The 143,194-nt window shown below is 42.4% G+C and overlaps 4 protein-coding genes across 19 annotated transcripts in view; 1 reads left to right on the top strand and 3 right to left on the bottom strand.

Moving 5' to 3' along the window:
* The first annotated feature begins 2,489 nt into the window (after nt 1-2,489).
* On the top strand, nt 2,490-45,941 carry SMARCC2 (SWI/SNF related, matrix associated, actin dependent regulator of chromatin subfamily c member 2). Of its 15 annotated transcripts, none has more exons than XM_060253507.1 (30): nt 2,490-2,674; nt 6,234-6,353; nt 8,019-8,104; nt 11,357-11,438; nt 11,520-11,612; nt 12,537-12,606; nt 13,368-13,382; nt 13,910-13,979; nt 14,548-14,623; nt 17,097-17,228; nt 19,803-19,918; nt 20,473-20,597; nt 20,928-20,987; nt 23,138-23,175; nt 23,625-23,755; nt 23,849-23,920; nt 24,247-24,360; nt 25,108-25,261; nt 26,439-26,531; nt 27,073-27,192; nt 27,274-27,336; nt 29,419-29,677; nt 30,894-31,217; nt 31,663-31,727; nt 32,162-32,291; nt 33,558-33,724; nt 34,371-34,505; nt 34,902-35,277; nt 42,064-42,438; nt 45,473-45,941. In XM_060253507.1, exons 1-30 carry the CDS (start codon nt 2,564-2,566, stop codon nt 45,547-45,549), a joined length of 3,849 nt encoding a protein of 1,282 aa, XP_060109490.1. In that variant the 5' UTR covers nt 2,490-2,563; the 3' UTR covers nt 45,550-45,941. The 15 variants fall into 15 exon arrangements, with proteins under 15 accessions (XP_060109490.1, XP_060109502.1, XP_060109493.1 ...); XM_060253519.1 differs by having other exon boundaries at nt 42,064-42,147; XM_060253510.1 differs by having other exon boundaries at nt 31,663-31,721.
* Nucleotides 45,942-48,207: 2,266 nt separating this feature from the next.
* On the bottom strand, nt 48,208-64,235 carry MYL6 (myosin light chain 6). 2 transcript variants are annotated; one of them, XM_060252885.1, is made up of 7 exons: nt 64,008-64,177; nt 63,686-63,713; nt 54,580-54,723; nt 53,802-53,975; nt 53,067-53,144; nt 52,256-52,295; nt 48,398-48,531 (listed from the first exon to the last, which is right to left on the bottom strand). In XM_060252885.1, exons 1-6 carry the CDS (start codon nt 64,008-64,010, stop codon nt 52,267-52,269), a joined length of 456 nt encoding a protein of 151 aa, XP_060108868.1. In that variant the 5' UTR covers nt 64,011-64,177; the 3' UTR covers nt 48,398-48,531; nt 52,256-52,266. The 2 variants fall into 2 exon arrangements, with proteins under 2 accessions (XP_060108867.1, XP_060108868.1); XM_060252884.1 differs by lacking the exon at nt 52,256-52,295 and having other exon boundaries at nt 48,208-48,531; nt 64,008-64,235.
* A 4,562-nt stretch (nt 64,236-68,797) lies between these two features.
* MYL6B (myosin light chain 6B) lies at nt 68,798-87,556 on the bottom strand. Its single transcript, XM_060253065.1, has 7 exons — nt 87,283-87,556; nt 80,337-80,364; nt 74,426-74,569; nt 71,914-72,087; nt 70,889-70,966; nt 69,907-69,949; nt 68,798-69,101 (listed from the first exon to the last, which is right to left on the bottom strand). Exons 1-6 carry the CDS (start codon nt 87,466-87,468, stop codon nt 69,921-69,923), a joined length of 639 nt encoding a protein of 212 aa, XP_060109048.1. The 5' UTR covers nt 87,469-87,556; the 3' UTR covers nt 68,798-69,101; nt 69,907-69,920.
* Nucleotides 87,557-101,549: 13,993 nt separating this feature from the next.
* ESYT1 (extended synaptotagmin 1) overlaps nt 101,550-143,194 on the bottom strand; it is a 58,793-nt gene continuing 17,148 nt past the window's right edge. The window contains exons 2-31 of the mRNA XM_060252026.1: nt 134,547-134,588; nt 134,102-134,236; nt 133,051-133,124; nt 131,334-131,406; nt 129,238-129,327; nt 127,925-127,980; nt 126,965-127,088; nt 126,697-126,873; nt 126,403-126,485; nt 126,210-126,258; nt 125,751-125,840; nt 124,594-124,686; nt 121,920-121,991; nt 121,399-121,485; nt 121,166-121,315; nt 120,273-120,425; nt 119,456-119,632; nt 118,356-118,438; nt 116,243-116,291; nt 116,063-116,152; nt 115,451-115,546; nt 114,446-114,517; nt 111,723-111,809; nt 110,547-110,690; nt 110,303-110,466; nt 109,577-109,678; nt 108,434-108,565; nt 107,285-107,387; nt 107,139-107,188; nt 101,550-104,691 (exon numbers count right to left, since the gene is read on the bottom strand). Coding sequence (XP_060108009.1) covers nt 104,658-104,691; nt 107,139-107,188; nt 107,285-107,387; nt 108,434-108,565; nt 109,577-109,678; nt 110,303-110,466; nt 110,547-110,690; nt 111,723-111,809; nt 114,446-114,517; nt 115,451-115,546; nt 116,063-116,152; nt 116,243-116,291; nt 118,356-118,438; nt 119,456-119,632; nt 120,273-120,425; nt 121,166-121,315; nt 121,399-121,485; nt 121,920-121,991; nt 124,594-124,686; nt 125,751-125,840; nt 126,210-126,258; nt 126,403-126,485; nt 126,697-126,873; nt 126,965-127,088; nt 127,925-127,980; nt 129,238-129,327; nt 131,334-131,406; nt 133,051-133,124; nt 134,102-134,236; nt 134,547-134,588 — 2,931 coding nt within the window. The 3' untranslated portion in view covers nt 101,550-104,657. The remainder of the gene's footprint in view (nt 104,692-107,138; nt 107,189-107,284; nt 107,388-108,433; nt 108,566-109,576; nt 109,679-110,302; nt 110,467-110,546; nt 110,691-111,722; nt 111,810-114,445; nt 114,518-115,450; nt 115,547-116,062; nt 116,153-116,242; nt 116,292-118,355; nt 118,439-119,455; nt 119,633-120,272; nt 120,426-121,165; nt 121,316-121,398; nt 121,486-121,919; nt 121,992-124,593; nt 124,687-125,750; nt 125,841-126,209; nt 126,259-126,402; nt 126,486-126,696; nt 126,874-126,964; nt 127,089-127,924; nt 127,981-129,237; nt 129,328-131,333; nt 131,407-133,050; nt 133,125-134,101; nt 134,237-134,546; nt 134,589-143,194) is intronic.

Genomic DNA, 143,194 nt, shown 5'->3' on the forward strand with positions numbered 1-143,194 from the left:
GAATTCGACCCCCTGAAGTCCCTCCCCTCCCCAAACCCCGCCCTCCTCAGGTTCCAGCCCCCAAATCTCCAGGTATTTCCCAACCCAGAGCTGGCAACCCTACCTGGTGCCCAGGACTTTTTTTTTTCAATTTTAAATACATTTATTAATATTAATATAACAATAACAATCCAACACATACAACTATTACAATATCTATAACTTTAGCCATCCCATTATGATTACAATATTATGTAGAGAGACTTAATAGAATACAAAGTCTATATATTTTTCTGGCAGTTGACATGAAACATTTTGTTGTTCTTGTACAAACTTAAAGAAATGATACCATTTTTCCACAAACGTGTTATTGTCTTTTCCGCTTTCTAAAACTTCTGATTGCCGAATTGTGTTTGCTATCTTATCCATTGCTATTATGTCCCAGACCTTCAGGAACCATTGTCTTAGCTGGCTTGGCACCAGGGAGTGTGACCTAATATGCAAATGAGTTCCTGCTGGGCTTTTATACAAAAAAGTCCTGTGTGAAACAATGGTGATGTCAGGGGTGTGGCCTAATATGCAAATGAGTTCATGCTGGACTTTTTTCCTACAAAAAGCCCCGCCCATCTAAACACTATGCCTTGCATAATAATAGGCCTGGCTCTTGACCCTCCCCTTTCCTGTAACAATTTCCTGGGGAGGCTGCGATGGGTGCCCAGTTAAGGTAGTGGACTCATCACTTCTCAGCATATTTGAACCATGTAGAATTTTATATCTTGAAACATGCCCTGCTGCCCTCAAAGGACTCTTTAGTCTGATAGAGGCTTGCTGGAAAATGAGTGGGTAGTATCCAGAGGTGCTACTTCAGGGTGCAAGGAGCAGAGTGTCATTTTTAAACATTCCCCATATTTTAAAAGAGAGCACATGAGGGAGAAAGGTTCTATGCATGCCTGCTGTTTTCTGCTAGCAGGGAGATATCCCACCCAGAAGTAATTACTGTCTCCCAGGGCTTTTTTGATAGAAAAAGCCCAGCAGGAACTCATTTGCATACTAGGCCACACACCCTGATGTCACCATTGTTTTACAGCAGGAATTCATTTGCATATTAGACCACACCCCTGACACCAAGCCAGCCAGAACTGCGTTCCTGTGCGTTCCTGCTTTGAAAAGAAAGAAAGAAAGAAAGAAAGAAAGAAAGAAAGAAAGAAAGAAAGAAAGAAAGAAAGAAAGAAAGAAAGAAAGAAAGAAAGAAAAGCCCTGCTGCCTCCCAAAGGTGGTTTCCTTACCAGCAATTTTAAGTGGTGCAGTCCATTCTGCTATTTCACATATTCTGCAGCATGTAAAGAACACGCCTTCCTTAATACAAGAGGCATGGGTGTAAAAATGACTGAGGGAATCCTGCATATGCTCAGAGGCCTTTTAGTTTATTTATTGTTATATCATATGTCCTAAAACTAACTCAACATACTGAAAATAGCTAATCAATTCTTTTTACTCCTTGTTACATGGAGGAGTCAGGCTAACCTGATCTTGTCAGATCTCAGAAGCTATGAAGGATCAGCCCTCATTATTATTTGGACTGGAGACTGCGGGATTCCACAACTGCTGTAACCTGAAGCAAAATTTAGGATACACAGGCCACCATTCCTGTGAAATACAGTGCAAATAAATAAATAAAGCCAATCATCTGCTAGCATCATATAACCAGGGCATTCTTAATCGCAGGACTGGATCTACATGTTTTTTGAGGGGGGGGGGGTTAAAAAATGGCATCCCCTTATGGGCCATTCTGTCTTATGGTCCCATAGAATACAATGGCCTCCATACCCAATTTGGCATCCCCCCCTCCGTCGGCGCCCGGGGCAAGCACCCCCGTCCGCCCCCCCTAGATCTGGCCCTGCTTAATCGACTAACTTGCTAAATACAAAGAGGCTTGAATGATTACTTCCCTACCTGAGCAGTTATGAGTCATGGAACTGTCCAGATATGGTGGGGGTTTAATCTAGTATATTATTATGCTGTCCCATCTAGTAATAATAACACTTAGCATTTATATAGCACTTTCCTTGTTCATAGGACTTCATAGACATTCCCTAGTTGCACTCCCTACAACAGCCCTTCTAGGCAGGCCATAACATCTTGTCCCACCATGGTACAAAGGTGCATGCTTTGGCTGCAGTACAGCCAGCACCATAGAATTGCTGCTGCTGCTGCTATTAGAGCTACGAGCAATGGTTCTCTGGGTCCTCTGAGGCCTGAGTCTGCGCGTTCCGGGGCTGCCTGCCTGAGCACCTTTCCCGCCGGCGCCGGCTTCCTTCTCCCGGAGCCAGAGGCCACAGCCATGACGGTGCGGCTTTCACGCTGCAGGGGGCATTTCGAATCCAGCTAGCTGAGGCGAGTTCTCCCCTGCAGGGGTCGCTGCGTATAAGTACCGGCGAGACCTCCCGACGGCTCACAATGCGGAGCAATAGCCGATAGAGGGCGCTCCGAGGACGCCAGCAGGCGCGGCGCACGAAGAGCGAGCGAAGCAGGCGGGCGGGCTCAGAGAGCAGGCGGCGCGGCCTGGGCCGGCGGCGCTGGGAAAATGGCGGTGCGGAAGAAGGACGGCGGCCCCAACGTCAAATACTACGAGGCCTCAGACACCGTTAGCCAGTTCGACAGCGCGCGCGTCTGGCTGGGGAAGAACTACAAGAAGGTACTGGCCTGTCTCGCCAGGCCTGGGCCTGCCTCTGCTTCCCCTCCGCCCTGCCATTTAGGAAACACCTTCTCGAAGCTACCGGGGGATGGGGGGAGAGAGAAAGGGAGCTTATTGCCTAATGCAGCGTTTACCCGAGATGTTCCGTGGACCCGGACCTCCCCAGCCCATTGTACATGTCCCCCTTCCCATGTCTGTTTTTCTCCGCGCCGTCCCATGAGTAGAAGGGGCCTGGAAAGGGGGGAGAGGGTGTCGGGGGAGAGAATCAATGGCAGTGCAAATGTGTTATAGAGGAGCACACATGCTGAAGGGATGCAACGTCTAGGATTCCCCTCTCCCCCGCCAAGGATGGCGGAGTTCCACTGACCTCACCCCAGCACATCTGGAAGAGTCTTTAAGACTGGTTCCATCTTCGCCCTTTCACCTTGTTGACCCCCGCCCACAGAGTCCCTGTCGCCTTTTCTGTCTAGGAAGACATAAAGCATTTGGATTCGGTCATCCTGCCTTTGCATACAGCTGCTGGGTGCTTTCCAGAAAAACAGTATCTCATTTTGACAACTCATCATCAACATTAGTCTTCTCCCTGACCACTGGGGGTTGTAAATTCCTTTGCTCTCTTCTTTGTTGATTTTACCTACCTTCTGCTATATTCCATTCACCATTATTCTCAGACGTTGTATAGCTTCCTTCCGATCCAGTTGCTGGAACTTTCATTCATTGATTTCACAGACCTCACATTCTCCCACATAGTTTATCTTCCACAAGTGACTTGAAAATTTCCTGCCTACTGTAACAGTAGCCTTTGGCTTGTGGAAATCTACAGAATCTGAAGCATCCTCCTTTTGAAAATGCCTCTCCCCCCCACCCCGCTGCCGCCTTTGTAAATGTTTCCAGGAAAGATTCTCATGCACCCCCTTTATCTCCTTTGGGAGTCCTATTTTACTTTTGTTTATCTCTTCCAATCTAGACTCCTTGTCCACAAAAAATAGGAAATGTTTGTTATGGTGCCATTTAATATTTCCAAACCATTCAATTGAAATGGACCACTTTCCTCAGATGAATTTTCTTCACTTATTACTCCTCTGATCAGCTAAGATGAACCAAAGGCTCAAAAACTGAAATGAATTTTCCCCACCTTGCTGAGGGTTCTCCTTGCAATTTCCCCCCTAGTAGTAGAGACTCTGGGTTGCCTGAACAGTGTTATGGGAGAGAGGTCATATGCAGCCTCTTTGATAAAGGCATCAGAATCTGTCAGAATCTCTGCTTTTTTATGACTACATTCTTTCTGCAAGCAGCATGGATTGCCATTCCCAAGCTCTTAACTTTGATTTTCCAAGTGAGAGCAAGTGGTTGAGTCCTAAGACAGTCCTCTGTGTTTGGAGTGACAGCTTGTGTACCATTTCCCTGCTTATTCAAATCTCCCTCCGGCCCCCCTGTTTTTCTTTTAACTATTTGCAACTAAAACTCATGAATGATAGCATTGACTGGCTGCTCATTTTAGATTAATGCCAACAAGCTTAAAATGTACAACTGATAGTTTATGTTTGCATTTTTTTTAAAAAGAAGACATTACCGGAATGCCCCAACCACAGAAGAAATACACATTTAATTGATGTTTGCACACTGGGCAAATTGAGGAGGTCTTTACCACCTTTTGGTGAGGGTGTCACTTAAGGAAGGTCTGATGGGGACCATTTCTTCCATTCGCTGATGTAATTATTGAACTTCTTTATTTCAGAATAGCTCACTGCTTTGGCATGTAGGCCCATTTCATTAGCCAGTTGGAGTGTTAGATATGCATGCCAAAGGCACAAATCCCTTTGCTTAGATGAAGGTGATTAACCTGTGTTGCAGCAGCTGTAATTGTTATGAAGTATAGCGACCATGACAATGAATATGACCAAGAGGAGGATTTTGCTGATAATCGTTCTCCCTTCCCCAAAATTTGATATGAGATCTCTCACTTTTTTTCCTAGGGGAGAGTCAGAAGTATTCAGCTATCTCCCCCTGCCCCACCGTGTGCTGACTAGCATATAGGGGATATAACCTAGAATGTATTGGGCAATAGTGGGAATAGTCCAGCTGGAGCAGCACAAGTATAGTACCATTCCTTGGCTTGGATTCTGCATTTACTTTCTGCTAACAGAAAGCTTAGTCAGTGGCAGGAACTTCCTTGCCTCCTCCCTTCTGCTGCAATCCAAAATGCTTCCCTAAAAGCTGCATCTGGAGGACAGAACCCTCAGAAACAACGTGAGGGATAACTTGGGACTCTACACTAGGAGGGGGGGGGAATTGATGAACTGTCTCATTTATGTTAGCAGAAATTCACAGTGAGAGCCAAGCCCTTGTTGGTTGCTGCCACCTTCCTCAACCATCCAATTCCCTATCAATTTCTTAGTAATTTATAATTGTGTAATGATGTCCTAGAGGAATTCTGAGCATTTCAGATTTCAAATAACCTCTTCTCTTGGGAATTCAGCTTTTGATATTTTAAATGTTCAGCAAGTAGTACTAAAAATTGGGCCAGAGAAGTGGTAGTTATGTCATATGAGACCCGGGACAGCAATATAAAAGGTTTTTCGGGGTTTTTTAAATACAGTAGTGCTGTAAAATATTTTAAGGAGAGATTTGAGAACATTGATGGCATTCTTGTCTGATCAAAGCATCCATCTGCCACTTGATACAAAGTTGATACAAAGTTAGATTCCCAGTAAACTACCCTGCTCTGGGACCTAGAGTGTCATGCCTGCATTTTAACAGTTGCCTTACAGTATTCATGGAATATGATCTACCTATGTGGGCGGAATATTGCCCCTAAGTATGAACAAAATGAACAGGAAATAAGAGAAATTGTTGCTATTAGGGCTGCAGGTCAGCCTCCTGATGCAGTAGCACCTCTTATTTCTACTATTCTGGAATTTTGATTTACAAATTTTCAGAAGCAGGAACTGGCTTTGTGTAGTGTCCACAGTTCCTTGCAGATTCTAAGCATTGCCATAATGTGTGTGTGTTTTGTATGTGTATATGTTTTTATTGTATTGTTAAATACTTATTAATGTTATTTTAATATTTTTAAATGCCTGATGTTTGCCATCTTGGAGACCTGTTTGGGCGGAAGCTGGCACAAACATCTTTTAAATAAGATTATAAATATTGTACCTAAGAAATGGGAATTTTGAAAAGCAAGATGTTATCTTTGTGTGGGGAATGGTTCTCTCAGGGGTGCTGTTTCTTCCTTCAAGGGAGCATCTATAATTAGCTGTTTTCAACCAGACCAAAATCCACTTTTAATCATAATCTGTAACATGGGATCTTTTAAAATATTTTATTGCATATATTATTCTTTATCTTCCAGCTTCTTTCTCCCTTTAAAATTAAAGAAAAATTGTGGAGGTGCCATTGGTGTAATGTATTTTAGGTCGAGGAGTGACCTTGTTTTGACTGCTAATCCACTAGTTGATGCATAATCTGTATGTTGCATGCCTAGGATTAAACATAGGTTTGGTTTTAATAGAGCCTGAGGGTAGGATTTGTAAAGCTTCCATGCTTATTCCCACAGTACATTCAAGCGGAACCACCCACCAATAAGTCATTGTCCAGCCTAGTGGTGCAGCTGCTGCAGTTCCAAGAGGAAGTGTTTGGGAAGCATGTCAGTAATGCACCTCTTACAAAGTTACCGGTGAGTGCCATAATCCTGCTGATTTCAGTGTGGCAGAGGCTAAAAACTATTTTCAAGAAAGCAGACCTGTTCAGGAGCTATTTTATGCAAATGGAGGAAACAGTAGTCTACATAAGTCAGTAATGAAATCCAGAGAGACAGAGGTCTTTCCCTCTATTTTTGTAGTTTGTGTTGCTTTAGAGCAGTGGCCCCGAACCTTTTTGGCACCAGGGACCGGTTTTGTGGAAGACAATTTTTCCATGGACTGGTGGGGGTGGGGATGCTGGGGGTTTTGCTGCCCCAGGCTGTCCCCATTCCCACACCTCATCCTTGCCCCCCCCTTGGGGGTTTTTAAATGAGGAGTAGACGAAGGTCTCTGCCTCACAGGCCACAGACCAGTACCGGCCACGGCCCGGGGTTTGGGGACCCCTGCTTTAGAGGTTTGAACTCTGTGAATGTGCTGCTTCCTACTGTGGATAAAAGGTCTTGTTTTTAGATCTTTCCTTATATAAGAAGTTCCTGGTTTGCTATAAGCTAGTGTATCAGGGAGAAGATGATATCTTGTTGAATGTGCTGATTTACTTCTTGAAGATAAATGTGTGTATGTCTTGGGAGAGCGAATTAGAAATGGTATAGTCTGCCACCTCATTTTATGAACTGTGTAGAGCAGCTTCTGAGATTATGTAACTGGAAGTGTTGGAGACTTCTGAGTGCCCACTTGCAAAAAGGATGGTTTAATGCATCAAACCCTGAGGGGAAAACCACAACCATGGTTCCAAATTACATTCATGCATACCCAATAGTGCTCGTTCATAATCCAGGCTAACACTTATAGAACTTACTCACTTATGCACCTGAACCTTTATAACTTTGGGTTTAGCAATCAGTTAATTTAAAATTTATTTTTATTACAAAACCAGAAGATTGCAACACAATGTTTAGCGGCTAACATACACATCATACATTGCGAGTAAATAAAGCAGAAAACCAAATTATATTCAGTTAAAGTATCAACGTCTCTGTAAAATTCAGAGCTACTGTAATAATGCAAATTGTTAAATTGTGGTGGCTAGTCTAGTATCAGGTTGTAAGTTGCTTGCAACTGGACTAGTCATTTTGTTCTACTTGGGCTTTTTTAGAGTGGATTAAGTTGCTAAATGTCCACATTAAACAATCATTGGGTTCTCTAAATTTGTCATTCAATCCCAAAAGTGCTCGTATATCCAGGTGTTTCTGCTGTACTTCACTTCATCTTGTTAATCAGTATTAAAACTTCTGGCTAGATTTTGATCCTTCACTGCAAGCCTTAGGCCTTTCCTCTGCACCTTATACTCAATTAGACCACCAGTCCATGCAGGTCAGTATTGTCTACTTAGCTGGAAGTGGGTCTCCAGGGTAACAGGTAGAGATCTTTCACATCACATCATCGTTTTGACTGGAGATGCTGGGGATTGAATATGGAACTTCTTCATGCAAAGCAGAAGCTCTTCCATTTTCCCAACTCCTCCCATAACCCCTTTATCTAGCTGTGTTATCTGACTTATATGATTTCCCAGCCCAATTCTTGGGGAGCTGATGATTTTTTTCCAGAGAGAAGGCACAAGCTGCTGAAGTATAGATAACTGATCCTATTCTAATTGATTCTTTGTACCTGACTATCCTTGTCTCTCTGCTCTTGTCTTGTAGATTAAATGCTTCTTAGATTTCAAAGCTGGTGGTGCTCTTTGCCACATCCTCGCAGCAGCCTATAAATTCAAGAGTGACCAAGGATGGTAAGCCTTCTCATTTCCTTTGCACTCATTCCATGGGGGGGAAAAGGATGAAATACTGTCTATAGGGTAGCAGATCTTGATTTCAGAGGGGAGTTGACAGTCAGAAAAGTGCTTGTCATGTAGAAGCTTTTAGAATCTTGGGGTCCCAACAGGTGTATAATGGTTGCTGACACCAGGTTTTCTGTCCTCATCTTTTAATTTTCTCTAAGAATGGGATTATAGAACAACGGCATGTTATGTCTAGCCAGATTTGTGCACATTCTTCTTTTGTAATATTTGTACATCACACTGATGGGCTTTATGCTTGTACAGTTTCAATTGAGAAACATTTAGAGCTGCTTTTAGATTTGAAATCTTTCCTTCTGAGGCACAGGGGGAGGAATTGTGTCTTCCTTCTCTATTCTCTTTTGTTCACTACAGCAGAGTTTGGGAATGCTCTCTTCAGAGACACCTTCTCTGTGAAACAAAGTATGAGACCAGTGGCAGCTTTAAGACCAGCAAAGTTTTATTCAAGGTATAAGCTTGTGTGTTTATGCACACTTCTTCAGATACAATGAAATGAAAATTACTAGTCCATTCATATAGGTGGAGGGTGAGCAGTAAATTATCATACAGTATAATGAAGATGTTTAACAGATTCAAGGACCAAACAGGAATAACAAGCTTAGTTTATATGGTTACCACTTGTTTGGGTTTAATTCTGGTTGCGGGGGGAGGGCGAGATATAGTAAAGGATATGTCAGAATTGGAGTATGTATTAGACAACGATTTTTGACTGTCTTCCTGGCCCATCGGTGACTGATGCCATCTCCAGTTCCTCATGCTCTCTCTATCCTCCACTGCATGTGTACATGTCTGCACTTCCTAGGCACTCTGTCCCATCAGTACCCTGTATGGACTTTGCAGTTCATAGGAGCAACTATTGGGTCTGTTTTGGCAAGAACCTTTTTGCCTTTGTACAGGACCCGATCCTTAATCAGTCAAACATTCAGTTTCACTGTTACAATCTTCCTGGCAAATTCAGAGATTGCTAAACCTCATGGCAACTTCCATTGTAGTAGCTCAGTTTGTCAGACTGAACATGTGTTTTGTCCAGTGTTAACTAAACGGCAACTTCCAACTAATGTGGGAGTCGCAGGAAAAACGTCTGGATGTTTCATCAGTGATTGAGGATCCACAAATGGTGGACTTACCCTTGTCACTTATGGCACTGATCCTCTTTGTGACACCACCCTGTCAAGGAACTCTCAGTTGGGATGAAGCAGCCACTGTGGCAGACATAGTGTCAGCAGCCGCCTCATGAGAAACAGCTACATATTGGGCATCTGGAGTTCCTTGCTTTCTGCAAGTCACTTTTTGCTTTTCTTCCCAGAGTGCAGGAAAAAGTAAGGCAGGTGGCTGAAGACAAAATACTATGTAACAGAGGCAGTACATCCCTTTTTTTTGCCTAGTCTGCTGCCTGTGGGAGAGATGCATCAAGTACAACAAGCGACCAGTAGCATTTCACATTTTTGGTAATGACAGCATCATCTACCAGTGTCTTCTATCCTTGAGTATCTACTCCACCTCAGTTCTCTAGGATTGGCATACTTGTCTAGCAGCCATCTCAGCATCACAACTGCTAGTACTGAGCAACTTCCTGTTCCTCCAAACCTTGATAAAACAATTGTTCAGAGGCCTCTACAGGTTTTACTCCTTCCCCCCCTCCAGTCACCTTTCTGGTTGTAATCTGTTCATAAAGGAGATCCAGTAAATGGATGTTCTAGTCCTCTTTATTTGCAGCTGTATAGAGACAAGGTAGCAACCCTGTATCGCAGAGTGGTAAAGCTGCAGTACTGCAGTCCAAACTCTCTGCTCACAACCTGAGTTTGATCCCGGCAGAAGCTGGGTTCAGGTAACTGGCTCAAGATTGACTCATCCTTCCAATGTTGGTAAAATGAGTACCCAGCTTGCTGGTGGGAAAGTGTAAATGACTGGGAAAGGCAATGGCAAACCACCCCATAAAAAGTCTGCCGTGAAAATGTTGTGATGCGATGTCACCCAGAGTCAAAAACAACTGATGCTTGCACAGAGGACTACCTTTACCTTTTTTTTTAGAGACAAAGTAGTATTGTGCCCAGGCAAAATTTGTATCTGGGTTCCAGTTGAATCAGGATCTGGTCCCTCTTATATACTTTTGCCATTATCTGATGCCACATATTCTCTGCATGTCCATTCTGTCTGGACAGAACTGCTGTTTCAGAAAAACACCTGCGCCTCTTCCTGACTACACTACATGGGCCCAAAAAAATGACAAAGAATGTCTTCCCAGTAGTTCAGCCTCTTTGGGTCACATCTGCCATTAAGCTCTACTATTATCTGGCCCATAGATTCTTCAGCAGAGGGATTTTTCTCCCAAAGCTCTACAGAGCAGCCCCCTGTTTCCTGCTTTCCATCTTTGTGATACACTACAGCTTAGACATCAGAGCAAGAGTAGGTGTATCCTTCAATGGGGCATCATTACCCAATACTGTCTTATTCTACTTTTATCTAGGCCCACCTCCAGGTGAGTCAGATTGTGTAGTCTTTATTGGTGTTCCTCAAGTAGTCGTCTGTACATTTATTCAATATGGGCCTGTCGTTCACTGCAGTATTACTTTTTAGAAGAACTGAGCAGGAAACAATGACTCCACTCTCATGGGGGTGTGCTGTTGAGACTGTGCCTCTGAGAAGGGAAAGGATTTGTGCACCTAAAAGCTGGCTTTAGAAGTTTTCAAATTGGGTCTGTGTACATGTGCAGTGCCCACCACTGTATATGCACAAATGACCGCTAGAAAAGCACTACTTACATATAAGCAATTTGATTTATTGCTATTAAAACCCAGCTTGTATTTGACATTTTTCTCTAGTGGCTAACAAAATACGAACCTCTGCATAGTTGTCAAATAGTGGCAATGAGAAAAAGTCATTGTATGGGAGGGAACTGGTCATCACCGCTGTGTAGTAACCAAGCAACCATCTGTAGGCAAGGACGAATAGGGGAGGGTAGTCTTGAAAAAAACTTCCAGAGTTGAATGGGGAGGGTAATCTTAATGCTATCTGTCTCCCAGGATGCATGTGGATTTAGGGTGCTAGGTACCGCTCTCCAGTCTTATCCAGGCTTGGACATTAGGCTTTGTGGAGTGTCTTCTCTTGAAGTAAATTTCTGTAGAACAGCTGATCTAGGATATATGAACTGTGACTTTCATGTAGGTCACTTTTTTTTCCAATAAGGCGGCGTTTCGATTTCCAGAATCCATCACGGATGGATCGCAATGTGGAGATGTTCATGACCATTGAAAAATCATTAGTGCAGGTACTGTGACTTCCATTCTTATACAGCAAATGTTGCTTCTGGCCACCAGATGTTTATTTGTCCCGTTTGTTCATCTTCCAGAACAATTGCCTCTCCCGACCTAACATCTATTTGCATCCAGACATTGACCCTAAATTGCAGGCCAAACTGAAAGACATCATCAAACGACACCAGGTGAGTGAGACTGTAGAACCACAGTAACTTGGCGTCAAAAGTTTTCATAACTGAAACTGATGCTTGTTTACTTTGAGATTAATAATAACACAGTTACACATCTGTTTGCTATTCAAGATGAACTGTTTTTCTTTGAAATGTCTCTTCCTAAGACACCTGAGGATGTCCTAAGTTCTGTCTATTCTTGTTTAACTTGTTTACTGATAATAATTCAAAATGGGTAGCCATATTAGTCTGGCTGGCAGTAGAAAAGACAGAAACACCTTAAAGAGTTACAAAATTTGTGGCAGAGTATGAGCTTTCATGAGTCACTGTTTACAAAAACTCATACCCTACCACAAATTTTGTTACTCTTTAAGGTGCTACCAGACTCCTACTCTTTTCTACTTGTTCACTGGTGTGAGACTTCATGGTGTTCTCCAGTTGCTTTTTAAGATAGCATTAAAATGTTGCAAGACATAAGCCTGGTTCATAGACCAGCACATGATTACACTGTCCACAGCTGTTGAATCTGTGTAAGGAACTGGTGCATTTACACATGAATATGCTTTGGTTTGATTGGGGCGAATGACTAAGGGGCTACACTAAAGCTTTCACTGAGAAGTGTGTTTTGAACAGTATGAGAAAAGTGCACTTCCAAGAGAAATAAGGCTAAGGGGTGACAAGGGAGAAGGGGCTGCTCAAATCTACCACAGAGCACGAATTCCTAGATCTTACAGAAAGAGGTGCTGTAGTCAAATACAAGTTGGTTTGATCCAGTAAAGATCACTGAACCTCTTGATGACTGAGGAAGTGGATTTTGAACGGGAAAAATGGACTGTTCTGCATAGCTATCATCCTGTACCCTGCCTCATCATGAGCCATCCCTTCCTGGAAACCAGATGTAGGGGGTCTGGTCTATGTACTCTTATGATCTCTTTCCAGGGAACAGTAACAGAAGATAAGAATAATGCTTCCCATATTGTCTTTCCTGTTCCTGGTAGCCTGGAGGAAGGTGAGATTTCACTCCATGTTTGAGTGGAGCAGTTGTGGAATTATGACTTTAATGTGAAAGGTCACTGGATAATGCCATATGAGGTGATGGCTAGAATGCAGGGCTGTACGCTGTTTAGTCTTGCAGACATTTGTTCCAGTAACTTTATAGGGATTATGATCTGTGAACAACTGGAGGTAAAGAAATTGCGTTTAAAACAGTGACATGGAGAAACTTCCTTTATAAGCCCCGTAAAGATAAAATGTAATATATTTAGTCATAATATCAGTAGCCCCTTTTCATGTGTAGTTCTTTGCAGTGTTTACCTTGTGTGCATCATTGCAACAACCCCTTGAGGTGAATGAGTTTTACTTCCAGATAGACATGGGTAGTATCAGGGAATAAATCTGTTAAAATGAAGTGCTTCATCTGTAAAGGCTAAATAGTTGGAAGAGAAAAATAATCCTGACTGGATTACAGTGAATGCCTTGTAGAGTCAGGTACCATCATGTCACTGGGGAAATATCATCTGGAGGAAAGGATTAGTGCTATGTATAATCAAAAGCATCTTTAGCTGAATGTACCAAACTCAGACAGGGGAGTTTATCACCATTGCAATCCTCATCTAATGTTCTCTAGCTTCTTCTCTTCATTCTTTCAAGAAGTTTCTTTTTTCCCCTTTGATTTTTTCATCTGCATTTTTTTCTTGGACTTTGATTTTCACAGCTCAGCAATTGACAGTTTGCTTCCCTTTCCATCTCTTCTTTGTCTGTTTTATTTAGATTGTACACATACAGGTATGATCTGTCTATATTTTTTCTTTTTCTCTAGCCAGTAGATTTTAGATGCTTTAGGAATAATAACAACAACAACAACAACAATAATAATAATACCATGCAAATTGGAAATTCCCTCTCAGTAATATATTGTCCTTAATTTGTACCCCTCTGGATGTTTTGCTGAAGACAGCAGGAGAGGAGGGTGAAACACTGAGAAATCTCAGTCATCGTTTTGTGATCCCAATCTGTCCTGTTTGTATTATAGTAAAATCTGCTATGGGAAAACCCAGAAGTAGAAAAGCCAGGATTGTACTTCCCTCTTCTCCTACTGCCTGCCATTTGTGAGAATTGATTGAGTGAAGATGTCTTCTCAGTCCATCCAACTTACAATGTCTGCCTGCGTGCCTAACTCTGTGCTCTGCACTGTAATGTAATTAAGCTAGAAAAAAATTGTCCCTTTCCTCTCAGAAACATCTTGCAATAAACAATGCAGCAGTGATTGGCATTTGTCATGTTAATCTCTCCATTTCTTATCTGCCTTATAGAAGAGTGGGTTCGGCCCATCATGAAGAGAGACAAACAGGTTCTTCTGCACTGGGGTTACTACCCTGACAGGTGAGTGTGACCTAATGCTACTGGCTTAGATCTGCTGGAGGATTTCTGCAGACTGGAAATAAGGGTGCTGCTTATTTCTCCCTTTCTGCTGCAGACCCTTTGACTCCCCTCATATTGTTTGTGGCGGTCCTGTGCCCCCCAAGAGCATCAAGTGTGGGCACTGTGGGCTGTATTAGGAGAAGAAGGCAAGATAGTTGTGCTCTGTTGATAGAAATCCCTTCTGTCAGCAGAAGTTTTTTGGGGAATCCAGGTCTCCCTCTTCTCTTTATATTTCTTTCAATATAGGTAAAATCCCAGTTCATTAAACTGGAAGAAAACTCCCTTGTACGCATGCATTTGGATTTTGTAGTCCCTTTTTAAAATTTGCTATAGCTCTCTCTCAGCTGCACCTCGTAGATTCAAGGCAAATTGTTATATTTTGGATCTAATTGAGTCTTGCTGTGATAGAGTTGTATACGGCAGCTTACAACTGCCTTGCTCCATTCTGTGCATATTTCTTAACATGGTTTAGCGTGTGTGGATGAAGTTGGGAATTGACTTTTTAACCACTGCCTGTTTTCCTGCCCAGCTATGACACTTGGATCGCAGCAAGTGAAATTGAAGCCCCTGTGGAGGATGCTCCAACACCGGAGAAGCCCCGGAAGGTAAATTCTTTTGATGTTTGAAACTTTGTTATCGTTTGACTGCAAACAAAACTTGGAATTGGATAACTTCACAAAGTTCCTAAATAAAAAGGCTGTGGGCCTAACCATATATTTTAATGCATTTGTGTGTTTGCCTTGAGTCCTGTTGAGCAAATGTGCCTTGGTAGTTCTATATTAAATAGAATTCCCAGGTACTTGAAGGCTGAATTTGGATCAAGACCACAGCATTTTTTTGAGCCTGAGTGGCCTCCAGGGAGCTACTGCTTGCCCATTGATACACATGCCTGGAAATTCAGTTTTGGTGTGAAAGTCCCAGCACATGTCTGTCTGACAAGACCCAGTGAAGACCTATAGAGAGTGATTTCTTACACACAGGAATTTTTCCACAAGTGGAACACAGCACTGCCCTACTTTTTTGAGGAGCTTCCATACTATTTTCAAACATCAAAATTTTTATGAAAAAATATGCAACCAAATAGAAAGAATTGCAGATTTTGACGGGATGTGAAGTTACTCCTAAAGTTAAATATTTAGGTCTAGAAATAACTATGAAGAATATCGATTTGTATAAAAACAATTATGAAAAGTTATGGTGCAAGATGGACAAAGATATGATGAAATGGAATAGACTTAATTTGTGTTTGTTGGGTAGGATTGCTGCAATTAAGATGACTATTTTGCCAAGAATAATGTATTTGTTCCAAACTATTCTGATTGTGAAAGATAGCAAATAATTTAACAAATGGCAAAGGGAGATTTCTGAATTTGTATGGGCTGGGAAGAAACCAAGGATTAAGATGAAAATTTTAACAGATGCTAAGGAGAGGGGAGGTTTTCAACTTCCAGATTTAAGACTGTACCATGATGCAGTTTGTTTGACATGGATAAAGGATTGGATAATGCTGTTAAATAAAAAACTTCTATTGTTAGAAGCTCATGGGAACAAATTCGGCTGGCATGCTTATATGTACTATGGGAAAAATAAGATGGACGGTCTTTTTTCTCACCATTATATTATAAATAATTTACTAAATACATGGATAAAATATAAGAAATATGGTGATGAGAGAAAGCCGCTTTGGATAGTGCCAGCAGAAGTAATAAAAATAACAGCTGAATCGGATGAAGAGAGAGGGATGTCATATAACCAACTGCTAAAGATTCAAGGTGATAAAGTTGAATTAAAATCTGCAGAAGAGTTAAACAACAAGTATGACTGGTTTCAAATGCAACAAATAAAAAGCTTGATGGAAAATGATATTAAATCTGTTGGAATTAGACGTGAGCAAACGGAATTGGAAAGGGTTCTGCTTGGAGATAATGAAAAATTAATATCGAAAATATATAAATTGTTGAAATGGTCTACAGAAGAAGTAGTAGTAAAATCTCAAATGATTAAATGGGCAATTAATATAAACAAGGAAATACAAATGGATACATGGGAATATCTTTGGAAGAACTCGATGAAAATATCAACATGTCAGAGTATTAAAGAGAACTGTTTCAAGATGATGTATAGGTGGTATATGACTCCGAAAAAACTGGCAAAGATGAGTAAAAAGATGTCGGATAGATGTTGGAAGTGTAAGAAACATGAAGGTTCTTTTTACCATATGTGGTGGACTTGTGGAAAAGCGAAAAAGTTTTGGCAGATGATACAACAAGAAATATCGCAAATTTTGGGATATGATTTTAAGAAAGTAGCAGAGACTTTTTTATTGGGACTACAAATGGAAAAATTTCCAAAAGAAGATAGAACTTTAATTTGGTACTTGCTCTCAGCTGCTAGGACATTATATGCGCAGTTATGGAAACAAGAAAAAATACCAGAGAAATGGGACTGGATTGTGAAAGTTTTATCATGGAGTGAGATGGATAAACTAACAAGAATTTTAAGAGACTATGATTTGGAAGTGTTTAAGAGGGAATGGAAGACATTTAGAGGATATATAGAAAAAGAGTGGAATTTGAAAGGACATTGGGCAATCTTTTAACAATGAATTTAAGAAAAAGGGAAATTGAACTTTGATGGGTTAAGGGTACCTTTATAAGTGAACTTAAGTATATAACATCGGAAGTCTAGAAAAGGAGGGAGGGGGGATTAGAAAAATATCATATGGGTTAGGGATTGTAACGATATAATTTGACATTGTTACCATATGTTATTAATAAATTGTTTTAAACACATACTATTTTCAAACACAACTCAAGGGCCTTCTGGGGCTTTTCCTTTTAAGCTGCAGCAAAGCTGTTTCAACTGAAAGGGGAAATGTCACAGCAGCTGCAAGCAGAGCTCTGCCAGCAACCAGTCTGTAGAGGGAGGTGAAGCTTAGAATTGCCTTCAAAATGGTGGTGCCGAGCTCCAGCATTTTGCCCCTTTCAGCCCTTTAGCAGGACTTTTGAGATGCAGCTCAGCTGGGAGGCATGACTCAAGGAGCCTAGTGATGGCATTATTTCTTTTCCTGACATCCAGGTTCATGCCAAGTGGATTCTTGACACAGATTCCTTCAATGAGTGGATGAATGAAGAAGACTATGAGGTAAACGATGAGAAGAATCCTGTCTCCCGTAGGAAGAAAATCTCTGCAAAGACTCTCACAGATGAGGTATGCTACTTTTCAGGGCTTTTTTGGGGCAAGGGTGCACAGGAGTGGAGCTTCACCTGGGCTGGCCAGGGCTCCAGCTGGCATGCTGGCGAAGGCAACTTTCAACTCCTCCCCAATGGCTTCAACCTTCCCCAGTATGCCTGCTGAAGTGAGCGCACTGGGGAAGGCACAGGGAGCTCCTAGTGGGCTTTTTCTACAAAAAAAAAAAAAGACCTTCCTACTTTTAGAGAAATGGTACATCTTCCTTTTTAAAAGGAAGGAGCTGAGTTGTATTAGAATTAAGAAGTTCATCAAGCTCCAGTCCCACTTCTGAGATATGATTGGCGTCCAAGGCAGGGATGTGCGCATCGGAGCTGGGGAGAGAAGCTGCAACAGAACCATTCCCTCCCCAGTGCCTGGACTAAAACTTTACTGAGACCTCTTCCCTGAATTCTTTTTGATGGTTTTGTAATTATTCTTTGTGGGTAGTTCAGTATCTGTATCGTAAGCTGCTTTCGAATACTATTTTTGATTGAAATGTGGTGGTAGCAAATAATAAATAATGTCTAGTTGCTGGGCCTCTTTGAAAAAATGGGAGTCTGCTTATTTTCTTAAACCAAAATACTTGGGATAACAGATGCTACTTTTAACTGCTGAAGAAATCCTGAGTATACAGTCTTGATTTGTAAGTTTAAAATCCATTAATGAATGTTAAACGTTCAGTTTGCATGGCATACAAACAGTTGGAGGGGGCCATGCACTGTGATCTGAAAATCTTTGATTGAAACAAGCATACAGTTTGGTAGGACATGGCTTTGTTCTCTCTCTTAGTGTTTAGAAATCTCTAGGAGAACTCAGATGTTCTTAAAAACACAGGGGCTGAGCTATTAAGGCAGCTCTATCAGTCACTGTATAATACTGCTTTAGGCTGCAGATGAGAGACTGAATTTTTAAATGTTCCTCTAACGGGGAAAATGTTCTGCATATTCAGAACTAAAATATTCTAATATTTTTTTCTATGATATGCTAGTGCTGGGAGGAGGATCTTCCAGGTTCTGGTCCTTTTATTTTTCCCCCCCAGGGAAAAAAAGGTGGGAGGACTCCAGATCATTTTTTTTTTCACTTCTCCTGTCAGTTTTTAAAGAGAGAGAAGAGAAAGGTTTTTTTCTTCTTCTTGTGCTGGTATACTGCTGCACTAAGCAAGCAACTGCTTCCACAACTTATGGGCAACAGCAAATGGCTAAAGCTCCATGAGAGGAGGAAGATGTTCTTCCGGGAGCCAAGGAAAAGGGAGGTATGGCAGGAGTCCATTCCAGTGACTCCAAGCAGTTCAACAAACAGCAAAGGAGCAGTTCTGGCAATTGACCACTGACCATTTCCCTGCTTTGAATGTCAGTACCCTTTGTTTTGTCACAGGATCCCAAATATAGCACAGCAGGGGTGCAAATGGGTTCCTTCACCTCCTGGTCAGAGGAAGAGCTAATTATTCTGCATGGAGGTAAATTAAGGCGTGTATTTTTAGTGACAAGGGCCAGTATTTTGCTTGAATCTACCACAGCATGCAGGTTTCGTGTCTGCGAAGTGTGGTTTTGTCACATACCCCCTCATGTGGCAGCCCCAAATGCCGTCTTAAATGCTGGTCCTGAAGATCCCAGGAACAGCATTTAGAGATGGGCATTTTGGGCTAAAGTATGTGTGTCGGGGGGGGAGGCAGGGAAGTTGTGATCCATGAGGAGAAATCCTTCTGTCTGTAGAAGTGCTCCAGTGAATCCAAATGTTTATCTTACTCCTTGGAGGCTACAGCCTGTTCAAGGTGGGCTGCACCTTTTGTGCAGAAGGAAGGAACTACAGAGCAGCCAGTTGAGTGTCAGTCTCTTCGTTCACAAGTGGATACTTCTGCTGACATTCATCCTCCAACGCTGTTTTTGGGGTGGAAGCTACTGATTAGCATTGCTCACTAGGATCTGCTTCTTCCTGCAGTGGAGAGAGGAACATGGGACTCGCCATGTATGTTTCTTGTCATGAGGGAATGGAGGGTATGGGCCAGGATGTCTTGCTGTTGGCAGAGTAGGATCATCTGATGAGTCTCTAGTTTCCATGAACTCTGAGGGCGTATTTCCTTCTGTTCTTCCTTTGTAGAATTGTTATAAGTTGAATGAATTACGACATTCGTCATGGGTTTCTATTGATGATGCAGCATGCAATTTAGGCTTTTTAAATAATCTATTTTGCACCACATCCCAAAACTGTGAGTGGACTTATCCCTCCAGAAACGATGACACATCTATCTAATTTAAATTACCCTGCCCATGTAGCAGGTGGGAAAAGTAAACTTCACCTGAGTATCTTGTATTCCATGAGGAGAAGAAATTGCCTCCTATCTGGAATGGTATAATCCAGTAAAAAATGCATAATGTGAGGCTGCTGGTGATGTGTGTTGCCTTTCAGGCCATTGACTTTCTGAAAACTCAGCTGTCCAACCCCACCCCGGTGCAAAGGTGAAAAGTGGAACCCCGAGAAACTTCAACTGGTGGCTTCCTCAGCAGAAGCTGATCAGTACTACTAGTGTGTCATGCTTTTTCCTCCTCTCTCTAGGTTAACAGCCCTGACTCAGACCGAAGAGACAAGAAGGGGGGAAACTACAAAAAAAGGAAACGTTCTCCCTCTCCTTCACCTACTCCAGAAGCTAAGAAGAAGAACGCCAAGAAAGGGTGAGGACTCGTGAGACAGAACCATTCTTTCTTGCTTCCTGGTTCACATCCAGGCTCTAAGCCAGAGTGATTCTGGCAGGGCACTTGTGAACTTGGTGCTCTATTCTTTAAATTGCCAATCTCTGAAGAACGATCAGATTTTGCAAAAGCCTGGATAACTTCTTGCAGCCACCTCTTCCGTTGCAAAGTATTAGGGATGCAGCTTATAAGAAGTGGCTGGTTTGGAAATTTTCTGTGTATCTGGATACACAGAAATTTTCTGTGTATCTGGAGATGCTTCCTTTATTACATCCATCCCAGGAACTGATTTAGTCAGCACTCTTGAATCCATTCCTCCTCATTTCTTTTTGGGAATGCATGATCCCATCTCTTATCTGGTCTTTTTCCTGGAGGATAAGCAGCAAGGACCTCCGTGCAGCAGCTGGCACTTTGATGGAGGGACACTGCCCCTTTGGTCAAAGATAAATAATGCAAGGGATTCTAGAGTTTGCCGCTTATTTGGGGTATCTATGAGAAGGCTTATTAGATAGCTCCTCCTACCCCACCTTCTGCAGGCCTTCCACTCCCTATACCAAATCGAAGCGTGGCCACCGGGAAGAGGAGCAAGAAGACCTCACAAAAGACATGGATGAGCCTTCCCCTGTTCCCAATGTTGAAGAAGTCATACTACCAAAAACAGGTCAGGACCACTTCTCTCGAATACAGTTTCAGTTTATTTCAATTTATTTCAATACCACTTCCACAACCATTGTTCTTTTGTTATGCTCCTTAGATTGGAATTTCTAGGTGATGTTTGTGTTAGCAGATGTCTCCGTCACAAGCAGTGTTTCCATACTGGTGAATAAACAAGCTTTCTGTTTCCATTTAGTATGGTTTTGAGTTCCCTATAATGATGTAGAGGTAAACATGAATTTACAAAGGGATGCTTCTTTGACAGGGAGGGCAGATGTGAAGATCTTCAAAATTTTTATCCCAATAAAATACTCTTTTCTCACTCTGTCTTCCGTAGTGAACACCAAGAAAGACTCTGAATCTGCTCCTGTGAAGGGTGGCACTATGACTGATCTGGGTAAAAAGCTCTTTGTTTTTTGTGATTCTCTGTTCCTCTTTGTAGAGCAATAAGAACAGTTCTTGGCGTGCAGCGTTCCCTTCCTCTGTTTAAGGAATCTTACCTTATTTTTCTTTTAATGAGCCACATTCAAGAGGGATGCAAACTGCTTTTTGTCTCTTCCAGCACATTATCTTGTAGGTTGCGTGAAAATCTGAAGGGTGCATGAAAATTATTTTGTTTGAGTATTAAGACTGACCCCTGAGCCTAATGGCTGCTTCACATGTGTTTTCCTCGCAAGGATCTGCTGCTGTAGAGGAAGAGATTACCTGTGTTGAATTTGCACTTGTTTCTAGCAGACCTCCTGATGCAGAATCCCAGTGTGTAAACCAGGCAAAACAGACATTTGTGAAGCAGACCTCATAGCTCTTCTAAATATCTCATGTGCCTGAACTGATTACAAGCCTGCTAGGGTACATTGAGGCCAATACTCTGAACTTCTTGTTGAACCTGAATCACTTCCTCAGACTATTAGATTTGAATCCCTAAACAGTTTAGAGATCAACAAGATTTTGAGATATTTGAGAGTCAGCAGACTCAGAATGTGTAAGAATATCCAATCTGGTACCATAGAGGAAGGGAATAAGAAGCTATAGATGCATCATCCAGAATTTAAAAGTTCTAGCTAGTTTTGTGAGTCCAAGGGGGATTACACCTGGTTTTCCTCAAACTGCATCCCTGTATTTTCCTGCAGCATGGTAAACCTCTTTTGAAACAGGAGAGTTTCAAAAGCCATTTTGTGTGATGTCATGGGAGTCAGATACAAAAAGTGGGGGAGTGGGGAATAAAACATTCTTCTGGACTAACATAAGCCCCTGGCATGGGTATAAGCAGATCTTTGGCTTCCAGTGGTTATGTTAATATTATTTATTGTTTTATAAATATTCTCATTGCTTTCTCTGGTTCAGGAGTAGCCAACTTTTTTGTTGGTGAGTTTTGACAGCACATTAGGGCCCAAGTGTGACTTTCCAAGTAGGGGGCAGCAAGTACACTGCCCCTTCCCTTCATGCATTCCCACTTCACTGTTGGGATACCACCACAGTGGGCCCTTAAATTGTCCCTCTAAGCTCTGTGTTTCAGCAGTGAATGCCTAACTGCAGGGCTGGGTACAATGGGGCAACATGGCAGCATATATGCATCCCTTGCCACCCCATGGCAATGAAAAAATGAGGGTGTGAGAGGTGGAGGCACAGCACCGAGGCACCCTGACAGAGCTCCTAGTTCTGGCTATGGAACCAATAGGAATGTGGAGCTTGGTGGGGCTGCCAGTGCTCCTACCTGGTATTGGCCTACAGCATGGGTAGTCCAGCGGGGCAGCTCCACTGTTGAGGCCGTGTCCCTGATGGTTGGGGCTTGCACAGCTCTGTGCTGGCACCTTCCTTCCATGCTTGCCTGACTGTAGCTCCTTTCTTGGTGCATGGGAGCAAGGCATGCTGGGGAGAAAACTGACACTGCAGAGGCAGCCTAATGTTCATCTGGCCTCCTGCATCCTTAGGGACAAGTCAAGAAGCACAGCAGGCATGGAGACACTTGTCTGTGTGGATCATGCGAGGGGGCACCTCCATGAGCGACAGCAAGCTACCAGTTGGTGACCCCTGCTCTTCTTAGAGTGCTAGAGGTAATGCTTCCCTCTGCTGCTTGTAACTCCTAGCAGTCAGAGGTTTTATTTGTGCATTATGTTCATAATCTCATCTGGGTCCTGAGATCAGGATGGCCTGCAGTGTATTGAGAGAGGTAGGTCACTGTTGCTCACAATCCCAGCAGTGAGTACAAAGCTTGAGAAAATAATGACAAAGCAGTTGTGACAGCAATAAAAAGCATATGGTTTTGTACCACACGACTCCATTCCTTCAAGGGAGAAAGATGTCCACCATAAAGAATGACTTTTTATGATGGAGATAGAGTTTGCTGAAGGAGGTCTTTGTTGAAGGAAGACTTTGTGGAAAGGACACGTGTACAATGAAAAGTGGCTTGTATGTTTGGTAATCTCAGAAATACCCAAGTTAACCTCTTTCTTGTTGCTGCCTTGTATGAAGTGGATACAAGAGGCTATATGAATGGAGACTTCTTTCCGAGATGTGGCCTCCCTTTGACTTCTTGTTGTTTTCCAGATGAACCAGAGGATGAGAGCATGGAGACTGCAGGAAAGGTGAGCCAAACAGAACTGTCACATTCCATCCGTTGCATTTCTTCATTCTGTTGTCCCCCTCCTCCCATAGACACACATAGTTACATCCTTGTTCTTCTTCTTCTTGACTTTTCTTGGCACCAGCAGAAGTGGACAGAATCCCATTACTCCAGTGCAGAAAAGATAACTGAAAAAGACCTCTTTGAAAGCCTGTTTACTCAACAGACTTGTGCCTTAACATTCTCTCAGATTACAAAAAATTGTCTTTGTTTCCTCCCTTCTCCGTTATCAGTTTGCCTTTGCAATGATGTACCATCATCCTCTTGAGTTCTGTATAAAGCAGATTTGCAGGCTCTTCATATCAAAGGCTGCATGAATAAAAAAATCCCATCAGTTGTTCTTGAAGGGAGAGTTAGGAGCTATCATCAGAGAGGTCATGGATACATATGTTGCCTGCTTCATCTTTTCAGGAGGAAGAAGAGAACAATGCTGGCAACAAAGGAGAGCAGACAAAGAACCCTGACCTTCATGAAGATAATGTGACAGAACAGACTCATCACATCATCATTCCCAGTTATGCAGCCTGGTTTGACTATAACAGGTACTGTGATGGGGGGTGGGAGTGATTCTTTCCTCTCATCAGCCCCTCCATCCTTCTGACCTGCTCTAACGCTTCCTTGTGCTTCCTCCACAGCGTGCATGCCATTGAGCGAAGAGCCCTCCCAGAATTTTTCAATGGCAAGAACAAGTCCAAGACTCCTGAAATGTAAGACTGATCTTCTTAATAATGGCATCCTTACTAGCAAATGTGACAGTAGCCTGTGCTTTTGACCTTCAGTAGCTGGAGAGCTGAAGGCAGTCCTTACCTTATTTCCTTGTCTTTTATCTGATTAAATGCAAACTGTTTTTTGGGATATTGGTCATGCAAGAGAAGGAGAGGACTTAATAAAGGGCAAAGACTTCAAGGGAGAAAGCTGTCCACCATAAAGAGTGACTTTCTATGATGGAGACAGAGTTTGATGAAGGAGGTTAGAAATGGGGCTAGAAATTATGGTTGTCAATATTTCCTTTTTTCTCTCTGCCACTCTTTAGCTACTTGGCATACCGCAATTTCATGATCGACACATACCGGCTCAATCCACAGGAGTACCTAACCTCAACTGCCTGTCGCCGGAATCTGGCTGGAGATGTCTGCGCCATCATGAGGTTTGTTGAAATACAAAATAGCCAAGCCAAGAAAAGTCAGCTATATGACAACATCTGTGAGACCAGCCAGAATTTTAGATTGGTTGCTTCCAAGATGTGAGGATTTCTTGTGAAAGTGAAAGAAAGAAGAAGTTGACCATAACCCCTGTCATTTGGTCAGGGGATGCACTTCTGACCTGGGAAATGGCACGAATATTAGTGGATTTATAGAGTAGGAATTGAAACTTTATATTTTCCATTTAAAAAGCATATTTTCCTCAAAACAGAAACCTGTTTACAGCAATTTCCTGATTACTCTAAGAGAGTCAGTTGTTACGGAGCAAGTTGCGTGAACAGGTCAAGAAGATATCTGCTACTGAGCAAATCGCTGTTGAGTTTGTGCGTTGTACCCCTTACCCTGAGTGTGTCTCACCTGTCTTTGAAGCAGACAGTCTACTGTGCTCTGTTTCTACACAGCACTTAATGCAGTATTCCCCCCTTATTTCTTAGCTAACACTGCAGCCATTTTGTTTGACAGGAAAACAGATCTGCATGTGGTAGTAAGGCTGGCTGAAATTAGCCTCAAAGTATATTGATAAGCAAAAAACATGAATTGTGAATATCTTGTTTTAGTGAACTTCATCTTCATTATAGGATTATTCAGCATCTTCAATTTCCTTTGCTTTTTTGCTGTGAATGCTGCTTCTGAGCTTCTTAAATCTAAAAGCAGAGCTGAGCTCAGGTTTCATTTCTGATCCTCTGTTGCAGGGTCCATGCCTTCCTAGAACAGTGGGGTCTCATTAATTATCAAGTGGATGCTGAGAGCCGGCCAACACCAATGGGACCACCACCTACCTCTCATTTCCATGTTCTGGCTGACACGCCTTCAGGGTTGGTGCCACTGCAGCCTAAGACACCCCAGGTAGGGCTGGTGGAGAACAAAGCAGCTTATCTCACATGAAAAGAAAGCTGATTTTTAAAGATTTTTAAGTTATGCATACTAGAATCTGCTCACTAGCTTTGAATTGTTCCTGTCTCTTTCGAGGATGCTGGACAAAGAAAATCTATGGATTTATAACCATATTAGGTTTTGTTCGAAAGTTTCTATAGCAAGATGTCTCTCTCAGTGCTTCAGATTATCTGTTGTTTCCATTTGAGTTGGAATGGAAAAAACAGGGACAGAGAGAAAGACTAAACAACCAGAAAACACCAACTATCTCCCTTGTATAATGAAAACAATGTACTAAATATCTCCAGCACATAAATAATGCACAAAACACTAGTATTACTTAAGAGGAAAATTCAAAATACACACACTGTTGCCAATAAATACAGTACAGAATAACGTAAACCAAACCACCAAGTTCCATTACAGTTCCAGACTTCCAAGGAATATGTAAAGACTTATACAACACTCAAAGGTGATAAAAATATATTCTCCAACTTGCATAAAGTATGTTCTCGATGGAATTTCGATCGTTATGTTTCGCGTTTCGATTAATATCTTTGTCAAGAAATGCACATAAGAATAACTAAAAGCCTTTACTCTGAGGCTCCCTAAACCATGTCAGCTTCAAAAATATTTATTTTAATATTGCTTATCTCTGGAGCCTTTACAGCCTTTGTAATATTCACGACTCAGTGGCACATACTTTATGCTGGGCCAGTAGCTCTCCTAAGTAATACTAGTGTTTTGTGTATTATTTATGTGTTGGAGATATTTAGTACATTGTTTTCATTATACAAGGGAGATATTTGGTGTTTTCTGGTTGTTTAGTCCATTTGAGCTGGAGGCAGAACTATGCAGGTGCTGGGCTAATGCAGGAGCTCAGTTCAAGCCCTTTGCAGGCAGAACCAGAACTAGGAGGTTTCTCCCACTGCAAGGGTCTGAGCATGAATTTATCTGCATAGCCTCCAAAGCAAGCAGGAAATGTAAAAACCTCCATTCAGCTGAAGAGAATCAGGCTTCGTGGTAAGCCCAGTGCTATGTTTGCATTTAAGCAGAATTGCCTCTACATTAGCAAGGGCAAATGTCCATTAAATGTCGACCTTTCTGAGTGGGAGTGGGGGTTTTGAGCACTATCTTGCTTACTCTTTAGGGTCGTCAGAGTGACAGTGATACCAAGACGGGTCGGAAAACCAAGGAAATTGAGGACCTTGTCACAGAGACGGTGAAAGGGAAACCTGAAATGGTAGGAGAAGGGAAAGCCTCTAAAGGAGTGGGTTTATAAAACTCAGCACTCCTCAGTAGGGAACTAAGAGATTGGGGATTAATAGGTTTTTTCCCATAGCTTTGGAGAAGTATGAACTTCCATGCACACAAAGGCCATTCTACTGAATTTTTTAGAATGAATAAGAGTGGAATTATTAGATGCAGGGGGGGCATATTATATGCAGTTGTCTGCAATATCTCCATTGGCTGCTTAATGCTATGACGTTTCATCAATTGGAGGGATGAGGGAGGCAAGTCATAGAAGGTTCATGTGCTCTAAGCAATGGCCTATGTTACTTCCTTAGATGTTTGTTCTCCTGTGTCCATTGAACATAGTGTAAGTTTAAGACTGTTTGACAGCATACTGTAGTCTTCGCTGTGAATTGGTCACAAATAAGAACAGGAGTTGGATGTATTTTCTCTGAAGCTCTTTGGCATCGAGGTAGCGCTCATGAGGTTTCAGGTGTGGGGCTTAGTTGTTAACACTCGATGGAGCTCATTCTCCCCCCCCCCTTTCACAGCAGACCACAGCTTCCCAGCAGATGTTGAACTTTCCTGATAAGAGTAAGGAGAAGCCCCCAGACATGCAAAACTTTGGACTGCGTACTGACATGTACACCAAGAAGAATGTTCCCTCTAAGGTAGTGGGCAAGCAGAAGGTGGATTTGCTCAGATGCTTACTCAGAACAGAGTGGGTTCTAATGTGTGGTTTTCTCCCGCAGAGCAAAGCTGCTGCCAGCGCTACTCGTGAGTGGACAGAGCAAGAGACACTGCTGCTGCTGGAGGTGAGCAGAACAAGAAGATTCCAATTAAATTATGAACTTGCCACTTGGCTTCCCATCATTGCTCATAACTATCCCATAATTGCTCATAACACTTCATAAAGGATTATCCCGCTCTGCTTCTAATTACTAAACTCTTGTATCTGTTTTTAGCAGTATTCCAGTAGGTAAAAACTAAAAAATGATGCAAAAAAAGGAGATTTTTGTTAGTTTGTTGATTGGTTGGTTCTCTGAAGCCCACATCAAAAAAGTTCTTTTTCAGACTGAGTTGTTTGCTGCTTTGTCTGAAATGGTATTTTTTCCAGCACTGTCCAGCAAGTTGGATGCCCTTCTCAGAAGTTTTCAGAGATACTAAAGTGACATGGGTTTCAGTGAGAAGGCTCTGATCGTTTGGAAATAATACTGATAATAAAGGACAACTAGAATAATTTCTCTTTTATTTTGGCTTGGATGCTGAGGCCATCATTTGTTGACGGTACCTTGTTTACTTTAACCATGGTTAGGCATTGCTTTATGTTATGTAAGTACCCAAACTGTGATGTGAAATCTTGGTTTGTGTTATCTGTGCTTCAGCATTACATCCTCATCCAGCAAATCAGGATAAAGTTGCATTTCTCATCTCTGCAAAGAAGCAGATTTTGCTGATGTTTCCCTACATGTGTCCTCTGGGGACGGGATTTAACTTTGTAAGCAAAACCATGGTTGAAATAGTAAACAGGTATGATAACAAACTGGTTAAACACCAGGTCTGTTTATTCAAAGGGTAGTTTATTCTAAGTGCTTTTTTTCTATTTTTTGCTTGGATCTGTTACCAGTTTCAGATACTTCAGGAAACTATTTTCTCTTATTCCTCCTGTTCATGCTACTCCAAACTTCATTTTTCCCTTGGTGGCTAAAATCTTGCCAGTTAAAATCAGATTAGATTGGAAAGGCTGATAGTTGTCATTTGGAACTTGAATACCTTTCCATGGGAGAAAGTAAACAAAAACAGGGAATTCTTCATGGGCACAGATACAGTGCTTAGACTTCCATACAGACTGTGAATTGAGACATTAAACAGTTAATTATACTGATAATATGTATCTCAAACTAAGGATGGTCAGACCTTCAGACCCTAAAAATGCAGTATTTAAATTCTGTTGATTTAAAAGCAACTGTAACCTTTGCTAGTGAATGCCAATGAAGACTTATACAAGAGCACTCCAGTGCAGGCTGAACTTTTGAGTCGTTTCATAGATGTACAATCGGCAGTGCTGCTGCTAGATGGATTAGGTTACACCAAGATTATTTCAATAAGCAGTTCAAATAATGATTTAATTCACTAAGGGAAAAGGGCCAATTTATATGGTGTTTTTTCATTGGTTGTCCAGATATTTCCTGGATTGAAGTGCACTCTGAATGGTTACTGTAACCATAACACACATGGATTAAAAACCTAATAGAGACTTAGTACAATATACATTTTAGACAATGATGATATATTGCTTATATTTTGATAACAGTGCTCATGTAAAACCTGCAGCTATAAATGGGTACTGGTTGGATTCAGCTCTGGAAGATGCTACTTCTGTCTAATGTTGATTTCTGTTTTAGTCTCCTTGGCCATTTACCTGTCCTACCCAGTTTCACCTTTCAAAAGTAATCTCAATCAGCTGCAAGGGCTGGTGATAATTAATGATCAGGTCACTGGGATGGAAGCTAAAGGTAAAGCATAGAACAGGAGTAAAAATGGATTAGTTGATGCTACCTGTAGTGACTTGTCTGGCACCTAGTAAATGCATGTACTGTATGATAACTTGATGGGGTTGTTTTCCGCAGTTCCTTCTGAGCACAAGCTCAATTTTAAGAGATCATATGCTTGTTTTAAATACAGGGTTCACTTTAAACCATGCTGCTTTTAAAAGAGAAATTATAGGTGAAACTTTTTTAAAAAATTAAAAATCTGATTGAAATATTGGCAAACTTTTTTAAAAAAAAGAACAACAGAAAATAACAATTATTTTCCAGCCTGGGTAGGCTGATTGTCTGCTTCTGATTCCTGTTCTTTAATGTATATGTCTAATCCATTTCTCTACTCATCTGTAGGCCTTGGAGATGTACAAGGATGACTGGAACAAGGTTTCTGAGCATGTTGGCAGCCGCACTCAGGACGAGTGCATCCTACACTTCCTGCGTCTCCCCATTGAAGACCCTTATCTGGAGGACTCAGAGGCCTCTCTTGGGCCCCTAGCCTACCAGCCCATCCCCTTCAGCCAGTCAGGCAATCCTGTCATGAGCACGGTGGCTTTCCTGGCTTCTGTTGTGGACCCTCGTGTGGCATCTGCAGCAGCCAAGTCAGCTCTAGGTAACTGACCTATCCTCAGCATAGCTGCACACGACGAACATCTCCCCCAATTAGCAAGTTCAGAAATGCAAGCAAAACACATTATGCAAATGAGGCCATTTATTCAATTTCCTAGACTATTGTTTTTTACATAATTTGGTGGGGTTGGTGAATTGCATTAGCAAGAAGTTTGGGGGTGGGGGGAAGGAAGGATATTGGGCATGGTTGGACTTGTAGAAGGAGGGTCACAGCATGGATTGCCCCACGGTTTACTGGAAATGCTGCCCATCCCCCCTCTGTATAGTGTGCTCCCCGCATTACCAAGCTTTTCTCTACAGCCATACAGACTAGGAAGTTGGAGTTATTTATAATGAAAGCTGAGGATCTCAGGATGCCGAATTCTGGGCCTGTATCCTGGGAACCAGTAAGGAGATTTTCTGCTGTCATGAATAATGCTTTTTTGCACAGACTGTAGCTCAAGTGGACTCCTACCTCCATTTTTATTTTGTTGTAGCTTCATTTGCACCATGTATCTTTATCAGATATGCTGTTGTCTGAAGCCCGACTAGCACACCTCAAGACCTTTGCTTCTTGCCCCCCCTCCCCAGACCCTGTTGCCTCCTGTAAAGAAAATAAGGCTGCCTAATGTGCTGGAGCTCAAACACTAATCTCCCAATACAAGTACACATTTCAGGGATCTTTGGTCAATCAGCAGTTCCTTGTAACATGTGCCTCTATGTGTTTGTGAGTAGTATATTAAAACAGTAATATATGAAGTAGCCACAGAACACAGTAGCAGAGCTGTGTGATTTTCACAAATTGTGAAAACTCTTAAATTGGAACTCTTACATTACAAGAATTGGCTAGGCTGTGAATTGGCGGGTGTTAGGAGTCTGAGAGCTAGCGCAGTTCCTTCCACTGGATGCTAGAGCAGATCCCTGGAGTGTTTGCTGAAGCAGATTCCTCCAGTGAAGTGAAAAATCCAGTTCCATTGGGGCTGTGTCTTAAGCGCTTCTCTGCCTATCCTGCAGCTGTTGCATCGTGTTCTGCAATTTTTTCCCCTTTCTCAGCTACTTTTTAGTAAGTAGGAGAGGTACAATCACATTTCTTGTTGGCCTGGCCCCAGCCCCTATACCATTCTGCCCTGTTCTACCTTTCTCCGATATCCACATTGCCCATATTGTTTCCCAGTTGTTGCTCTGAAGAGAGCCATTCAGTTTGACTGTATCTTCTGCAGAGGAATTCTCGAAGATGAAGGAAGAGGTGCCTACAGCCTTGGTTGAAGCTCACGTCCGCAAGGTGGAGGAAGCTGCCAAGGTGACAGGCAAGGCAGACCCGGCATTTGGGCTGGAGAGCAGCGGAATTGCAGGGACCACATCCGATGAGCTGGAGAGAATAGGTGAGGGGGGCGAGCGGGGCGCCTTCCGCGCTTCAACCCGTGAAGTGCCCTCGTTGGACCTCGCCCAGTGTGCGGTGGGGACTAAGAAGGGTGCCGAGACGCAAGAGACCAGAGCCGGCCTGGCTTCCGGCCTGGAGCTCACACTCAATCGCCTGGCACAGGGTAAGGGGTTTTCCATTATCACTCCATCTAACTCCCCTCCCCCACCCCCTTTGGACTGGGTCAGATAAAGGTTGGGATTTGTTGGTAATTCTCTTCTGCTTCAGGAATATAGTGGCTAGTTCAGGGAACTGGACAGTGTTCAACTTTAAACAGTGTTCCTCAGGGCACATCTGATTTCAAGCTGGAGTTGAGTCACCAGGGAACAGTGATTGGCATCTGGATCTTTTCACCCATAATGGGGAATGTTATTATTTGCAAAGTACTTGGAGACAGGATTCCATGTATTTCTGGATTCCTTGATTGCTTTCAGAGCATTCCTTCCCACTCCCATTCATTATTCCAACACCTCCCTCCAAAAAAAAAAAAGGTGTGGGTGGAACTCCTACTTACAGGCTCTAATATTGGCATCTTTTGTCCTGTCCTTTTTTCTCCACTGCTCACTCAGAAGAGAGCTGCACAGATGAGAGTCGGGCAGAACCACAGCCATCAGAAGAGAAGAAAGAGGTGAAGGTGCGGGAGGGCATGGCCTAGAACCTGATTATTATACATGGGGCAGAAATGAACCCTGGGGCACGATATAGAGAATGTTGTTGAGGAAGTGGTAAAATGAAGGCCAGCTTTTAGGAATCCCCTCCAATGTGATTGCAGAGCCAGAATACAGCTGGTCAAAGTCCCTAAAGAAAGGCACAGTGACAGCCATCTGGCCACGATCCCTTATCTCAAAGTCATTTAATATATAAAACTTCTGATGCAGTGTTTCAAGGTTTTCTGAGCAGCTGGAGGAATAAAACTCTGTTCTAGTTTTGAGACCTTTCTAACTGGTGTTTTTGTGCTGTGTACATAAGTTTCAAGCCATAACTGTTGGTCACAAACTGGGAAGGAATAGTAATATTTAGAATGGTGGTAGGCAGCTGTGTTGGTATCAAAGCCTTCTTTCATTGCAGGAGCCAAGAGAAGGATCCCTGGAAGAAGAAGTAAAAGAGAAACTTGGAGAGGGGCCTAGGAAAGAAGAAGATAAAAACAAAGAAGCTGATGGAGAGAAGGAAATGGACAAGAATGATGGGGACCCCCTGGGTGAGCAGCAGCTTCCAAGATATGCTAGGTTAGACTACAGTAGATCCTTGCAGACCCAACAAGATTTTTGGCATACGCTTTCGAGAGTGAAGGCATCCTTTGTCAGATAGGGTTCTGACTAAGAGAGCTTTGAGTCTTGAAAGATTACGCCCTGGATATCTTTTTGATCTCTAAGGTTCTACTGCAGACCAGCACAGCTGCCTTCTGAACCTGTCTTGCAGAATACGACAGGACATGTACCAGGGCTAGTGAAGTAGGCGCCCAGACTAACTTCAGAAACAGAGACCATATGTCATAAAGTCTCAGTAGTTATATTTTGACTTCAATTCTGTGCAGTTCAGTTCTGCTTCCTAGAGGACCAGGAAGTTCATATGGTGTGGGTGGGCTGGAAAACTAAGAGGTCTGTAATCATCACTGTGTCAGTTGCGTGGATGGGTGTGAAACCCTTTGGAACAGAGGCAGGTTGGCAAGTTGTCATACCATTTTGCTTTTGATAACAGCAGCAGTACTGAGAAGTACAGTCATGAACTTATTGCAGCCTTCCCTCTTAGTTGTCTTATTGGTGTCCATTCAGTTTCTGAAGCTTGTATCTAGCCAACAACTGCCATCACAATGTGTGTAGATTTTCCCCATGTTTCCCTTCCTCCACTAGTCCCTTTTCACTGTTTGAATGATGCCACCTTTAGCTGTGAGGCCCATATGGATGAAAAACCACACATTGTGGGGCGGGGGGGAGTGCAGTGATGAGGGGGAGCTGGGCAAAAACTCCTGCTCCTGTGATCATGAAGCTCTACTGGTGGGAGACAAAGGAGTAGTAATTTCACCCAATTCCCCCTCTTCATATGCACCACCAGTCTCCTGTGTTCTTTTCTTTTTCTCCATATGTGTCCTGTAACTCTAGGCATCTTCTTCCTGTAGCCCAGATATTAGTATTTAGAGGGATTGCCCAATCAGTCTGCATACCCATTGTATCAACTTGGTTACATATTTTATATTATTATATACTTCTTGTGTGTAAATCTACCATGATAAGTAATAATCCTGTGGCTCAAAAGGCACTGTATGGAGGGGGGGGGAACCCTTGCTGTTAGCTCCTTCTGTGGACAGTTGATTGGACATAGTCTGGAATCCATGATCACAGATGCAGTGAACAACTATTGTTCAAGTATTGATGTGCATCCTGCCCCATTCTATTTCACGCTGCTTTCAAGTAGTGGTTGCATATGTGCCATCCACAGTTCCTATAACCTTTTTTCTGCTCCCTAGCTGATGGAGAAAAGGAGAAAGAGCCCAAGGATGGCCAGGAAGAGGGACCCAAGGATCTTGCTGAGATTGAGGGTGAACGAAAGACCAAGGTGGAGAGGGACATTGGTGAAGGTAACCTCTCCACTGCAGCAGCTGCTGCTCTGGCTGCTGCAGCAGTAAAGGCAAAGGTGAGTAACCAGGAGAATGACTGGATGCTGTGGCCTTTGTAGGCCAGACTAATGTAAGGGCTGTAGTTTTGGATCAGTAGCACACAAGATTTTGTCCTAGAGAGGGGTGGGTGAGTGGGAACAGATTACAAAAGTTATGAAGCCTGATGAAAGAGAGCATGAGTTGAGAGTGTAAAAACCAAGCCTTGGCCACAAACTGGGTCACTCCAAGAAAACCATTCTATCACAGCCCCTCATCAGTCCTATGAAGATAGTACAGACCTGCCTTACAAACTTATCATAAGGGTTACTGAGGTAGAAGCTTTGGGAAGTCCTTTGTGTGCACCGTAGATTTAACATAAATTCTGTTTGTTTTTGCACATTTATTTAGTGGGGCTAAGTCACATTTCCCATGTATTCATGTACGCTCCTTCTTATGCCATAGTCATAAAAGACAGGCTGCCATCCTTAACCTAGACATGATGGCTTCAAGGCTTGGCTGTTGAAGGCATCTAAGGCTGTAGGTATTGATTGTGTCTTAGGATGATGTCCTTGCCCCAACTTCTCTGCCAGGAGATGTCGTTCTTTCAGTCTGTGTGGGATTCTGTAGGGCATGATGTTGCTAGAGTCTTGCTTCAGCCTCCTTTTCTTTCCCTCCCCCCTGCAGCACTTGGCCGCCGTGGAGGAGCGTAAAATCAAGTCCCTGGTGGCTTTGCTGGTGGAGACACAGATGAAGAAACTTGAGATCAAGTTGAGGCACTTTGAAGAGCTGGAGACCATCATGGATCGGGAGCGTGAGGCAGTAAGTGCAGACTTGTCCTCTCAAAGTTAGCTCTGTTTACCCAAATCTAATTTTCTGGGGAGTAGGAGAGGGGTGCTAGCTGGCTGATTGTCGTGAGAACCTTTGCTTAAATTTGAGGACCCCATGTTACCTTCATGGTGGTTAATTTTGCAGTCTGAGTCCCCTTACTCGTGGTCAGAAGATGGTCTAAAAGCACATCCTTCTGTTACGTTGCTGCAGTGAAGTAGATGGGGACCTGCTGATGCCTGGAGCAGAATCTGCCTGGGAACTCCGTGCTTATGTAATGTTCATGGGATAAGAATTTGGGAGAGAAAGGAAATGGGTCACCAAAGAAAAAATGTGTGAAGGGGTTTGGTGGAGTCTGGCATGTGTAACCCTTTGCCAACTTCTTTGTAGCTAGAGTACCAGAGACAGCAGCTCCTGGCTGACCGACAAGCCTTCCACATGGAACAGCTCAAGTATGCCGAGATGCGTGCTCGCCAGCAGCATTTCCAACAAATGCACCAGCAGCAGCAACAGCAGCAGCCACCTCCTCCTCTCCCCGCTGGCTCACAGCCCCTCCCATCCTCTGGGGCTCCCCTGGCACCAACCGCTCATTCCATGCCTGTCTCCCAGACACCTGTGCCAGCTGCCAGCTCCCTAGGCCAGCCCAGCAGCCTGACTCAGACAGAACAGATTGGGCAGCCAGTCACGGTTCAGCCACAGCCAGCAGCCGCTGGAGCACCACAGACAGGGCTCGGTCAAACTGGACAGCCTTCTGCAGGTTCTCATGGTAAGCAATTGATTGTTCATATGTCTCATTAAAGTGGGAATGAGAGACGGCCTACAGCTCAGTGACTTATTTATATGCCACTTTTCCTCATAGTTCCTTCAGCTTTGCTTAAAGTTGTTTACAATAAAAACAGATTAAAATGAACTGGAAGCAGTGAGGAAAAAACCCTCCTGAACCATACAGCTTCTGCCATCTCAACTAAAGGGCAAGTGAGACATCCCTGTGGTTGGCCGCATGATTATACGAATGCTTTAATCTTTGTCATCCCCATTTAAATTGTCTCAGGTAGCAGGACTGGTAGAGAAGTGCTGAGGCCTTGGTGAACTTCTGCCAATCAGAGTAGATAATACTGTGTCCTTCTGACTTGGACTGTGGTGGTGTCATATAGGATTTAGAACCGGGGAAATCCGGTAGAGCAAACTGTTTCCAGAGGCTGTAGAATTTACTTTGTTAAAGGCTTCCTAGAGGCTGGACTGGCATCACTGGGAATGCTTTTGAAATATAGAACAAGGCATTGCACTTAATTTCCTACTGGAATCTTTTAAACGGTGTGAAAATCAATAGGCTCACGTTTTCCTCCTCTCCATCATAAAATTTACCATTTCCAAATCACTTGCTATGATGAGAACAATTTGAGGAAGGCCATGGAAGGCCACCACTGAAGTATGCCAAGAATCTTTCCAGTGATCCAGTTGGAGATGTCTTACGCACTTGCAGTTCTTACCCCACTGACATCTTCTGTATGTTTCCTGGCAGCAGACAAACAAATCAAAAAGGTTTTTTTCCCCCTCTTTCAACTCCTCTGTGCCTCCAAAAGTGGGCAGTATCCCCAGCGGTATATTTAATTTTTTTATTCATTTACTTTTTAGTATTTATTCACTGTAACTGATTAAAAGAAACAATTAATAAAATTAAAACAAATGCAAACTTTAGATACTACCATCCTAGTCAGTGGTCTATAAATGTTTACTGCTGCTATTTTTTGGCTTCTCTAACATGGTTGGAATCAGGAAGGGACCAGGGTTCACTAGCAAACGAGTAAGAATCCTCTAACGGTCCAGGGGTGGCCAATGGTAGCTCTCCAGATGTTTTTTGCCTACAACTCCCATTGGCCATGCTGGCTGGGGCTGATGGGAGTTGTAGGCAAAAAAACATCTGGAGAGCTACCGTTGGCCACCCCTGCGAGTCTAACCTATAATAGTGATGGTTTTAGTGCTGGCACAAACTGGTTAGATTACTCTACTGAGCAAGAGGCTTAGATCAAAAGGATGTTGATTAAAGATGGAGCAGGTCAGTCTGCTCTGGGGGCCTTTTTTGGGCTGTCTGCAAAACAGGACCAGTGTTGGCCTACCCACCCTGCAGGAGGTCATGGTGGGTTAATATGAAATGCTCATTCATACAGTACTGTACAAATGTTGGAAATTCCTTCTGCTCCTGCTTTATTTCAAGTGGCATTTGTGTGGGAAGGGCCCACACCATTTGCTTAATACGATATTTACTGGAGCTGCACAGCTGCAGACCAAAGGGAAGCATCTCTCGCTCCTGCAGCAAGGTACAACCTGGGCCAGAGCTGGCTTTAGTTTATTAAGGTTTCTCATCGTTCTTCTGTGCAGTACAGCATTGGGATTGTGTGTGCACAAGCCTGCCCCTCACAACATTTTTAAAGCTTATTCTTTTAGTCTAGCAACAGAGCCGAGGGCACCCCTCTGTCCAGAGCATTCAGGTAGGCGGAAGCCTTTTTCCTGCTCAAACGGTCACATGCTCTGGAGGAGGTGCTTCTTTTCCCTCAGCTCTAACTACACTGCTGCTTAGTGAAAATCGATCTTTCTACTGATTTGAGTTTTCTCTAACTGCTTGGCTTTTATTATCTTCAAGACCTCAAGTATGTCTGAAAAGGCTTTATTTATTGTTGTGCAGGATGACAATTACTCACACTGACCAGCATGCCTTATGCTTAGTTTGTTTGGGTAAGGAGCATAATGTAGCAGCCTACATGATCTGCCAACAATTCACCCCTAAACCCTATAATGATCATGCGGCCTGGCTCAGGGCAGCTCAATGGGAGGAGGCACTTTATGTCCCAGTAGCCAAGCTGATCTATCTACATTTATCCATTCTACAGTCACTCTAAGCTGCTGTAATTCATTCTATGCAGGGCTGCCCTTGAACTTCCTCCAGAAACTTCAATCGGTCCAGAATGCAGCCACACAGGTCCTTACAGGGGACCCCCTTGAGAGTGCACATATGACCTATGCTCTACCAGCTGCACTGGCTCCAGATTGAATAGCAAATCAGGTTCAAGGTTTTGGTACTTACCTTCAAAGCCCTAGATGGTCTGGGACCATTGAATCTGCAGGACCACCCCTCCCTGTATACCCCTCAGAGAGCATTAAGCTCAACTGGTACCAACTTGCTGTTAGTCTCTGGTCCCAAAATGATCTGGCCATCCTTGACCATGGCTAGGGCCTTCTTGGCCCTGGCCCCAGCCTGGTGGAACTCTCTTCCCAGAGATATCTAGGCCCTGCAGGATTTAGCTCAATTCTACAAGGCCTGTAAGACTGAGATGCTCTGCTAAGCGTATGGTTGAGGACAGCGCCAGTTAGAATAGTGGCCTCTTGGGTTTTTCTCCCCCCCATTCTTGTCTATTAAGACTCTTCCCTATGGGTAGAATATGGATTGTATGCCAGACACTCTTAACTAATGGTGAAATAGATATGTTGCACCATCCAGTAGTAGAGCAAACTGAAATAATACTGAAGTTAACATGTATTTGATTATGTATTGCTGTGTATCTGTGTTGTACACCTCCCTGAGTCCTGCTTGCAAGAAATGGAATGGGATAGAAATCAGCTAAACCTGCCTGGGCAGAATGTGGATCCCTTTGGGTTCAAGGTCAGTTCCACACTCAGGTGGTCTATCCTGTCCACCCTCCTTTGTCTCAGTTCTTTGTTCTGAGGTTGGACCCAGTCCAAAGGAGGTAAAGATCACCAGAACCAGCGTCTGCTAGATAGCCATCTGAGCCTCTGCTGAAGAAGCAGAAGACCAGGTCTAATCATAAAGATTGGCACCTGAGTATTCCCTCAGAAATGTTGAAACACTCAGAACCAACTCTCCAGTTAAAAGCTGAGAAACTCCCACCCTTATGTACATTGTCACTTCAGTCCAGGTCGACTATTTCTTCTCTTTCGGAGGGTGAATTTTGCTGAGCAACTGGACCCTTTGGATAACCCACCTCCAGTGGTGTTGGCAAAGCCAACACCACTGCCTGGCTGGCTCCTTGCCCTTCCATCAGTTCCATGGCAGTATCAGGCCATTATGAGGGCCTGCCAGCTCTTCTCGTGGAAGAAGCTGATGACTTACCTGGACCAGTTGTCTGAGAAGAAGCTGTCCCTGGCTAAAGTAATCCATGGCTGAGCTCTGATATTGTCCAAGTAGCAGATTAATGCCAGAAGACACTTGTCTGATGCATCTGCTTGGGCTATGACATCTGCGATAGTGTTGAGAAGATGTTTCTGTCTTCACTCCAGTGCACTCCTGCCTGAAACCAGGTCCAGGGAGAAGGACCTCCCCTTTGAGAATATATCACTGTTCTCAGTTAAAACTGATGACTTTCTGTCCCAGATTAAGAAAAACAAACTGCCAGCTCTTTTGGCATTACCCAGGGCACTGCTCCTTCTTTCAAGCTATGTTACTATAGATATCAGCCTTACTGGAGCTGCCAACACCCTTTTCATCAGCAGCCTCAACAGTATCCTCTGCAGAGGTCTTTTTCCTATTCAGTATATCAACAAGGCAAAAATCATACCACTTTAAGTTCAGGTTACAGCATCAGGCCCTGCCAAGGATGTTTCACAGGGCCAGAAGCCCTTCTGACTATCATGGCTGCCAATCCAGTCCTCCCCTTCTAATTTTCTAGATAGGTTAACTTATTTTCTGCTGAAATGACATTTGTGGACTACCAACTGGAGTACGCTGACTTGCCCTCATTGGAGATAGCTGCTTCTTCCTTGGATAGCATTTTTCCAAAGTTGGACCATGAAGTTTAGTCCTTGTTGGACAAGGGCACTGTCAAAAGAGTTTTGTCTCCTGTTAATTCTCTTGGGTTTTACTCAAAGATCATTCTACTTGACAAGCAGATGGGGGGGTGTCTGGACGTATTTTAGACCAAAGAGGTCTAAATAGTTTCCTCAACAATAAGAAATTTCATATGGTTTCCTTGTTGTTCTACAGTTTCTCAAATAATTGACTTGCTGTTGCAGGTCTGCAGGATGCATACTTCCAGGGCTTTTTTGTAGAAAAAGCCCAGCAGGAACTCATTTGCATATTAGGCCACACCCTCTGACATCACCATTGGTTACAGTCACCACAGATGCTTTCCTAGAGAGTTGAGGTGCACCCTGTGGTGACATTAAGGTGCATGACACCTGGCTCTATAGGGAAAGGGGTTTGCATATCAGTCTCTTAGAACTGAGAGCAATGCTCTTTGCCCTTAATTCCTTTGCAGCTATTGTCCAGTTACAAACCAACAGCACAACTGCAATGTTTTATTTAAACAAGCAAGGTGGTACCATGTTCCTTCCCCTTTGTGCAGGGGCATCCACCATTTGAGAATGGGCTGTACAACATCAAGTGTCTTTACAAAGTGGGGTCTTCACAAAGTGGGGTCAGACAGTTTCAGGGTGGATTTTCTGAGTAGGATGAATTGGCTCACTCATGAGTGGTCAATTGATTTGGATTACATTGCCTCTATTTTTATAGAGTGAGGTTTCCCAACAGTGGACCTTTTGGCTACAAGCCTCAATTTGAAGGTGCCACTATTTTGTTCCAAAGCTGTCAATGACACCTGGTCCTAGGGGATGCATTCCAGATACCTTGAGTGGGCATGCTACAGTTTCTTTGTTGTTGTTCCTTCTGCAGGCATTAATGAGCAAAAGATGGCCTTGAGGCTTAGTGTGCATCTCCTATCAAAGTTAATGTCCTGGTCAATCCTGCCAGCAGCATATGCTTGTCTCAGAGATTAAGCTGTGCATCTCTAAGTATACATGGGCATGACAGCAGATGTCTTTTTTGGGCTGTCTGCAAAACAGGACCAGTGTTAGCCTACCCACCCTGCAGGGGGTCATGAGATTAAGCTGTGCATGTCTAAGTACACATGGGCATGACAGCAGAACTGCAAATGCTCATTAAATCAGTTATGGTTCCTTTGGTTGTTCCCACTATTTTCGTTATGGACTTCGAAGACAACTACAGCATCTGCATGGATTATTATGAGTGTCTTTTTTTGCAATTAAGTGTTTATATTGGTCTCTGCTTTAATTGGCTTTAAGTTTATATTATGCTAGTGATGGTTCTTTACATCCTCTGGTTATTTATATTTAAAGGTTCCACCTAGGGCAGAACATTTTGCTCCTTGTGTTTTTTCCCAGGCCGTCATCTGTGGCCAAAAGAGCCTTGCACATCTTAGATTAAAAATGGTTTTGAAAATAATAAACCAATTTCAAAAGACTTTGTAACTCTTTGTTTTGCGGGTCCCTCTAAAGAGAAACCTGCTTCATCACAGATGTTGAGATGAATGATCTCTGCCATCAGAGTATGTTCCAGCCAAGCAGGTCTTCGTTGCCCTCTCCAGATCAGGGCACATTCTAGAAGAACACAGGCTGTTTAGGTTGCTTTCTTACAAGGCATCCCACTGACAGAGATCTGCAAAGTTGTAATTGGTCGTTCACAGACACCTTCATGAAGTGCTGTTCTGTGGACATCAAAGCAAAAAGGGAAACTTCAGTGAGGATAGGGGTTTTTTATTCTCTCTCTCAATGAGAGACTTACCCCACCTCCTGGTAAATCAGCTTGCTTGTTACTCTCAGTGTGGGACTGCGCAAAAGAACAGTGATGAAAACAGTGTTGCACTTAACTCCAACTGTTGTTCATCAAGCTTCTTCTGTGCAGGTACACATTCCCTCTCTCGTATGCTACGGTGAGCTCTCATTTGAATACTCATAGAGACTCATCATGGTGGTTCAGGAGAACTGAAGGGAAGGAAGCATTTCTCCCAGAGTATGTGACTGTTTGAGCAGGAAAATGGCCACCAGAATGCTCCAGACAGGAGGGGTTCCCTGCTCTGTTGCTAGGCTGAAAGAATAAGCTTTTAAAATCTTCCAGTCCCAATGTGTGCCTGCGCAGAAGGCACTCGATGAACAACAGTTACAGGTAAGAGCAACACTGTTTTCTCATAGAGCTGGGAAATGTATTTTGTGGGGAAATTTTCAGATTTTTAAGGGGAACTCTCCTTCCTGTTCTAGAAAGAAAACATTCCAGTAGATGTTAGGATGGCACCTTTACATGTATGAAAGTATCAGCCTCTTGCAGGAGGAGAGAATCACAGATTTGTGTTATTTATAGTTCACTTTTCTCACTGAGATTCAAAGTGGATTAGATAATATAAATCCATGTAATTGATAGGCGAATGCATCTAATAAGCAGTGTAATAGGACTTGGAATTGTAGGATTAGGATGCAGAGCCGTGATCTGAACAAAGCATATGTTTTTAAAGTGACATGTTGAATGATTCAGAACATGGTATTATATCAGTAAAAACATAGTACGTTTACCTGTGGAGTGGAGAGGGTGAGAAGCCTTGGCACCTCTGACAAGGTGAAGTGTGGTGTGTTTCTCTGATTGCATGTGCTAGGATTTTCATAGAAGCTAAGCAATCAGTTTAAGCCTTTGCTTGCCTATATAACTGTCACGCTCAATTAGCTCTTTCTCTCCATCTCTCTTTCTCTGAAGCCCAGCCTCCGTTCCCTAGCCAGCAGCCATCGTCCCAGATTCTCCCCGGGGCAGTCCCAGCAACCGTTCACCCTGCCATGGCTGGTAATATCCCCTCTGCTTTTGGAATGCATTTTGGAATGCCTGCCTCCATCCCATTTAGCATGGCTAGTAACGTAACAGACTCCATCGGCATTAACTTCCCTGCTAACATGCCCATCCATCCAGTGCATGGTAACCTTGCGTGCAGCATGGCTAATCCGCCCGTCATCAACGTCTCTAGCACCCTGCACCCTACTGCCGCCCCGCCGCCTCTTGGTTCCGCAGCTGCCCAGAGCCCAGCTATCGTGGCAGCAATGCAGGGCAGCCTCCTTCCAAATGCTGGTCTTTCATCAGGTGAGAATTGGCCCAGAGGTGAGGGCGGGGTGGCAGTGGGAGGAGGGAGACATCGTTTTGCATTAGAAAGTTAAGGATGCTATTATATGACATCACTGGTCTTGAGGTGCCTTCATACCACACTGCAGTGGCTTCCCTATCCATTTTCTCATGGCAAAGTAAACACATCACACTAAGGAAGCGATGGTGTTCAAGGACTGTTTTTGGCACAGAATGCTTTGTGTGTAGCAGTCTGGTTGCTTTGTTGTACACTCAAGTGAAAAGCCAGACAAAATTAAGCAAACCTGTTCTATACCCAATTAGGTTCTGATTTGATAAAGTAAACAAGCATGTCCAGCCGATGATTAGCATGCATACATCTACTTTGGGAATGTTCCATAAAGAAAAAGCAGGAATAACTTATTGGAAAGAGAAGGGGAAATCATTATATTTTACCATGAGCCTACATTGTTTTCTTATTTAAAAATACTCTGGATTAAAGGAGGAGATTGAATGCTACAGCTCTGGTCCACTAATGGCAGAGCCTCATGTGTATGAAAAGGCCTGTTCCAATGGCATGTGGTGCTGTGTCCTGGAGAAGGCTCTGCTGTTAGTGGAGCATAGCTGTGGGATCCAGCCCATAGTCTGCAGTTCACTTTTAGTAGCAGAATAAGATCTAGGCATGGATTACTGTTCCCATTCCTGCAACTCATGTGGATGCACATTAGACAAAGCTGGGTAAATACATTTAATGTGTATGCTTTGTTCTATCAGTAAAATTTGAAAGCTCTTCCCCCCACCCCCTTGAAGCTTGCTTATGCTGAATCAGACCCTTGATCTCATCAGTGTCAGTATTGTCTACTCAGACTGACAGTGGCCCTCCAGGTTCTTAAGCAGAGGTCTTTCACACCACCCATTAATACTACCAGATCCTTTCAACTGGAGAAGCTGGGGATTGCCCCTGAGATCTTTGTGCCAAGCAGTTGCTCCATCATTGAGCCGCAGCCCCTTCTCACCCTGTTACCTTCATTATGCAAACCAGAAGCTCTACCACTCCGCTGGAGCTCTTTCCCTCCCTCATCGCTGCCCCCCCTCCAATCCCCTAGCCACCATATCCCTTCCCCTCCTCTTAACCCCACAGTTCAGGCCCATTGGATGAGCCCATTGGACTGCCAGCAAGCGAGCTGCCTGGCAAAATCTCAGCAGGGACCCACCCTCACATCCCAGTGCTGCCCAGCAGAGGCTGGCTCTGCTGACTGGAAGGTGCTACAAGTCCCTCCCAGTTCCTCCAGGTTGGAGAGGCGGCTGTGGCATCTCCTCTGCTCACCCTCCCAGCCCAAGGGATCTCCAGGTATGGTTCAGAGACAGGCTGTACCTACCCACCTCAAAACCCCCCAAGGTCCCCTCAGGAGCCCAGATCTACCATCCTCCAGGGCAACTCTCATTCACAGGAAGTTTGAAAGACAAAAATCTCTGGGATTTTTTGGGAATTAGTGCTCTCCTAGTGGTGAGTATTTTGAAGATATTTACACTCCCCAGATCTACAGTGTATTTTTATTTTGAAAGTCAGAAGCTCAACTGAATTCATTTTGTGTGATTAGCACTAAAATTTCGTAAAGCAGAAGAATGCCTATAAACGTTTTCTCATTTTGCAACACATTTAGTTAGGGAGAAATCATTTAAAACATATGATTACATAGGATTGTTTCTTTGTGCATTTCAGGAATATCTACACAGAACTGGAAGTTAGACTTCCACATTTTCAAATTCTGTGTTCTTTTTGCCAGAACCTAAGCAAATTGAAAAATGTTAGATTGCTAACAAGAGGGTAAAAATAAAGAAAGAAATAATAGAGAGAGAGAGATGGGTCTTTACAAGTCTGTCCTGGTTTTGATCTTCTCCTGAGAAACTGCCTACATGTTTTCAGTGTCAGGGACGTCCATTGTTGCTTATGAAGCTCTTAAGGCACCTTGTACTATGATGTCATTTAATCATAATTAATAAAAATTTCTTCATTACCATCTTTCCAACCCCCACCAAGGGTGAGAAAGTTCTCTTTTTTAAAAAGTGAAATTCTGATATTTGAAGTGCAATTGCAGCTTTTTATAGTCATAAATATCTGGCTTATTTGGGTTTACGAAAATACTTGTCATCAAAGATTCAGGATTTTTTCCCCCTTCCAAAGCATGATGGGACAACCTATGGAAACTGGAATTTTGCACAGCTTGAAAAATATGTCCTATGTATAGTGTTTTTAGCATAGCTTGGATTTTTTAATTTGCTTCTGCTAGAGCCTAATTTACTTTTGCTAGACCCATAGATACTGTGTTTGAATCTTGCATCTTCTTAACCTTCCCTTAGTATTCTATTTTAAACAGTTTGAGCTAGTCAGTTAAAATTTTAGATTGTAGGGTCTCAGACAGAGCATCGCTACATTTTTAATACTTTCATGGGTTCTTAACTCAGCTGAAGGGTGGTTCTGGATAATGAGTGACAAAACTAAAAACTCAACATTTCTGCTGTAGGAAGGGCAAACGGGGCTGTTTCATGAGTAGAGTGGCAAATCCCTTTCTTAACAAACAACAGAAACAAAAAAGTAGCAAAAAGCAGCTTGGTATGGTGTTAGCCTACTGACCTCTCTCTTTCAGGATCTGACTGAGACTGGGTAGTGCTTTTAAAGATTGTATTTTAGGTTAACAAGTTGGGAGAAAATGCTTCCCAGTTGGGAAACAGATCTAACCCTGTTCTAAAAAGGATATTTGATGGTGTGAAAATGTGGCCAGACAGGACAGCCTGTAGCAAATGAGACAGGGAATCCTGCTGTTTTGTCTTTCTTTACAAAGAGCACTGAAGTTCAGATTTAATTATGTTAGGGAGTTCTGTTTTCTCACAGATGAGACCAGAAACTTCACTGTCAAAATGTCTGGGGTTTTTTTTTTTAACATGCAAAGGAAAAAAGGCTGAGGTCCTTCTTGCTATCTGCTAGCCATTCACCCTTCGTGTATTATTCTAACCTGTGGTAATGTGCCATCTCTCTTCTCCACCCCCACCCCAGATCAAGGACCGTCGCTGCAGCCAGACCCGATCGCTCCCAGCCCCAGCACTGCCACACCAGTGCCATCCACACAGTGAAGCTATGAGCTGCTCTTCTTCCGGAAGCCTCCTTGACCAGCTGTCACCAGGTGGAAGGACAGAACCCCCAAATCGTGTTTAACATGGATTCTGGTTGGTTGGGTTTTAAAAACAATGCTCCAAGGAGGAAAAGAATCTGCCTCTGTTGACATCCCTTCCCCTGTGTGTCTCTGTCCCAGCTGTTGTCTCCAGTGCTTATTTTGTATCCGGTTGTACTAAGACTTTTTATTTAAAGGTGTTTCTAATTGGTGAGGGGGGAGGGACTCAATCTCCAAACAGCCAATGCTATTTATAGAGGGCTTTGATTTTAAACCTGGTTGAAAAGGGAGTTTAACTCCCCCTATATGTGTCTGTCTTGCTTTTTTTAAAAACAATTAAAAAATTACAATAAACATTTCTCTTCTCCCAAATGGGAAACTGTAGTGTGGGTGGGGGGTGAAGACAACTTCTTCAAGGGACTTCCAATCTAACATGCTGGAGCTTATACCCAGGAGTATTTATAGGTGCCTTTTCCTCTAGATATCAACTTTTTATTATGACTAGGAACTATAGCAGCCATGGTTTATATGAGATGCTGGCTGGCTTCACATGAATGAATTGGAAGTAGTGGCTGTGTTGCTGTTTTCAGGGAAGCTTGGTTGTCCTTACTGAGTGTCTCTCCCCCTCCCAAGTCACTTCAGAATTTTACAGTCCAGTGCTCCAGCTCAGTTACAATTGGTAAGTAGTTGAATCTGAAATCCTTTCTTCTTCCTGTCCTTTCTCTGAAAACCACTCAGTCCCACCTCACTTCAGACACACATGTAACAGTGTAGTTGCCTTTATTTGGTGCCATTACTTCTGTGCCAGGCATTCTTCCATATTAGGCTCCTAGTAGATGCCTGTGGGGCGGTGGGGGGGGGGCTGCCTTCCTTTGTTTGTGAAAGCAAGGAAGCAGAGTTTGGCAGGGGCATGAAGGTTTTTTTAAAAGCTGAATTCCTCCCATGTATTCTTGCTCAACTAAACAGTCCATGAAATAAGCTGGTAAAGTCACAAATGTTTCCAAGAATGGTTATCAGGGCTTTGGGATCACTCCTAACACACACACACAGGGAAGATCAGGTACAGTTCAAAGGGTGTGAAGTTTTCTCCAGAAATTGAAATTAACTTTTCCCTCTACAGTTCTGAAGTACGTTCCCATTTCCTACTGATAGGAGATGATAGGCTGGAGGCCGTCTTGACATCGCAAGTTCAACAATGAACTTTTGTCTCAGAAAAGGCAAATAAACTAATTTCTCACCAAAACTGTTTGCTGGCCATTTCAGTCACAGGATCCTATCAAGATGAGTTTCTGGTCCCTTTGAAACTCTGTTAATAAGATACTGTAAACTGAAACCACAAAGATCTAACATGTAGGGATTATTAGTTAAATTACCATTTTTTATGGCCAGAATTCCAATGTAGAGACATTTCAGGACCACAGTGAAGGTGGCTGGGTGGTAGTAAGTAGCATTTATTTATTGGGGGAGGGGGGGTGTTATTTTATCACTCTGAGCTATGGCCTACAAGACACAGCAGCAGAGCACTCATAGCAAGACTTCGTTTTTGCATGTTGTTGTGCCTGCAGGTACCATGGCACCCACCAATTTATATCCCGCCCTACCCCACCACCCGCCCTGAGCCCGCCTCGGTGGGGTAAGGCGGGATATAAATCGAATTAAATAAATAAAATAAATAAATAAATTTTTTGTGCCTACCAAATGTTTGTGAGAAGTGGGCGGGGTCAGGTAGGGCTTTTGTCCAGTAAGGCTTCTGATTGGCCTTGCAGATACTTTTAGAATTTTGCTTTGCATTATAGTGGGAGCTGCTACCAAAGATCTGCATTGTGTGACTGAAGTTCAGCTGTGGCAGTCTGTAGCAGCCATGTTATCACTGCACCCACCATGCCACGTCAGAATTCCAGAAATGCCCACAGGCTCAAAAAGGTTGGAGGACCACTGGATTGCAGCTTTCTTCTTAGCATACGGAGGCATTGGTGAAAGTCACCCCATCCCCCCAAACCGAAGAGTCATTTAGTTGGCATCTCCAAAAAAGGGTCCAGGCAAATAGGTGTGAAAAACCTCAGCTTGAGACCCTGGAGAGCCGCTGCCAGTCTGAGAAGACAATACTGACTTTGATGGACCTAGGGTCTGATTCAGTAGAAGGCAGCTTCATATGTTCATATGTAGTTGTTGAAAACAGATGGTAGGATCCATATTTATTTCTCACCAACAGGGAGTACAGCTTCAGATTTGACAGCCTTTCAGGATGTTGGTTTTCTACCGCACATGACCCATAATTATGCTTTGACCTGACTAAGGGAACAGTCTTAAGAAATGAAGAGTGAGAGAGCGGGAAAAGGTAGCAGGATCCCATCCTAAAGTAGTTAACCAGCTTGATGTTCAACCTTATTGGACAGATGATGCCAGTCTTTAAGATGAAAATCTGTAGGAATTTTTATAAATCACACAAGTGGAATTTTTGTACAGAGAACTATGGGAGCCTATTCTACAGTGATTTCCATTGCCTCAGGGAGTCCCCCCCTCTAAGCAGCTGAATTCCCCTTGAAAAGTAGTTTTATGCTCCCAAGAAAATTCTGCTTGCAACTCTGAATTTAATAAATACCAAACAATACTAGCAAGACACTTTAGGAATAGTTTATTAAAGCAATTGAGAGGGAGAAATTGCTGAACATTTCTGGAAAGAAACAGTACTGCAAGACAAGCCAGGCGGCCACTAGGTCACTTCTCTGCACTTCTACAAAGACTGTGGAGCACCTTCTTCAGAGAATGTTTCTGCCTCCCCCATGCCCCTAGGAGCAAAACCAAAAGGCTGGAGAAGGAATCAAAAGTATTTTCAACACACAGCTTGAAAAGGCACAAAAATGTTTAAGGATAGACTGGAGGAGAATGTTCATAGGAGAAGCCAGTGATGGTCTTCAGCCGCTCAGAACCATCCGCACCAACTCTGTGGAGAAAGATGACAGATCAGAAAGCTGCAGGCAAAAACCCCAGAGCACTCTGGCTTGGCTAATCCTAGTGAGGGGAGCCTACCAGAACATGGGAAGGAAGTCAACACTTGCAGGAGCTTAGAAGCCTGAGGAAGGATGTCTTCCTACCAATTAGTATGGTTAAAATAATTTTTCCAGAGGCAGTGGCCCTGTAACACTCTTTGCAATTGTACATCGTATTATGGACAGGCATTTCAAATAAATAGCGGAAAATACATTTTTACTCTTGCCTGCTGGCCTGCAGATGATGCAGTACAGTGATCAAGGGGCATACACTTAAATCAAGTCCTGCATGTATATTTTGGAAGGCTTCTTTTAATGACTTCTATATATTTAAAAAAAACAACACCAAACATTAACATTCCCCTCTCCCTGCAATGGTGTTCTGATTTTTAAAAAGTCCCCTCCCAAGAGAGCCAGTATCACAGTTCACAGCACATAACCTTCCCCTGCACCAACGTACCACAGAGTTCTATCTATAACCCAATCCCAACACCATCCCACAGTCAATTAAAAGAACCCTTTCTTCTGAACACAAGCAGTTAAAACCAGAGAGACAAACAAAAAGGCAACACAGGCAAAAGGAATTAAGGCTGTTTCTACAACTAATTTGCCAGGCATTAGAATTCTGGAGTCAATCCTACGAAGACGCTCTGATTTCTGCAGAGAGGAAAGTAGTTGTAGAGATGCTCAGCTACAGCAGAGAAGGGACTAGGCTTTCTGACTAAGCCTCCCTCTCTAGAAAAGAGGGAAGGGAACAAAAGAAAGAGGCAGGCAGCAGCCACAGCACAGGTCCCTAAAGAAAGACTGTCCAATTAACCTTCAGTCCAGGAGGAAGTGTAGTCAGCTGAGGGCAGGAGGGGCAGCTCACAGCCCCCGTTTCCCCACCGCGATTCTCTCCCAATTAAGCTCTATCAATATTATTTGTGGCATGTCACAGAACCCAAGACTCAACTCTCACAGCCACCCTGGTGGACACCTGCTCCGCGAGTTCTGTGTGGACGCAGCATCCTGCAAGACATCTAGACTTCACATTCAAAAGACCAACAAGATACTAGACTTTAAGCAGAGGAGTGGTGGCAGTGGTGGTGGCAAGGAGTGCAAGGAGTGGTGGCAGCGGGAAATCTGTTTCTTCTCCCTCTTGCTTTTTCCTCTTTGTGTCCCCCTGACAGCATCTGTAGCTCTTTTTCTATCTCATCCAATTTTTCTGTTTCACCCTCTGGCAGCATCTGCCCCTCTGCCACCTCCAGCTTTCCCATTCTATCATTTTTGTTCCGCCTCTTCCTCTTTACCTTCCTCGGTCTGTCTCTCTGTTCCCATCCCCACACCAACCAAGGCTTGGAATCTGACTGCAGGCTGCCACTGAGATCTTACAGCGTAGCCTTACAAGATCTCAGTTGCACACTTCTTAAAGAAACAGGTATTGATTCTTTGAATTGGGGTTTTCTAACACTCAATGTATTTCCCCCCCTCATTTAGGGCTTTCCCCAGGCTTGTAGAAAAATCTCCCTAGTCTGTCCCTGGATTCATTCTGGGGAATTTGTCATCCTCACTATAGGCTGGTTGAGAATTAGAAACCATGTTGCAAATGAGAAGGGGTAGAAGAAGAAGACAAAGAAGATATTGGATTTCTATCCCGCCCTCCACTCCGAAGAGTCTCAGAGCGGCTCACAATCTCCTTTACCTTCCTCCCCCACAACAGACACCCTGTGAGGTGGGTGGGGCTGGAGAGGGCTCTCACAGCAGCTGCCCTTTCAAGGACAACCTCTGCCAGAGCTATGGCTGACCCAAGGCCATGCTAGCAAGTAGAGGAAGGCTGTATATAGCAGGAGACTCAGGAAGAAATAGAGCAGGGCCATCTTGTCTGGCAGACTCTACCTATAGGAGTGCACTTAAGATTTGTCTTTGGTGAATTTTAGCACTTCAAAAGAGTTCTTTATTTAAGGAGTTTTAATCTTTAGGGCTTCCTCTCTTCATGGTTTTGCTTTTTTTTAAAGTAGGATTTTGGTTTCAAAGTTGTTTTGTAAGTGTGGTTTACAAAACGAATCCTGTACATGACTTTTGCAGTAGAAGTGACAAGTTTTAGAAAAAGCCTTCATTCAGTTTAATAGTTCCATTGCCTAGAACAGGGGATTCTTAAAAACCACCTCTCTCAACAAATTTTGCTGAGAAACAGGTACATTGGATTAGTTTTGTGTGTGTTTGTGGGGTGAACAAGCACTACAAATTCAACTGGAAGCAGATGAGGTCTGGCCTAAGTTCCCCTCTGCAGTACTGATGAGCACACATAGTCCAGAAGCTATCTCAGACCCAGCCCTAGTTTCAGCCCAGCACAAACTTTGTCAGCAAACTTCAGGATGGCTCACCCCATACTCTTCTTGCACACACAGCCTATAGATCTCTACAGACAACTGTCTCTTTTTCTCACACCCACAGATTCTGGCTGTACCCAGAAGCAGCTACAGTTATTCCCATGATCCCAGTAGCTGGATGGAGTCAGGAGAGACTGCTGCTATTTGCATAGGCCAGCATCTGGTATACAGGTGTTATTAATGCCCAACTCCAGAGACTGATAACTTTGAGCAGCTGCTAAGGTCCACACCCCAGCAGGATGGCTACTGCCAGCCACCTGAGTCCTGTAGACCACCTGCTCTTCTGGGCAAGAGAGCAAGCAATGACCAAGCAAGGAGAAAGAATATTAGCAGCTTCCGCTTCTAAGCAGCAGCAGCAGCAGACTGGGCCCAGGGCTCCAAATAACGTTGGTTATTGTGAATAGGTCTTTTATGAAATGAGGAAGGTGGTGGCATGAGTGTTCCCTCTCTGTTGCAGGGGCCGCTCAAGAGTGACACAGATGCAGTTTCTTGGCTCTGACCCCTGCTAAGACCTGATCTCAATGTCACACTTAGAAAACACCAGGTGCTGTTTTCGCATGATGAACTTTGTTGGTAAAAATTAACACATGGATATGGCATGTTGATCTGTTAGCATGCTACCACAAGAATTCTTTAACCTGACACGTATCATTTTAAACCTGTACTATTTTGCAGCATGCCCTAGGGTCACAGGCAACATGTATCCACTAGAGCATTTAGCCCAATCCCAAAACTCTGAAAAAATACCGACCCTCTAGCTTCAGTGTTTCTATGGCTCTCTTAAGTACCAGCACAGCCATATTTCTTTAAAAGTTAATTATTGGTTGGATGTGAAAGCTCTTTGGAGTGCTAAGAGGGGAAAATCCCTTTGCAATGTAAATCCACAATGCAATCATCATTTGCATCCATCAGCACACGACAAGGATTCATGTCATCTACACAAGCCAGTATTGTGGCAAGTGTCACATTCAGACCAGGCCTCTGATGTGCTAAGATGAAGCTGCCTCCCCCCATGCTGCCGCTGCTGACATCCCTGCCCTGGGCACTGCAAGGTTACACAGGCACAGTCTTGCTTTAACCAGTCAGAGCTGCCTCATCCCCCCAGCCACCCTTGCTTGGATTACTGAGAGAGTCAGCTACATGCAGAGACATGCTTGAAGATTGGGGGGAAACAAAGGAAGATACTGAACAACAAGAACAAAAAAAGGATGGAGGGGGGAAAAATGAGTGCAAACCAAAGTCTTCCTTTTTATGTTAAAAAAAAAAGGAGGCTGTTAAAAAATACAAGGTAGGTTTGGAGGAGGCGTACCCCGTTCGAATTCACCCTGACAAGATGTGTCTCACAAATGCTGTAGAAAGGAAGAAACATCAAAATTGATCAAGCAGATGAACAAACAAAACCAGACACATGGAACATCACTGACACCACCCCACTTGAGGCAGACAGAACATAATTTCTAGCTCATGCCATTGCACTGCTAGGATGTCTTGTGATCTTTGTACCAGGTATCTTCGTGGCATCCCAGAGACAGACAACATACACCACAATGTTCATGTATTTGTTTACATGGAACCTTTGGCTCAGTAACATTCAAAGTAGCTTGACCCCAACAACAGGGCATTAACTCCAATGACAGAGTAACGTTGGCGCTAAGCTTTCTTCTGATCCGTGAGCTCTCATTACACACAGCACTATGGAATGCAAGTACTAGCCCATGTGACTATTCCCAAGCTACAACACTGATGCTATTTACATGTTTGAGAGGAGCCACAAGACAAGGTGCAAGAGAAGAATCAGGGACACATAGGAGTACCTGAACATCAGCTCCTTTCCTCCATAAGCCCAGCCCAGCAATGTTCTCAAATGCCAGTGAGAATATGCAATACACTAGGACTTTAAACAGATCCACGTGCTGCCCGTGGGGAAAGAAAGATGGCCCCATGCAGTATCTAATGGCACCTCATGAGCCCACCTATCTACTCCACTACCAGATTTATTCCCCCTCTGCGCAGAGATACATGTTTTCTCCCAAATAAGAGGCAGACCCCACAAGTCCATGGGAGATACTAAATACTGAATGAACATCAGAGAATATGGTCTGACCACCTCCATCCCTTACCTTCATAGTTAATGCACCCATTGCTGTCTTCATGGCCAGCTACCAGCATTTCCACTTCTTCCTCAGTCATTTTCTCCCCTGTAGGAAACAGGCTGATTTAATGAGGCTTAACATAATGGGGGGGGGGGATAGAGAGAATCTAGGTCACATACTTTTTCCAAGGTATCTTGCACTAAAACAATGTGTGCACAGTGTGGCGAGAGAGACAGAAAGAAAGAAGGGAAAAGACTCAATTTAAGCAAAGGTTTTTCAAACCAACCCTCCCTTCTACAGAATCTGGGAGGAGAGTAGATTTTGCCACTCTAGAAAACTTAAAACACACATGGGCTCTCCAAATTCAACCCAGTGTTGGAGCAGTGGCAGGCCCACCAGAAATTGTCTCAAAATTGGGATTAGATAAAGACGCTCAGGACTACTGAAGAAGCTAACCACTTTATGCACCCATTTGGTAGACCCCATTCAAGGAACCAACTGGCTTAAGCTGCTACAGCAACTGGTGCTCTCAGACCACATCACGCTGTACCCAAAACAGGAAAATATTCCAAATCCTGGGAAGTGCATGAGATACAGTAAGTGAAGAGGTTGGATTCTGGGTTCTTCCGCTATAAGAAGAGAGATCATTCCCTCCATTTTTAATCACAAGAAGCTTTTAAAAGCAGTTGGGGTAGTAACAAAGGCCAGGGAGAATTTGTTGACAGATGTATTAAAGATCAAAAAACTATAATCCAGCCATACCCAGAGTGACAAGAACATGGCGTATTTCTGCTCCCATGACCGTGCCATTTCCCTCTTTGTCGAAGACCCTCAGCCCCTCTACATAATCCTCAAAGCAGCCTTGATCCTTGTTCTTTGCAATGGTTTGCATCATGGGCAGGAACTGTTCGAAGCTTAGAGTTTTCACGTTCATCTCTAAAGAAAGCACAAAGGGGAGAGAAGGTGTTACAAACCATCAGTTGCATTTTGGGTGCCAGGAATTCTCTTGTATGATATCATCTATTCTAGACTCCTGAAATGGCTAAGTCTCAAGTTAAACCCAGGAACAAAGTAAACATTCTGCATCAAGGTAATCTGCAGAAAAGCAGAGTACTGTAGGCTCTTCAGATTCATATATTTGCTTACAGTATGCTGTTCTGTTAGAAGTGGGAAAGAGCAGAGGATGACACTGCATGACCCATTGATCAAACACAAATCAGGCTTTGGAGATTGCTTTTGGAGATTGCACTGATCGCACACTTTCTAGACTAAAGGCTAGAAGTTTTTCTTCAAGAACCAAATGCTGAGTTTTTCAGATTGCTGACTTCCATACCCAAGATTCCAAAGCTACAAACTACAAACAGCCTGCATTAGAGCCACTGCTTTGACTGATACACATTCTATTTGCAGAGAAGCTCTCCTTAGATTACAGATTTTAGCATACAGGAAACCCACATCCTTACCCTCCCTTTAAAAAAGACAACCCTACAGACACATGTACACAGGGCCACAGAACTGCTGCAGTACAAGAGCCACTCACCATCACTCTTGGGGTTCCCCAGAACTTTCATGACTTCTGCATTGGTGGGATTCTGGCCCAAGGCCCTCATCACATCCCCACATTGGCTGTACAGGATCTTGCCCTCTCCTGTTCTGTCAAAGAGTTGGAAAGCTTCCTTGAACTCTGCGGAGAGTCACAGTAAGACAAGAGAGTTAAGACCTAAAAGCAACACAGAGCTCAACAACAACTCCCATTCCATTCACACACATGACAAACAGGGCCTTAAGATTGGTGGCTTTTCCCACTCTCCAGAGCAAGGATGAACTGACTTCAGTATCATACAATACTATTGGTTTTTAAATAGGTACCTGAATCCCTGTGGTTTTGCTAATATTTTTTATGTTTGCAACGCAAACCCATGAACTCAGACTTTCTTACCATCTACAGCATCCTCATTAAATGACTGTGACTTTACAGCTCCTACAGGAGAACAGAGCCGTACAGGATCTGACCAAGGCCCACCAAGCCCAGTACTCGCTGGAAGAACCCCTGCTGCCAGTGGGTGCTGCATGGCCCACCAGGTGACGGACCATGGTTGACTTCAGCCTGCGCCTACTTTAGAGACAGGGTCGAATGACAAAGTGCCCAACAGACCACAGAAGAAACAATGGACCTGCTGGAGTAACTGGGTGCTGTTTACTCTGCAGCCACTTTCCCCAGTAAACCTCATCCTACCGGGGCAGCAGGGGGCTGAATGGGTTGCCTGCCCCACAGCATCAGTAAACTGGCCTTATGTAACATTGTTTTCCCCACTACTTATCTTAGGCTCATGCATGACCCTTGACTAATTAAATGTGGGATTTCCCTAGTTCCCTCTAACCTGGCAGTATTCTGTGTTCCAGGAACAGGTGTGTGAAGTTTCTGAACACAATCTAAATAAATCTATTGGTCCAAGAGTCAGTGGAAACAGCTCTCTGGTATTTGCCTCTCCACAAATATACTTTATGTTATTGGTGGTTTTGCTACTTTGGGCCCTTAAACTATATTGCAAGCTCATGCATTTATACCAGACATCACCCCACACTTTGTTTTTGCTCCAATTCCAGGCCCCAGGAGGAGTGGCACCAAGCAGACGGCCTTTTCAGTAAGAATTGGGAGGCTCATATAATTTCCCCCTGAAGGATGACAGTGGCCAAAGAGCACAACTTGGATCTAGAGAGAGACTGGTTTTTGCCAATGGCATTGATCAAGTCACTCAATGCCTGCAGTTCCCTCATCTGGCAAGAAGAAAACAAGAGTACTCCCAAAGCAATGCAACCTTTTATACAATATATGCCAACAGTAGGCAATAAACTTTGAAAATGTGTACACCAACAGGAATCAAGCTACCCATTCACCCCTTAAGTTTAAATCATGCTTCCTCAAAATATGCCTCAGGCATTTCTTTTAAAGGAAGGTATAGGGAGTTCAGAGAGATGGAAGGAATGACTTGGAAGAGTTACAGAAAGAAAGAGCCTGGAAGAATTACTGAGCACCAGGAGGCAATATGATAGATTACAAAAATCACACAACCTAGCAGCAGTTTTGAGAATATTTCTTTGAGCCGCTAACCTCATGCAAGTTTTTTAAAATGAGAGACCACCCCGCACCACCTCTGGTGGTACAGGAAAAAAAAAGATTTGTTAAAAAGTGGGAAGGAAGTTTGAGAGGATTCAAGCCCTTTGTACTCAAAAGCTGCCTCCTTCACCAACCCCCTCCCCCCAATCATAGATAACTAACCAGCCTGTTATCAGATATCAAGAGATACAATATAACTGACAAGGACATAGTTTTGTTTCCTCTCCAAGCAGGATTCAGTTACTCCCGTTCAGGAAACCAGATCCTTAAAAGTAACCATATCAGCCTGATTGGAGGGGAGGGGGGTTATCTTGACAATACCTTAAAAACAAACCCCACCCCCCAAATTTCTACCAACTTCATCCTATGTGGCTACACTATTCAAAATTATTTTCGAAAGGATGTGGGAGATAAAAGACCTTTATACACGTTGGTGGTGGTTTTGTGCAAAGTTAAAGAAATACCGAAGTATAATCATATCACAAGTTGAAAAAGTCAATGGATATTTAATCCCTCTGGATCCATTCACATTGTTATTAGATCATCTAGATATGAACTCCATGCCACATCTGAGAAGGACAAATGAAAGAGCAAATGTGATATGAGACAAATAGCAAAAAAACCAAGATGCTGTCACAAACACAATAGCTACCAACGTTACAAGCAAGATTGAAAGCTAGTGTTCCAAAAATTGATATCCTAATACTGCATTAAATTGCTGTTATAAAAACATTCATATACATATAGAATTGCATAAAGAAAGCTATCAGCTCTACAAATATACTTCAACAATGTCCATATACGTAATTAAAGATGTCCCTGTATATAATAAAGCTCTTTTAAGTAATGAAATATATAAATCCTGTTCAAAGGTGATTCTGCTAACAAGCCAATGTGATTACTGAATCCAAGTTTCTTTCAAAGAGGGAACTAACCATAGCTTCAGATTCCGTGGCTTCCCCCCAAAATCTTCAATTTAAAAGTCTTGGCCAACAAACCTGTCGGCCTACCTGTCCATTTCCCCACTGCTTTATCCAAGACAGGACCAGAGCTGCTGTGAAAATATACAATCAATCCCTCTCTTGTATTATATACAAGTTTCAAACCCTATTCACAGCATATTCACAAGTGCTGAAGCAGAGAATCTCACAGAGACATCAGCTACAAGAAAGCTTATCAGTTTCAAAGGCGGTAGCCTGCAACACTACCCTGAGTTTAAATAAAGCTAATTGGTACCACCTGTACAAATACTTACAAGTGCCACTGTATACTACAGAGATGCAAACCTTATCATAATAACCAACTACTTTTTAAAAAAACAACAGGAAACAGGATAAGTCCAAGGAGGAATTAAGCCCATAGGGAATGACAGTGTTCAATTTATGCATCCACCCAGCTTCCTCTCTCAACAGTTTTTTGAATATCATCATAATAATCCCTCCTTTCACACTTATACAAAATACAGTATTTAAAACTGTCCACTGAATGTTTTTTCTCTAGATAATGGGGAACCAGGGGAGCCTCTTAACAGCACTACAAATGCATCTCTGATGTTCCATAATTCTGGTACGCACAGTCCTAGTTATATTTCCAATGTACGTAAGCTAGCATTCACATAAAATGGCATATGTTACAAATTTTGTGGCACATATGGTAAAACTATTCAAATAGATGATCAGCCCTCCCTGAGGTAGCACAAACTTCATTATCTCAAGGACCAAAGGGCATATGGCACATCTCCCACATTGATGGTGTCCCTGTAAATCATGACTCCCACTAAACAGAGATGCCATTCTAGAATGTTCCACCATGTCTCCTTCTAAGGCCAATGCGTGGTGATACGTCACAGACTGGTACACCACTGACCAGATGCCAGTGTTTCAACAGTATTTTCTGTATAGTGTTTGATAATGGAATGTAATTTAAACCCCATGTGATGCATCTCTCGTTAGTTGTATTGTTTTGGAACAACTCTCTTCTATCCTTGACCATGGCTCTAGTTAAAGCCTTAGCTATAACTTCCCTGGGATACCCCCTAGTTCTAAATTGCCTAGCCAATATAGCACTGCCCTTCTGGAAGTGTTCAAATTGTGTAGAATTCCTATGGATCCTGAGGAATTATCCATAAGGCAAATTGTATCTTAGATGGAATGAGTGAAATGATTGAAAATCCAAATAACAATTATGTTCAGAAGGTTTCTTATATGTACTGACACCCAAAATGTTGACAAAATTTCTATAAACAATATCAAAAAAAGTAAGGACAACCTGTCACTCTGCAAGGCAAACTTCAAATTCAGATGCAAGTCATTCATAAAACTCTGTTCTCTGATTTCAAAATAATGAACAAATCATCAATAAACCTGTACATCAATTTCTTCAAAAAAGGAATTCACTCTGGGGTAAAATATGTGAATATCCTCAAATTCCACCATGAATAAATTAGCCACTGATGGGGAAAAGCTACTGTCCATGGCCACTTTCCTCATCTGGAAATATAACATCCTCAAACTGAAAATAATTTTTCTCCAGAATAATATCGCATAACTTGAGCAAGAAAGATTTAGGGGGATGTAGCTCACTATAGGAATTAAAAGCCTGCTCAGCCACCCATCTAGCATCTTCATGTGGAATGTTAGTACATAAGCATGCTACATGCATGCTAACCAAAACAAATTCTTCTGGAATACTGAGACCCTCCCACAGTTTCTAAAAAATGCCTGGTGTCCCTAATGCAAAATCTAATTTGGGACACCTGCAGCTTTAAACACCAACATGTTTAGAAAGATTTAGAAGTATTTTGGGGGGTGGGGAAGGTTTAGAAAGATTTAGAAGTATTTCTGGGAGTGGGGAAGGCTATGGAGTTTGAAGCTATGTTTAGTTTCCTCTTTGAAAGAAACTTGGATTCAGTAATTACATTGGCTTGTTAGCAGAATTATAATTGAACAGGAGAATCAGCTTTTGAACAAGAGAATCACCTTTGAACATGATTTATATATTTTGTTACTTAAAATAACATTATATACATGGACATCTTTAATTGTGTATATGGACATGTTGAAGTATATTTGTAGACAGCTTTCTTGATGCTATTCTATATGTATATGAATATTCTGATAACAGCAATTTGATGCAATATTAGGATATCAATTTCTGGAACATTAGCTTTCAACCTTGCTTGTAACATTGGTAGCTATTGTGTTTGCAACAGCGTCTTACTTTTTTTGCTATACATCTGAGAATTGTTGACAGCAGCATAGAGCCTAAGATGGAAATGGAAACAAATATGGCCTATTAAATAACTCTGGTGTGAGATCCTTCTACTAGACAAAACACCACCGCAATTAAAAACAGTGAACAGCCCTATTGTCAACTCTTTCTTGTCATAACTGAGTGTCCACCTCTCTCCATACATGCCTCAGAGAGTCATGCACGTGTCTGATCAACATCTATTGGTTGTCTTTCCCCCCCACAAGAGACATTTGCCTAGTCTAGAACAGGACCAAGGTTTTTCTGTCCTGGCCCCAGCCTGGTGGAATAAGCTTGCTGTCCTGAGATCAGGGCCCTGTGGGACTTATTACCATTCCAGAGGGCCTGTAAAATGGAGCTGTTCTGCCACGCCTTTGGATGATACGGCAAGCACCCAATAAGGTTGGCCTCCCTTGCTGAAGCCCTCCATCTTCATGTTGCCCAGAATAAGGGATCTAGTGGCACCAGGTTTCAGAGACTGTAAACTTAAACTGCTATTATTTTAACTGTTTTTAAACAGATCCAGGTGAGCAGCCATGCTGGCCTGAAGCAACAGAATCAAGCTGAAGTCCAGTGGTACCTTTAAGACCAACAAAGTTTTATTCAAAAATGTAACCTTTCATGTGCTAAAAAGCACACTTCATCAGACAATAGTACAGAATGGAATTAGCAGTTCTACATATATAGACAGTGAGCAATGAATTAGTATACAAAATAGTGACAATGTTTTTTAACAGACTGAAAGAATAACAAGTTCAAGTCTGGTAATCGTTGGTCTGTATTCAACTTTGTTGTCCCCCGCCCCCCCCCCAGTCGAATCCAGACCAATGATTACCAGACCCAAACTTGCTATTATTTTAATTTGCCATGGTGTATGACAGGTGACTGCAAAAGTCAGTATAGCAATCACCCGGTTTCCTGTATAAGCTGGTCTCAGTTTCATTTGTGCAACACTACCATGATAACCCGCCTTGAGATATACTGGGATGAATAAATTATTAACTATTTAGAAAATGTCCCTTTAAGATCAAGAAGGAAATGGCAATTATTCAGAAAACGTTGTTTTAAGATCAATCATTAAAATGTCTGACATACAGCAATGCCAGGCATATGGTCATTACCACTAAGAGACTGTCTAAGATTATCGCCTTCACAGATTCCAAAGATGCCTTTATCCAGCTGGGCAGCTCCCCATCAGCTAATTGCTCTGGACAGTCAACTCAAGATACTTGTGCATTAATTACCCACCAAGCCTCCCACCTAGTAGAAAGGGTCATCCCTGCCTTCTAAAAATGTTCGGGGCAGAAGCTCTACCAAGGTCACCCTTTTAGACAATTATGGTAACGCTTGAACTAACAGCAGGACCTCATTTGTCCCATGGAATGTTATTTCAAGGAGTAGTCTCTTCCACCTCAATCTTTTCCACCTCAATCCTTTTCTGTAGCAAAGGCTGGAATTAACCTCAACTCATTTTGCATTAGACAACTTCTATATTGGAAGTCTGGGGCAGGGGTGCACGTCAGGATGTTCTGACTAGAGAGGGAATGCCTCATCTGCTCACACAAAACGTTTTAGCTAAGTCTGACCTAGCAATGCACAGTGGCTGAACTAGATTAGGGGACAAGGAGGACCAAGGGAGTCCCACTATCAAGAACCCCACCAGATCATCTACAACTAAAGCACCATATCCCTTAGGTTCTGCAGCAAGATTTTATAGTGGAAGAGTTAATGTCGTACTGTGCAATATACTTGGTGTTTTATTTAACACATACTCAGAGAGCATGAGAGAAGGCGGATAAGTACCACTTTCTTTCATAGCAATTTCAACCTGTTCTTCTGGGTGCTTGTTTAAGAACTAATGTTCCTACTCTACTCCTGCACACATATCTTCTTACAAACAAATGAAGCGGCTGTCTATCTAACAAGTCAGCCCACCTAGCTTAGTACAGTCTGTTTGGATCTCAAGCAAAAGTGTCTCTCAGCAGATAATTCAACAAAGTTGAACTCAGGACCTAGGAGGGCATGCTATGACCCCTCTCTTCTATGTTTCCCCCTCAGGCTAGACGTTTTAGCTGGTACATTAATGCCACTAGAGTGACAACTACACACAAGCAGCTCTCCCACCAAACAATTAAACCTAACATTAAGTCATCTCTGTAATTCTGAAGTGCCCATGTGAAGACAGATCATAAATTCCTACTCTAATTTGATGTGGAGAAAAACTTTAAATGGATTTTTGTTCTACTTTAGATCCAAGACTAGGAAGTTTCTCTGAAAGACTTCAATCTCTTGGGGAAGGGGCTGTGGTTCATTGGCAGAGCTTGGTATGCAGGAGGTCCCAGGTTCAATCCCTATCACCTTTAGTTAAAGAATCTGGTAAGAAGTGAAGTGAAAAACCCTGGAGAGCAGCCACTAGTCTGAGTAGACATTGCTGTCTTTGATGGACCAAAGGTCTGAGTCAGTGACAAGCTTCAAAGTCTGGCTTTTCATAATAAGCAGGGTCAGTTCAAGGTTTTTTGTCACCCCAGTAGAAGTACATCCATCACCTCCTGGGTCTTACTGCCACAGTGTTGATCCAGAGGTTTGACTTAGCCCTGAACAGCAACAGCACTGGCTGATGCAGACAACTGGGAGCAAGCAAAGGCCCTGCAGAGCATCAGCCCACTCCTCCTCACTGAACACCCTGATAGTGAGAGCCACAGGTAGCTTACAGCACAACTCTCAGCAGTTTCACTCAGATGTAAGGCTCCCTGTATTCAACTCAAGGAGCCCCTGTGCTTGCACTGACAATATTCAGCCAAAGTCAAGCCATCCCAGGATGGGCTTTCAGATCTGTATCTTCAATAATGCCGCCCAGCTCTGAACAGGCGTCCTTTTGAGGCAATTCTGGCTCTGTTACATTATTGTGGTACTTCACATTTCCAGATTTGGGGAGAAGTGCTAATATGGCCATAACTTCTTCAGCCAACGGATGTGGAAGCTGGAAGTTTGCACTTCAAAGTTTGATAATTTTTTAAAAGTATTTTTTAAAACTGTAACCCATTTGACTGTTCACTGTGTACTTAAGTACCTGGCACAGCCCCCTGCAGTATCAAACTAACAGCAGGAAAGTCCTCTTCAAACCACTGCTAAGAACAAGCATCCACCACCCTTACAACTAATGGGAGGCTCTCCCTATTTATTTCAACGGAGATGCTGGCAATAACCAGCAGCGGAATCTGACGCTGCCTTGAAGGCGCTCTGGCTAGGAATTCCTCATTTCCGTCCCAAGGCCTGGGATCCCCGTTGGAATGCACTCCCTGCTCCAGCTCCCAACCCCGCTTCATGCCGAAATGAGATTCTTGCCCATATAAGGAAATCAAACGAGAACACGACCCGGCGTGCCCATCTTTGACGATTTTCGAAAAACAGGGCTTGCGCTTCCAAAAGGGACGCCACCGTTGCTCCCGCGGTATCCCAGCCCTCTGCTAACCGTGTTTGTCCGAACCCAGGTCCAACAGGCACTTGCGCCCGGGGGGGAAAGGCAAGCGGAGCAGCCATTTCCACCGGCCTTGCTCAACCGCACCCTGTTCGTGCCCAACGCAGACCTTGGCTTCTAAGACATGACAACACACGAGCCCACTCTGGGTGCCCCTCGGGCCCGGCTCCACACGCGCTCTCCCCCCTTCCCTTCAATCGATCATCTGGCTGAACAGAAGAGCACACAGAGCACCTGACAATGCAGGCCACAAGTTATGCTGGGTGGGTCCTTTCAGGCGGTTTCAACCAGGAAATACATCATGCATGAGCCATGCAAAGAAAGTCAAACGGCTCCAGTGCAGAAGGGTTGGGTACGGGTGCAGACGAGTTTAATGAAGGAGCTGGGGGGTGGGGAGGCGACACTCAAATCCAAATTGGCTCAAAGACCCGAAAAGCCTAATTACGCGCAACTCCCGGGACTGGGCGCCGGGAAAGAATCGATACATCAGCAAAGGAGCCACGAAACGGGTTAGAAGAGGGAAGCAATTCACAGTTTCACACACAGACTCACCATCCAGGGGCTGCAATCAAGAGTTGGGAGAGGGGGAAGAGATGAGCGGCTAGAAAAATCAGAGGAAGGAGACAGAATCGTAAATCCAACCGCCTTTAAGCGGATTTAGGACTACGAATGGTTAAGTCTTGGAATATAGGAACGATGCACTGTCCTGTTATTCGGCACTGCCGCCCGCTTCCCTTGGGCCCTGATCCATCCCAGGTTCCCAACTCCCCAAAGCGAGAGAGGGCGGAAAGAGCACCTTACCAGCGGTCTGATCTTCCGTGAAGTCGCACTATAGGCAAAAAACCAAAAAGAAGCCGGTTAACAGTGCAAAGGGAAGCCAGTCAAGGAAGCTGGCTGAGACTGAAACAGACACAAATTCACTGGAGGTCCTTGTTCCAAGGAGCAATATGCAAACCCACCTGCGCCCACCCTCCACACGCGCCCGTTCCCTCTTCCATTCAAGGTGACCCGGGATCCCGATAATAAGCCAGTCTGGCCTACTTGCTCACTGGAGCCTTAAGAACTTCAGGCAGCCCGAGCCTTCCTAGAACCCGCAACCGAAACAGACTGCAAAATCACCCACCATTATCGCCGCGCCGTGAGTTCCTCTTTGCTGCAAGCTGATGGTTCCCTCCTTCCGCCCTAAACCTGCGCTGGCTCTTTCTGCTGGCAGGCGCTGAGGTCACTACACAGATACCTAACGCCCATTGGCTGGTGCAAAATCTAAAGAGGCGGAGATAAAACGAGCTCACACGATTGACGCTAAGCTAATTGCTCCTGTATTATTCAGGAGGAAAGGAGGAGTTCCGTCTCACGGAAATTGCGCGAAGAATCTATTCGAATTCATGTTGCCTGTTCATGGGCGCTGTAATAGCAGGGCCGTTGCGTTGCATTATGGAAAATGTAGGGTTGGGATTTTAATTGTTTTAAAACCGAACTATTTGGCCTAGTTGAATGGACTCCTGTAGTTATGAGGAATCTAGGTAGAGTTGTTTGCTCCTCATTTTTCTTCGTTATTTACCGGTACTCACATGCAAGACTAGGTTTATTTCCAGGTATAGTATACCATTAAAAAGTAGTTGTCTTAAATTTGTGTGCAAGTCCAATAACCTTTCTGTGTTTAAACGTTGTGGAGGGGGGAGTCGCTTTTCTTCCAGAGTCGTCTTCCTTTTTTATTTTTTATTTTGCACATGATACAATGAACATAATATATAATACATTTTTCAGTGAGTTATGCAGATTATAAATTAATCCATATCATATCTCATCTGAACTGAATGAGGGAAGCAGTCAAAAAACAATCCATTCATAGAACATCATTATAGTCTAAACATTCAGAAGTTCCATTTTTACTGATTCTTTTTGTTTAATTCTTTTAGTTACATTTTAATTTAATAAAGGGGGACCAAACTTCAGTATGTTTATATTGTAACTGCCTAGCCCAGGGGTGTCAAATGTGTGGCCCAAGGGCCAAATCAGGCCCTCGGAGGGCTCCTACCAGGCCCATGAGCAACTTGCTGTCATCTGCTTCCTCTCTCTCTTGCTTCCTTCTGCATCACAGCTTGCTTTAACAGGCTTGCTAAATTGCACAGAAGCTACAAAGCAAAGCCTCTATTTTCTCAGTTGGCTGACCAGCACACAAAGCAATTTATGTACAAAATCTCACAATGCCCAGCCATTTCATGTTTTCTGCTGAATCTTAGGCTCAAAGCATTGGCCATGAGATTTCTGTAATGAATGTCAATAAATCAAAAGTAGGTTTGCAACTTACAAATACATACCTGAACAACACCTGAACAGCATACTCAAGATTGCTACAACACAGACATTGTCTCCAGATTTTGATGCAATAATTCAGAGCAAGAGGTGTCAGTTATCAGAAACTCTTAAACAAAATATTGCAAGACTGCTAATTTTTTAAGCATGATTTAAGCTTTTTTTTTTAAATCCTTAATTATGTTTGTCTGTGCCCTTTATAAGGTTTACATATCCACTAGCGAGCATTACATTTTATGGCACACATGGCCTGGCCCAACAAGGTCTCATTTGTGTCAGTTCTGGCCCTCATATCAAATGAGTTTGACACCCCTGGTCTAGCCCCTTCCCAAGCTGTTAGTTATATGGAGATTTTCCCCATGAGCATTGAATATGGTATTTTGCTTAACCATTTACTTATTTCAGGTGCTTTTTTGTGTGTCCACACCTGCACAAGTAATACTCTTACAACAGTGAACAAATTTGCTATTAAATAAATCATATTAGATGTTATGCCTTTGGGCATAATATTCAAAAGTGCAATTCCAGGATCCCATTGTAATTTCACATGTAAAATTTCATTCACTAGTTTTAATACCATATTCCAAAATGCCTTTATAATTAAGCATTGCTACCAGACCTGAATAAAAGAGCCCATGTGCCTTTTACATCTCCAGCACAGATATGATACTGAAGATGATATTTTCATTAATCTATCTGGTGTCAAATACCATCAGTATGTGAGTTATATAATATTCTCCCTTATGGCAACAGTCACTGAATTTTAATAACTTTATGAAGATTAATCCACTGACTTTCAGGTATATTTTCAAATCCTTTCCCCATCTTTCTTTATATATAAATATGTTAAAATCTGTTTCAGTGTATAACATAGATAGTTGCCACTAATAATCTCAGTTTATTAGAATGTAATAGGATTAATTTAAAACTGATGGGTGCCCTGGATGTATTTATTTAAGAACATGAGAAGCTATATTGGATCCGGCCAATAGCCCATCCAGTCCAACACCCTGTGTCACTCAGTGGTCAAAACCCAGGTACCATTAGGAGGTCTACCAGTGGGGACAGAACTCCAAAAGCCCTCCCACTGTTGCCCCCCCCATACACCAAGAACACAGAGCATCACTGTCCCAAACAAAGTGTTCCACCCATACCTTGTGGCTAATAGTCACTGATGGACCTCTGCTCCATATGTTTATCCAGTCCCCTCTTTAAATGGTCTATGCTTGTAGCTACCACCATTTCCTGTGGCAGTGAATTCCACATGTTAATTACTCTTTGAGTGAAGAAATACTTCCTTTCATCTGTTCTAAACCTACTGGTCATTAATTTCATTTAGTGTCCATAAATTCTTGTACTGCGAGAATTGGAGACAAATACATCTTTCTCTGCCTTCTCTATCCCATGCATACATAATTTTAAAAATCTCTATCATGTCACCTCTCAGTCATTTCTCCAAGCTAAAGAGCCCTAACCTCTTTAACCTTTCTTCATAGGGAAAGTGTTGCATCCCCTTAAACATTTTAGTTGCCCTTTTCTGCACTTTTTCCAATACTATAATATCTTTTTTGAGGTGTGGTGACCAGAACTGTACACAGTATTCCAAATGATGCCACACCATCAATTTATACCGAAGCATTATAATACTGGCTGATTTGTTTTCAGTTCCCTTCCTAATAAGCCTTAGCATAGCATTTGGCTTTTTTTTTTAAATTGCTGTTACATACTGAGTTGACATTTTCAGTGAGTTATCTACTATGACTCCCGAGATCTCTCTGCTGGTCGGTCTCCGCCAGTTCGGACCCCATTAGTTTTTATTTATAGTCGGGTCGTTTTGTAGAAAAATAGGTGCCTAACTCATTACCATATGCCCTCCAATATTTGTTTATTTGTTTGCTGGCATAATATAGGTTTCTTTTTATTCCAGATGAATTTGTCAAACATAGTTTTTATTATGATTGCGCTTCCTTTAGAAAGTAACTTTATACTTCAAACAATTCAAAGGATGTTTGACAAATGTGTTGAATCAACTGCTCTGAATTATCAGAAATAAGCATACCCAGATACCTCACTACTTTCCCAGAAACCACCAGTTATTTCGATAATACCCTGTTTAGCTTCAGTGGTGCACCAAGGGGGCAGGGGGGGCAGTCTGTCCTGGGCACAGCTTGAGGAAGGTCCTTGAAGGGGGCCCTTGCATAATGCTGCATCCAGCCAAAAGAACATCATTACTTTTATTTTAAATTGCAGTTCTGGCTACAGTCACTGGGGGCGCAAACAAGGTCACGCACCACAAAAAACTGAGGGTCCAATTTGCCTAGTTGGAGAGCCAGCCCTGTCCCTGGTAGGTGAATGGATGTATCTTTCTTCTCCCCTGAATGAATGTAAATGTATTCAAATGGATGCTGTGACGTACCAGGAGGTGCATCATGCTGATCTGAGATTAATTTTGAACTGTTAACAACATTTGATTAGCAAATGCCTTCAGACTGCTTCTGACTTCTGGCAACCCCAGCTAGGGATTTTTAAGGCAAGTGAGAAGCAGTGGTGGTTGTCATTGCCTTCCTCTGTGTAGAGTCTTCTTTGGTATTCTCCCTTCCAAGCACTGACCCTACTTAGCTTCTGAGCTGGGGGTGGGGCAGCAGCATGAGGGAAAAGGAAAGTGGAGTCAGTCTCTTTCCCCTTTTTTCCCTCCCCACTTCCCATAAACACTAGGGAAAAGGTGTTGGCACAAAACAAGTTTCTTCTTCTCCTTCTCCTCCCCTTCCCCTTTCCTTCTCATTGCTTGCAGAAGCCAAGTGAAAATGATGGTGAGATCTCTGTTCTGAACTTATATGGTGTGCTATAAAGTAGGCCAAGTCAAGAGAAAGCATGAGTGATGGTTAGCAGCCTGTGGATGCATTGACACCCTCTAGGAAATCAGGGGAAGGGTGGGGGGGGGCAAGTTCTGCCACTCTCCTGAAGTTCACGCTTCTGATTTACTGTGCAATGTAAGTTTTTGTTCTGTGTGGGATTTAGTTACCAAGCAGAAGGCAATCTGCTTTGTAATCTTTATTACCCTTTGCACAAATACATTAAAGCCCTTTCTAGCTTTAGCAGTATCCTTTTTTTTTTACTTTGCAGCAATTAGTTCATAAATTCTCTTAGATGAGTTATGCTTTCGTCTGACTTCCAACCTGAGTGCCTCAGTTAGAAAATGTTGTTTGTTTCTTTTCTCTTATCCTCTTGTTACAGGAAGCTACACTCATTAAATTCATACACAAATGAAATATATACTCAAATTGTCTCAATGAAGCAGCATGGCACCTTTCCTTTCACAGAGTCCTTTTACTTTGACTGAGATTCAGACTATTGCCAGTGAAAAAATATTTTTAAACCACTTGATTGTTGATGGCATATGTTTTTGAAAATATAAATGATTTCATATTTAAATAATTTAATATAGATTGCTAAATGTGGGCCTGAACCAGGTTTAGCCTCACCCTCAAGTGGAAACTGAGAAGTCTACACCCCTGCTGGCAACAATACAATCTCAGGAGATCCATTGTATTCACACCGGCACAAGGAAGATGATGATGAACGAAGATCGAAAACGACTGAAAATCAAATACTTTATTGTTCAGGAAAAAAGAGCAGTGTTCATAAAGTCATTAAGTACAAGGGAGTGATGTTGCTCACAGAGGCTGTAACAAGAAGGTGCCCTCTTCTGGTTCCGTAGGTGGTTGCAGTTGTTTTTCACCCTGTTGACATTTTTCTTTGCAGCCAGTACTGGGAGAAGCAGTGAATGGGGAGAGGCTGTGTTCTTTATACATAGGTAGAAGAAAGGGACACCGAAGCCAAGATGGTGAATTTAGGAGATATGCCTGAAGAGTACATTTGTTCGGCATCACCATAAACAGATCTGAGGGAGGGGGGAAACAAAGTGTGATTCTCAAGCTTGTCTGAACAAAATCATCCTGTGTCACCTTAAACTCTCTCAGATTTATTGCAGCTTTTGGGGCTTGGGTTGGAGGGATCAAGCCCACTTCACTGTGTTTGAAATGTGATGAAGCTCTTTGGTGAGCTGGCTTGGCTTCTTTAGCAAATTTGAATCAGTTGCCTCTAAATGGCTTTCTGGCCATTTCTCTTTGAGACAGGGAAATACTGTTACTAGAATCTGAGACAGGGAAATACTGTTACTTGGGACCTTCTTCCATTTGTACTCCTGTGTATTTATATATAACACTTCATGCATTTGATGAAGTGGGCACAGGCTCATGAAAGGCTATTTTGCAGCAAAACCATTCATTTGTCAGATGCCACAAGATTGTTGTTCTGGTTTTAGGAAAGAACCCTGGCTGGCTCTCTGGAAAATGTCAAACAAGTACACAAATATCAAATCTTAATCTGGGTTCCTTTCACATTTTAATAGTGAAGGTTCACATCTGCTTCATGCAATATTTTGTCTACACAGTTGCATAGAGAAAAAATATGGAAAATGTATGGTCATGTGCAATGTTCCCTCTAAGCTGTCTGAGTCTTGTGAGCAAAAATTCAACCTCTACTGGCATTAAAGTTGTGAGCTACTGCATAAAAACTTCTAAGCTATCCAAGGACAGTCTGAGGAATTGGGTCAGTACTGCTCAGTTGCAGGGGAGGAACTATTATTAAAAAAACAGCACACATCAGTCGACCCAAGGAACCAATCGTGCAAGTATGACACCTACTTGTTGAGGTCAGCTCAGCCAGCCATTATGTGTTTGACAAAGGCTGTGGAAGTGAAGGGAGAGAGTGGTTAGAAAATTATAATCACATGTCCACTCCCAATTTGGTCCATAGAATATTTCAAGATGGCAGCTGTCCCTAAGCATTTTTTGTCTCTTTTCCAGGGAGCATCTATTGCTCTGGAAAAAGGAAAGGTCCCCTGTGCAAGCACCAGTCGTTTCCGACTCTGGGGTGACGTTGACTCAGGTCGTGAGCAGAGAGTTCGGACCACAGTACTGCAGTACTGCTGCTTTACCACTCTGCGCCACGGGGCCACTCTATTGCTGTGGGCCATTGCAGTAACTTGTGTGACAAAATGAAAAACTGAAGGGCTCTTCTACTACCTCTTTTCTTTGGGGATTTAAAAAACCCCTTTTTCCCTTTAGAACAGTTAGGAGTTACCAGCCATTTGACACTCATGGTTTCAGTTACCAACAGAACTGTTCTGGGTTCAAATCCTAGTTTAGCTCAAAGATGTATTTGGCAATTGCCACATACAATGCCCAACAGTTCATACAATGCTCGTCACAAATGAGGACCCCAGCCTTGCAGCAAGCACATTTAGTGTCACCCCATTTTTCTTTGAGACAGGGAAACACTATTACTAGAATCAGACTGAACCTAACACTATACAGTCCTCAGTGAGTTTGATATCTAGAGCATCAGACCATGCAACTTTTTTTTAATTTTAAAAAGTTTTTGAGCGATATAGTCTCATGTTCTTTCCCACTATACCTGTACTAGTTTTATTATTAATTGGGTATTTTATTTCTTTTTCCAGCTGCTTTTTGTTACCAGTTTTTTTTTACAGCTACTGCATTATAAATTATAGTTTTCTGGTTTCATTGTCTTTTAGGATATATGCTTCATATATTGGTGAGCCTCTTGACCTCAGATTGGCAGGTTTACAAAATCACTTAAATAAACAACCAGTCCTCTCCTCACCTTCATAGTTAATGCAGCCATTGGCATCTTCATGTCCAGCTAATAGGCTGTCCACTTCCTCTTCAGACATTTTCTCACCTGCAAAACCAGACAAGAAGGGAGTGCTTCCCACACAGCGTATGAACACTTTCCCACTTATCTCTTCTCATTGAAAATGGACAGGCACTTCCTTTTAAAAGGAATTCAGAGGAATTAGTAGATTTTGCCAAAAGACCATTCTAATATTATATTATAGCACAATAGTAATTATCAATTTTTATAACATCCTTAAAAAGTCCTCCAGTGGCATGGAGGGGAGAGCCAAGCTAGGACTAGAACCCAGCTCCCATCCGATATATGCAGATGATCATATGATGATGATACTAGACTATGGGGGAGAAATCAGGATTTTCAAAATAGCTGGAAGGAAATAACTTTGTAGACAGTAATGTGCCCAAAGCCATCCAGCTGATTTAGGAATAGGGCTGCTAGCTCTGGTTTTGGAAATACCTGGAGATGGGGGTGGGGGTGGAGCCTAGGGAGGGTGGGATTTGGAGAGGAGAGGGACCTCAGAAGAGTATAATGCCATTGAGTCCACCCTCCAAAGCAGCTGTTTTCTTCAGGGGAATTGATTTTGGTTGTCAGAGGATCAATTGTAATAGTAGGAGATCTGCCACCTAGAGATTGGAAATCCTATTTATGGATGATCTTATTTCAAATAAGAACTCATTGTAGCCACATCAGCCATTTTAATGGTTTTCTAGTTTGTAGCAGCTGAGGGAGGCAAATAGAATGAGTAGGAAAGAGACTTCTCTGCTCATTTGAGATCTGGGGTGCATCTTACCTTATAGCCAGGGCTTTTTTTGAGCAAGAACACACAGGGATGCAGTTCTGACTTGCTTGGCATCAGGGAATGTGGCCTAATATGCAAATGTCCTGCTTTTTCTACAAAAAGGCCCTGCTTATAGCCAATGAGTTCCAAACACTTCCCAAGCCTTGTGAAGTCAAACAAATACAGAAATCACCTGCCAAGAATTAGAACTTACCCAGGGTAGCCAGAACATGGCGCAATTCTGCCCCCATGACAGTGCCATTTCCCTCTTTGTCAAAGACCCTGAGCCCTTCCACATAGTCTTCATAGGTGCCTTGGTCTTTGTTCTTGGCAATAGTCTGCAACATGGGCAGAAACTCTTCAAACTCCACCCTCTTGGAATTCAGTTCTAAATGGAAGAGGAATAATGTCACATGTACAAAATGAGAAGAAACACTGTCAAGTTTTTTTTCCTCACAGTCCCCACCCCCTCACAGTACTCCCAATTCCATATCAGCTGTACAAAGGGTTGCAAAATAATGTCCTGTCCCTTTAATAGAGGCCCAATCTATGGAGTAGCTTATTACTTCAGTGAGTAAATAATATCACCTAGTAAATAACACCTTATTAAGTCTCTATTAAAGGGACAGGACATTTCCCTCCCTCCAGGCAGATAGCAACCCTGGAAAGTGCAGGAGCTGGAAGCTGCATCCTACACCTTGAAAATGACAAGATTCTAAACTCTTGTGGTTTCAAAGAGGAAGACAGGATCAGAGGAAGAACTGGGCTAGGCTTCAAATGTCTTCATGCATGAGATTTATACCCCTTTTGCTTCAATGTAGAGAGATGGTTTCTGTGCAATGACCTTTTAAAACTTCCGGAGGACCTTTTTTCAGTGAACGAGCACAAATGGCATTGAAATGATCAGTACTATTGTTCCAATTGACAATATTTAACATAACTAGTGATAAAGCTTGTTGTATCTTAGTGCTTTCCCCTCCTCCAGCAGTTTGCAGCCTTATGATTCAGGAAGATGCACTCTGTGTTTAGGAGCAGCCAGTTATAGAGCCTCAGCTCAAAAGACAAGTAGAACAATTGTAAACATTATTGTTGGTGATTGCACCACCAGTGTAAGCTTTCCTCTGAATCTTCCAGCTGATTTTCATAAATAAATAATTCCTGGGTATGCACAACATGTACCAGATTTTCTCTTTAAGCTTTAAAGCTCAATGACAAATCTTGTGTATGCAAATGCCCTGACAGTAACCAGAAGATGCAGTTTAGGTGCCTTGCAAAGCTTCCTACCTCTCAGTCCTTCCACCTATATATTGAGGACCATTTAGCTCCAGTGTTGACACCATTCTTTTCCTTCTATTATTCAGCCTTTTTGAACTCCAAGTCATTTGCTGTGCAACCCTCTATGCATTTTCTCAGACCTTGGACTTGTAAGAATTCATAGGACTGCAGCCTTAAAAACTCAAAGCAGACTAAATTATGCATATTTATTTCACTTTCAGCATTAATTTAGTGTGTATAATTTAGGTGATTTGTGCAGAGCAGACTACTCCCTGCTCTGAACATAAACTTATCCTCCCAATCATCTTGTCTGGCTTTCTGCAGACCCTAGGACAAAACGAAAAAACTGTGGAAGATTAACAAAGTCCCAAATACTAGAAGTTGCTACTGTTAAACCAGGTTCCAAAACTCTCTTGAAGGTGAAACGGCCTGAAGAATGAATTTTATACCTCAATATTACATATATTTCATTATTAGCACAATAAATTGTAAACAGACCTAAATTATAACAACCAAAGTCTCAGTCCATTCAGTCCCAGGTAAGCATGTCAGTTTCAGACTTCAGTAGCTTATTTACAGAAGTCTGAAACTGACATGCTTACATGGGACTGGGACTTTGGTTGTTATAATTTAGGTTTGACTGTTTATAATTTACTGTGATAATAATGAAATATATGTAATATTGAGGTATAAAATTAATTCTTCAGGCTGTTTCACCTTCAAGAGAGTTTTGAAACCTGGTTTAACAGTAGCGACTTCTAGCATTTGGGACTTCGTTAATATTCCACAGTTTTTTCGGTTTGTCCTTGCTTCTTCCTGTGGTTCTCTGGGGTGATATATTTCTGTAGACCCTGGCAAATAATACTCAAGGGTTGTTTCCACAGGGAGTTATAGCTCTGCCTGGCCTCCTGAAATGCAATAGTTCTGGGTTTTCCACAAAACTGGGTTCTTCTGAGTTTTAAGTGCACCACCCTCAGCCTGGTTCTACCAGGGAGGGCAGTTGATACATTTAATATATGAAATAAATAAAAACTTCATTCTCTGGTTGTCTCCCTTCCTGGCTTTCCCTGGATCTACTGTAACTTCTCACAGATCTGCATAGGATCTTTCCTAAAAGATTCTAATCAAAAGTGGTTTGGGGGAAAGGGTGGAGTCACATCCAGTGCCACAGTCAATGCCATTTCCCCTTCCCACCTGCCATTCTTGTGGGCTTTCCCCTGTTTTTCAAAAATTATCAGCAGAAACCAAACTACTGGTCAAAAAACCTGGCAACAAGCCCACAAGCAGTAAGGCGGCCGGGGGTAGGGGATATAATGGGGAATCTTAAAGAGAAACAGAAAGTGACCTTTTCTTAAATTAAAGCAAAATAATCTTTTATAATCTCCTGAACTGGAACCTAACTTTCTGCTGCCATGCCTTTCCTTATATAAATGACTGCAGAGCCAACTTACCGTCAGGCTTGGGGTGTCCCAGAACTTTCATTATATCAGCATTCGTGGGATTTTGGCCCAGGGCCCTCATCACATCTCCACACTGGCTTAACTGGATTTTGCCGTCACCAACTCGGTCAAAGAGCCCAAAGGCCTCCTTGTAATCTGTGGAGATCAGATCAAACTCACAATGCGGTGAGGTCGTGGCACTGGCAAGCAGTGGGGGGCCTCTGGGGCTTTTGGGGATAAAATGTCAAGCTTGTCATGCTTGCTGTCAACTAGATGACTAACATAATCCTAAGAAATTAGACACCACCATCTGTGTAGTTTGTTTAAACTGCCCATTTTCTAATATCTATGGCCAATATGAACACAGAGAGGTAATTTCCTTCCCACATTCAAGAGGATTCCTGTGACCCTTCCAAAGAAGCATCATCTTGCTCACTGAAGAGGTTTAGTTGCTGAGGGATTCATTTTTTATATTTGGATATCACCTCTAATCCTATAGCAACCCTGGGTAGTACACAGACATTGCTATTTAGACCCAGGGCGCATCCAAACAGGAGGTAGGAAATGGGTACACACTTTACTAGGGGCTGTGTGGTTTTTGTGGGATGGGGGGAGTCTGGGCTGCAAACTCTTTATCATTATACAATATAGTTATTACATTTCCAAAATAAAATGTACATTTTAATCATGATATTATATGCACGCAGGACCTTTGTTGTAGAAAAAACCCAGCAGGAACTTATTTGCACATTAGGCCACACCCCATGACCTCAAGTCAGCTGGAACTGCATTCCTGTGTGTTCCTGCTAAAAAAAAAAAGCCCTGTATGTTCATATGAAAACTGGGGAAAGGGAATTGTGTCCAAAGTTTAAACAAGGTCAGTGAAGATGAGTACTTTATTGTCTGTGAATATTACTGTCTTCTCAGACCTGTGGCAGCTCACCATGGTCTTAGGTAGAGGTTCCTTTCCTTTCATCACTGCAATTGACTCCTTTTAGCTGAAGATGCTGGGGATTGAACCTGGGGCCTTCTGCATGCAAAGTATACGTTGTAGCCATGGTCCAGAGCTATACCCAAGCCCATGCTCCTCTGTCAGTTGAGCAAATGGAACATTCACTCCACTTGCTGTTGAAGGTTTCAGTGGAATGTCTCTTCCTCCTGTCCACATCAAATTGAATTTTATTTATTTATTTATAGTCTGCCTTTCTCACTGGGATTCAAGGTGGATTACAGGATATAAAACAGTGCACTTAGATAGCATAAAACAACAAATGAACAATTCAATTGGACTAGGATTACCAAATTAGAGACAAATGCTAACAACAAACTATGCAGAACCAGGGCTTTTTTTGAGCAGGAACACACAGGAACGCAGTCCCGGCTGGCTTGACATCAGGGGTGTGTGGCCTAATATGCAAATGAGTTCCCACTGCAGTTTTCCCCACAAAAAGTCATGTGAGAAACAATGGTGATGTCAGGGGGTGTGCCCTAATATGCAAACGAGTTCCTGCTGGATTTTTTTTTTCCTATTTAAAAAGCCATGTGCAAAACAGATAAAATTCCTAGAGAGTAAGACCCAATTAGTTTAGTGAGACTTTCTGTGTAAACTTGACATAATAGGATTAGGAGGGAATTCCTGTATGTGTAATTACAGTAGGTATGAGCATGATATAGCAGTTAGTGTATCTAGATAGGACTGGAAAGGCCTCAGGCCTGGGTTCAAATACCCATTCAGACAGAAAGCTCACTGTATGACCTTAGGCTGTGGGACAATACAAAATAATCTTGACAGATCAAGTTCAAAGAAGAATGATAAAGAAGGGAAGCTACCCAATTCTTTCTTTGAGTTGATTAAACAGGAAAATTTAGAAGACATTTGGAGAAAGTTCAACCCTGATGTAAGAGACTATACATTTTTCTCAGCAAGGCATAATTCTTTTTCCAGAATTGACATGTTATGGGGTTCCCAAGGCTTGGGCCTCATAACAAAAAAAATTGAGATTCTTCCAAAGGTTTGGGCGGACCATAATCCAATATGCTGGTCTACAAAATTGCAAAGGAAATCAAGAAGATGGAGAATTAATGAGGATTTACTACAAAATAAAGACATTGTATCATTCTTAGAAAAGGAGACTGCAGCATTCTTCCAAATAAATGAAACGGAGGATATGGAATTTCAAACAGTATGGAACACCTATAAAGCAGTAATGAGGGGCTGGCACGCGTACATGTACTATGGGAAGAATAAAATGGATGTTTTTTTCTCTCACCACTATGTCAGAAATACTTTACTAAATACTTGGATAAAATACAAGAAATACGGGGACGAGAGAAAACCGCTATGGATAGTGCCAGCAGAAGTAATAAAAATAACAGCTGAATCCGAAGAAAAAAGAGAAATGTCATATAATCAACTGCTTAAGATTCAAGGAGACAAAATTGAATTAAAAACCTCAGAAGAGCTAAATAACAATTATGATTGGTTTCAAATGCAACAAATTAAAAGCTTGATGGAAAATGACATAAAATCAGAGGGAATCAGACAAGAACAAACAGAACTGGAAAGGGTCTTGCTAGGTGACAATGAAAAATTGATATCAAAAGTATATAAGTTATTATTGAAATGGTCTACAGAAGAAGAAGTAGTAAAGTCTCAAATGGTCAAATGGGCAATCAATGTGAACAGAGAAATACAAATGGATGCATGGGAGCACCTCTGGAAGAACTCAATGAAGATATCAACTTGTCAAAGTATTAAAGAGAACTGTTTTAAGATGATGTATAGGTGGTATATGATTCCGAAAAAACTGGCTAAGATAAGTAAGAAAATGTCGGATAGATGTTGGAAATGTAAAAAACATGAAGGTTCTTTCTTCCATATGTGGTGGACATGTGAAAAAGCGAAAGAATTCTGGAAGATGATACAACAAGAAATCTCCAAAATTTTGGGCTATGACTTTAAGAAAACTGCAGAGACGTTTTTACTTGGATTACAATTAGAAAAATTTCCAAAAGAAGACAGGACTCTAATTTGGTACCTGCTATCAGCTGCTAGGACATTATACGCGCAGCTTTGGAAGCAAGAAAAAGTACCGAAGAAATGGGACTGGACCATGAAAGTTTTATCGTGGTGCGAAATGGACAAACTAACTAGAACACTAAGAGACTATGATTTAGAGATATTCAAAAGGGAGTGGAGAAAATTTAAAGGATATATGGAGAAAATTTGGAAAGTAAAGAAACATTGGACAATTTTTTAGTAGTAAGAATATATATATTGAACTTTGAGCAGTTAGAAGTGCCTTTAATATTGATTTTGAATTTATAACCTCGGGGAAGTCAACATTGGAGGAAGGGGGGATGGAAATGTCATATGGGTTAATGCGGGGGGGGAAAAATAATTAAGAAATAGTTCAGTTTTGTAACCATATGCTACCAATAAATTGTTTAAACACACTGTATGACCTTAGGCTATACTCTCTCTCAGCTTCACTGTATATACATCAATTCCATTAATGTAAGATTAAAAGGAATAGCTGGAAAAAATACAAGGTGATTACTGTCTATGTCTCTGGAGACTCACAGCAGGATGGTTATATTAGTATGCTAGTAGTCTCCAAAGGTATCTCTACATTACAAAGATAAACTAGTTTCCAAGCATATTAAGAGTCATTGCTTCAAACCAAGTGGACTGTTTATAAATTTTGTATTTTTTTTTACTGTTATGTGAAATGCCTTGCTTAAAAGCTATTACAGTAAAAATAGTTTTAGAAGCACAAGTTTATAGTGTGGAGGCATTTGAAAACAGCCCATCACAACTACAGCTTCTTAAATTACTGAACAAAAGCTTTACAGTTTCCATAAGGGAGTGGCAGTGGTGAAAAATATGCCCCCCCCCCCCCCAAAGGCAGTTGACTGATGGCATGATGTCACTGCCCTTTCTAGGAATCGCCAGAAACAGCACTTCTGGGTTTTCCCTGGAAGTGATATAATGTAGCTGCTAGCAGCGCCCCCCCACCCTTGCCCCCCCCCATCTCCTGCTGGTTGCCTACTAACATTACCAATCTCCAGTTAGGCCTGGAGACTTCCCAGAATTACAACTGATCTCCAGACAACAGAACTCAATTCCCCTGGAGAAAATTGATATTTTGAAGGATATACTATATTGCTTTATACCCTGCTGAGTTCCCCCTCCTCTCCAAACCCTGCCCTCCACAGGTTCCATCCCAAAAATGTCCAAGAATTTCCCAGCCCAGAACTGACAACTGTATTGCCAGGCTGTACCTGTCAACCCTAGTTAAGACGCATCCTTAATATAAACTTGTGCTTCTAAAACTGGTTACAGTTATACTATTTTAAATGCATAGTAGAGACAACTGGGATAAAACAAGCTGCTTCTAATTCTTTTCAGGGTCCTACTCATAAATACTTATGCATGAAACACATAAATTAGAATGGTAGCATTCCCTGCAAAAGTCATGATTGGTGACTAAAATTAGATCTGGAATGGGAAATAATAAAATATTTCCTTATTTTATTTATTTAAAACATTTATTAGCCACTTTTCTTCCTTACAGAGCTCAAGGCAGCTTACAATGTAGATAAAACACATTGGATAAAATACATTAACAACATAAAACCAACATTTGAAATCACTGTTCAGGATTGCTACTAAACTTAACCAAATGCAGTCCTAAATAAAACTGTCTCCAACTACCTCCTAAAGATCAAAAACTCTGGGAAAGTTGCTCTATAGTTGTGGAGCTGTCACTGAAAAGCTCCTCTCTCAGAGGCCCATAGCTTTGTTGAACCTGTAACTGGTGAGAATTTTGAGAACAGGTAGTGTATGCCATAGGAGTCCTGTGGCACAGAGTGGTAAATTGCAGAACTGCAATCCAAGCTCTGCTCACAACCTGAGTTCAATCCCTGCAGAAGTTGGGTTGACTCAGCCTTCCATCCTCCCAAGGTAATGAGTACCCAGCTTGCTGGGGGTAAAGTGTAGATGACTGGGGAAGGCAATGGCAAACCATCCCATAAAAAGATTGCCATGAAAAAGTTGTGATGCAACGTCACCACAGAGTCAGAAACTACTGGTACTTGCACAGGGGACTACCTTTACCTTTTTAGTGGATGCCAACAACAAAATGGCTGCCATAGCTTTGGGTCCAATCACAGGTAGCAGTTTCCAAATGGACACAAAAATTATGCTTCTGGGTTCTTCTGAAGCACTTCTCACTAGGATTGCCAAGTTTTAAACTGGTCCCTCTAGCTGTCAGTTTGATCTGCAACAACTATCTGGTGATGTGATTTACCTCCATGTCAATGAAAAGCTTCACCTGCCCAGTTCCACAAATTAAGCCTCTGTTAAAGAGACATTTTTCTCCTGGCCATCTTACTCACTGCAGTGAAGCAAAGGAAATCCAGGCCTGGTTCTTTGTTTTGGGGGAAAGATGCTTTGGGAAAATAACAAATGGGCAGCAGGAAACACATTGTCAGGTGCCAAAACACCCTTGGGCACCGCATTAGGAATCATTGGCTCATGATGTTAGGCCACAACTAAGTATACCTGGACATCTCCCATATATTCCATAACATTTTGTAATTGCACTTAGTTGGATATGGAAGTGAGGATCTACTGTCATGCTATTACTGTCATGCTAATACCATCTTCTATTATTATGTATTATGGAGGAAGAGATCTGGAGTTTGTTCTGTCGGAACCAGACATGCAGTGATGATGACCTTTCTGGCTTTGAGAGCTTTGGGAAAGTAAATGCCTAATGCACACAAAACAGAGGTTTCGCTAGAGAAGAGTTCCATTGTGAATCACCGATAAGTTTGCCTACAGGCTGCTAAAGGCAACAAACACACTAATGTGTAAAGGCTGAGAAAGCCATTGTCTGACCATAAGAGATGAACTTACCTTCTAGCTGCTCCTTAGTGAATTCAATCTGGAAAGAGGAAAGAAAGTTATTGGAAATTATGGAAATAACAAGAAAGGAGTGACAGTTATTGAAATGGGATGTTGTGGATAGAACTGGGAAGTTATAATAACCAGTCTTTAGGACTTGCAGAACCCTTATCAGGCAGAGTTGAATGACTACAGCAGATGTTAAAGCTCTGAAAGGAATGCTAACAGTTGGACATGAAAGCTAGGCTTATGTACCATCCATCTTTTTCTGTGCATGTGTCAGTTTGACATTTGTCCTGTCCATTTAATCTTCATCTGAAGTTGTCTGAAGGACAACTTGAGTTGCTGCATGAATCCATTTTTTAAAATACCTATGTAGTCCCTAAGGGGTAGAAATTTACTGGGGAAAAATTAAACTTGGAATTCTAAGACTGCAATCCCATGTTCTATGGGAGTAAGCCCCACAGAGCATAGCAGGATTTACTTCTGATTAATACATAGGATTAGACTCCAGGGATATTAATAAGATCCCACAGATCAAATGAAACAGCTTGTGTGTTATCTACTAGATTATGTGGCCACAAATGCATTCTTCTTATTTTCATATATTGTTTATGGTTGCTTTACCCTATAAGATTTGTGGCAGGCAATAACTATGTATCTCACTTATGCTCCTCTCCACAGCCTGGGGAGGTAGATCTTGCATTCCATAGCTTGTGTCTTGCATCCTATAGCTTGTGTCCATTTGAGCTTCCTTCATCTGTCGCAGAGGCAGTCCTCTGCTGCAGAAACCATTCCCCTTCAGTGAGGCACTTTACAGTTCCACAGTGGGAAAAGGAAGCATGAGCAGAAACAAGGTATAAGATCCAAGTCTGATAATATCTTACCAACGACCATTAATATTTATTTACGACTATACTGGAATTTGGACCAGTCTTAAAATTTAGCCAAAGGCCTTCTTCACCTTGAGTAGAACAGTGACATATTTTGGACCAGTTCTGTCCAAACTATACTGTTCATAAGTCTTTATGATATACTGGTCCTTATGGGTGGGGTTATGCTAGCACAATAGTGCCTAGCATGTTTCCTAGAACTAGTATGTGGTGTGATCTTGTACAAGATTGTTTTATCCTCATACAGATGCTCTAATAATCTACCTCACAACTTTCATGCTTTTCAACTTTTGTTTTTTCTCTTTTCTCTGCCCTGTTACAACTATCAGAAAAAGAGGCAGACCAGATTAATGTGCAGGAGTGTGTGTGTCATGCGCAAGGAGGGAAAATAGCATAGCTTTTCTTTTTCTTTTGCTGTTTATGGTTATGCCCTGTGCTATCCAGGACTCCCAAGTATGTCTCACTTCCTAATTTATGTATCAACACCAATACATTAGTCCAGAGATGTGTTTTCTCTGTTATCAGGGCTGTTGAGAGCTGTCGTGGGATGCTAGATCCCTCAGGCCCCACCCCCTTGCCCCCTCAGACCCAACTGAAAAATCATATGAAAGCAGATCACATTATTTGCCCTCCACCATGGGCTCCCACAGTGACCAGGACACCCACAATTTTGTCTCCCTCTCTAAAGCTTCCAGTACCAACCCCAAGGTGAGGCCTGGAATTATAACTGATCTCCATATACAAAGAGCCATTCCCCTGGAAGAAATAGCAGCTTCAGAGTGCAGATTCTGTGGCATAACATCTCTGCTGATCCCTTGCCCTCCTCAAACTCTTCCCTCCATAGTTACTGCCCCCAGATCTCCAGGAATTTCCAAAAGTGGAGTTGGCAACCTGATATCCCTCTCACAATACTCTGTTGTACTCTTAGCCTAGTGACCAATGTGTTTAATGTCTTTTCATCTTTGCTGTTTGTACTGGTTATACAACACTGCCAATTGCATTATGGATTACCAATACAATTACCAATACTAGTATATCTGTTGGAGCCAGTTTGGTGTAGTTAAGCACGCGGACTCTTATCTGGGAGAACTGGGTTTGATTTCCCACACCTCCACTTGCAGCTGCTGAAATGGGTCAGCCATAGCTACCTCAGAGCTGTTCTTGAAAGGGCAGCTACTATGGGAGCCCTCTCAGCCCCATCCACCTCACAGAGTGTCTGTTGTGGTGGTGGTGGGGGGGAGATAAAGGAGAATGTAAGCCACTCTGAGATTCAGAGTGTAGGGCAAGGTATAAATCCAATATCTTCTTCTTCTGGTACTTTTTTATTTGTTTCATAACCCAAGGATAGTACAACTGAACATTATCTATGTATTTTAATGCAGGGTCCCCAACAGAGTGCACCCCCATTTTAACTCCTCCCTCTGGGTTGTCATGGTGACACTGGTGACCATAGTTGGTGTTGTTTCAGGCAAGCCCAGAGTAGGCTGTTTCAGTCTCATGGCTGGGGAGCGACGTCGTTGATGGAACAGTCCTCTGCGTAGAGGAGATGTCTAGTGGGGCAGTCATGCCAGTCCAGCAGGAGGTTCCTGAGACTGGAATTTAGATCAGGTTCAAATAAGGGCTTACATTTTCATCTTGGTGGTCATTCTCTTTATTGGAGTCCCTACCTCATTGGTTCAGGAATTTTGTCACATTAGAGAGCACGGCTGCTCACTGAACAACCCCAATCCTCCCGCAACTTGATCTTCCTGGGCTCGGAAGGTGGCATCCCAGCACAGCAATGCTACAGAGGTAGGACTGAAATAACTGTTCCCTGTAAAAAAGGGGATATGCTAATCCCCCTGCTTGTGACCACCTGTCTCTGGTCCAGCTTTCCAAGAATGCAATCCAAATACCGGGCTTTTGGCCTACTGTTTCAGACCTGTCGTTAAAATAACAGAAGCTTTTTCAATTGCTAAATTTATCTTGTCCCTCTGACCTCTTAACCTTAGCATGCTGCCCTTCCCAGTCACCATTGTTGAATACAGGAGGCCCTGTTGGGATGGGAGAAATTTCTCTCCCAAAAGTGTCTAGTATTTTCATAGCTTCATCAATTTCTGCTAGAATCACCATCTTTTCCTAATAACTTTCAGAGTCACTCTGTCCTTAAATAGCTAAATGACAGACAGAAATCCAGCAGGTATAGCCTTCCCTTGATGAAGTGAGGCTGCACCTGGTGAAGTTGTGGCTGCACATAATTTCTGCCAGGAAAAACTGTGCCAAGCTTACCATGGTTTCTGAATATTTAAGTTCTTGTTACTTTCATATGTCAAATCTTATGGGTAAGCTGACATAATAACTTGCCTTGTTGAAACAGAACAGGCTAGCCGTACGCATCTGGAAGTACAATACTCCAGCAGGTATAGCCTTTGAACGTGGAAGGTTCATCTAAGTTATCATGACTAACAGTACAGATTGTGGCCAGGAGGCCAGGTTAGTATTGCAAAACTACATAGCAAAAACAGCAGTTTATCTTCTGTTAATTCACTGGCCTGCCCCTGTGTTTTCCTTCCTTTCTGGCAGAATAGATCTACAGACAGAGACAATTAAAGATATTTTTCCCTCTATCAAGGTACATCTAACACACACATCCTGTGCCTGGGTTTAAGGCTGCCAGCTTTCCAACTGGTTGATCCAGGTGGGCAGTCATGTTGGTCTGAAGCAGCAGAACAGATTTTGATCCAGTGGCACCTTTAAGATCAACTAGGCATGAGCTTCCTAAAAATGTAACCTTTTATTGTTCAAGTTAATAAAATATTGCAATTAAGAACATTCTTGTCTATTATTTTAAAGAGATACTTCACCTCAAAATACTGTGATAATTATTTTACTGTCTGTTCTTACATGTGAAATTATGTATTCTGACTAAAACAGTTGACTTTACTTGATTTTACTTGTATGTAACTATTCATAATATTTGAAAATTATTAATGAATTTATACTTTCCTCTTTCCCTTTTTTCCTTCTGTACCCTTTTTTTTGGGAAAAAATATTAATCACAAGGCATGAGCTTCTGTGTGCACATGCACACACACTTCTTCAGATACATAGAAATGGAAACTAACATTTCATATATATATAGGCAGATGCCTCTGCATAGGTGAACAGCAAATTAGCATATATTCAGGTGGGTAGCCATGTTGGTCTAAAATATGCTAATTTGCTGTTCACCTATGTAGAGCCATCTCTCTCTATATATGAAACATTAGCTTCCATTTCTATTTATCTGAAGAAGTATGAGTGGACACAAAAGCTCATAACTTTCAAACTGGTCCTTCCAACTGTCTCTTTAATATCAGTTTGATTTGTAGCAATTATTAGGTAGTGTTATTGAGCTCTATGCCATGAAAAACAGCGTACAAAAGATCCAAATAAGTAAGTAAGCAGGTAGGTGATTTCAGTCTGTTGTTTGAATATGAATTTCTGCATATGAAACCTCAGGACATTTTTCCCCCTGGCCAATTGGCAACCTTAACTGCTCTGCCACTGAGTGGGTCCAAGCCAAGACTTTGCAGCAACAGTGCTGGGGCTTGGCTTGGACCAGCTGATGGTCTTGTGGGCCAGAGAGGATACCATGCCTCCCGTGCAACAGATGTCAATAAGGAAGGTGAGCCCCTGTGGTGCACAGTCCAGTCTCGTTTCCCATCGGGCTGCCCCCAAGCAGCCACTTGGGTGGCTTAGCTGGAGAACTGGCCTTGCCAAGAGATAAGAGACTCGCCTGATTTGAAACTTCCTCATTATTTTTTGTGTCACTGCAGGTTTCAAAATTATTAGACCTACTGTGATTCTGCGGACAACAGACTGAAATCACCTACCTGCTTACTTACTTATTTAGATCTTTTGTATGCTGTTTTTCTCCCTAATGAAGACCCAAAGCTGCTGACACCATCATTTTCCTATTCTGTTTTTCATGCTCACAACAATAACCCTGCCAAGTAGCCTCAAATATGGCTGAATTATCAGGCATACATTCTTTGACATCAAGTTATTGGTCACTATTTGGAAATCAGCAAGCAGTATCTGAGATTTGAGATTCTGATTGTCATGAGGTTTGCTGAGGCTTGCACTGAGAATTCATTAGTGGACGTAAAATGATTTTGGGGGTTGTTATCAAATTTATTTTTTAACAGCAGTAAATACACATATTGACCCAGCTCACCATAGTGTACCAATCTTTTAGCTTCAGCAACTATACCACACCCACTCCCCCGCCCAATGCCAGTTAAAATAGTCTGCAGTGAACCAAGATTCACACAATAGGTCTCTCTGCATCTGTATTGCATTGATAGCTAAGCAAGGATGCTCATAATAAGATTGCGCCACAATATTTGGTGCTGGTAAAAGAAGGTTAGCAACTGCCCCTGAATGTTCATGAGAGTGACTGTCCCAAGGTCACCCAGCAACTTTCCAAGGCAGAATGGTGATTCAAACCTGGTTTCCAAGACCCTTACCTGACACTCTAACCCAGGGGTAGGGAACGTTGGCTCTCCAGATGTTTTTTGCCTACAACTCCCATCAGCCTCAGCCATTGGCCATGCATCATGGTAGGCATTGTAAAGCACAGGAAGGCTGAAATGCAGTTATAAATAAGACTTCCTGTATGACCATCAATTGATTCAGTACCAGTGTTTTCATACACTCTTTCTGCTTTTCACATGTGCAGTGTGCCCACTTTACTGGGCACATGTGAATTTTGCCCAGATAATTAACTTTGATTAAGTCCCTGCTCACCCATGGATTCACTAGATATGGACAAGCATTCTCTCTCTTCCTTAACAGGTGGGTTTCCCCCACCCAGTCTTTTATGCCTGAAGAATATGCTTTTGAAGGTATAAAATCTGTAATTTAAATTACTCTTTCCAGTAAGAGAAATCAGATTGGTTATGTTGTACTTCAGCTAGAATTAGCTGGGCAAATTAATCAAAATCCACGTTCTCCCAAAATGCAAAATTGTACAAGAGGTTTTATTTACAGAGCGGGGATTAACTTTTGCATTCCAATAGCTCCCTTCCCCTTTTTAAAAATCTAATTGACACTTGAGCTTGGAGAGATACAATGGAAACAGCAGGCTGGATCCAGCATTCCATCATTGGAAGGCATTGGTGGATGCAAATGTTTGCCATTCTTTGCCCCTCCCCAATCCTTTCCAACCCAAGGAAAGTTGATTCCAGTTGCTGGATACAACCCAACAGAGTACGGTGTTGCCAATTATTTGATGTCCCTTGCAGATATGGATATTAATGTGAGCATGTGCCTGTGTGCCTGAGCACACACATACGTACAGCCTGTCCATTCATTTCAATCCACCAAGTAATGTTAGGGGTTTTGTTTTGGTTCCCACTCATTCTGATCTTCCCACTTCTGAGAAATAATTGAATCCCTGGAAGGAATTTAGACATTTTCATGGAAAGGGTTTTCAGTAATGTCAGTAATGTTTTCAGGGAGCCAGGGATTTAAAAGTAGAATCCCCGCTAGTGGTGTGCTCATTTACCACTTGAACTTCTGGTAAAAGTTATTTTGCTGGATTTTATGGGTTGTTTTTTTTTCAAAAATCTGCAAAACTTATTTGATAATAGTAGGAGAAAATAAAAATGGTTCCTCTGTGGGAAGCAATGCTTTCTCCAATCACTACAACTATTGTCTGTCACTAGTCTCACAATCTTACTGAATCGCCATCTTTACCACCATCTCTGTGGCTTGGGCTCAGAAGGACACAATTATATTCTGTATTTACAATTTTCCAACAGTCACAGGTGAATATTTAGCACTTTTTCTCCATAGCACAGCAGATTCACATTGAGTGCTCCCAGTTTGCACTATATTTACCCCCTCCTTTAGCCACATGTTAGTAACATCTTGCAATAAAATAGCCAACCATGCTCAAATGAATGGCTCCTTATAGGAAATTATTTCACAGCAGGGAAATTAATCTGACAGTCAACTCTTTACATCAACCAATGTCTTTCCCAATGGAGGTTGCAAAGGCCTGGTGTCTTGCCCCTTCACCCATGCCATGCCTCACTCACCACCACTTTGGAGAGGTCAATTGGAGGCTCCTTGGGTTTCTCTGGTGCTGATGGTGGTGCTGGAATTGTATCTTGCTCTTTGGCTTTAGCTGCTGGGGCAGCTGGCTTTGCAGCAGCTGGCTTAGCAGCTGGTTTGGCAGGAGGGGCTACTGGCCGCTTCACTGGGGCATCCTTCTTGGGGGGCATGTTGCTCTGTATCTCCTACTTGGAGGGAAGCAGAGGGGCAGTTGGCATATGCAAGCAGAATCCTCAGCTCAGACTGGCTCTGCTTTGTTACTGCTTATATAGCTCTGTGGGATACAGTGATGTCAGCCTGAGAGGAGTAGCCGGGTATGGAGAGGGAATGTGTCTAAAAATGGGAGCATCAGTCACCTTCAGCAATGTTAGTTCCTCCCTCCATTCAAGTCCAGGAGATCTCCAAGGGCTTTGTTGCAACAAAGCATCCTTTAGCCAGCCAGCTCAGCTAAGGATATGCCTTCAAGGCACCAAGCCAGCTAGCTCAGCAAAATCTCTATGCCAGTCATATGAACTGAGTGAAGGCAAACAGGGTGGGGTTCACACATATATTAAAGCTCAGCCAGGCTGGATTAACCGTTATGCTAACAAAGCTACAGAGTAGAGCCCAGTCTATCTTTTGTGACATAGTTACCTGGGACTTCCCCAAATATGGAGTTTCTCCAGCCTTCTCCTTGCACTCTGATGTTCTGAAATTCTTGGCAACTCAAAACATGGGGGCTGTTCTCTTATCACAAGACAATGGGAACATGTTTATCTGGAGGACGTTTTAGACCCTGAGCTGCATGGTCAGCCAAAGAATATAACGCTAAAGATTTCAGGGCCAGGGCAGTGCAAAGTTGAGTTTTGTGGGAACTGGAGAGATACTGATCCAAAGAATATTTAGATGAACTAATTGTTTCGTTCTTTATGTGAAAGGAAGTTTATGTTTGAATGGGCCTGGCTCTGTGTGCAAAGGGGAAAGCAGAGAGTATTGGTCAGAGAGCTGTGTAGGGCTCCAGAAAAGATTTCAGCAATCTTCCCCACTCCCACATATTTTGCTCCTATGTCACTGTACTTTTGCTTGTAGAATATTTGCTTGTAGAATAGACCAAAATTTCATGAAGGTTTCCAGGAATCCCACTTCCTTCCAAGAACTAGATTCAGATCTTAAGATTTATTTTGGTTCTGATTCCCCCCATTATTCCCCTATGTCTTCTATTTCTAATTCCCCCCATTATTTTTCAGTTGTTTGGTCTCAACTCCATCTCATCCCTGGTTGGCAATTTAAAACATATTTAATAGTAATATAGCAACAAATGCTTGTTAACATTATAAACAGAAGCAATGGGAGTTAATATTTCCCTTGATTTATCAAAATAGTTAAAGGGTGCTTCCTCCCTTCCCCGTTTATATGGATGGTATGAAGTTACTTCCCCCCCTCTGAGGCAGATTTTCCCGCCAAAATTATTTTAGTTCCCTGCCGTGATTGAGCAGCTGCTAGTAGTGTGTAGATGCATGTGGTTTTTAACAGACTTTCTGTTCCATCCTGTCGACATTTAAGCTACAGCAACAGTGTTTCTTCTGAGTCTCTTATGGCAGTTCAGATTTCCTGGAGTTGATCACTCCTTTGTTAAATTACAGTCTATTTCTATTTCTATTTCTTGAGTTATATAAAACCATTTCCTTTAATCTCCTCAGAAGAATTAACCCTGTTCTTTTTTTGGACTTGATAGGGAGTGTCCACACACTATCCCAATCACTCTTGCCAAAACTCTCTCTCAGTTCTGGTGTCTGTGTAAGCGGAGTTCAGTTTATGCTTAGACTTTGAATTTGTATATTGAATTCTTCCTCAAATTGGGAATACTACAGTTTAGGCAAGGAGTCATTTTCTTTCAGCAGGTGAACCTGTCTGACTTATCATCCTGTCAGACTCAGTGACGCCGATCTCTTGTCAAAAACCAACTGACTGCCTTCAGAATGGTTCTACCTGACAAAACAGCTCCAACACTGAACTGAGCTCCAACTGACTTTCCCCTCAATGCTCAGCTGATCATATATTTTCCTCAGCTGGTGCTAGCCAATCAGAGAAGAGGAGCAGCCTGTCACTCAAGCTCTCCATTCCAGGGAAAAGTGAACCTCCTGGCTTTCTGGTTTAGCTGCGCTATGAAACCTGCTTTTAAAGTGCAGTCCATCATAGATGGTAAGGGAATATGAATCCATCTTGCTGTTAGGGATGTCAGCCTCCAGGTGAGGCCTGGAGATCTGGAATTACAACTGACCTTCAGACTACAGAGCAGTTCTCCTGAAGCAAATTGTAGCTTTGGAGGGTGGATTCTATGGCATTATACCCCTCTGAGGTCCTTCCTTCTCCAAACCCTATCCTCCTCAGACTTCACCTCTCCAGATCTCCAGGAAATTCCCAAAAGAGCTGTCAGCCATATGTGGAACAAAAGTTGGAACTCCTTCTCCACCTTTCCAATTAGTTTCATTTATGTTTTAAACTTCAGGAAGTAGGTGGTTGTTGTGTTGGTGGGATGTGTAATATCCCTTTGTAAATGCTACTTTGATTCTACAGACATTAAGCTTCATTTTACATGACAAATAACAATCTTTTTATAAAAAATGTCAGCAAAACCAATCGCAATGATCCCATTATTTCTCATTCAGCACTACTACGTAATTAATTTGCCCCTATTTTGTGCTAGGCAAAGATACAAGGGTAAATGTAAATAGATTTCTTATTGATTTACTTACTACAGATTGATTGTGATAGTAAAGTTTTGTGAACTACAACCAACTTCATCAGATGTTAGAAGTTTGTCCTACATTGATACACATACGCATGTGTGTGCAAAAATAAAATTGCAAAATTAGACACATGGTTTGGATCTGGGTTGTAAGAGGGCGGGGGGGTGGGGGACATGACGGCTCTCAGCCAGCTTGTACACTTGAACAAAACCACTCCCCAACACTCAAGGCCCATCTACAATCATTAAGACACTCTACTATTCATTTTTGTCATTTTAGGGTTGCCAGGTCTCTCCTGGCCACTGACGGGATGGAGGGGGGGTAGGGGTGCCAGGTCCATGTTGGGAAACTCCTGGGGATTTTGGGGTGGAGCCTGAGGAGGGCAGGGACCTTAGAAGCAATGGTGTTTGTTGAAAATTTTTCAGTTGTTTCAGTTCCTGCACCAGTCCTGATGCAAAACCAGAGAAAACATATTTGCATGTTTCTTCTTGGTTGTATAACTAGCTTTGCGTAATGTACAGAAGTAGCAGCATCCAGTTATGCTTGGTGTAGAAGTTTGATTTTAGTGTGAAATACACACAGCCTTGATTATTGGCTGTTCCTACCACACCTTTTATAGAGGGGCTGACCCAAGTGGGGGCAGTGATGTATACAAGTGTGAACCATGTGTCTACAAGTGTGAGACATGGGACAGAAACTCCCTGGTTCATATCTTGGCTGTGCTTCAGATTCAACAGGTGGCCTTAAGCAAATCTCTCTTTCTCATCCTCCATCTCTCTACCCCCCCACCCCCATATGGAGATAATAACAGTGGCCTACTTTACAGGTCTGTTGTGCAGATTATTGAGAGAATGAATATACGGTACTTTGAACACTTAGAAGGTATTATACAAATGCTCTCATTCAGAAGACAAAATACATCCCAGCCTGACAGAACTGAATCCCCAAAGAGCTGAGGTCTCAGACTCATCAGGTCTGCCAGAACTTTGGACATAGCTTTGCCTCAGAGTAAACAGTGGCTTGTTGATCAGGAAAACTGAAAGCCACTATTGGGTCAAACAAGCTTTTCTTGCCCTGACCTGAATAGCCCAGGCAACCCAATCTCATCAGATCCCAGATGCTAAGCAGGGCCGACTCTGGCAAGTACTTGAATAGGAGCCTTCCTTGAAATACCAGGAGGACAGGGATAGGCTTTATTCAGCCACCTCTCTGAATGTCCTCCAGTTACCAGAGGTTGCCATGGCTTCCAGGTGCAGATATACACACACACACAAATACAACAAAGTTAAAAAGCTCTGTTCCAGTCAGGAGGCTCAACAAATGCAACCCACAGATGCCAGCACTAGTCACATTAACTTATAGTCTAAAGCTAACAAAAGAGATGAAGAGTGACAGGGCAGCTGAGAACCAAGAGGCAGGCCTTCTGGCTTTGTGCTAAGGAGGACTTGATTGATGGTTCCAGTTGTCTTGCCAGAACTCCCCCCCACCCCACACACACATACATTCTGGATAACTTTGTGTTACAACTTTATTAAAGGGGGGATTTAGTCTTGCGCCTGTTTCAGGAGCCAGCTTCTCTCCCACTCCTTCCCTCTAAGCAGATTTCTCCTTATATATAATTATTTTTAAATTGGGATTGGCAAAGATCCCAGCAGGGCTTGACAGGTGCTGAAGCTGATGGCACTGCCAGTAGCCCTCAGCCTGGGTGGAAGTCAATTTGGACAACAGAGAAGCGTGAAACTGGATAACTGCCTTTTGTGGCTCTGCTTGCCTTCCGTTTGGTTTTCTATGGTGGTTTGGCAGCTGGAACATCTGCCTATAATCTAATATCCTTCACTGAGAATGGGAGTAGGTGATTCTTCAGCACTAACCTCTCCATAAGGCTTGGAAACTTCCGTTACTTTTGATATGTTGTACTCAACTTTTTTTGGAGGGGGGCGGGGAGAACAACTGCACCTGGACCTTTGAAGTTGCCTTATCGTGCTTCAGCCTATTGGTCCATCTAGCCTAGCACTGTCCACCCTGATTGGCAGCAGCTCTCCAGGGTCTCAGCCATAGCGGCTTACATAATTCTCCTCTCCTCTGTTTTATCCTCACAGCAATCCCATGAAGTAGGTTAGGGTGAATGAGTGACTAGCCCAAGGTCATCCAGCAAGCTTCTGTGTTAGAAAGATAATTCAGACATGGGTCTCCCAGATTCTAGTCCAAAGAGGGCATAAGACTTCTGATCTCTCTTGAGGCTTTGGTAGTGTTGCCAAGGTTACTGATAGCAGATTAATGTAGAAGTATAACAGTCAAGCAACTTTTAGACTGGTTGCATTCGATGTTGCAAAGCACTTCACTTCTTATGAGGTATGCCTTTCCTCATTTCAGTGAGTTGTGTGTAAAGTGTGCATGGGTACAAAATGGTCTTGCATGAGGAAGCTTTGGCAATCTTCTTAGTGGAAGACGGTAAGCAGTGGGGTGCTGCAGGGCTCAGTACTGGGTCCCATGCTCTTTAACTTGTTCACAAATGATTTGGAGTTGAGAGTAAGCAGTGAAGTGGCTAAGTTTCCAGATGACATTAAATTGTTCAGGGTGGTAAGAACCAGAGAGGATTGTGAGGCACTCCAAAGGGATCTGTTGAGGCTGGGTGAGTGGGCGTCAATGTGGCCGATGAGGTTCAATGTGGCCAAGTGCAAAATAATGCACATTGGGACCAAAAATCCCAGCTACAAATACAAGTTGATGGGATGTGAACTGGCAGATACTGACCAAGAGAGAGATCTTGGGGTCGTGGTAGATAACTCACTGAAAATGTCAAGACAGTGTGCGATTGCAATAAAAAAGGCCAATGCCATGCTGGGAATTATTAGGAAGGGAATTGATAACAAATTCGCCAGTATCATAATGCCCCTGTATAAATCGATGGTGTGGTCTCATTTGGAATACTGTGTGCAGTTCTGGTCGCCGCACCTCAAAAAGGATATTATAGCATTGGAGAAAGTCCAGAAAAGGGCAACTAGAATGATTAAAGGGCTGGAACACTTTCCCTATGAAGAAAGGTTAAAACACTTGGGACTCTTTAGCTTGGAGAAACGTTGACTGCAGGGTAACATGATAGAGGTTTACAAGATTATGCAGGGGATGGAGAAAGTAGAGAAAGAAGTACTTTTCTCCCTTTCTCACAATACAAGAACTCATGAGCATTCGATGAAATTGCTGAGCAGTAGGGTTAGAATGGATAAAAGGAAGTACTTCTTCACCCAAAGGGTGATTAATATATGGAATTCACTGTCACAGGACGTGGTGGCGGCTACAAGAGGGGTTTGGATAAAAATATAGAGCAGAGGTCCATCAGTGGCTATTAGCCACAGCATATTATTGGATCAGGCCAATGGCCCATTGTGGAAGACTTTATCTGGAAAATTCTTATGATGAAGCAAAGCAAGAGCTCAGCGCATGTAATTCTCTGTCATGGGGAATCAGTCTGTACTTGACCTCTCAGGAATTAAATCACCTGTTTTGACTTCTTGCCTATTGAAAAAATATCTACATTATCTGGTATACACCACATCAGAGGGTTTGTAGCAATCCCATCTATTTAAGACAAGAGATCTACTGTTCCCACAGTGTAAGTGTTATGTGGGATCATCAGTTGTATCAAATATATTAAGAAAATCCAGTCAGTTCCCTAAGTGGGGACAGTGGGGGAATTTTCATCTTAGAGAGCAACTGTGTCGACATACTGAAGCTTTTCTAGAAAGTACAAGAATGCAGGCATGAATGCTGCATTCCAGCTAGGCTGGACAGTGGTGATGCTGTTGTGCTTTCTTTTTTGGTTTTATTTTCTATTATCTGTTTTTGGGAACTTGCTAGATTGGATTTTGCATTATTGTTGTTGTTGAGGTAGTTGTTTTGGCAGGCTCAAGTTTTATTTTCTTTTGAGGAGGTGTTCTTTTGTACATTCTGATAAGACACTGAGTGTAGCCTAATTAGTTTTGGGTGCAAAGGAGGAGCAGCTGGCATAGCACAGAGGAAAGGGTAAGGAAAGGTCCCCTGTGCAAGCACCAGTCATTTCCGACTCTGGGGTGACGTTGTATTCACAACGTTTTCACAGAAGACTTTTTATGGGGTGGTTTGCCATTGCAAAAAGTGTAAAAGACTGGGGAAGGCAACGGCAAACCACCCTGTAAAAAGTCTGCCGTGATGACCTTACAAAAGAAATGAAGGTGAGCAAAGGTACAAGACAAAGATGTCCGCTTTCACCATTGTTGTTTATAATGACTCTTTAAATTTTGTTAAGGCAAATACAAGATGACAAAGAGATAGAAGGATTGAAAATTAAAGGGATTTTCTTATAAATATAAGGCATTTGCAGATGACATTGTGTTCATAACTGAGAATCCGATCCAAGTGATACCTTTGTTGATAGCTAAGATAAAAGAATACGGAGAAATGGCAGGACTATATATAAAGAGAAGTCGAAATTTTTATGCAAAAATATGCAACCAAATAGACAGAAAGAATTGCAGATTTTGACGGGATGTGAAGTTACTCCTAAAGTTTAATATTTAGGTCTAGAAATAACTATGAAGAATATCGATTTGTATAAAAACAATTATGAAAAGTTATGGTGCAAGATGGACAAAGATATGATGAAATGGAATAGACTTAATTTGTCTTTGTTGGGTAGGATTGCTGCAATTAAGATGAATATTTTGCCAAGAATAATGTATTTGTTCCAAACTATTCCGATTGTGAAAGATAGCAAACAATTTAACAAATGGCAAAGGAAGATTTCTGAATTTGTACGGGCTGGGAAGAAACCAAGGATTAAGATGAAAATTTTAACAGATGCTAAGGAGAGGGGAGGTTTTCAACTTCCAGATTTAAGACTGTACCATGATGCAGTTTGTTTGACATGGATAAAGGATTGGATAATGCTGTTAAATAAAAAACTTTTATTGTTAGAAGCTCATGGGAACAAATTCGGCTGGCATGCTTATATGTACTATGGGAAAAATAAGATGGACGGTCTTTTTTCTCACCATTATATTATAAATAATTTACTAAATACATGGATAAAATATAAGAAATATGGTGATGAAAGAAAGCCACTTTGGATAGTGCCAGCAGAAGTAATAAAAATAACAGCTGAATCTGATGAAGAGAGAGGGATGTCATATAACCAACTGCTAAAGATTCAAGGTGATAAAGTTGAATTAAAATCTGCAGAAGAGTTAAACAACAAGTATGACTGGTTTCAAATGCAACAAATAAAAAGCTTGATGGAAAATGATATTAAATCTGTTGGAATTAGACGTGAGCAAACGGGATTGGAAAGGGTTCTGCTTAAAGATAATGAAAAATTAATATCGAAAATATATAAATTATTGTTGAAATGGTCTACAGAAGAAGAAGTAGTAAAATCTCAAATGTTTAAATGGGCAATTAATATAAACAAGGAAATACAAATGGATACATGGGAATATCTTTGGAAGAACTCGATGAAAATATCAACATGTCAGAGTATTAAAGAGAACTGTTTCAAGATGATGTATAGGTGGTATATGACTCCGAAAAAACTGGCAAAGATGAGTAAAAAGATGTCGGATAGATGTTAGAAATGTAAGAAACATGAAGGTTCTTTTTACCATATGTGGTGGACTTGTGGAAAAGCGAAAAAGTTTTGGCAGATGATACAAGAAATATCGCAAATTTTGGGATATGATTTTAAGAAAGTAGCAGAGACTTCTTTATTGGGACTACAAATGGAAAAATTTCCAAAAGAAGATAGAACTTTAATTTGGTACTTGCTCTCAGCTGCTAGGACATTATATGCACAGTTATGGAAACAAGAAAAAATACCAGAGAAATGGGACTGGATTGTGAAAGTTTTATCATGGAGTGAGATGGATAAACTAACAAGAATTTTAAGAGACTATGATTTGGAAGTGTTTAAGAGGGAATGGAAGAAATTTAGAGGATATATAGAAAAAGAGTGGAATTTGAAAGGACATTGGGCAATTTTTTAACAATGAATTTAAGAAAAAGGGAAAATTGAACTTTGATGGGTTAAGGGTACCTTTATAAGTGAATTTAAGTATATAATATTGGTGGAAGTCTAGTAAAGGAGGGAGGGGGGATTAGAAAAATATCATATGGGTTAGGGATTGTAATGATATAATTTGACATTGTTACCATATGCTATTAATAAATTGTTTTAAACGCAAAAAGTCTGCCGTGAAAACGTTGTGAAAGCAACATCACCCCAGAGTCGGAAACGACTGGTGCTTGCACAGGGGACCTTTCCTTTCCTTGCCATTGCCTTGCTCAGTAATCTACATTCCCCCCGCCCCCCAGCAAGCTGGGTATTAATTTTACCGACCTCAGAAGGATGGAAGGCTGGGTCAACCTTGAGCTGACTACCTGAAAAACCAGCTACCGCCAGGGATCGAACTCAGAGACAGAGCACCAAAGAGAGAGATTTTCCTCTCCTCCACTTCTACAGTTATGGTTTTCTTAACGTCAACTTTCTCCATTTGGCATTTTATTTATTTATTTGGGTTTTTTGAGGGGTTCCTGTTGTTTTGTTGCCATTATTACCAATATATTTTTGAGGATATACTTTACAGTTAAGCAGCTGGAAGTGGGACTAGGAGAACTAGGGGACACTACCTTTCAATGATTTAATACCATTTCTTTCCAAGCAAAAGTAGATGATTATTTCTGTATGGCAGCTCCTTGTAGATATAGTTTTCTTAACAATGATGTGCCAGCCCCTTCTGGCGAATACTATTTTGGAAGAACTAGCTCCTTCTCCCCAGAGATTCAGGAGGTGCAGGGTTTTGATTTGCTGAGTGATTGCATTTCTTGTGAAGATGAGAGGTTTTTAAAATTATAATATGCTTGCTACTCACACTTTTTAATAGCTCAGAGACTCAAAAGAATTCATAACAAACTAAATTATTTGACAGATCAATTAAAAAAAACTCACCTGAATTCGCTCTAAACCTTTAAGGGATACTGATGCTTTAAAAAAGGTGGTAAATTTTCAGACATTGTTAAGAAGTTAAATGAGAAGCCAAAAGGTTTATTGCCAACTTCAATACATAATCCTAGGCGAGAATTATTCTCTGCTGCTAAAAAGTCTAAGCCGGAGAAGGCCTTTTATGCTAATTCTATGAATTTAGTGCCTCTCCTTTGGAATAAAAATAAAAGTTTTAAATATATTTCCCAGCCTCTTGGAACAACAAATGGGAAGCAAACTGGCATTTAGCTCTTCTTTTGAATTGGCATTTAAGTTCAGTTGACTTGTGATATGTTGAATGGATTCTAGGTTTGATTCATGGGGACCATATAACCCTTTATTTCTATTAAAGGTTGCTAACCTTAGTATGTTTTAAAGCATTATGTCTTAAATGATACAGTATACATCCTGATAGAGCTTTCGACTCACAGAGGCTAGTCCCTTTACTTTCCAGAAAGTCTTCTATATCTGGGCAAAGACTGGAAAGAAAAAAAGTATAGCAAAGATCCTATGCTCATTGATCTTGCTGCACCTTCCCAGGAAAAGGCTATACCCTCTGCACTCTTTACTAATCAGCAGATAAAAGCCCCGAAGGATGAGACTCCTAAGGCAGCTATGAGATTTCATTTTGAACCAATCAAAACAAATCTAACTGAATCATTTGGGGTTTTGCCTTTTGGCAAGCAAACCCACCTAATTAATAGATTGAAAACTCTTCAAAGAACTTTAGGGGGGAAATCTGCTCTAGAGAAAGAAATTAACTCTTTTCAGTTAGCCCAATGTCCTATTAGTCAGGCATTAGTAATGTTGGAGCCCCTACCAAACCACTAACAAATCACGGATTTCAAGTTCCTCTTGATGACATACAGAGTTGCCATAGGCTAGTACAAATGTTTTATCTGGATCTGGGTTTTGGGGGCAGTAAATGTTCAACAGAACAATGTGGCCTTTTTTGAAGTTAAACATTTGTCAGAACAGAACTCTTCTTCTTGAACCTAAGATAATTGTTAGACAACCTAATCCTGTAACTGGACAAACTAAATTTTGTAATGACTCTCTCCAACAAACCCTTGCCAGCCAATGACTAGAAAATGTGTTAAAATGCACCTAAGGGCTGGTGTTTGAAAATGTTTTCCTGGAACATTGTTGGATGAAAATTTAAATGCTCCTTCCCAGAAATTACAGAATTATTGACAAACAGTGACTTTGTGTTTCTGCAAATCAAGCATTATTCACTTGATCTGGTGGCAAGGAAAGGCCTCAAGGGGTCTCCTTAGTCTGGTATGTCATTATGTTTAAAAAACTCTCCACTTCCTAAATTTCCCCCTTGGATGACTGCAGTTCTTATTGAGACAGCCTTCTTAACATTGATCTTAATTTTTACTCATCCCCTCTCCCACCGCCAGTGAATGAAGTAGTCAACTATCACTCTTTGGGATCAGTTTGACAGCTGCATACATTATTTAGCTTGCAGACATCCTCAGGCACCATTTATTTCTGTGGGTGATTTTAATGCACTTACTGGCACTGCCCTAGAACTCTTTTTGTGTCTCTGAGAACATGAATGGAAGAAACAAACTGTTCTAACCATCCTTATAGATCATCTAAGGATAATAAGATCCATCTGTTTGGTAACCTCACGGCTAAGGTTGTAAACAGTAGATTTTATTTTTATTTTGACTTTTATCCCAACCTTCCCGCAAGTGGGCTTTTGAATTACCTAAGAGAGAAAGTAGACCATGGGGGATTTACCTGTTTGAACTACCTTGGAGCAAGCAGTACAGACTGTTTTCTTATTTCTGATGATTTGATTGATTTGGTAAACTATCTTGAAGTGAAGAAAGCCATTGTTAGTGATCATATGCTCTTACTTCTATGAATAAATTAGCCTAATAATTCTTGTGTCCAAAATAGTCATCCAATACACTTTTGTCAAGACCGTAACAAACTGAGACCAGTAAAATATGAAAGTTATGGTTTGTGCAGAACTCTGATGTCCCAGATAAATGTTGTCTGCTTAAAAGAAATAATTTTAGGATCTTGTGTATATGATAGCTGTTGTAATTTACAGCCAATTTTTTCTCACTTGTTGCCCTCATATTCTAAACCAAAGGCCTTGAAATTTACAACAACAAAAAAACCCTTTTGAGTTTGTGTTTTTTAAAAGTTTACGATCTGGCACATATGGAATACAAGCTTTCTAGCTTTTCAGCTACACTACAAGGCTTTGTTTGGAAAAAGGCATGCAGATAAACTATATGCAAGAGTAAAGCAGCAGCTTGCCTTGCTGGCAAATGCTAAATTGAGCTGCCAGAAATAATAGAAACTTGAGTGAATTTTGGTAGTTAGTTCTGTTTTACATCCTAGGAGTCCACTCTCATTTCATAATCCATTGCATACCTATTAATATTTTTACTAGATCTTGTAGTAACTAGGATTATCAGAGTGAATCTGGCCAGAATTGCCCTCCTTTCAGACATCTGAAATTAGTTTTCTAATTTATCAAATGAAGAATTCAAAGGCTCCCAGTGTAGATTTAGTTCCCCCAGATCTCTTTAAAGCCAATACTTCTTGGTGGAAAGAATATACTGGCAATTGTATTCACTCAGATAAATGCAACAGGAGTTATGCCATCTGTTTTGGAGACATGCTATCATAATACCAAATTATAAGAACAGAATCAAAGTGGAGGCATTCAACAACAGGCCAATCAGCCTTTTATCAGTGGCCAGGAAGCTTTTTGCTCTGTTGCTTTATTAACAGCTTGTGGACTGGTTGGAAACTAATAAAATCCCGAGGAGAGAACATGCTGGCTTTAGGCAAGGGTCTGGTACAGAAGATTGTCTTCTAACAACATACAACCAAGAGTTGGGAATCCTTGCTGCTGCCTTCATGGATTTGAAGGCAGTTTTTTATAAGGTATCCCATGCCCAATTCTGGCATAAATTAAAATTAACATCTATTGACTACTGGCTTTGATTGAGATTCTGTATTCTGATCTCACTGCACAAGTCTATTGTGGGTTAGATGGACAACTTTCTAATGTAATTCCCCTATAGCAAGAAGTGTGTCAGGGATGTGTGCTGGGCCCTTTATAATTACTTATATCATGATATGATTTCTACTGTCTCTACCCAGGACTGTTATCTCTATCTTGTTATCAGCCTCTCCCCTTTCATTCCATTGTTGTTATTCTGTAATTTTAGATTTTATATATTTTAATTTTTAATTGTTTTTATGATGTAACCTGCTTTGAGCCTGTTTTATGAGAAGGGCAGGCTAAAAATCAAATCAATCAATCAATCAATCAATCAATCAATCAATAAACTACTGCTAATGTTAAAGTTTCTATGAACTGTTTTTATGATGTAACCTGCTTTGAGCCTGTTTTATGGGGACAGGCTAAAAAACAAACAAATAAATAATCTACTGCTAATGTTAAAGTTTCTATTTTTATTTTTGCTGTTGATGCAGTTCTCCTTTCTAGAACATCAGGACTTTCCTCTGTGATAGGGCTTTTGTCTTCTATTGTCTGGAAGAATGCCTGAAAGTTAACAGTAAAAAATCCAAGGTTGTTACTTTTGGCAATAAAATCTAATGTGTACCATAAGTGTCAAATTTATGGTAATAATATTGAGTTCTCCTATTTTAAATACCTAGAGGTTTAATTTGACCAGAGATTAACTTGGTCAGTGCAAGCTGCTCAAGTTAAAGGACTGACTGTAGTGGCAACAAATATTATCTATTATCCATCTATTGTTCTGGGGTTCAGAATAGCCCAGCCACTATTAAACCGTTTTACACTAAAGTGGCTGCACAAAGCTTATATGGGGCTGGCATCTGGGTTGATAAAATAGGGGAATCCTTTGATTAAATTCTTCTCAAATTTCTATGTTCCATCTCTGGAATTCTGAATTGTGTAGCAGAGGTGGCCCTCTGAGCAGAACTGGGATAATAATTTCTTGAAGCTTGAGGTTGGTTGAAGCCTTTTTCTTTTAAAGCTAAAAACATACACTCCCGGCAAGTACCCTGACTGTCCCTGATGGCGAACAGAAGCAACTGTTCCAGAACAAGGCACAGAGAAAAGACATATGCTTTGAATCATCCATTTTGGATCCAGAGTCAGCTCGTCCATTGGATACATATTATATTTTCCCAGTCTGCTCCTGAGGTAACTACAGGTGAGCAGTGGGATTATCAGAGCACAAGTTCAACCTTTTTCTGCTTTACAATGCAATCCTAGGCAGAGTTACACCTTTTAAAGCTCATTAATTTCAAGGGACTATGAAGGATGTAGCTCTTGTTTAGGATTGCACTGTATATCTGACTTCTTGCCAGGTGATGTTACCTCATGTCAATTAAATTTGGCCAATTCTTTTCTTTGAATGTAACTGTTCATTGGAGCAACCATTTAACCTTGGAATTACAGAATCTCAGACTGATTGGCAAGATGGTGGTTTTCTTCACCTTGTTGCTTGAGGTAAGAAATAAATAAATCTTAAAGCACAGACACATTTTCCTTTTCTCTTTATTGGCTATGACAAGTTAACAGTGGCTGCTACAAGAGGCACAAGTGCCAGGAACACATTCCTACATTAAAGCCTGTTTGAAGAATAGCACAAACTGGAGCCCTGGTTTGGCATTGAAGGGAGCAGAGCGATCAAGCTCCTTTCAGGCATACACATCTCTCCCCCCGCCCCCCATCCGGCTTCCAGTTCAACAAGCTCTAGGGGGAGCAGAGCAAGATCCAGAGAAGAAGCAGGTTTTGCTCTCTCAAATATATTTGTGACACTCATATGCACAGAAATAAACAATTAAAAATCTTTTATAAATAGATCACAAATAATGGTTTTGGCTTCTGTGGCAGCACAATCAGTGAAAGGGGAGGGGGCTGGAAATTGGAGATCCAGCTGTGGTGGTGGAGTGAAGGATGGGAAAAGAGTCAGCAGCAGCAGCAGGTCAGGCAGCACTGCAGAGAAATGCTTGTTCCCCTTCCTGTACTTTGGAAAGGCCAGAAGTATGTCCTGTCCACCCATCTCAGAAATCTATGGCAAGGCATCGGCCAGGATTTAGTTCCCTGAGGGCTTATCTGCATGATTTTTAAAAAACTGTTAAAACAATTAGAGTCTGTCTCAAAGAACTAAATGGAACATCTGGAAAGACAAAAAAAACAACCTTTCATAAACCAAAGCCCAGGTACTTCAGGCAATGCACTGGATCCAGAGTAAGGGTTAGATCCTATGACTTTCACCCAGCTTTTTTTCCAATAGAGAAAGGCTTCCTTCAGCAAAGAAAGACTTTTCTCCATCAGTAGAAGCCACTGGAGGAAGTCTTTCTCACTTGAAGGAAAAATTAGCAGAAGAGAGTTGTAGTATTCAAGTTCACAGAAGGGAATCCAACCCCAGAACTGACAATTTCTCCCAGTTCTCCTTTCCCACAACAGACCCCCCCCCCTCATGTCACTCCTCAGGGTTCACTATCCTTCAAGACCAACATTTTGAGGAGATCAGTGGGCTGCACTGGGAAGAGGGAGGCAGGAAAATCCCATGTTCCTAATGGAACATTTATTGTGGATCCAGCCTTATGAAGAGAATGCCATGCTGCCCACATGCTCTCTGGAAGGAGTCTCTTTCAAGGGAGTGTAACTCCCATTTTTTCCCCAGACCTGATTTGCGATTAAAAAAAAAATAAATCAAACACTATTGTAGCATTGGCCTGTCTGCGCCGGAAAGACAAAACACTCCTGAGGATTCTTTGGGCTACTATCTCTAGGCTCCTTGCCTGTGTTAGAGATGCTTCTCAGAGTAATAATTAGCCTGTTCACTTCATTAGCTGCAATATTGGGGGGGAGGGCTTTCATTACTGATTAACTCTGTGTAGCCAAAGAAATTATTCAATATTTTTTCTTCTTTTATTAGTATGATTGCACAAGTGCAATAATGAAAAAGGATCAAACAATTGTTTGGGCTGCATGCAGAAAACCAGTAACTAATTCCCCTCCCTTCTGAAGCAGGAATTAGGCAATTAAAAATTAGTTCAGGAACTGGAATAAATTAGTTAGAGGAAGAAGCCAAAAAACAGATTGCTTTGAAAGAATCAGGTAAAAACTACTGATTAAAGGGACAGTTGCACATATGGGTCTTCCTCTTGAATAAGTGTATAGTACAACCTTTATTTTGAGAATGGGTATGGCTGGATTTTTATGAGGAAAAATAGCACTAGAGTATCTGCCGATCTGCTGCATCAATTTTGTTTCTAGTTGATTGTAGCAAAGCAATGATAGCAGCTAGATGATCCTACTGTTTAAGCAACCCTGGCCTCATAATAACATTGCGATCTTTGGATCCTCAAAGCAAATCTCCTTTCCCCACAACCTCCCATAAGTTTCCTTCCAGTCAACTTGTACAATATAGTCAAAGTCAGTCAAAACATAAGTATTGCAAGTGAATTCACATACAGTTAGATAAATTATCTGCATATCTGAATTTAAATCAGAATTCCCTTGCTACAGAATGCACACAGTCCTACAACTTGGTGCAAAAGGGTGAGGAGGAAGAGGTTTCCACCCAACTCGCCAGCTCTAGGACTTGGGTGCAAGAAGGCACCAGGCAACATTCATCTTTAAAAATCCCCCCAAAACTGAACATGGCACAAATACAATACTGCAGACAGCGGCAGCAGAGCACAGTATGCAGTGAGACAAGAAGTCAAACAGACCAACTCTTTTTACAGGAGTCAGAAACAGAAAGAGCAGGTATGGATAGTGAGGTCAGAGTGAGCTGCTGCTGGGAGCATGGGCACTGCAACACTGAGGCCTTAGCGAAATACATAAGAATTAGAGCCATGGAGCACACAAACTGCAGGGGGGAGGGGAATATAAAAACACACTGCAAATAAAAAGTACTTGGCCATTGCACCCCCGCTTTCTTAAAACTTTGGTTCAAAAATGACCCAGTGTCAGTTTCAAACCATATTAACATGAGGGCTAGGTCAAAATCCCTGTTGCTTGCACAGGCTGAACAATGTTCCCTTTCTAGATAAAAGCTGCTACTTGGTCCCCTTTGGGGATATCAGCAACTCTGCTCAGGCATGGAACCCTTTGTTTCATAGGAAGTCAGTTGGTTATTTGCCCACTATTAGTGTGGGGAAATATTTGGTCCCTCTGTGTTGGTATTCTTAAACCTTTCTAGCTAGCACACACAGCCCCAAGGCCCACTTAGTAGACTCTCTGGTGGCTACTGAAAGAGTCAACTCACAGCAAGCCTGTAAGGACCTTTGTCTTCAATGGAAGGATGAAAGAAAAGTCTCTCTTCTTTGGTCAAGAAAAAAGGCAAAATGTGGTTTGCTGTGTTGAAAGAAGCACATAGGGTGAATGCAGGATGCAAATCTGCCCACCTCCTTCAAAGATCGCCTATGGGTCCCTTCTCAGCCCCTACTGGCTTCGCATTGAAAAGAAGATTCTAAAAATGTAATGCCAGGATTGCTTAAAAGCAAAACACTGAAAAGCCTGTCTGGTGGGGGTGAGCTTAGAATCCAGCAGTGAAGGATGGTAGAGATGTTCATGCCAGCTCTTCAACTCCCTGGATAGTGAAGTTTCAGAAAGGAGGCACTGGGGCAACTAGGTGCTGCTCTTATCATCTTTTAAGTCGTACCTGCAAGACAGAAGGGAAACACGCATCACTGTTCTCTGAATTCTCATCACAAAACAACCTAAAAGCAACAATTCCCAGGCCACAAAGCAAGGCCTTCCTAGGGCTGTGACGGCAGTTGCTGGGGAATCACAGTTTCCTCCCACAACCTTGCAGTTCAACCCATCCCTGCAATTAGGAAAAGGTGTAGAAGGCTGACTATCCTCAGCCCCTCCATTTAATGCAGTGCGGAATGCAGTGGGTTCCTACATGATATGTTCACATCCTACAAAGTCCTCATGTCCCCCTATGGGTCAAGCAGAGGAGTCAACCAGATGTGTGCTGGATTTCCATATATGGAATTCAATTCCCAGGTGTGGTACATGTACTTATGGTTTTAATTTAGAAATTCAGTGACTGATTCTTTATCATAATGCTGGTGTTTATTTTTATGCTACACATTTTATTTATTTAAAACATTTATTAGCTGCTTTTCTACCTTGTGGGACCTCAAGGTGGCTTACAATGTAAATAAAACAACAGTTATAAAAAATGGAAGACCACAATTAAAATCAGAATTAGGACTGCCAATTTAAAAAAATCTCTACTAGACAAATACAGTCATAAATAAAACTGTCAATGTTGAGGGTATATTGAAAAAAATGCAAGTCATCCATTTTATCTCTCTATATAACTAGGAATAAGGCCCATTGTGAAGAAAAATACAATGGGCTCTAGGAAGAGGCTCTGGGTGAGTGCCACACCATCCTTGATGTCTTCCCACCCACCCAGGTGAAGGCATTCACCCCCCACCCACCTTATGGGCAACTGATATCTGTCATCTGGAGAGCAGTTGCAATTCGGAGTGATCTCCAGCCCTCACCTGGAGATTGGCAACAGGAGGAAATGGCTGGTTTGGAGGGTGGAATATATGGCACTGTACCTGTCTGAGGTCCCACCCCTCTTCAAACCCTATCCTCTCCAGGCTGTACCCCTCAAATCTCCAGGAATTTCCCAACCTGGAATTGGCAACTGCTAAGTCACACTGGCTATCATGGGGGGCTACTTCTGAATAGGAGCAAGCAGCCAGGCCTAGTTACGTCATGCCAGTCAAGTGGCATCAAGTCACCCAGAGTGTGCTGCCAGGCCTAGGATAGCCAACCTCCAGGTGGAACCTGAAGATCTCCTGGGATCACAACTGAACTCCAGACAACAGATCTCTCCCCATCCTAGAGAAAAGAAAATAACTGCTTTGGAGGGTGGACTGTATGCCATTCTACTCACCTGAGGCATCTCCCTTTAATTCACTTGAGGCATTCCCCTCTGGCTAGGGATGAGGCTATTGGAGGAGGGAGTAACAGGAAAGAGGCAGCAGCCATGGCCTCTTAGGAAATGCTCCTGGCAGGGCCTAGTAGCATTACAGTGATGGTGGCTCCATGGCTGTATTTGCGGTCTTTGAAAGGTGTGTGTACTGGAAGGCCATATGTGTGGGCCATTGATGGGACAACAGAGGTCTGTTGCCAGCAATGCCTTTCATGAGGCCAGTTGAGGACATAAGAGTTGGAGATGTGGCTGTCTTTGAGGTAAGACTGTTTTGGTGGTTTGTTCAACATTCCTGGTCTTGCAGAAGGTGGGGGCAGGGGAGTCACCCAATGGGAGGCCAGAGACGCTGAGTGAGCCATGATGGGCCAATTATTTGTTGAGTGCATGGAATGCACCCACAAGCCAATGACAGAGCTCCATTTGGCCACCACCACAGGGGAATTATACAGATTCTGAGGCCAGTTGACAGAGAGGAAACAGAGAAGCATCGGAGATGTGTCTGTCTCTGAGGTAAGACTGTTTTTGTGGATTGTTCAACATTCTTGGGCCTGCAGTAGGCAGGGGAGTCAGCTAATGGGACACCAGAGACACTGGAGAGTGCATGGAATGCATGGAATGTTGAGTGCATGGAATGCATGCATAAGCCAATGGGAAGACAGCAATAGTAGGGGAGCACTTGCCCAGAGCCTCTTTTTAGAGCTTGTTGTATTTTTCTTCACAACAGGTCTTATTCCTAGTACTCAAATAGGTATGTACCTGTTCACTAAAGAGTTTTACTAAAGGTGAGCACTCATGATAGAGCATGCAGGAAAGGGAGGAGGATGAGAAGGAATAAAAATCTAGGGAGCAGAACCAAGGTTATAGTAATATTGTCAGAGGCAACACATTACAGTTCATACATCAAGCATCTGGTAGATAAAGAAAAAAAGATTTAGAAGAGTCCAGCCATCCTGCTATAGCACAAAGTTTGGTCTCTTTTCAGCCTCAATAATGAGACAAGCCCCATCTTTGAATCAAATTTTCCGTGAAAATGGCAGCCCAGATAGGAGAAAAGGAGGAGATGATTCTCAGACCACTGATACAGAAAAGTGAAACTGACTTCTCCCACTATCCATTCTTGCACGTTTGGCTCTTCCTCCCATACTCACCACTGGGCAGCACCTTGAGTCAGGTCCATCTGTGAAAGGTCAAGGTGCACCTGGAAGAAAAAACACAGAGGAAGTATGCTTGTTTCATTCTCTCAAAGAGCCCATTCTTCCAAAGGGGAACCCGCAGTAACCCTCATGCTCTGTACCTTTCCAATTGGCTCTGGTCGTGACATGAAAGAGGCGCCATTTTTAATGTAAGCCTCCAGCTTCCTTCGGTGGGCTTCTTCCAAGGGTATATCCCACTCAAACCTGTTTTGGGGAAATAAGTAACACAGATCAGCCCACAACACTTTAATTACCTGCTATAATTAAAGTGATGACATCATTGTGTGAATTTTCTCCTGCTGTGTCAGTGCATGCTTATGGCTGTAATGGGCAACCTGAATTGCACTGGTGATGGTAACTATGGAAAAGGAGGATCAACTCTGAATTAAGAAACCCTTTGCCTGGTCTCATTTAAGCAATAAGGGTGTTGGAGCTAGACAATATCTGGATCAAAGCGATGCCTATTTTCAAGCACCACATGCTATGAAGAGCTTGTTACATGGAAACCAGTACTACGGGGGAGCCATGTTGCGAGCATCAGCCCTTAATGAACATTCTTGATTCAGTGCTAATTAAAGACTCAGAGCTTCAGCACAAAGCTAACATACCAGGCTACAAATAAGAAAGTCCTCAGTTCAAACTGGGCCTCTGATATGCACTCACTATCAGAGCAATCCAAAGCAGACTCACACTCTTCTAACTCCATTTACTTCAACAGACTTAGAAAGGCGTACTCTGCTTAGAACTGCACTGTAGGTGGCCTATGGCAAGCTATCTCTTCGCTTCAGCTCCATGCTGACAGTATCAGAAAGGATGATAACACTGTTTTATACTGCAGGAGTGCTGTGATGATTGATGAGATCAAGTTGGTCACAGCACCTTGGAACAATGTACCAAATACTAACAGGGGAAATTTCAACTCTCTTGTGCTAATTAGTGAGTCAGTTCCTTCAGTGCTCCCTGTAGATCTTAAAATGTACATATTCCTGGGTAGAATCCATCCTAAAAGAGTGATCATTTAGGAAGTGAAAAATTCTAATCCCCTCCCTGGTCAGTCTTTGGTAATGGCTAAATTTCTTTAGTGTCTGACAGCTTAACAAAATGGCAACCGCAAGAAATTCTTTATTTAGAAAACAGAAGTTGGATCTGATTGGTCACTGGTATAATAGTGATTCCATATCTCTGCAGGTCCCTCCCCAATTTTTCAGTGAGACACTCCCACACAAAAATGCACAATCTGATACTCTTACTTTTCATTGAACTCAGGATTAAGAGTCTTCTTTCGGAGAGTGGTCTTTCTCTTGGTAACACGGGATTTGTCAGGCAGAAGGATGAGAGAGACATATAGGTCAGGAAAATCCTTGGTGCTTGACTTTAGGTTCCTGGAATGGAAATGGAAGGGCAGTAAAATTCAGTGACAGCAAAATAGCAAGTAAGATATTCTAGAAGGAGACACTGAAGGGAGTTAAAACTATGGACATCATGAGTGGCAACATAAATTGGCCCAGCTCTTCAAAAAACAATGTATCATAAAGATAGCACATCACTTTCCTTTCTCTTTTGTGTGATACACTAATTACAGATATTGTACTACAAATGCCAAGACCAGGTCTCAAATCCCCACTGGGCCACTTACTGTTTCTCAGTCTAACCTACTTTACATGGTTGTTCTGAGCATAAACAGAGGAAAGAAACAATGTACGCTTTTCCCAAACAGTGTCATTTAAAGCAGAATTACACACTTGTGTCTGGCACTGTGAGTTCCTTGGAATATATATGCCGTGTTCTTTCTTGAAAAGTTAAAATCTGTTTCCCTGCCTCTCTGTTTTTGTTTTTAAATTGCAATATCTTGTCTACTGTTCTGGAGAGCTTGGAAGATTGTACAATGTTTTGTGCCTATTTGGTTGGTACTAATGAAAGGTTACATGGATTCTGTGTGGACCAATATGGCTTTTTACAACTCCTCCCTCCCTCAGTGTATCATTGAAATGTGTGGGCACTCATGTAGCCTTTTTAAAAAGGCAGCTATGCACTACCATTTCATGAGCTCCTTTCCTGCTCTTCCCTCTTCAGCATCTGTGTGTGCACCCTCTCCACTGCTGCCTTCCTCTATGTGGATTCCCTTGCAGCAAACCTATCACCTGCACCATTACATGCAGAAAGGGATTTCATGTGACCACTTTTGACTCAGAGCCACTGCATATATGGTGGTTGGGGGGGATCCTGAATAAGCCTTCAGCTTCCTGCACTGACAACAAACCTGCGCTGATGTGTTGTGGGGAGGCATCCAGTAGGATGCCTGAAAAGGTCACCCTTCTTCACCTCCAGCATGGAGAATCCAAGCAGCTCTATCAACACACCCTAGTGCAAACACTTCTTTCAGTTTTGATTACCTGCAGGCATGCACAACAGCAACAAGTTTGCGCGCATCCATGTTGTACCAAACAGTCAGGCGAAGCTGGCCCAGGGGTGAGTCCGACAGTTCTGAGTTGCTGCTATGTAGAAAAACACAGGTGCAGGTGAATAGTACTGGAATTATGGGAGGGGGGAGGAGGAGGAAAGGCTGTGCATGTTTAGATTCTTCTGGGAAGCACAACCAGGCAAAGGGATGGAAACATGAAGATATTTGGTAGATGCAGGGAAACATGAGGCAAAAAGGAAGATACTGGTTTTAAGATCTATGTATTTCAGCAGCATCCAGGAGAAAAAGGCAGAACTATTAATTTGCCTTTGTTGCACCCAGAGATGTCATGAAGTGCTGAATGGCAGCAGTTAGAAGAGTAACAGAATGACACTGGTGGTGGGGAGGGGAGTTGCTTGGCATGTCACAGGCACTAGGCAAGAAAGACACGCTCATGCAACCACATGACAATGGAAATATGACAGCTGTTCTCTCTGCAGGAAGAACCGCATCTCAGATACAAAATATTGGGCTTCACATGCTAAGGAAATGTGATACCCCTGCAACAGAAGCACTACCTTAAAGGAAGATGTCTTGACCCTCTGCAACAAGGGAATAAGAAGTGCGTATTTACTGCAGAAGAAAAAGGTGGTGTGGAGAAGACCTAAGAGTTCATGATACAATATCCATTCCATTCCACAGTGGATCCCTTCATTACCTGTGGGCATGCGGCATGCGCTGGCGCAGCTCCTGTGTGGAACCAGAGTCTCCATCCTCCCTGATACACAGCTCTGTCTCAGATCCCTTCTGGGAGTTCTCTCCATTCTCTTCGCCTGCCACATTATTCAGGGCCTCCACACCAGAGTGTTGAGAGACAAGAAGCTGTGAAAGAAAGCAGCGAAGTGGTCAAAGAGCCTTCCACCATAATTCAGAACGACCATTCCCCCTACAAAATCTCTTACCCCAAGCTGCACTCGCATTAGGATCTGGCTGCCAGCACCAGAGTTACTGAGTGGGAACCACTGGTCAAGGACGAGCCCCTCTGCTGCCAGCAACTGCGAGAGTGGAAGTGATAGCATACCCATGATGTGCCCATCCTCTTTCACCTATGGGGATAACAATTATAAATCGTTTAAAACAAACAGATACCAAAAATATTTTACTGATGATGTGGGGGGGGGGGAAGGGGTTGGACCCACAGCAGGCTGATTTTCCAAACCTAGCTCCTCCCATGCCCTTCAATTCTTTCAGCTGCAAAGAGGCAATCCCTTTTGTAGGATCCTACCAAGCAGAAAGACTGAGCTGAGAGAATGTGCGCCTTCCCTATGGCTGATTCCCTTTCTCCCCAGTCTCTAAGCAGAGGTAACAGTCCCCTTCAAAGTACAAATGCTCTGAGAGAGGGAGCCATATTCCAAGAACAGTTCTTTTATACATTTTAACAGATTATGGGGGCGGGATTTTCCCTTTCTGCTCTTTAGGCCCTTGACAGAAACGGCCACTTGCTTCACCTTTACTCACAGCCCAGCCAGCTTGTGTCTCTTGGAAGCATGCTGTTCTCTGTCTTTCAGCAGTCCCTGGTAAATTTTTGTGAGCACTCTTTGGCTCCCACCAGCTCTTGGGGTTTGAGAGGGGAGAGCTGACCACTCCAAATCTTTTTCTGTGACAGCAAAGGGATCTCAGGAGAAACCTATTCCTACCTCATCCCTCTTTGGCTCCAAGAATATCTTTATGCTCATCACCTATTTTACTAATACAGGGGATTGCTGATTATGATAATAATATTACATCATATTTATGTAGTATACAGTTGCATTAATGTTGATCCATTCTTTAGTCCCAGAGTTCAGCAACCTTGTATAATCAAAGAGTCAACCCACATCAAAATTCAGAGCACCAGATCAGAGCATTTTGGTCCATTTTTGCTTGAAAATATCTGCTTTTTACATATCCTGGATGGCCCTGGCTCTGCCCTACACTTATTGCTGGCCTGCATCTTGCCAAATAGTTCTTGTCAAAAATCTCTGGACAAAAATATGGGCTCTTCCTAAAACAGATACAAGCATTCTGAGCCCAAACAGCAGAAGACTTGGTGGTCCTTTGGCTCAAAAGGAGCTATAGGTCAACAGTAAGAGACTGACCTGCAGTTCCAAAGACTCTGCATGGGGCCTCTTAATAAGGAAGGAGAAAGCTTCATCCCACATTGGATCTGTTGTCTGAGAGGCAACCTGAGGGAACAGAGAGAAGCCATGACCAAAAGAAGATACAGAAGGAAGAAAAGAGGTTTGGCTCTTGCTTTCTACAAAACAATCTGAGTGGTATGTGTGGAGGGAGCTGAGGGTAGCTTAGAATCCATATTGTTCTGCACCTTTTTGGGACTGTGTGATCAAGCACTTCCTTCCACTTGACAGAATTTGTGCTGCTCTACTGGTTGGGTTGACTTGTTTACATAAATATTCATTTTCATTAATATCTTGATAAAGAACACTATATATCTTGTAAGAGTGTCTGGCTTTCCAACTAGTTCTTGCAAAAAAAATTCATCCCTGCACTAAATTCCTGATTATAAGGGTACACAAATGAATTTTAAACACAAGTTTTATGCAGGTTTTTTTCTTCTGTGGTTAGCCTGGCTAATCCAGTTAACAGATGCTCTTTCTAGTGAAATTCTGGTTCAGTCACTTGTCTTACGCTTCCCTTCATGCTTGAGAAGGGCTGTCTTTATGTATCTTTTATCTACTGCATGTATTTTTAATCAGTTGAGTGCTCGATTATTGCCTGCTGTTAAAATCAATTTTTAGAAGTTGAACGTATGAAGTTCCCATTGGTACATTAGAGTAGAATCATCCACTCTGACTGGCAGTTGCTCAGGCCAAAGAAGATCTTTCCTGCTACTCGGCAGCCTTTTAGAGAAAAGGCTAGAGACCAAAGGCAGTCCTTTCTCCAAGCATAGCACATGCTCTACTACTGAGCCACAGTCCCTCCCCATTGACAAACTGTTCTGGAGAGGAGGGTTTATAGCATTTCAAGTATCAGCCAATCAATGCTGGGCACAGCCAGTTTCTGTTGCAAACACGCAGTTTGTCTCAAGCTCAATCATGAAGAAAAGATATGGAGAAGGATCATGCCTCAGTAGTAGAGAGCATGCATAATGAAGTCCCACGTTTGGTTCCCGGCATCTGCCATTGAAGGATCTCAGGCAGTATGTGTTGGAATGACCATTCTCATTCTGAAACTTTCAAGAACCATGTCCAGTCAATACTGAGCTGGATGATCCAATGGTCTGGCTTAGTATAAGGCAGCTAAATTATGTAAGGTCATATCATTTTTGCTAGAACAAAATGCACTCACCATATAAGAGAATCAATTTATCATGATGCAGAAACTGTATTTTTAATTGATTTAACTGAATCTACAACTGCTTTACAGTGTAAAAACAGAACAAAACCTGAAATAACTCATTTGAATATTTTTAATTAAGCATCTTAATTCTTCCAGCTCCTAGCTTTATGTTACCGCTTAATATGTGTCCAGGAAAGTGTGGCTGTGTGTGCCCAGCCCCAAAGAGGCCCATCGATGACAAGAAGTTTGGGTAGTGTTGGGGTGAGACTGCTGGTTGAAGATGAAGGCCTGGACCTGAAAGCACTGGTCCTCAGATACGCAACTGGACAATATCTTGGGCATCCCACAGCCAGCATGAGGGGATGAGGGTTGGGGATGAGGGGATCTGCTAGGTTCAGTTCCCAGCATCCTCAAGTTGAAAAAGACCAGGTAGTAGACAGTGTACCCTCTCTAAGCTGAGTTAGTGCTAGCTAGCTCACAGATTTTTAGCCTCCAGCTCACAGACTTTTGTCTTAGCTCAGGAAAAATGACTCCAGAGCAAACTAATTTATGCAGCAGCTCACAACTGTAATGCCAGTAGGTCACAAAGTAGAGTTTTTGCTCACAAGACTCTGCAGCTTAGAGGGAATATTGGTATTAGGTATGAAATACATAAGAAAGATCTCAACATGAGATCTGGGGGAACTGCTGCCAGTCAGAGCAGACAAAACCGACCTCAGTAGACCAACAGCCTGGCTCAACATAAGGCAGCTTCATGTATTCAAGTGTTTGCCCTGCCTGGGCAAGGGGGGGCCTTGTCTTGCAGAACTCGCAGAGGCTGGTAGAGTATGGCGGACAGAGAGGGTTGGAGGGTATCTGAGCCCCAGCAGCCTTGGGGCTGAGGATGACCGCCCTGGCAGTCTCTCTGTCACCCAAACTGGCCCACATAAAATCCAGAACAAAAACCCAAATCTATGTAATGCCTTTTTTATTAGGGCAAACCAAAACAATACAGACTATTGTGCAAGCTTTCAAGTTCCTCAAGAATATCTTCATCAGGCTGATGTTACAAAAATTAAAACGGCAGAGGAAGACTCTCAAGCCAGCTCTAGGGGGAGATAGTTGCTGGGAGGAGAAAAGAGCACAGTGGTAGGGATGGGATGGTACGCCCTCTCCTTCCAAACTGAGGCCCTTAAAAGGGAGGTTTCTTGAGTGGGAGTGAGGGAATCATGGAGACATCAATTCATTAACTGCAATTGTAAAATATAAACCCAGAAGCAACGATGTTGGGGACTGTGAGCTAGTGCTTTGTGGGATTTTTTTGATTTTTATTTTTCAGCCACAGAGCTACAAAAAAAAAAAAAAAAAGGTCTTGCATCTTAGAGTAAGGGTAAATGTGCACACATGCTTAATCTGGAAGTTCCACAGCTTCTCCTTCCTTGCTAGCTACCTCACAACTACTCCCTGATACAAAGCAAGGGTTTACCCACACACACACATATGGTCCTTTTCCCCAAAAATACATTCTTATCCATGTTGTTACCTTAGTCTTATAAGAGATGCCACGGACAGAGAGACTGACATATGGGTTTGGGGGTTTTGAGCCCTTCTTCAGCTAGAGAGGTGAGAAAAATAGAATAGTTGCAAGTTTAGTAGTATAGGCACCAACAGGAGGTGCTGTTATAAAGACAGCCATACATTACATCTATAAGTGACATAGGTTCATTTCTGGGGGAGTCACAGCCTCACTGCCATGAGTTCAACATTACACAGAACTCTGTAGGAGGAGTTACATCAGGAATATCCGCATAAAGAACACAGTTGGACTGGAGAGTGAAGCAGGGGGAACAGAAGAAGGGTTGGATCACCATTATGGGTTGTACGTTATATGGTTATTTAGATGCTTTTTCCTCCATTGACCAAGGCAGAACAACGTGCATTCTTCATGGAACAGATATTTAAAACAAAGTACACTTGATTTGCAAGAATCTCACTTTTTACCCCTTTGTAAGAAAGTCTCATTATCACACTTTGCTTCTATGTTTGAATTCCAATATGCAGACTTTTGCATAATTTAATTTGAAGTAGCATTTTACTGGAACCAATTAGGATTCTGAGCTTCCTCAGTACATGTCACCGCAAACACAGCACAGGAAAAAGCACAAATTAATAATGGACAGAGAAGAGTGAGCAGCACCCTTCTGGAGACCCCTGGCTAGAGTATTCTCTGTTCAGTCAAACAGCTCTTCCAGTAACCGGAATGAGCTCTTTTGCTTTTATAGCAATTTTACAGTGCAGAAATTGAGCAGCTTGCCCAAGAGCATTTAGCAACCCATAGATGAGCTGGAATTTGAACTCAGATATTTCTGCTCCAACAGGAAGTTTCACTATGAACTAGAACTAGCCCTGAATTAAAATTAATGAGAAGAAAGCTTTGCTGCAGTTTGTTTAAGGGGCAACTGGCTGTTTACAGAATCTGTCAATGGACTCTTCAGCTCTAATATCTAGAACAATAACATGCAGAGAAGTGGTCTGCCTCTTCACTCACTGGCAACTCAGCTGCCCTATCAAGGAAGACAGACAGTAAGGCAGATGACAGTTCCTCGTTCTTTGGTGTCTGGATCAAACTGTTCACCAGCAGTACCTGCAAAAAGGAGAGCACAAATGGTCCACAAATGGCTTGTCCCCATCAGAAAGCCTGGGGTGAATTCAGGCGGCCACATTACTCATTGCAGTACATGACTGGTTGTATGGTAATTCAAAATGAGGCAGCCTTTTCATCCCCCAAATCCAATGGCAGTCAATTAGATGATCCCATGTAATAGCCATAAGGCTGGTTAGTGTAAGAGCAGAACAATACGTTAAATATTGAACTGTGATCTTATTAATTTCTATAACAGAATGCAGCCCTTGGCCTTGAGTTTTAAGGGGGAGATTGGCTATTTAATTCTTCCTCCTTGCCTCATTTTCTCACTGTAAAAAAATGCCACCCCCAGAACAATTTCTGTTCTTGCTTGGGAAACATTGACACATGATGAGATCTCATGGCATTCTAGTCTGTCTCTCAGACGAGCACCTTGAGGACTAATCTCCCACATCAGGTTAGAGCAGCCCAATCAAGCCTATCCCACATGGCAGCTTTCCTGACCACCCCCATTACCTGCTCCAGCTCAGCAGCACTGGGTATGGGTGGCAGGCACTCCAGCTTCACGTGGAGCCGTCCTGATTTCACATCTTCTAAGGGGAGCCACTGGAAGAAAAACAGGGTAAGAAGAACAGCATGGAGCTATGGATATGCATCATCTACATAATCTCAATAATACTGGCAGATACATCTTACCTCATCAACAAACTTGCAGGCTAGTGCTTGTCTCAGAGGGATCTTACACCTGTTGGAAGTGGGGGGGAGGAGATGAGATTATTCACTTAAGCATGTGACTTTTTTTCCTGCCACTGGCCCTTGCAAAAAATTAACTTGGTTCTCTGCATGTGTGGGGGAAGGGGGGACACCACAATGCTGAGTCTAAATCCACCATCATCCTAAGGAACTGCTGAGGTATTGTGAACTTTCTAGAACAACTCATTTCATCTGGAGAGATTCTGGATGGATTCTGCTTAAGATTCAGAGTCCAACTGATGACCATGTTTAAAACTAAGGAGTTTATTTTCATACTGAACTGTTCAGTGACTCTGGGTGGCTTCCCTTGTAGGTGCATAGCTTGGCTAACTTGCTTAGGCCTGAAGCCATTTGTTTTTTGGTTACAGCACTCAGTGTTCTGGATTTTGTGGGTTCAACTGTGGGAAGAAGAGGCTGATGAATCTTGCTTTATGTCTCAAGTCTGACAAGCCTTTTGATTCCTATAGGCCTCCACTCTATGAAGCCCCCAGCAAAGGATTTTGCAGGCACTGGAAGATAGCATAATGGGCAGACTTGCTATGGAGGTTCTGTGTCTGCTCCTAGCAGAACGCACAGGGTGAAAGACAATTAAAACTAGGGTCCTAATGTGGGTAGAAGGGAGGACAGGAATGTCAGTCTTGCTCTCCATGGATAGTCCAGCCGCCTTCCTTGGACTGTCACCATTTTTGCTTGGGGGGAAAAGAGAAACCTTTATAGTGATAGAAGGGAAAACATGCCAGTATGCCATGATGCTTCTGAGTAAGAAGAGCTGACCTGCATGATACTAGGGATTAGGGAAGGGGCCACAGTGGTGGGAAAAGGGGAATTAATTATTCACCACAATGCCATTTCCCAGATAAAACCAATCTCCAGTTATTTCAAAACCCAGGAAGGAGAAAAGAGAGGCAGAATCTGGGTGCCTACCCTTTTGCCATTACAGGGCTTTAAGGAGCTTGGGGGGAGGGTTCCAACTGGGAAAGTGGCATGGAGGGAAGCGCCATGGACCCCCTCAACATTCCCTTTTCTCCCACAGCTACTTTTAAAGACCAAAAGTGAAGTTTGGACATCACAGAATTCCCAAGTGAGGTGGGAGTTCAGCCTAAGCCTTCTCCCAGTACCACAGGACACAGGGATGACTTGAAAGGCAGTTGGTTCTTGATATTTTTGGTTAATGTTAGTCAAATCTTACTTCACCTATCAAGAGGTAACACAGTAAATATTATTAACATTTATTTATTTATTTATGCAGATTTCTAGTTCACCCTTTCCCAGGTCAGACGCAGGGCAGATTACAACATAATAAAATAATTAAAATCACATCATAAGACAATTAAATTTAAACAGTTAAAACCATTAAAATGAAATAAAACAAGGCAGCGTCAGTGTACAGATATGTACATCCTTCACAGATGAAACACAAGATGCGGTCAGTGCAGGGAGGCCAATTAGCTGGTGTGAGGACGCCCACCTGCCTCAGCCATAAGCCTGGCAGAACAGCTCCATTTTCAGGCCCACCGGAATAGCAATAAATCCAGTAGAGCCCGTATCTCCTTGGGGAGCTGATTCCACCAGGTTGCGGCCAGGACCGAAAAGGCCCTGGCCCTGGTCGAGGCAAGATGGACATCCTTTGGGCCAGGGATGGTTAGAAGATGTTAATTGGCTGATCGTAGAGGCCTCTGGGGCTTGTATGGGGAGAGACAGTCCTGTAGGTATGTAGGTCCCAGGCTGCATAAGGCTTTAAAAGTTAATCCTAAAACCTTGAAACGGATCCGGTACTCAATTGGTAGCCAGTGCAGACTGCGCAGCAATGGCCGACTGCCTGCCCATACAGGCATAAACATATAAGACCACGTATTTTGCTGTTTCACAGAACAATTAAGCACCCACCACCTCAAAACTGGCAGCTCATAATGGCTAGGAAAACAGCAAAGAGGTCAGAGTCGCTTCTCAAGGACTCTTCAGGTTACCCAGGCAACTTCCTCTGCTCTCTACTCAGAGGGGGAGAGAGGTCTCCATTCTGTGGCTTTTGTACATTTTCTTCTTATTTCAAACTAACCTTCCCAGGAAGTCATCTTTGTCAACATCTTTGTCATACACATCAAACTCCACCTCCTGGCCTGGGACATCATTCACTATGACCTGGAGGATGTGGGAAAGAACGTCACAAATTAAGCATGCATTCAGAGCAAACAAAATCTGGTATAGTGTTACGAAGATATAAGGGGAAAGGCATACCTTCATGAAAGTAGCTAGAGACTTTTCAAATGAATACCGGGAATTTAGAAAACCTGGTACATATGTTGGTATAACATTATATCAGTATAATGACATTCTAGTGTTGGGGTTTCTTAAAAATAAAACCCAAGTGACCAGGTAGGTGATGCAGGGGGACAGTCAGGGAACCTGCTGGAAAACCTGCCATATGGAAGCCCCACTCCTGCTATGCTTTATCAGCAGCCATACCAGCCAACAGGGAAACATACAAGCCCATCCCTGTGTGGAAATGTGGGCCTACCTTTGAAGATTTCTCAGAAACTTCAATTAGTGCAGAATGTGGATCTAGGGTGAGCCTCTTAGAAGATACAACCTCAGTGCAGCATCTACACTATCTATCTACTCTGGGCCCAATTCAATGTGTTTGTTATTACCTTTGAAGCCCTTCACAGCCCTAGACCTTCACACTTATCCAACTGCATCTCTCACTATACTCCTGTGAAGCAGCTGCACTCAGACAGCCTCCTCCTTTGGGTGCCCTTCCTTAGGACTATCAGTCTGGCATTGGTCAGGGCCTGTAGTGTAGGTATGTCTTTGAAATGGCTGACTAGAGTGGGTGCACATTCTGTATTCAGGAAGGTATGGGAAACAGTATTATTAAAAAGCGGATTTGGTGGGGATAAATGCATTCTGACACGTGACTTACTAGCTGGACTAATACTCTGCCAGGTACTCAACTGGCACCAGCTGTGCTGCAAGAAAGGCATCTTGGGGTTGAGCACAGCGTGATATGCAGCATCATTCCTCTTTGAAGCACAGTTGTTTGCACATAGGGAGCAAACAAACTGCTATGTTTAAACTATTCCCAGCCAAACCCAGCCATTTCCCATCAGCCAGGGCTGAAAGGACCAAGGAGAGGACAAGGGGAGGGGGCATTCTCACCTCATAGATCTCGCTCCAGCGGGGATTCAGCTCCTCTTTGATGACACGGCTGCGGAACTTCAGGCCACCTAAGCGCACTTTGACATAAGGGTCTGACTTGCCCTTGATCATCCCACCCATGAAGTTATCCTTGGCAATGAGGTTCTCAGCCTCCAGAAGATGAATACGAATCACATTCTGAGGGCAAGATTACATGAGAGGAGATTAAATATCCCTGACCAAACTGCAATTATCATTATATACTTCAGTGGATTTTTCCCTCCAGGGTTGCCAAACCAACCTAAATTTTTTTTTTAAAGTCTTTTTGGGCAAAGAAATGGGGAGAGGATGAAATGTGATTTGACTCAGAGAGCATCCATAGCACAAGTGGCAATATGAACCCATGTCTCCAGATACTTGTCCAATGCTTTGATAAAACCATGTTGAAAGACACTATACCTTTGCACATTAGATGCCAGGGTCAAACAACAGGGGAGAATTTTTTCTTTTCTGACCTACCTGTTCAATCCCTGGCTGGTTTCTGTTAGAGACAGGATGTTGGTCTATCTTGCTCTGATTTTTTAACCTGATTAATAATGATGCTTTGACAAACTATTTTTTTCTTCTCTAATATTTATTCTGACTTAATCACAACCACACACTTATCTTCTTTCTAAATTTATCTGTTTTTAAAAGATCAGCCTGCACTTCAATTTGAACTGGTGAATCAAAAGCACAGGGATTCCAGTCCTCATTCCCTACCATTGCCACGTGTGTGCCATCTCACCCAGCAAGCCAATGACTCAAAATATCAAACTTCTCCATGGTATGACCTTACCTCAGTGCCAAACTGAGCATCTGGGCTGGCTGTGAGAGGCCGAGGAGTCTTGTCAACGCTGCTGCCAACATAGGCACTCTCGGTAACATTCAGATGTCCTGGAGGACATGGCCGGGGGGTGAAGCAACCTTCAGGGGCATCAAGATATAAGACCTACAGAAATGGCAGCATACAGAGTGGGATCAGGTTAGAAAGCCTGCTTATGTTGCAGGTTAAGAAGCACCAGTCCACTGAAGGGAAGGCTAACACAATACTGTCAATTCTAACACCTACCCTTTGGCAGAGAGAACCCTGCTGCAAAGCTGGCCACAAGATAATCTGAAAGATCTAAGTCTAAAAAAACTGTGCCACTTCTAAAAGGAGCATCTGAATATCTCTTACAGCACATAAGAGAAAGGGTCCCTTCATCTCCTTGCCAATTGGCCAGCTTTTAGGTGGCTTCCCCCACTGAAAGTGGAAAGATACGGCATCATTACTTTATGGCAGAATATCAGCTACCAAATTATTTAACAACAGATGAGGTGGGAGAATGGTAGGCAAAAGGGAATACTGCACAAAATCTGCCCTTGTACAGCCTTCACTGCCCACTGTGAATGCTTCTGAATTTGCAGCAGGAAATAGAACATAGTAGGGACTTATCCTCATGAAGAAGCAGCTATACTGTGCCCTTTCCTCTGCCCCTTCCATTTTTCCTGTTCTTTTAAAAAAGGTTTAAAATGTATTTTAAACATTTTCCTGCAGTTTTACATAAAGTGCCTTGAGAGCAAATTATTGGGCTAGGTGGAAAGAGGAAGAGGTTGTCTCAGTTACCACGATCACCACCAACAGCAACAACATTGTCATAATCAGAGGCAGTCCCCTAAATGCAACACTGAAACTCCAGACCCTTTTACCCGCATAATGAGTTTCATGTAGATGCGGCTGTTGGGTCCAGAGTTCTCCAGCTGGAACCCTTGGTCAAGGGTCAGCTCATCGGCACTCAACAAGCGGGATAGGGGGATAGTGAGGGAGCCCAGTGTAGTCTGACGGTTGTCATCTTTGACCTGTAGAGGGACCAAAAGAGTTTTTGCTAGTGCCTTCGTGGGAAAAAAGACAGATGGGGCTCAGACGAGGGGGCAAAGCCTACCTGTATATCAATATCCTCTTTGGCTGGGTTTTGCAGGAAGAAACGGAAGGCATCATCCCAGACGGGGGAGACGGTGTTGTAGACAACCTGGCACAGTGAGAGGCCAGAGAATGACAGTAAATTGCTAATTATCCTTCAAAGAGAGGCAAAAACAGTCATCCAAGCATCAAATATCCAGCAGTTACTTTGACATGGCACCCCTTCTGCAAGAAATTTCTGCTCAGAAGCTGCTGTCCTTAGAAGAAGGTAACATGCCAGCCTTAAATCCTTCCCACCAGTGGTACATACAGTAAGGGATTATTATACTGAATTATGCTGTAATGAAGGAGTAGACAAGACTCTCTATGCACTTTCACTTTGCCAACCCCGATCTGTTTATCGTAGATCTCCCCACCAATGAATTACAACTGGAGAGCTCCAGCAAATAATAATTAGTAAACCCCACACCTTTTTGGTACGACGTTTTGTGAAAAGGCAGAAGAGGGGTGGGGGGAGAGAGAGAAATACATGACATCCCTTACCCTGCTCTCACGAGTGACGTCTTGGATAGAGAGTTGTACTATAGGATTGGGTTCCTTGCTGGATTTCTTCAACTGTGGAACAGTCAAGAAACAGTGAACCAAGGGCTCGTTCAGGAATTATATAAGCATCAACAAGTTAGGACATTATAAGAAAACCACTTCCTCTTTTATAAAATCTTGCACTAATAAGGGACTCAATGGATAATCTAATCTCCTGGTAAAGAACTACATGTTTGGGCTGTTTTAATAGTAGTATGGTGATAGCCACATATTTTAAATATTTTAATAATATATTTGTTATTTGTTTTCATTTTGTTTTACCTTCTTGGTTTTAATGTAAGTTGCTGAGAGACCCCTTGGGTGAGAGGTGACTTAAAAAATCATATAAATAAATATAATTATCATATTGGTTTCACACTGAGTCAACTTCCTAACAATAGCTGGTGTCCCAGAGTAAAGATCAATTTTTGAATAAACATAATGAACCATTTGAAGATAAGTAGATTGGTTCTGTGCGGGGTGCACCATACATCAGCATTTCTCAGACTGGGCTTCAGGGAACTTTGGAGGTCCATGGTGGCATTCCAGGATGCCTGCAAATCTTTTATAAGGACAGAGAGTAAACCCCTACCACACACATTTGGTTAACATAAAAACAGAGACCTTTTTGTTTTCCAGGAATAGTAGCAAGCACTCTTCATCTTAGTGGATGGGGATGGAATTCATTTCCCCCTCTTTCAAAAGGCAGAAGCTCACAGAGCCATCATAAGAACATAAGAAAAACCATGCTGGATCAGGCCAATGGCCCATCCAGTCCAACACTCTGTGTCACACAGTGGCCAAAAAAACAAACAAAACCCAAGTGCCATCAGGAGGTTCACAAGTAGTTCTAGAAGCCCTTCCACTTTGCCCACCCTCAAGCACCAAGAATACACATCATCACTGCCCCAGACAGTTCCAGTAATATACTGTGGCTAATAGCCACTGATGGACCTCAGCTCCATATTTTTATCCAATCCCCTCTTGAAGCTGGCTATGCTTATAGCCGCCACCACCTCCTGTGGCAGTGAATTCCACATGTTAATCACCCTTTGGGTGAAGAAGTACTTCCTTTTATCTGTTTAACCCGATTGCTCAGCAATTTCATTGAATGCCCATGAGTTCTTGTATTGTGAGAAAGGGAGAAAAGTACTTCTTTCTCTACTTTCTCCATCCCATGCATAATCTTGTAAACTTTTATCATGTCATCCCGCAGTTGAAGTTTCTCCAAGCTAAAGAGCCCCCAACGTTTCAACCTTCCTTCATAGGGAAAGTGTTCCAAACTTTTAATCATTCTAGTTGCCCTTTTCTGAACTTTTCCCAATGCTATAATATCCTTTTTTGAGGTGCGGTGGCCAAAATTGTGCACAGTATTCCAAATGAGACCGCACCATCGATTTATACAGGGGCATTATGATACTGACTGATATGTTTTCAATTCCCTTCCTAATAATTCCCAGCATGGCATTGGCCCTTTTTTTATTGCAACCGCACACCGTCTTGACATTTTCAGTGAGATCTACCATGACCCCAAGATCTCTCTCTTGGTCATCCCTCTCCCCAGTCACCTAGCTTCCAGATCACCTTACAGCATTAGCCAGAACATGGACTAGTGGATCCTAAGAATCAGTAGCTCTAGCTTAGGAACACTAACTGGTTGAATGGCACCAATGAGGAACAGCTTCAATACAGTACAGTTGCTTTAGTAAAAGTTGAACTGTTTTTCACTCATTTTTCCAATAACAAGGATATCAGCCATTCTGCATCTATAGAGACAAAACTAATAATGGCATTTTTAAATTGAAAGCCACAATTTTTGTGTTACGTTGGTCTTTATTTTTATCAGTAAAGCAGCAAATTATTTTCAGGTCTCTTCCCACCTCTACTGAGCCAACCTCGATAGTTATTAATCAGTAAGAACGTTTCTTACTGTCTCTAGCCTTCCAATCAAGAGTGAGCTTGATTAGAACTTTGATCAGGGCCATTTGAGCTGTGGCCCTATAAAATCAGCTACGTCCTTGTCAGTCACATATAGAAAATTCAAAATTTTTTCCTTCAAGTGTAGTTGGTAGGATTCTCACAGTTTAGAGAGTCATCAACTAGTGGTCGTGCAGTTTAATTTCATCAACTGAGTTCAAATAAGGGGCTGCACCCTGTCATTTTTTCCACTATTGAATGAGGGAGATTACCCTTTTTGACCACCAAAAATTCTATGCTGGTTATTGTGAAATCCATGAAGACAAAAGCCACACAGGTCAGTGGGTACATAAAGGAAAAGGATCAGCAGATGTCAAGAGGAAAAGGATCCAGCCAAATGTGTTTCAAAATCTCCGTGAGGATACTACAGGAAAGAGACTGTTTTTCTTGACAATAAGATAATTTACTTTAAAAAAAACTATTGTTTTTGTTAGAAGGAAAGGCCATTTCAAATATTTTCTTTACTGGATTTAACTCTCTACAATATTTTATTTTTTTAACAATTAAACAAATTTAATTCTGTTTTTAAACACCCTAAGGATTTGTGGTGAGACAAAAAATTTAAATGCATATCCAAGCATCCAGTCAGCCCTGTCTAGATGGATGACAGAGCCAGTTACATCAGAAATGCCATTCCAGAGGGTTTCTGACTACTCACTGGGAGCTCTTGTGCCTTGTCCAGATAGACAACCAAGATGGCAGCTGATGGAGGCTCTGGCTTGGAGGAGATAGTTTTGTTCCTCTGAAGAACCTTCAAATGACAAACGAAAAGGAAAGGTAGCATTTAGTCAGCTCTGAACTTTTCCTCCTAAAGCCCCAATTGGTCACCTTGTAGGCTCAAGCCTTGCCTTTAATGGGAGATAGGGATTTCACAATGCCATACTTGTAAATGTCTTCTTCCCATCTCTCTTTTCAACTCGTCTGAACTCAGGCCAGATTGAAGGCACAGCTTTAACATTGAGGCTTCCTCAGTTAGCTCCCCAAATTAAGGTCTCCAAGCCCAGTCTTCCACCAAAGTCTACTGTCCTCATAGAAACAGAACCAGGACACCTGGTCCCCTGCTTTAACCACTATGCAGATCAGATTTTGCCATCCAGCATCCAGTCCTCTCATGATGCCTTTCCTTGAGCAACCTCTCCTTTAAAGAAGAATCTTTTAGGAAGGACTGTGGGGAGAACACTACACTCACTCAAAAATACTTGCTACTTCTACTTAAAAAGAATCTTTTGTAAGAGGGCTGAGACTGACCACTTTTTGACATCTTGGAGAGCCATTGCCAGTCACAGTAGACAATAGGCTGTACCCAATGATCTAGTCTCTGGGAACACAGGGTGTCTTTTTTTCATCCCTCTCCATTCCTGCAGCTCTTTCTGACACTTGGATCACTGTTATAAGCAGCTAGATGTGTCAGGGAGCTGGAGTGAGCAGGGATAAGGGGCTGAAACTGCTCCTTCTCCATCTTCTGCAAGAGCATCCCTGCTGAAGAAAGGGAGCAATTTCTTTAACTCCTCCCCCAGTCCCTCCAATACACACAATACCACCATTTCTCTGCACATGCCCTCTGACCCTGAGAACAATCTTTTCAGGGGTCAGAAGCGGCTTCAGAGAACAGAGAAGAATAAAGATGAGAGGATCCACGTGCCTTCTTTGTGTAAATGGTTGGATATGAGCCAATCTTATTCTGGAAGGACCAGTGGTATGATGCAATGTAATGTAGGTTTCTTTACATTCGAGGATCCAACAAAGCCAACTTGAGATATCCCTTAACTACATTACTTCCCAATGGAGTCCAAATTAGATTCATGTTATTCTTACCTGATCGAGCTTGGAGGAATCTGACATAAGTGTCAGCCACTCCAGGCGCAGATGTACACGTGCCCGGCCACCATCTTGCAAGGGGAACCACTGTCAAGAAAGCAAATGAGTCGGAGAGTCAGGGGCAGAGGTCTGTCAATGAATCCATGGGCCCTTCACACTGACAGTCAATGGGATCTCCTAATTATACTGTCCATCTCCACACATGCCTTCTCTGCTACCACAAGATACAGATTCTCTGCCTTTCACATCCCCACCACCATTTTTATTTCATCATACTACTGTTCTCAAGAGAAGAGATGGAGGTTAAGGACCTTAAGAACCATCAGAAATCTTCACCAAGCCTTCTCTCTCCAGTCTTCGTTTCTCACATATTACAAATCCACTTCCTTACAGCCATCCAAAATCAAACTCCATTGCTAACCGGCTGCTTGTCTCAGAGAATGTCATCATGCTCACCTCCTCTAGCGCATGAGCCCTGAACACCTCCCCAAGATCCAGCTTCATCCTGGGAAAGGAAAAAATAGTGGTTTATCCATCCTAATTGCCTCATCTCACTTGTTAGCTCCAAAAACCCTTTTAGCATCAGAAGAAAAACAACAAGTAGGCCTCACTCTCCTGCTAAAGCTGGAAGCAGAGCCTAGCCTCTCACCTGCCCAAGAAGTCGTCCTGGTCAGGGTCCTTGTCGAACAGCTCCACCTCCAGCTCCTGTCCTGGTACCTCATGTACAATGAACTGTGGGGACAATGGGGTGAGAGGTCATAGCAGACAACACCTACTGTGTAGATTGAAATAGCTCTCTTCAGACAGCAAAATGAAAGGAATGACTGTTGTGTTGTATGAAGAGGAAAAAGCTAAGTCAAGAGAAAAAGACAGAACATAGGTCAAGAGCCTCTTAGACATGTGTACTCAAGTTGCTACCTTGGGGAAGTGGGTTGCTAATTACCTCATACATCTCATTCCATGTGGGGTTGAGATTTTCATCGATGACTTTGCTGGTAAAGACCTGGGTGCCCACACGCACAACAGCATATGGATCTGACTTGCCCTCAATCATCCCTTTGATATATTTATCCTTAGACTGCAGGTCTTTGGCCTCTACCAGATGCACACGGACAACACCCTAGAGCAGAGAAAGTAAATCAGGTACAGAGTTTTTTAAAAATTCAGAAGCCTTTATACACACACATGTGTCACACCAGAGCTTGCCTTACCCTGGGTACTGGAGAGCGGAGCTCGGCTGCTTCATGCAGATCAGGGATCAATGGGATGAGCAAGCGGTTGGGCAGAACCAAGAAAGAGGCAATGGAGTCCATGATCATTGTGTCAGAAACTGAGCTGCAGAAGAAAGCTTTCTATTTTAACATAGCACCTCCATACCTGCCACACTGCCCCCTACAATTTCTCTCAGTGCCGTTTACACTCCTGCACAAAAATGTAATTCCAGGAAACTTTCTGCTTCAACCACACATTCCTCCATTCCCTCACAATTTATATTTATTTATTTAAGCTATTTATACCCCATTTATCTCCCCAGTGGAAGAGAAGCAAGCTTGACAACACCACTGTCCCCTCCTCCATTTTATCCTCACAACAACCCTGTGAGGTAGGTTCAGCTAAGAGAGGGTGACTGGCCCAAGGTCACTTAAGCAAGCTGCCATAGCAGAGAGGGGATTTCAATCTGGGTTTCCCAGATCCTAGTCTGACACTTTAACCATCAAGTAATGCTGGTTCTTTAATAAAGCCTCTTTACTTCATGAAGTTCCCTCTAAACAAGTTCAAGTTTTGTGTGATGCTATCCAGAGGTGGAATTCTAGTAGGAGCTCCTTTGCATACTAGACCTGATATAGCTAATCCTCCAAGAGCTTACAAAATAGAGCTACGTCAGGGGTGTGTGGCCTAATATGCAAAGGAGCTCCTGCTAGAATTTCACCCCTGATGCCAGCAATTATGAGGGTATGAAAGACTCCCCACTACTTATTCATCTTGGGTCATAGCCCCATTATTTTTACTGCAGCAGCCATTTATTTATTTACTTAAGTTCTATCCCACCTTTTTCCCCACTGGGGACCCATTTGAATAGAAGAAGAAAACAAGATAACCATTTCTGACATTTTCCTCTCCTGACTGTGCAAAACCCCAAATCCGAAGCTACTACAAGGTAAACAATTTACCTCAGCCCAGGGATGTCCAAGAGGTTGGTAAATCCAGTCCAGTTGATATCCAGAGTCTGGGAAAGAAGGAGGTGTGTTTTAGACCCAGTCATAGAAATACCAAATAGGTTGAGGGGATGGGGTGGGGTCATATTGACCTCTCTGGATCACAAACTCATGCCAGTCTGTCAGAGTTACTTGAAGGCCTTACAGTCAAGGAACAAAAAATGCACACAACTCTGCATTCTGCTCCCTGACTCTGTTTGAGACATACCATGCTCTGGATTGCGTGGGGTTCTGAAGGACAGAAAGATAAGGGATGATCTTGCCATGTACAGTTCAGACCTAGATAGGCTTCCACACTTTTCCAAACCTATGGCTAGACAAACTGAGGCTATTATAAGCCATGCTAATAACAGCAAGTTCTCCACTAGGCGATGGAAACCCTGCAAATTGGCCCTGCCTTTTGCAGGCCTTGCATAGTATTCAACTAAATAATCAAAGATATGATAGAGTAATGGTAATTATTTACCTACCAAATGTGAATGATCACAATAATACAATAGTAGGATGTGTGGATCCTACAGCACATGGGATGGAATGGGGCTAGGGCTTGGCTGGGACAATGTGTCCGACAGCGCTCAACATTGTTTTCAGACCTCTGCCTGGCAGATTAAACTCAATTCTGTCTCAGGCTTCATAGGATACCAGCAGGGAAAGAAGCCGTGCAAAACTAAAGATGGGATTCATAAGGTGCATGAGTGGCTGAGCTGGTGCTGGAGACTGAACAATAAACGCTAAGGCATGGGGGATACAACTTGATAGAGTTGATAGTCATGAAGAGAGTCATGGTCCTTTTTCTATGGGTTATGTTCATGTCCAATTTACAATACTAGTTTTGTAGAGTAGTTTGTATTGTGTTTGGCTTTTAATATGAAATTTCTATGTTATTTATAAACATAATGTACCTCATCTATAACATCATATATTTAACAGAGAATGGCCCTCCTGCATGGGTAAAAACAATCCACAGGAAGGCCATCAAAGTTTGTGATATGTGTTTTTCTCCCTTGTGAGTCAGCCCTTTCAGGTCTTCCACTTTTATACATATAATGCTGATCTACTATTGACCCACAAATACTGTGAAAAGTGTATTACATTTGACCATAAAAATACATGTCAGGAAAACAGAAAACAGTGCAAATCACAACGTCAGTTCACGCAAGGTAAAAGCAAAATAACAATGGGACTGTTTGGGCTGAAACAGCAAGGATGAGTAATTCAATCCTATCCCTAGAGAAGTTGTATGGAATGGGGACTGGAGGAATACTTACTGGCCGGCGAATGAAAAACACAGTGATTGCACCAACAATTGGGACATCACCAATGAGAGGTTCCAGGATGACCCGCAGCATCCCATGCAGCTGAAATAAAAGAAGAAGACTGAACCTCAGTTCCCAGTCAACATTATTTTAACTTCAGTGCTCTGCAGCAGATGGAAGATAAAAGCAGCACAAAACTAAAGATAGGATTCATGAGGGGACACAAAGCGGCCTTCATCATTCTCCTCTCCTCAGTTTTATCCTCACAACAATCCAATGACATAGGTTAGGCTAAGAGTACATGACTGGCCCAAAGTCACCCAGTGATCTTCCTTGGCATGTGGGGATTAGATGATAGACAGACAGACAGACAGACAGACAGACAGATGATGAAGATAGATAGATGATAGATAGATAGATGATAGATAGATAGATAGATAGATAGATGATAGATAGATAGATAGATAGATAGATAGATAGATGATAGATAGATAGATAGATAGATAGATAGATAGATAGATAGATAGATAGATAGATAGATAGATAGATAGATAGATAGAGAGAGAGAGAGAGATAGATGGATAGAGAGATGATGATAGATGTTGAAGATGATAGATGAGATAGAGAGATGAGAGAGAGAGATGAGAGAGAGAGATATGATAGATAGATAGATAGATAGATAGATAGATAGATAGATAGAGATAGATAGATAGATAGATAGATAGATAGATAGAGATAGATAGATAGATAGATAGATAGATAGATAGATAGATAGATAGATAGATAGATAGATAGATAGATAGATAGATAGATAGATAGATAGATAGATAGATAATGAAGACAGATTGATAGATAAATAGATGATAGAGATGATGATAGAGAGAGAGATAGCATGTAGTCAGCTCTGACAGACAGAAAGACAGACAGACAGATTTTTTTGCAGCAGAAACTCCTTTGCATGTTAGGCCACACGCCTCTGATGCAGTGAATCCTCCAAGAGCTTATAGGGCTCTTCTTACAGGGCCTACTGTAAGCTCTTGGAGGATTGGCTTGCAGGATTGGCTACATTGGAGGGGTGTATGGCCTAATATGCAAAGAAGTTCCTGCTACAAAACAAGCCCTGGATAAATAGATGATAGACAGACAGACATTCAATTTTATTATAGTCAGTGACCAGATCCAACTAACAAGAACATTAACAGGTGCATGGGTATTCAAGTTAAGTGCCACTTAAAACAGAAATAGAATATTTAACAGAAATCTAGATAAAATTACACATGCGGGGATTTGATCCTGGGTCTCCCAGATACTACTCCAACCCTGACTCTCTCTCAATAAAAGTGTCAGTAGAATCTGCCCCAAGTAAAGCTTGTAATATGTCACTAGGTGGTGTCACTCCTTCTGAGAAGTAGCGGAGGGTATGCTTTCACACTGTGTACAGAACAACTCTAGAATTAAACTTTGATTAAGGAATTGGGGAGAGGGAGGAGAAGGGGGATTTGCCTCCATGTGTCATTTTGAGGGGAATGAATACCAATGCAACACTCAGAAATGGGTGGGGTGGCCTTTATCTTCTTCCTGAGGCCACTGTTGCATTAAAAAAGGAACTCAGTTTGGATGGGTGTGCCTGGCATTGAGAAACACTGAAGACTGAAGTATAAGGTATGGGCAAGGAAGTAATGCCATTTTAGGGAAAGACATAGCAAAGAACAGCATGGTGGAACTGATGAGAGTTAGGAGTGATATTCTGTGGGCTGAACAGATATGTATCAAGCTAAAAGGCAGACTATGTCAGGATGCTGAGATGAAACACTCCCTAGAATATACACACACGCACACAGACCAAAATTGCATGCAGCATCATCAACAACTGCATCATTCTCTGGATTGGCCAATCTAATATCAGTCAACTGAGTCAGGATACTCTTCTCAGTGTCCATGGCAGTGGGTAATCTCCCACCCCCACACTCTGACCCTCATCCTCACCCCGTGGGAGCAAAAATGAGTGGGGAGGGAGACAGCATTACTGAATCCAGAACACTCCAGGAATTCCTTAATCTCCATGGTTCCTAACTGGCAACCCTATTCTCAACCCTGGTGCATTTTACCTGCATGCCCTTCACCCCAGCTTTACAGAAATACTTCTTCACTTCCACGTCAATCTGAACGTCACCAACATAACTATAATACAGAGAAAAACAGCAGGATGAGGTTCCCAAAGAATCCAAATAAACTCATTAAATCTGCAAAAAGAATGAACCACTAAGAACAACTCCTGTCCCGCACATGACAGCCCAGCATGACAAAGAAATGCAAGTGGCGATGGGTCTGTATGCAGACAATCTTTGCTTTCACATGAAGGGGACTCCCTGCAGGCTGGACCAATCTACCTCCATCTTTCCATGCATCTATGAAGTGCCAGGCTGGGCAGAGGAACAGGAAGGAAGGGTGTTTCTTCCTCTAGTTATTTGTCCTGCCCTTCTTCATAACAGCCCTGGAAGTTCAAAGAGGAAGTTCAAAGAGGTTGAAACCCCATGGTCACCTCGTGAGTTTCGTAACTGACAGGGGCCCTGAACTCCTGGATATCTCCTGTGCCAAAACAATTCACCTACTAGAGACATAAAATTTCTAGAAATTTCTGGAAATTTTGAAACCATGGGGGGGGGACATTCCCCCTTTCCACCAAGAAATTTTGGAGGAAAAACAAGTATATGCAATATTTACTTCCCTATCAAATCTAAAGTTGCTTTACTGCTTTAGCAACATAAAATGCAGATTTTATAATGCCATATAAAACTATGACTGTATTTATGGAATGTTGAAGTATAATAGTGCAATCCTAAACAGAGTTACAATCTTCTAAGTTCACTGAAGTGAATGACTTTAGGATTGCACTGTAGAAATGTAAAACAGGTCTATACAGATGTTAAGTCCCATTTCGTTCTGTGCGGCTCATCCCAGGGCAGTTTTCTGAAGGCTGAAGCCTTAGTTTTCTACAAGCAAAACTGCAAATATGGCCAGTACTTGAGAGAGCTGTAACCTGTTGAACCCTTTGCTTCCTTAGCACACATATCTTGGTTTTTGCTGAGGTGTAGGACAAAATAAAAGTTGATATTAGAAAACATTATTATTTGGACAGAACCATATATAGCACTGAAAACACCAGTATAGCTGGAATTTATTATGTGTAGACTGCCTTACATAAAAATTTTCATACTACAAATTTTGAGTTAGAACTATCTCATCTTAAAAAGCATTTCAGTCATTCCAAAAGAGATTTTTCACAAGTTTTTCTAGTGCTTGGGGTACTTCTTCACCTAAAGGGTGATTAACATGTGGAATTCACTGCCACAGGAGGTGGTGGCGGCTACAAGCATAGCCAGCTTCAATAGGGGGTTAGATAAAAATATGGAGCAGAGGTCCATCAGTGGCTATTAGCCACAGTGTGCGTGTGGGACACAGAGTGTTGGACTGGATGGGCCATTGGCCTGATCCAACATGGCTTCTCTTATGTTCTTATTTTCCATTTGGAATACTGAAAAAATTATCCCCCCAAATTACCCCCCAAATTAATCTGTTTTTCTTTTCAGGCCTTCCTATGATTATCTCTTATCCACTGGATCTTGATGCAATTCATGCTTCCCCAATTCAGGACAGAAACTGTCCTCAAGACATGCATTTTTCCATGGAAGAGTATCAGAAAACATCCAAAATGTTAAAATATAGCCCATTAAACTGACAGCCAGCAGGGCAGCACTCAGTTCCCTCTAGATCTACACTTTTCCATGGAACCAACACAGCAGGGTAACAAAGCCTTATGCTCACCTGACTGTTAGGTCCAGCAAGATCCGCTTCTTGTTCATGCCAGTGTGAACCTTCACTCCAAGGATTTTGAGTGGCTACAAACAGAGGAGGCATCATCAGTAAAAAAAAATGGGAAGCATTCTTCTCTGCTCCATTCCTCAGCGTTCTGAGACAACCACTTCAACAACAGTGCAGAAATCACAAAGCTTTGGTCAGAGACACAGTGGCAAGGGAGTGTCCATGGCAGTTTTCTGTGCACTTTCCTTGATTCTGCCCTCCTGTAGCTGCCATTCCCCTTTCAGATGGGCTTTTGGGGTCTTTTATTTAAACACTAAGTGCTATATAACTATAGAACAATAACTTAAAAAGCTCTCCAGTAAGAATCCTTCTCCTTGATGGCTAAATTTGGCATTTCCCAAAATAGACAAAGTAGCTGTGGCCAGCCCACAAAAACATTTCAAAAGTTCCTCAAGTTAAGGTGATTCCTTGATACTGCCAAAAATTTAATATCCTGCTTTTTCATTCCAGAAGATAATTATTATTGTTGTTTTAATTAATTGTTGTATATGTGATTAAGTTGTGGCAAATTCTTCATTATTAGACCAGTTTGTTCTGTGAGGATCTTATTTCCTTCCTCTTCTTTGTTCATGTATTTTTAGTTTGTTGATGTAAACATCAGAGAAGGGACAATGCCTTGAAGGACTGTGATGACTGACATCTGACAGAGCGTTGCATGTTTGTGACCACTCAGGGGCAGGGAAGGCAGTGTGGTTGTTATTGTGTGCTGGTACATTGGACTTGTCTCCCAATACTTCTAACAAATATTTATGTATTTTGATATTTATATCTTGCTTTTCTCCCAATGCAGGGACACAGAGGCATATAACATTCCTCCCCCCCCCCTATGCTTTTTCCTGAGAGGTGGGGTTAGGCCGAAGGTGTGTGATGGGCTGAAGGTCATCTACTGAATTTTGATGGCTGAGCAGGAATTTAAGCCTCAGTCTTCCAGATCCTTGTCCAGCAATCTGTCCACTACATCACTCTGTCTCTATATTCTTCTCTTGGTTATTACCTTTGCTCCCATGTCAACTTTGCTGAAGGTGAAGGTCTGCAAATGGTTGTTGGAGGCCCGGATGCTTGGCGTGATGTTCTCCACTAGCAGTTTCTCCATGTACTGGCCAAAGAAGGGCCATGCCTGGATCAGAATCTATCACATAGGAAGCAGAGGAAAAGGTGATGTTAGTATCAGCCCAGACCTGGTTAGCCCAGGCTAGTCCAATCTTGTCAGATCTTGGAAGCTAAGCAGGGTCAGCCTTGGCTGGTATGTGGATGGGAGACCTCCAAGGAATAACTGGGCCCTAATGCGGAGACAAGCAATGGCAAACTACCTCTGAACGCCTCTTGCCGTGAAGACCCTATAGGGTCACCATTCAGCCAGCTGTGATCTGATGGCACTTTCCACCACAGACTCAGTACCATCATGGACAAGAAAAAAATAACAGTCTACTGCTTCTCACCTTGTTGAGCCATTCAACTTTCTCAACATCATGGAAAGTTACCTAGAGAGAAGGAAAAAATATGGATTAGCTCATGCAAAGTGCTGTGGACTTTTTCACACAATGAAAATGCCCAGAACAGAAACAAGAGGTTCTCCACCATCATCGTGAGGTTATTCAGCTAGGAATTTTGGTTTCTTACTATTTCATTATTTAGTTCATTTATACCTTGCCTTTCTCTTAAGTGGAGACCCACAGTGGCTTACATTGTTTCCCTTTCCTCTGTTTTATCCTCACAACAATGTTGTGGGGTAGGTTAAGCTGAGTGTGACTGGTGGCCCAAGGTCACCCAGCAGAACTTAGTCAGGACCGTGCAGATTTCATGCTACTGCAATTTTAACAGAGAAACAGTGTTGAGGATAGATGTGAGCTGGACAAGTTGGGTTTCAAATGCTTTTTCAGCCAGAAACCTCACCAGGTGACCCCCTTCACCATTTCTCGACCTGCTATACCACAATGGAATTGTTATGAGGAACAACCAGCATCACCTCTTGCATGCTGCACTTGGAGGAAGGGTAACACACAAGTATGATAAGGGAGAAAAAAGGAAAATCTGGACCAGGAGGAACCATCCTGAAATTCATTTTTTAAAAGAAGCAACAGAATTAAGAGCTCTATGATGGACTGCAAGTCTCCCCAGGTTTGCAATGCTGAGTGACACTCATCTACCACACTCCCCCTCCATCAGTCATTAATTGATGTCTAGAGACCCAAGTTTAACATTTAATTCCCTGACCTGGATAGCCCAGCCATGTCTCATCTGGTCAGATATCAGAAACTAAACAGGGTTGACTCTGGACAGTCCTTGGATGGGAGACCTCCTTGGAATACCTGCAGTTGGGAGGCAGGGGCAGGCTTTATGTAGTCACCTCCCTGAATATCCTCCACACTCCCAGCAGGGGTCAGTCACCAGAGGTCACCCTGACTTCCTGTTGCAGACACACACACTCACATATGCACATATAAATACAATTTAAAAAAATTTTTTTTAAAAAAATTGAAGATCATCACTTGGTGACTTCAACATTGCACTGACACTGAGTAAATTAAACTAAATTAAACTAAATTTCAGTAAATTTAGTAAATTAAATTAAACAATAAATTTAAATTAAACTACATTTCAGTAAATTAAACTAAAACAATATTGAATGTGCAAAAAGGCAGTGTTAGTCAGGTAAGCATTCCTTCTACAAACACCTGAGGCCTTGGGAGCCACAAATAAGCCACAGTGTTATCAGGAGAAGATAAAGCTGAACACTGGCCAAGGAAGGGAGGCAGAACTCTAAGCGGTCCACAGATCCCAGGAACATGTCATGCTGTTTAGTCATCACCCACCACTGCATCAGCTGCTCAGTGAAGCAATTTTCTCTGCTTTCTTAATCGACTTACTCAGAATAGAAAGGGCGAGAGGAGGGACTACAGAGGATGCTTTTACAGGGTATGTGTCTGACTGTTGCCTTGAAAAAAATTAGCTGATCTTTCCTAATATTTTTGGCCACTGCTATCAGCTGCACACAGAGACCCTTCCTCTTCTTGAGGTTTACGCTGTTGGTGAGCTGAACCAGTTTTTCCCCCCTCCACAGTATGCCGATACTGTTCCACAGTGCTTTTTTTGCAGAAAAAGCCCAGCAGGAATTCATTTGCATATTAGGCCACACACCCCAACGCCAAACCAGCCAGACCTGCATTCTTGCAAAAAAACAAAACAAAACCCCCCCTGCTGTTCCAGCACTAGCTTAAAGGGTGCAGTAGTGTATATGCTTGTGTGTGCACACATGTTCACATGTACACAACTGAAGAGAAAAATAACACTCCACATATTATAAAAAGCATGCTCAGAAACCAGGAATATACAGGAAACTATGAGAATCCCATGTATTGACTACTGCATACAACCACTTTTCATGTATAACATATAATCTACATACACAACTCACTGCATATGAGCTAGAAATCTACAGCCTGTTGCAGCCTCCTGGAGGACCCAGCATTGTATAAATAAGTGATGTGCTACAGGCAGAATTTCTATTTCCTAACTGGCATATTTGGACACCTAGGTTAGGTGTCTACCTTTTCCACGCTGCCTTGATTTGCATTTAAATTGAGCTATTGGCTCAACTGTCTTAAATTTTAACTTTTAAAATGTCTTAACTGTTTAATTGTTTTATTTATCTATGAATGTATTGCTGGTTTTAATCGTGTGAATATGTTGGAATCCGCCCTGAGCCCTTATGGGAAAGGGCAGAATAGAAATCCACCAAATAAATAAATAATAAATAAATAAAATATATGCAACTGACTTTCATGTTGGATTTTTTTTAAAAAGAACCAGATAACGAGAGACTAATCTGAATGCAATCTGAAATCTACTCACCTTAGTTTCCCTGCCTCACCCACTTTGCCATGAAGCTCACTGGGTGACCTTGGGCCAGTCATTCCTTCTCAGCCTAACATACCTCACAGGGTTTGTTGGGAAAATAAAAGAGGGAAAGAGGAACCCTGGGCTCCTTGGAAGAATGGGAGGATAAAAATGCACTAGGCAGATAGATATGTTTTTAGTGGACAGGAGTAAATAACAAGGAAGACATTGCTAGACACCAGACCTGTTGGTCCATCAATGTATGTCAGTATTATGTCAGACTGGCAGCAGCTCTCCAGGGTCTCTAGAGGTTTTTCACATTACCTCTTACCTAGTCCTTTTAAATAGAGATATCAGGGATTGAACCTGGGACCTTCTGTATTCAAAGCCCCATCTAGGGCTGCAATTGAGGGAGGAGGCAGTACAGATAATCCAAGTGTCAGAAGCATTAATAGTCAGGCACATATCAAGAGATCAGATCTGGAAGACTCAGGTTTGACTCCCCCATCTACCATGGAAGCTCACTAGGTAACCTTGGGCAAGTCACCCACTTTCAGCCTAACCTGCTGTGCAGGGTTATTGCAAGGGTTAAATGGAGGAGAATAAAATAATATGTGTTGCTTTGGGTCCCTAGTGAGGAGGAAGATGGGGTATAAATTAAGTAAACAAAATAAAAAATATGTGAATGCATATGTTCAAATACCTATGGATTTATGAGAACAAGAGAACAACATTCAGGATTCAATTGTTCACCCAGGTTGCTCTTCCTTACTTCCAAAAAGTGGATCAAAAAGAGGGCAGTCCCTAATTCAAAAGGGTTCTGAAAGGAGCAATCTGACACTGCTACAAAGAGCCAGTACATACTATTTTGGGATACACTAACAGAACTATCACAAGACAAGCACAAAATGTAACTGTTTCAGTAGAGTGTGATGCATGTAAAATTGAAAGAGGTCACATTTTATTGAATGATGCAAATAAATTTGAGTGGGTAAGCAATGGCGGGGGGAGGGGAGGATCCAGTTTGAGTCAGCACCAAAAGAGCTTGTTCATATGCGATACCAGTACAAACACCCCTCCCTTTTCATAACATACTTTGTTTGCCATGGAAAGGATTTCTTAAGAGAGGGAAAATCCCTCAAATTCTATAGGTAGGGCTAAGTGCATTCTATACAACTGCCATGCAAGTGTGGTATCCATTATCTAGAACAGAGTCCAACATCTTGTAAACATCCTTTAAAAAAAAAAAAAAAGACTTCCACATCACCTGTGTTGCAGTAAAATGCAGTAAGCTGTTTTTTTTGCATATTGGACACAAAAAAATGTATTCTGGCATAAGTTTTAAAAGGCCAGAGTCCACTTCATCAGAAGCATGAAGAGATAACCCCATTGGGAGAACCGGGGGAATTTATTTTTACTGCTGCCCATCAGATGGAAGGGAAACCTTTGACACAGAAAACACTGTCTTCTTTGGTAAAAGGTGTCTGAGACTTGGCAAGACTCCTAGCCTCAGTGCCTTGTGCAACTCTTATTTTGCCCTCCCACAGACACTAGCCCATGGCTTTAGTCCCCACAGAGATTGCTCTTATAATTTTTGTCTTTCAACCCCTCAGAGTTCTCAATTTCAAAAAGTTTATTTAAAACAAAGCTGAATCTCATAAACAGGCTGTGTTCCTAAGCACAGAATGTGGGCCATCTTGCTGCAGAATTTGGGATGGATCTGTTGGATGGATGGATGGATGGATCTGTTGGCCTTGTAGTTAAGCAAAAGGCATAGTTTTAGGAAAAAAGATTTGGACAAACAGATTTCCCCCATCCCCAAAATGCTGTTCTTCCACATGATCGTCAAATCACTACAAGGATGTACCATCTTAATAGTCAAATTGATTTATACATATCAGATCCAACTATTCTCTGATGGTGATGGGTATGGAGAGAATACAGAATTATTAGGAAGGGTGTGTACACAAGGCTGAGAAAAATGTTTAGGAAACCTTTTAATGTATTAGCTTCAAGAAGAAGTGAGATGATATCAGGAATAAGAGAGGAAACTTCGATACAAGTGCACAGGTACAATGCTGATATACAGTGCAATTCTTGGCAGAGCTATACCTTTTTAAGTCCCATGAAGACAATGGGTTTCAAAAACTGTAACTCTGCTTAGGATGCCCTCTGAGTAAGACACTGCAATGTCTCTGCCATATTCTCAGCTACTTTTATTTATTCCACTGCCTGGTTCACTGCAGCTCATTTCCTGCAAGGTAAATCATCACCATGGTAACAAACAAGTACAGGGTTAGCCTGGCACAGAAGAAGCAGGAAACTAGAGTCCCACAGCCTTAGTCACAAACCCACAGACTGTTAGAATGAAAACAGCCAGGTTTTCCCCAATGTGTGTGTCTCTTTCCCAAGTGCGTTTTTATTCCATCCTTCCTCTAAGGAGGTCAAGGTGGAGTACATCATTCTCCCTTTGCCATTTGTTCCTCACAGCAATCCTGTGAGGTAAGTCAGGCTGAGGGAGAGTGACTGGTCACCTAGCAAGCATCATGGCAGAGCAGGGACTTGAATCCAACATATGTCATTTTATCCAACAAGTAGGGCCCACAGTCTAGAACAGTATCAGGTGGGTAGCCGTGTGGGTCTGAAGCAATAGAGCAAAGTTTGAGGCCAGTGGCACCTTTACAACCAACAAAGTTTAATTCTGGGTATAAGCTCGCATGTGCATGCTCAGTGGCATGCTTTAGTCTAGAACAGTGATTCCCAACATAGTGCCATGGAACTTGCCAAAGTTATTCCTGGTGCCCAGTTGCTTTTTCAGGCTTGGGGACAAAATCCAAAGGGTCTTGAATGAAACAGAAAAATGAAAGGGGACTTCAAGTCATTCCCTGCCAGCTGACTGACAAGCGGAATGCTAAATTCATCCTGGGCTGGCACATCACAGCTATATACCAGCCCAACCTGGCCACAGGCATTCTCATTCTCTGGGCTTGGCAACTTTTTCTCTTTTACTCCTCTTTATTCCTTTGGAAACTGAATAGCATCTATTCTCCAAAGGAAGGAGTTGACTCCATCTCACAATGGCAGTTAGTAATTGACCCACAAACTAGGGAAGCCATTTTGTGGTGATGTCTATTACCTTTTTCAAAATTTCAAAACACTCACCCGCTCAACAAGGTTGAGGTACCCTAAACCCACAACATTAATCACATAAGGTTGCAAACACCATGCAGAAAGCAGATTGAAATAGAATTAAAACAAGATACTCTGCACAGGCAAGTGTTCTTGTTGCATGCGTTGTGGTTTGCTTGCTTTGCACACATTCTGGAGCTATGGTCCTGGGTTTGCTTCTGTTGGCAAAACAAAATTTGGACCATGTGGATCAGGATGGATGGTATGGATAATCCCCCACTCTCCACAAAGCCACATAACTGTCCTGGAACTGTACTAACAGCATTTAATCAGCATTCAGACATTTTGGGCAGTTTATACCTGTCAAAGAGGAGCAACAAAGAAAACTTGGTCAGGCAAGCAGTGCCCTTCAACAGCCACTCAAGGAGCAGCTGCAAATTGTAATTCCTTTCCAAGCTGGGGCAGGTACAACCAGAAGCTCCTGGGCCTCTGTTCAGCAAATACAGTTCTAGCCCTTGCTACTCAGAAGCCAGATGTCCAAATGACTGTTGGGATGGCAACCCTGGAGTGGGGAAGAGAGTGAGGGGAGCAAACACTCTGTGTTGAAAGGCCAACAGGTTGTTAGGCACTGTTCAGAGGTGACACAGTCTCCACCCAGAAAGCTTACGAGTTCTGTCAGAGAGACAAAAGAAGAGAAAAGGGCAGGGACCAGAGAGTAAAAGCAGGAGCTGCGTCTTTCCTACTTCTGTGCACCATTTTATTTATTTCTAGTTAAACAGCTTAAATACTACTCTACCAGCAATTGAAGTGAAAGTTAAAACTCAGCCCAAGAGTATGGTGTGTGGTTTTTTGGTTCTAAAGGAAATCAAAATCATGTGCACTGCACACCCTCTGGATTGCAACTGGCAGTGGAAAAGTCAGTATGAGGATCAGCACCAGTTTAGTGATGCAGTGTTTGTGTGGCCTGAGGCAGGCACAGCTCTCCACCCAGAAGAAGCAACTCTTATAGAGGCTGTCCACTTCTACACACAGCTGCTTCCTGCAGAAAACAGCCACTTCAGAGGTTTGTTATCCTTGATGACCTGAAAGAAGAGGCAAGACAGAAGCAGCCCAGAGACTCCTCTGCCCTTGAGACAAAAGGGCCTGTGTTCTGTCGAGTGGACATAAAGACTCAGAATGGCACACAGACCAAGTGGTGTTGCCAAGCTTATGACTGCAGGCATCAGCTGGCTGCCTTGTCTGGGTGTGCTTGTAGGCCTGATATGAGACGGTAGCTTTTGCAGGTTGCTATCCATGTGCCTGTAATCTCTCTTTTTAGACTTCAGGGCTTTAGCAGAAAACTGCAGAAGCTCCTGAGGCAGGGGAGGAACCGTAAAGAACAGGCCCTCCTTGAAGCTGGTTTCATTTCCTCTCATCCACTGAAAGAGAGTGGGGTTTGGACTCGGAGACCAAGAACAGAAAAACTGACGTTTACAGCACTGCTGGTTTAGCCATCTTAACACTCTGATGCTGTTATTCAAGGGCAGAGAATCTCATTATAGACAAGTAGTCCTATCGGTTACAGCAAAAACAAACAGAGGTATCTGCAGCACCTTAAAGATGAAAAAGATTGTATTCTAGCATAAGCTTCTGCAAACTGCAGTCTGTTTTGTCAGATGCATCCTGGTGGGCACTCCTCACTAGGCAGGCAAGCATACTTGCACAGCTATGAAGACAAAAAATGTAAACAGCAGAGTTAAGCTGCTACAAAATGCAGAACAGATGGAGTTAGATGTAAAAGAAAAATGCAATCAAGAAAAACACACAGGCCATTGACAACAGCAGTAATTTAGCAGAGGATATTGCTGATTACAGAGCTTCCTTTCCCCATCAGGGCTATGTTTGTTTGTTTGCATGTGGGGCATCTGAAGGAGGACAAAAACCGCCTTTTCTTCTGGTTTAAACTTGCAGCAGATTTAAACATGAACTGTGCACCACTCCATTACGCAGCTAAATGTATGTGGGCTGAACAGAAATCCATAAAGAGGGGAAGAGAGATTACACTGAAGCCTGCTAAATACTACAAAATAGGCATAAGGGCACAAAATCTAAAAAAAAGTGTAGAGGTGGGAGATCAATTAGTGTAGGTTACAAAACGTATTTATGATCAGGTTTCAGCACTGATAAATCATCACTGATAAAGCATCATAAATGCTTTCAATGGGAGTGGCTCAATCTAAGCTCTCATACTGCAGGGGATGCAGGGATAGAAACAACTCTAGGAATCAGTTTCCTGCCTCTAATTGAAAGAGAACTATTTTGAAGACAGCCCCTCTTCCACAGTCAGGGATCCTGGACCATGACTTGAGTCAAAACCGTTGAGGCTGGACTGTATGAATCTTGCGTGCTGTATGATCAGCTTAATCCTGGGATGAAAGCCTCTGAAAATATTTCTGATTTGTGGATGAGTTCAGAGGTTGAAACAGCATCACCATCCTCTGGGAATCAGAGGCTTTAAAAATGAATCTAACCAACTCTGAGATAAACAATCATAAAAGCATCAACCAGGTAACAATCTCTGGCTTGTAGTCTCAGTTCCATAGAGAAACGTACTGACCTCTGGTGAAACCAAGCCACATTTAGCAGCTATGGGTAACCTACCTTGCAGTTCTTTCTTTACATAGGAAGCGGGCTGTTGACTCAGGAGAACCACTGCTGTACCTGAGTTCATATGCTATGCCGCCAGCCACACTCCTTCCTCCTTACCTGATAAGAGGCAGGCATGCCCCCCTCTTCCCTCCACCAGGCACTTATGACATAGATGCCCCATGCAGAAACCTGGTTGTCCTGCCCCAATTGGCACGATTCTCCCTCCCCAAACACAAAAAGGAGAGGAAGTAGTGGGTGCCTGCATTTTTGGAACCTGCATGAGGGGAGCTGAAACATACATATGAATAACTGCCTGACAGTGAGGTCACATCCACTGTTCTGTCACATGACCAGAGCAAGTAACAGGGGTATTAGGCCTTAACCTTTAATCCCCTGCTGCCCACCATCTATGCAACATGAATAATCAAATACCTCCAAAGCCACAAGTAAAAACTGGCACATAAAAATAACTCCCCGGAAAAAGCATCTTTAT

The sequence above is a fragment of the Heteronotia binoei genome, chromosome 13 (genome assembly GCF_032191835.1).
Source record: "Heteronotia binoei isolate CCM8104 ecotype False Entrance Well chromosome 13, APGP_CSIRO_Hbin_v1, whole genome shotgun sequence".
NCBI classification, from domain to species: domain Eukaryota; kingdom Metazoa; phylum Chordata; class Lepidosauria; order Squamata; family Gekkonidae; genus Heteronotia; species Heteronotia binoei.

Coding starts and splice junctions, on each gene's coding strand:
- SMARCC2 (XM_060253507.1), top strand. CDS start 2,564: ATGGCGGTGCGGAAGAAGGACGGCGGCCCCAACGTCAAATACTACGAG. Junction 13,980..14,547: donor TGGGGTTACTACCCTGACAG/GTGAGTGTGACC, acceptor TTTCCTGCCCAG/CTATGACACTTGGATCGCAG. Junction 29,678..30,893: donor AGCAGCCAAGTCAGCTCTAG/GTAACTGACCTA, acceptor TATCTTCTGCAG/AGGAATTCTCGAAGATGAAG.
- MYL6 (XM_060252884.1), bottom strand. Junction 54,724..63,685: donor CACGGAAGATCAGACCGCTG/GTAAGGTGCTCT, acceptor GACTCTCCGCAG/AGTTCAAGGAAGCTTTCCAA. Junction 53,145..53,801: donor CCATGTTCTTGTCACTCTGG/GTATGGCTGGAT, acceptor TGTTTCCTACAG/GGGAGAAAATGACTGAGGAA.
- MYL6B (XM_060253065.1), bottom strand. CDS start 87,468: ATGCCCCCCAAGAAGGATGCCCCAGTGAAGCGGCCAGTAGCCCCTCCT. Junction 74,570..80,336: donor CACTAAGGAGCAGCTAGAAG/GTAAGTTCATCT, acceptor TGATCTCCACAG/ATTACAAGGAGGCCTTTGGG. Junction 70,967..71,913: donor CCATGTTCTGGCTACCCTGG/GTAAGTTCTAAT, acceptor CTGGTTTTGCAG/GTGAGAAAATGTCTGAAGAG.